Source organism: Daktulosphaira vitifoliae, unplaced genomic scaffold (assembly GCF_025091365.1).
Source record: "Daktulosphaira vitifoliae isolate Bord-2020 unplaced genomic scaffold, ASM2509136v1 Scaffold_3, whole genome shotgun sequence".
In the NCBI taxonomy this organism is placed as follows: domain Eukaryota; kingdom Metazoa; phylum Arthropoda; class Insecta; order Hemiptera; family Phylloxeridae; genus Daktulosphaira; species Daktulosphaira vitifoliae.
In genome coordinates, this window is record NW_026099574.1 from 44,911,897 (window position 1) to 45,056,075 (window position 144,179).

General features: G+C 26.0%; 8 protein-coding genes and 1 long non-coding RNA gene across 25 annotated transcripts in view; 4 read left to right on the forward strand and 5 right to left on the reverse strand.

Annotated features, from left to right (window-relative positions):
- LOC126901485 (potassium voltage-gated channel protein Shab) overlaps window positions 1–4,793 on the reverse strand; it is a 33,651-nt gene extending 28,858 nt beyond the window's left edge. For both annotated transcript variants that reach the window (XM_050677953.1, XM_050677954.1), the window contains exon 1: window positions 4,483–4,793. The gene's annotated coding sequence lies outside the window, so the exon portion shown is untranslated. The remainder of the gene's footprint in view (window positions 1–4,482) is intronic.
- Window positions 4,794–17,074: 12,281 nt separating this feature from the next.
- LOC126900478 (PH and SEC7 domain-containing protein-like) lies at window positions 17,075–29,936 on the forward strand. 4 transcript variants are annotated; one of them, XM_050676212.1, is made up of 14 exons: window positions 17,075–17,570; window positions 18,601–18,667; window positions 21,072–21,125; window positions 21,196–21,416; window positions 21,479–22,270; window positions 22,328–22,575; window positions 22,637–22,830; window positions 24,774–24,966; window positions 25,530–25,711; window positions 25,772–26,000; window positions 26,070–26,214; window positions 27,223–27,366; window positions 27,430–27,581; window positions 28,854–29,936. In XM_050676212.1, exons 1-14 carry the CDS (start codon window positions 17,433–17,435, stop codon window positions 28,867–28,869), a joined length of 2,775 nt encoding a protein of 924 aa, XP_050532169.1. In that variant the 5' UTR covers window positions 17,075–17,432; the 3' UTR covers window positions 28,870–29,936. The 4 variants fall into 4 exon arrangements, with proteins under 4 accessions (XP_050532169.1, XP_050532170.1, XP_050532168.1 ...); XM_050676213.1 differs by having other exon boundaries at window positions 28,961–29,936; XM_050676211.1 differs by lacking the exon at window positions 28,854–29,936 and having other exon boundaries at window positions 27,430–27,875.
- A 3,556-nt stretch (window positions 29,937–33,492) lies between these two features.
- LOC126900474 (uncharacterized) lies at window positions 33,493–43,261 on the forward strand. Of its 5 annotated transcripts, none has more exons than XM_050676201.1 (5): window positions 33,493–33,627; window positions 37,271–37,444; window positions 38,643–38,789; window positions 41,152–41,317; window positions 41,443–43,261. In XM_050676201.1, the coding sequence occupies exons 1-5, from the start codon at window positions 33,508–33,510 to the stop codon at window positions 43,068–43,070; spliced, it is 2,235 nt and encodes a 744-aa protein (XP_050532158.1). In that variant the 5' UTR covers window positions 33,493–33,507; the 3' UTR covers window positions 43,071–43,261. The 5 variants fall into 5 exon arrangements, with proteins under 5 accessions (XP_050532158.1, XP_050532160.1, XP_050532159.1 ...); XM_050676203.1 differs by lacking the exon at window positions 33,493–33,627 and adding an exon at window positions 34,906–35,745; XM_050676202.1 differs by lacking the exon at window positions 33,493–33,627 and adding an exon at window positions 36,918–37,054.
- Window positions 43,262–43,651: 390 nt separating this feature from the next.
- Window positions 43,652–44,712, reverse strand: LOC126900476 (uncharacterized). The gene is made up of 2 exons (XR_007702865.1): window positions 44,602–44,712; window positions 43,652–43,756 (listed from the first exon to the last, which is right to left on the reverse strand). It is a non-coding gene; the product is annotated as an uncharacterized LOC126900476 (long non-coding RNA).
- LOC126900475 (uncharacterized) lies at window positions 44,453–55,256 on the forward strand. Of its 3 annotated transcripts, XM_050676206.1 has the most exons (9): window positions 44,453–45,092; window positions 46,059–46,111; window positions 52,251–52,416; window positions 52,760–52,936; window positions 53,077–53,250; window positions 53,387–53,532; window positions 53,857–53,935; window positions 53,996–54,141; window positions 54,734–55,256. In XM_050676206.1, exons 3-9 carry the CDS (start codon window positions 52,380–52,382, stop codon window positions 54,899–54,901), a joined length of 927 nt encoding a protein of 308 aa, XP_050532163.1. In that variant the 5' UTR covers window positions 44,453–45,092; window positions 46,059–46,111; window positions 52,251–52,379; the 3' UTR covers window positions 54,902–55,256. The 3 variants fall into 3 exon arrangements, with proteins under 3 accessions (XP_050532163.1, XP_050532165.1, XP_050532164.1); XM_050676208.1 differs by lacking the exons at window positions 46,059–46,111; window positions 52,251–52,416 and having other exon boundaries at window positions 44,453–44,842; window positions 45,026–45,092; XM_050676207.1 differs by lacking the exons at window positions 44,453–45,092; window positions 46,059–46,111 and adding an exon at window positions 50,884–51,324 and having other exon boundaries at window positions 52,191–52,416.
- A 5,354-nt stretch (window positions 55,257–60,610) lies between these two features.
- Window positions 60,611–62,639, reverse strand: LOC126901382 (metacaspase-2-like). 3 transcript variants are annotated; one of them, XR_007703034.1, is made up of 2 exons: window positions 61,608–62,639; window positions 60,611–60,864 (listed from the first exon to the last, which is right to left on the reverse strand). XR_007703034.1 is itself a non-coding variant. In XM_050677794.1 (2 exons), exons 1-2 carry the CDS (start codon window positions 62,101–62,103, stop codon window positions 60,740–60,742), a joined length of 543 nt encoding a protein of 180 aa, XP_050533751.1. In that variant the 5' UTR covers window positions 62,104–62,602; the 3' UTR covers window positions 60,611–60,739. The 3 variants fall into 3 exon arrangements, 1 of the variants encoding a protein (XP_050533751.1); XR_007703035.1 differs by having other exon boundaries at window positions 61,575–62,639; XM_050677794.1 differs by having other exon boundaries at window positions 61,686–62,602.
- A 10,182-nt stretch (window positions 62,640–72,821) lies between these two features.
- Window positions 72,822–74,986, reverse strand: LOC126902884 (uncharacterized). Its single transcript, XM_050680559.1, has 4 exons — window positions 74,905–74,986; window positions 74,685–74,840; window positions 73,195–73,359; window positions 72,822–73,132 (listed from the first exon to the last, which is right to left on the reverse strand). Exons 2-4 carry the CDS (start codon window positions 74,826–74,828, stop codon window positions 72,959–72,961), a joined length of 483 nt encoding a protein of 160 aa, XP_050536516.1. The 5' UTR covers window positions 74,829–74,840; window positions 74,905–74,986; the 3' UTR covers window positions 72,822–72,958.
- Window positions 74,987–107,134: 32,148 nt separating this feature from the next.
- LOC126902882 (uncharacterized) overlaps window positions 107,135–144,179 on the reverse strand; it is a 72,202-nt gene continuing 35,157 nt past the window's right edge. The window contains exons 1-12 of one of the 4 annotated variants that reach the window (XM_050680553.1): window positions 123,975–124,180; window positions 120,849–120,923; window positions 120,692–120,782; window positions 119,829–119,957; window positions 114,375–115,062; window positions 114,004–114,174; window positions 109,604–109,791; window positions 109,125–109,257; window positions 108,374–108,504; window positions 108,147–108,278; window positions 107,571–107,636; window positions 107,136–107,468 (exon numbers count right to left, since the gene is read on the reverse strand). In XM_050680553.1, the coding sequence (XP_050536510.1) occupies window positions 107,280–107,468; window positions 107,571–107,636; window positions 108,147–108,278; window positions 108,374–108,504; window positions 109,125–109,257; window positions 109,604–109,791; window positions 114,004–114,174; window positions 114,375–114,444 (1,080 nt within the window). In that variant the 5' untranslated portion in view covers window positions 114,445–115,062; window positions 119,829–119,957; window positions 120,692–120,782; window positions 120,849–120,923; window positions 123,975–124,180 and the 3' untranslated portion in view covers window positions 107,136–107,279. Of the gene's footprint in view, window positions 107,469–107,570; window positions 107,637–108,146; window positions 108,279–108,373; window positions 108,505–109,124; window positions 109,258–109,603; window positions 109,792–114,003; window positions 114,175–114,374; window positions 115,063–119,828; window positions 119,958–120,691; window positions 120,783–120,848; window positions 120,924–123,974; window positions 124,181–144,179 lie in introns of those variants that run through there. The other 3 variants (XM_050680555.1, XM_050680554.1, XM_050680556.1) reach the window with 3 other exon arrangements.
- Window positions 110,747–114,008, forward strand: LOC126902883 (uncharacterized). Of its 2 annotated transcripts, none has more exons than XM_050680557.1 (4): window positions 110,747–110,874; window positions 110,979–111,172; window positions 111,481–111,650; window positions 113,513–114,008. In XM_050680557.1, exons 2-4 carry the CDS (start codon window positions 111,025–111,027, stop codon window positions 113,879–113,881), a joined length of 687 nt encoding a protein of 228 aa, XP_050536514.1. In that variant the 5' UTR covers window positions 110,747–110,874; window positions 110,979–111,024; the 3' UTR covers window positions 113,882–114,008. The 2 variants fall into 2 exon arrangements, with proteins under 2 accessions (XP_050536514.1, XP_050536515.1); XM_050680558.1 differs by having other exon boundaries at window positions 110,748–110,870.

Sequence of the window (144,179 nt, forward strand, 5' to 3'; positions counted from 1 at the left end):
AATTTTGTATATTAAAATAACTAACGAAGATTGTAATTAGTTATTAGCTTATTATTATTAATTATTGCTAGTATCTGATTGACAAAATAAATTCTGCCCAGCGAATTAATTGGTACAATTAATTTTCCGACCGGTCCAGTAGTTAACCTTAATATCAAAATATAACGGAAATTCAGATTTAAAAATATATATAGTTTCATGATGTATGAAAGAGATGGTTTTTATATTATAACCCCTCCCCAAAAAAAAAAAAAAATTTGTAAAATACGACATGGTCGTTTGTAGATTAAAAGAGGAATCGAGTTTTGTACAATTTTGTGTATAACATAAGGAATTTATCAACGAAACATTTTATTATAAGCAATTATTAAAAATTATTTTTTTTTTATTATGATACTATTTTTTTCATTTTTTTTATTATTATTTATATAATCTTTCTAGTCCCTTATTACGATAAGGGTCTAAGAAGTTTTAGGAAGGGGAAAATAAGTTTTTCACAATATTTTGTTCTATTTCTCCTAATTTTTATGATAAATTATTTATTATTTAAGATTCCTGTTTGGATTTCCTTCGGGTTATTTATAACTAGTGAATTTGGGGCTAAAATAATAATGCTTGATAATAAAATAATGAAAAGTGCGACTTTAACACATTATAAATATTCTGTAACCCCAATTGGGTCAAATTGGATAGGAGCCACAAATCAATGTAAAATATGTATTTACAGAAGTCTAAAATATTGATTTAATGAAAATGTCTAGACAGTGCATGACTAATGCCTACAAAAACTAAAGGCTAACATTATATATTTTTTGATAAATTTTTATTTAACGAATTCTATTTTTTAAATATATGTAGGTAAGTCACGCTTAAAATTCATTTAATAAAATATGACAATAAATTTTTTTATATTCGACAAGCGCAGTTTTTTTTTACTTAAAAAAAATAAGCACATACTACTAAAAGGGAAAAAAATAAAATATAGATTTCACAGTGAAATCAAGTAATATACACTAATTAAAAAGTTTAAATTAAAAATTGAACTATTCTACAAGTATACTTTTACGTCAGCAATTATAACTTAATAGAATAAGTTATTGGAGGTAATCGATGCACAAGGTCTATTTGTTGACAAGAATCATTTGTAATTGACATAAACTTGCTGTTCAAATGGAACACCGAAGGCGTTTGATACAGTTTGTTAATAATTCTTAAATCCATATATGTAATTACGAAACAACGAGAATTCCTTAAAACAAACAATTAATAAGTGTACCGTGGAAAGGTGTAAAGAAATTCGTGTGTCAATTATTTATGTTTTTACTTGAGTGCAAGAGGACATCGCGAAAGACGCTCGTTCTTGAATGTCACATCACGCAGATTGAGAATTTTGTTCAATTAATAGAACTTTAAACAGTTTATCAAATTATAATTTAATTTGTGGACTATGAATTATTTATACAACTGTTTATACCAAAAAATAATTAAAAATTAGTTATTTAAATTATTATAATAATATAAAAGGTTAGTTACAACTCAAACGTAGCATAGTTGGAACAAGTATACGTGATATCCGAGAGTGATTAAAATCACTATCATAAAAAACGCTTCGATCCAAATCTGTTAATCATGTTTAATTTTTTGTATTATAAGCAGTAAATATTAGAATATTGATGTATTAATATTAATATTAATGAATTAGAAACAGTAAACAAAATCGAAATATTTTATATCGTTTTCAAGTCTTGCTTTAAAGTGGTATTCAGAACTTTAATTACTAATTTAGTTTATGTAATGAAGACATTTGTTGAGTACCTTTGCTTTGTTATCAATTTTATAAAGAGTTATTCTTGATTTCTCTTAAAATAGTATTTATGTTAAGAAAATTATTTTGGGAATTTTTTAATTTTATATAATTCTGGGTTTATTAATTATTAAGCTTTTATTATAAATCATCCCATAAGCCTTATTTTAAGTGGAAACTTACATATTTAACTGGCTAATAAAATAATAAATTATATAATTAAAAAAAAATTATAATATCGTTTTAATTTTAAATAATAAATTATTTACTTAAGAAAATAACTGGTCGAAAAAACTTTTTATAGAGTTATTCGGAAGTTATTGATAATTTAAAATATAGAGTGAAGAGAGAACATGGCAAATTAATACGTAATATTAAAAAAAACTTAACCTACACCACACAGCACTATATATTTAAAATAGTTATAACATACCAAATAATAGGTCAAAAACTGTTATCAACCAATCATTTTCTTAATTAGATCATTTTTTATTTTATAAGCTAGTTAAATATGTATGTTTTTATTAAAGAAAAAATTGACACCCTTGTAACATATAAGGGTTATATATAAAAAATACTCCGTGATTGATAAACTGAATGTAGCTAAAAGAAGAAATAATTATCAATTATAAATTTATTTATTGATTAAATAAGTGGTTTATGATAAAATAATCACCATATAATATAATTGCATTCACACATTTCAGATCTGGCATTTTTATTTTAGTAATAAACTTCATTTGTGGGTCTATTCAAAGCTTCGAAGTCCATCGGGACATACTTCACATCCCATACGCCAGTACTGATAAATTTGTCAAGTTATAGTATCGGTTATTTTTAACTTTTTTAAGTGTACTATTAAAACATAATTGAGCCCTAAGAATTGAGTAATTTCTTTTCAAATTTTGGTGTAATTAAGATAAAATAACTCTGAATCATATGTCTGGTATATACCAGACATATAATCATTACAGGGTAATGATGGACATAATCAAACCATTTGTTTAAAATATCAGATAAATATTATGAATTTTACTAATTTTTTCACGATAATTTGTATTTAAAATCGTACTATTAGATGTATTTTTTGGTCGTCAGACAATGTTTACGAGTATATCATTCGATTATAATTATTTCTAAGCACTATTCCGTACAGTATTCTTATTATCATTGATAATATACTCTGTAAAATATTATATTTGTTTTTTAAAAAATATTTCTTATATTTTTTAATAACATAATATTATTACCATCTATTATTCTGTTTCAGGAGATATATTGACCCTATCAGTGACGGATCCAGACAGTACTTGATGGTGTACGCCCACTTTTTGACATTTTATTTACTACTAAAATTGTATTTAAAAGGATAAAATAAGCAAAAAATTGATTTTAACGTCTAAAAACTTTTCTATATTCTTTGATGAAATATATATCTTTACTCTAGGCCGGCTTTAACGTATTAAAGAGTTTAAATGTTAATGAGTCAAAAAATGCGTGTTAACTAATCCATTTTTAATATCCTTACTTTAAAAATTTTTATCGCAGTTATACGGCTAGGTCTCCAATATAATCGAACATAATTTATATGAATAAAAAAAAAAATCTGTTACTATATTTCCCTATTTATGAGTTCTATTTTTTTTTTAATTGTAATTAATAATTTTATAACTTTAGTAACGAAATAATATTTATTTAACAAGTTATATGCGTATACATATTTGTGCCTTCTGTTTTCACTTAAAACGTTAAATGAACCAGCTAAATTACTATCCGAGTTTTTTAATATAGTTGTTTGTCACCCCAGTCGTTTATTTATCTTAGCCCATACCTCAACTTATTGGATTGAGGAAATCGGATACCACAATTCGATTTGCATAATTTAATGACAGGGGAGATTTTGACATCCCGAGTGGATTTTAACTAGTTGTACGGACTTGTTGGATACAAAATTGCTTTTGTTATCAAAGCTTTACGCATAATTTTCTTTATTTTTAAGTTAAATTTCAGGAACACACTAAATTTTAGATCTATTATTTGAGATCTAATTTTTTTTTAATATATATATAATTATTGTACATTATTGATATAGTTATATGATATTTGTAACAAATATATACAAATTTAACAAAATTAAGATTATAAATTGTATTTTATAATTTAAAATACGTTGTTAATTTTACATAATATTAGGTAAGCTAATTCTTAGATGCAGTAAGCTATTTTTTTAAATAAGTTGAATTTTTTAATATTTACATACAATATACACGAAAATAACAAAAATGGCAGTAAATTTGTTAGTACATAGTCTTGTGAACCACAAATTATTGTTTTTGTGCTTTTTTATTATAGCTCGTTAAAGAAGTCAAGCTCTCTATTGGCTAAATAATGTTAATATGCCAGAAAGTGAATGTATGGTTGATATTTACTAATATTTTTGCAGTGGTGGTCTTTATAGTTATTTTTGTAACACTCAAAGGTTACCATCGACCTTTGTAGAATACACGTTACAAGTTAACATATATATTTCAAAATTGTGCTGTACACAAATACCCCCTTTTAATATTGATACATTAAACAATATTAAAACTGATTTTTTAAATATAAGTAATAAAACAAGCGCTTTTAAATAACATTTTTACGTAGTTATATGTACAACTTTGATTCGCTTTGTTTACCTTGCTAATATCGTTAAGTTTTCTTGTTTCAGTGTCACCTTTAGAGTACGCATATCCAATCCAGATAATTCTGCGACGTTAACATACTTGGTTTTATTAACGCGGTATTTGTTAGGACACAAGTAAAATTTGACAGTCCAATTTAATAAAAAGGAACTTAAACACCAATTGGAATACAAAAATATAATAAAGAATTGTTACATAAAATTGTCAAATAAAAATCACTCGCACATTCTATTGTTTTCGTCGTTGGAGCTGTTGAAAATAAGTAGTATGTACACGGATGTGGCCGCATTACTGGGGCGCACGTTCGATTTGGGCGAAAAACTATAGAAACTGTGTTGGTTTTCCACCAGATGGCGGAATGCGCATGACCAAACATGACCCGGTCGAATCTATGGGTTATCGAACACAACAAACACGGCTGACAACGATAACGTAAAAAATGTATCAAATTCGACCTTAAACAACCACAATTTTATATTTCATTATCGTTACAGTAGTCTTATACAAAAGCCCCATTTAAATTTTTTGGGTAGGCAAACTTTTTGACGGACCGCTTACACACACCAATCAAACCTTCGAAAATATTTTATTGTTGACCCTTTTTTTATGAAAATATTTGAAAGAAAATATCTAATTTAATCATACATCGTAGTAGTGAAGTAATGAAAAAGTATCACCAAAATTGAATAGTTTGAACAGCCCAACCGAAACATTAATGTAAAAAATCAAACGGGGTTTAGTATATGCAATTCTGATACACAGGCGTGTGAAACTAAAAACTAAAACATCTTGTAGATTAAAATTTAAACTTTAATTTAGTTTTTACATTAGTTTTAAAAAAATTCTTAATTATTAATAATATAATATTCATGTAAATAAAGTAATTAAAAATTTGGGTAGACAAGGACTTAAGTCCTAGCAATTTTTGAGTCCTATTTAATATCTTGTATGATATAAGTATAAGTATAGTACAAGTATGTAATATTAAACAAAAAAAAAAAAAAAAAAGAACGTTTGTTTTTTTTTCACAAATGACGATCCTGCTTTAATTGTAGGGAATTTCAAAAATTTACATTTTTAATTTAGCGTGTACATATAAAAATAAACCATCTAATCATAAATTGTGTCATATTAAAACAAATTCAAATATTAAATTTTGTATTAAATATTTTAACCAACCTTAATAAAGGCTTTTTTATACAAGACGTAAATGAATTGCATAATAAATTTAGGATAACATTCTATATTTATATTATAACACATTATGCTAACACATGAAAAAACCACACACGTAAATAAAAAATAAGTTGTATAAACTGAAAAACTATTTTAAATCCTTATAGTAAACTTTCTTTATCGAAAAAATCGTTTATTATAGGCTTATAATGCGATATCAAAAAAGATACTTGCAATGAATATTAAGTAAGAAAGACGAATACTGCACAGTATCAGCGTAAAACATTGAGTCATTGGAAAACTAAAAATTATTTTAAATACTTAAAAATAGAAAATTAGGTTCTAATTTTTAATTAAAATTTATATTTCAACATTTAAAAAATATATATATAATCTATGGTCTGTAAAGATTTTATTCTCAAATTTTAAAACCTCACAGAAGATAATATTACATTATTAATTTTATAGAAGTTATATTATTAATTAATCACTGTAATATTATTAATGTGTTTAGATTAAATATTATTAAAATAAAAGCAGGTCAATTTTTTTTTTGTTAAAGATAATTTTTAGTATTTTAACACTATTGTTATATTAAATGTAACATGCACACAAACATACAAGTCTACTTAAATGTACTTTAGCTTAATTTTGTTTAAAAAATTACATTTTTATGTAGTTAAGAAAGAAACATTAAATATTAATTCTTTCAAAATTTAATAGGGTTGTTTAATAACATTTTTCCATTTGAGACTAAATGAGACATCCCCTTTTTTCCCACTTATATTTTAGCTTCGATGCGAAGCTGAGAAAGTATTGGTTTTACTAAGATGTGTTTTTTTTTTTTTGTGTCTGTTACCACTTTTTCTCAGCTATCACCGAACCGATTTTTTTCAATGATACGTCAAAAGATCAAAAATCGTATCTAGTCGAAGACATTACCCTCAAAAATTGAAAAAAAATCCCTCGTTCCCCGTAAATGGGGGAAACCTACAAAAAAATTACAAATTTAAAAATGGCTAATTTTCAAAAAATTTTCAATTTTTTTACTAAAAACTGCCATAACTTTTTTAAAAATGAATATATCAATATTATTTTATTTTATATAGATGCATGATATCATTACCTTTCATTTGGTATATTTTTTTGTTATATCTGATCCTTTAACTGTCCACAGGGGGGGATTTAAAATGACAACTTTTTTACAAAAAATTAACTTTTTCAACTTAACTTTTGAAAATGTTCCGGAAGGTCTGACACTTTTATATATATCTTAAATTAAAGCTAATGTAATATACTTTATAATGGTAAAAAAAAATTTCGGACTTTATTTTATCTTCATGGTGAAAACAGACATTAAACTTAATAAAAAAAATACGATTTTTGTAAAAAAATTCTTTTTTATATTTTTAACTTTATAATGCTATAACTTCTCGAAAGATGTATGGATCAATATAATTCTTTTTTTTGTAGATGCATGATGTCTTTACCTATCATTTGGTATATTTTTTTTATAAATCTGACTTTTTACCTGCCTACAGGGGGGGATTCAAAATGACAACTTTTTCACAAAAAATTGACTTTTTCAACTTAAATTTTGAAAGTGTTCCGGAAAGTCTGACACTTTTATATATATCTTAAATTAAAGCTAATGTAATATACTTTTTATGAAAAAAAAAAAATTTCGGACTTTATTTTATCTTCAGGGTGAAAATGGATACCGAATGCTATTTTTGTGTGAAATTTCTCGATTTTATATTTTACATTTTTAACTTTATTATGCTATAACTTTTTGAAAAATGTATGGATCAATACAATTTTTGCATGAGAAATAATACTTTTTAATAATCCCTCTTTCATTCGATATAATTTATCTTAATCAGGATATTAATAAGAAACTAGCAGATCATGTAGCTTTTGGAATAATCCACCAATTTTTTTAAAATTAAACACTATCTAAAGATTTGCATCGAAGCGGTTTTTTTTTTTATAGTGATTTTAATCACTGTCAGATATCATTATACTTAATCCAACTATGCCACGTCACCACTGTGCCGCGACCCCCCTGTGCTGGGTTTTTTTTAATTATAAATTATTTATATATTTATAACTTAATTAATTTAAAAATAACGTTTTAATTTTACAAGAGTCTGAAACCATAAACTATGAAGTAATTTTATATTACTACATTTTTTTTATTTGTAAATATACTCGTACTAAGTCATAACATTTATCTTATTTTATCTAAGTTATTTCATTAAAGATTATTAAATTTTAAACTTGTTGCTGATAGCAACTAATTTAGATAATTTAAATTCTAACTACACTCAATCTTGTGTAATATAGTAACTTAAATTACTTGTTATTGTAATGAAATTAAGTAATTTAATTACTTATTTTTGTCAAGTAACTTATGAATAGAACCCTTAATTATGTTCGTTTTGTTAAGTTATTGCGAAAATAGTACTACAAATTTTTGAATTGTTAACTTAGTTGTTGGACAAGTATCTACTAGAGGGTATTTTTATTAATCGTTATATCAATTTGGCAACAGTATCGTCATCGTTGCTACCACCGGTTGCTAGGAACTGGGTGTACGGGTGCCTTGAACATCTCTCATTATTACATTCGGGACATTACTCCGTATGCGATTGCTAAACGACAATGACATACAGGTCTTTTCGGTCGTAATGTATACGTTGTTGAAACTACTTGGATCTTCCCCAAGTGTTCTATGCTATTTTTTAGCGCTTAGCGGTTTTCTTTTTATAAATAAATCACCCTGTAATTTGCCTGCACACCTAGTGCTTATATTCAATCTCTTTATGATTCGCCTAACCTTAATATATATAGAATTTATGATGCTGTATAATTTTACACGAACTTAAAAAAATATTGTATGTTTGAGTTTGCCAATTTATATCTGTATATTTATCATTCTTATGACACTAATAAATAAGTCTTTATTTGTTAATTTCAAATTTCAAATTTTTTTATTTTATTTGTAGTTATATTAGTTTATTTTTGTTTTAACTTATTGCACTTGGTAACAATAGTTTTAAGCAACCTCCGTGTATAATACTATAATATTTTATATTTGTTTATGTTTATTACATAGTCTCTGTTGTTGCAATTAATTTTTAATTTCTAGTAGTTTGTAAGTACACAATCAAATCCTATTTCTATACAGCTCATCTCTCATCCATTGACATCCTATCAATCATTTATCGGTAACAAAAATGAACTATGCAAATAATCGCACCCAATCTAAAAAGTAGAAAAACTGGCGGGAAATGATATATTTGGCCCTTCGTGTCAGGTATTGTTTAAATAATAATCAAGCTGAAAAAAGTGCAAAAACCAAAACCTTAAAGAAGAAAAAGTCACTTGTTATCGTTCGCCTATCACAAAAACATGAGCTGAAATCAATTTAAAAAATCTAAGCGATCGTGGAAATGGATAAGAGTGACCCGTTACTAACATCTCAGTTGGAAATTTGTTCACACCAACTGGATTCCCTTGCTAAGCAATTCTGTGCATTTCAACACACTATTATTGATGCTTCGGTTGACCAAAATATGTTCGAAGAATTAATGTATTGATTCTTCAGTTACCAATATAGTGGAGACGATTAATTTTACAATAAATTTAGTTTTAACGCCAACTACTTCTACAAATAGTATAGTCACACATAAAACGCCTCAATCACAACACATCACTTATTTACAGAATTTCGATTTTCCTTAATTTGAGTATAATGTTGATAAATGACAATTATTCTATTTAAGTATTCTATTTCCGCAATAAATGTTAATAAAATCAAGAAATGTCATCTATTGTTATCATGTCTATCTGGTCCGACGTTAAACACAATAATATCTTTCGCAAGCTCTACCGATAAATATAATGGCATACGGAGTGCTCTTATAGAGCAATATGAAAATCAATGACTCTTAGCGTCAATACATATACATTAGGGTGGTCCTTAGTTATAGAATAAAAAATTTTTTTTAAGAAATTCAGAGTCATGGGCTCAAAATTTCGTTAGGTTCACTGAAAAAATGAAACTGGTAAAATTTGAGTACAATAAGTCAACCCCTTCACGTGCCTCAAAGGGGTTGAAGTTCTTCAAAAATGGGGTGGATTATCTTTTTTTGAGTGTATGCTCTTTATTTTTGAAGTTTCGCCAAAAACACAAAGAACAATTTTTATAGAACTCAATGTGAACAAAAAATAAAGTAATATACTATATTAATAAGTAATTGTCACAACTTAAAAAGGGCCTTGTTTTTTTTTTTATTTAATATAACTAAGAAAATTTGTTAATTTATGAACAAAAAAACATACATGCAAAAAAAATTTTAAAAAAAACGGTAGCACAGTGGGGTCGTGGCATAGTGGAGACATTGCATAGTAGGGTCCAGTATAGATTTAATCTGACAGTGATTAAAATCACTATCATAAGAAACGCTTCGATGCAAATCTGTAGATAGTGTTTAATTTTAAAAAATTGATGGATAATTGCAAAAGCAACATCAACTTCTATTAAAATAAAATACAAAACCCATAATTATCATACAAAAATAGTATATTTTTCAATATGGTAGCCATTTGCGTATAGAAGATAGATCGTCGGGACAAATTTTTTTTTTNGTACTCAAATTTTACCAGTTTCATTTTTTCAGTGAACCTAACGAAATTTTGAGCCCATGACTCTGAATTTATGAAGTCGAAAAATAAGGACCACCCTAATATACATAGACTGTTTTCGTTCAAACCAATTACTACTATCACTATCAGCCTTATATGTTTTTTTGTATGTATTTAATGAAAATGTAACAATCATAAAAAATTTCGTTGTGGAAAACTTAACTAAGTTAATACTTTTTTATATGGGTAACAATGTATTAGATACAATCACGCGCCGTTTGTACGAGGCAACAGTATTGCAATCTATTACTCCATATTTAGACAACCTGATCACCTTTGTTCAGCAGTATTGTTGAATTCTAGAAAATATTAAGAGTTACAACAGCAAAATAAATAATATGCAAACAAAAATTAATTGGTTAACAAAGCGCAACTGAGAACTGTATTAACCGGAACCACCGAATCTCTGAAAGACTATTTAAAATGCCCATATTGCTTAGACTACCATTTGGTGTTAAAGGAAAATATAATTTTACCTATTTAGACAATCAAAAATGTTTATCAAGACGTCAGGTCCCCTACGGAGGGATCTTAATAACATGAATAGATATCAAATAAGCACTTTGACTGTACTAATAACAGGACACGATCATCTGCTTAAGCAACTTCACACAAAAGGAAGGACAGAATCACCATTGTGAAGGAAATGTGAAACAGGACAAAAAGATTCATTTCACATTATGTAAAAATGTGATATTTTAGCCACATTAAGATTTAAACACTAAATCTTTTCACGAAAAAGAATATATCAAATACTCAAAACACAAAGTGATACTTAATTTCACTAAAAAGACAATAATCTTTGAATATATAAAGGACTATAATATAGGATGTCCTTCTAGAGTAGTAGGACGTCTTATATTATAATCTTAGGTATTCAACAATGGCAACAAAACTTTGGTGGAAACAATTATGTGAATAAATCGAATTAATATAATTCAGTAGGAGGTGCACATAGTGGACCTATAGGTCTGAGTGTACGGATAGTTCTTGTCCATCTTTATAAGAACTAAGTCTAAAACTAAAAACTAGTGACTAACATGAGATATATTTTATTTTAAGCTATCATTAATTTTGACATAGAGCTCTATAGACTTAGGTAATGCAAGTCATACAAAAATAAATAAGAAAAGTGCCTAGAGTCAAGTAAATATTCAGGGTCGACTGGAAAAAAATTGCTTTCATAAATTGTCATCGTCATACAGATTTATAAGTATAGTTAAATCATTCGTTCAAATAGTTTTTTAATGGTATTAACTATACTTAGAGATTTGAAAGACAATGGCAAGTCGAGAGGTAAATTATTATTTCTAGACGTCCAAAATTTACTTAACGCTTAGTATTTTTACCCAAAAATTAAAATCTATGATATATCAAGTGAGTTTAGAAATTATTTAAATTTTTTTTATTTTACTGGTTCCTAATGATAAAAATACATTTTTACCTGAAGTTTGAAATATCTGATCGAAAATTGACATCTTCATAATTTAAGGATGAAGTAGGGGACATTAGAAGATGATTTTGAAAATATTAAAACTGTACTGTTCCCTAACGATTAACAAAATATTTCTACACCTTCTTCTTCCATGTTTCTCTATCTCTAGTATTAGTCTTCAACTCTTGATATGAATTACATCCTTGATCTTCTATTATCTGACTTATGTACTGCAATCTTGGTCTCCTTCTAAAAAAAGAAATTTCTATACCTAAAATTTCATTAATTTTGTACATATTTTCTAGCTTATTAGAAAATATTTGGAGATACTTTTGCATACATAGAAATTAGAGTTAGAATGATAGAAATTTTCTTTCGAGTTTCATTTTATAGCTTTAGGTACAGACATAAATAATACATAAAAAATCTGCAGTTAATTTACTCCCTTATCTCCTAGCTAAATATCCCTTCAAGTTATACAAAGTATAATAAGCAAAGCTTGTAGTTCATGCACAAAAAAACTAAAAAAAATCATGCAAATATGGACTAAAACCATGAGCGTAGATTGATTAAATTTCAAGGGGAATTTAATTTTATGCCTCCAAAAATTGTTTTCATATAACAATGCATATAATTTTGCTAAATTTTTGAAAGGCTTATTTGTTATTTTTGGGAGGAACTAACCCTACCATACCTTACCCGACGCTTATTCTAAAAATCTAAAGTAAGCATATTTTGAAAGAGCAAGAAATATTTTAATGTGTAATTTTTTATTATAAACTATAACTTTTTAGTAAACAATTATAAACAAATAAAAATCAAAAGTATAAATTAACACAATTTGAAACATTTTAGTAATCTTCAAAAATTAATTCTTTTTCTGATTTTCAATCATAATAATAGGATTATTAAAATGTAAATAATTAATTTTTGAAACATTTGAGTAGATTTAATACCTTTGTTTTTTTGTTAAACATTAATTATGAAAATTACATTGTACTATGACTGTTTTTTTTTGTTTTCTAACCTAAAAGATCGACGATTGTTGACTAACAAGTTTTTTAAGATTGAAAATGATCTTTCGATGTCTGACGAAATAAGTGGTGCATATTTATAATACAAAAAATCGTTCCCATTCATTTCTTCAGTTAGTTTTAGATTTTTAAGGTCATATTCTTTGCTGTTTAAAAAATTAGAAATGTTTCAAATAATATTATACCCAAGATTATTATCTAAAACATTTTTCAATTTGTTTTGAATTTTAATATTGTTGCGACAGGCAATCAAGGTTCGATTTAATGTAAATTAGAATGGCTTATAATGATTGGAGATTAAATATATGTTTGGATTTTCATTAAATGATTCAACTATGCGTTTTAAAATTTCAAAAAGTGTACAGTAGTACGGCGCAGCTGATAGCCAAGTTCCCCGCTGCGTAATGATGGGTGCTGGAGGTAATGGTATATTAGAGTATTCAGTTTTAAAAATGTTTACTCGATATGGGCATTTACGATATATTTTTTTACAATAGCCACCAAATTATCGACATTTTCGATTTAAAAAGAAATTTTTTCGGCTACACGATATAAGCCATGTGCTAAACAGTGAGATGAATAATTTTTGTTTGAGTAAAAAGATTGAAGAATTTGAGCAGACTTTTCATGTACGGCGCGGTATCGGTTACAAACAATAAGATATTGACGTACTGTATTCCGTTGAGTTATTATAACAATAACGATTTTCCAAATGTTTTTACAAATAATAAAAACATTACAAATAGTAAAACATTGTAGTATTGTCTACATATCCCAAACAAAAAGTTAATTCAACATAGGTATCTTTTCCAGTATACTTCTCGATGAAACTTCTGAATTGTGTATTGGATAGTTTGTTTAAAGGAATATTAACGGCTAGAATCGCTTTACATAAAACGATGTTGTATTCATTTTAGCTTCGATGCGAAGCTGAAAAGGTATTAGTTTTACTATGATGTGTTTTTTTTCGTAATCAAAATTTGAACAGTTGTTATCACAACATATAAGAATAGATGATATTTTTTAAATTTAATCAGTTGATAAAAAAATTTAAAATAATTATCAAATGATATATTGTTTTAAATTTATGCGTTAAGTAAAAAAGTTCAAAAATATTTTTTGAGTTTAAAGTTTATCTTAAATAAGAAAAACTTATTAAAAAAAACCCAGAACAGGGGGGTCGCGGCACAGTGGTGACGTGAATAGTTGGATTAAGTATAATGATATCTGACAGTGATTAAAATCAATATAAAAAAAAAATGCTTCCATGCAAATCTTTAGATAGTGTTTAATTTTAAAAAAATTGGTGGATTATTCCAAAAGCTACATGATCTGCTAGTTCCTTATTAATATCCTGATTAAGATAAGGTATATCGAATGAAAGAGGGATTATTAAAAAATATTATTTCACCATGAAAACAAAATAAAGTCCGAAATTTTTTTTTCCTTATAAAGTATATTTCATAAGCTTTATTTAAGATATGTATAAAAGTGCCAGTATTTCCGGAAAACTTTAAAAAATTAAGTTGAAAAATTTTTACTTTTTATATGCATTTTTAAGTTTTGAACCCCCCCTGTATTTAGGGAAATGGAGCGATTTAAAAAAAAAGTATGTCGAATGAGAAAGGGATAAAAATATTATTTCTCTTAGAAAAAATTGTGTTGATACATACACTTTTCAATAAGTTATAGCATTATAAAGTTAAAAATAGAAAAAATAAAATCGAGAATTTTCACACAAAAATAGCATTCGGTAGCCAATTTCACCATGAATACAAGTCCAGAGGTCAAATTTTTTTTTTTTTAAATAAAAGTATATTACATTAGCTTTAATTAAAGATATATATAAAAGTGTCAGACCTTCCGGAACACTTTCAAAAGTTAAGTTAAAAAAGTTAATTTATTGTGAAAAAGTTGTTCCCTTGTGGGCAGGTAAAGGGTCAGATATAAAAAAAAAAATATACCAAATGTTAGGTAAAGACATCATGCATCTATAAAAAAAAGAATTATATTGATCCATACATCTTTCAAAAAGTTATAGCATTATATAAAGTTAAAAATATAAAAAACCCAGCACAGGGGGGTCGCGGCACAGTGGTGACGTGACATATTTGGATCAACTATAATGATATCTGACAGTGATTAAAATCACTATCATAAAAAACGCTTCGATGCAAATCTTTAGAGTGTTTAATTTTAAAAAATAGGTGGATTATTCCAAAAGCAACATGATCTGCTAGTTTGTTATTAATATCCTGATTCAGATAAAGTATATCGAATGAAAAAGGGATTATTAAAAATTATTATTTCTCATAAAAAAATTATGTTGATCCATACACTTTTCAATAAGTTATAGCATTATAAAGTTAAAAATAAAAAAATAAAATCGAGAATTTTTACATAATAATAGGATTTGGTAGCCATTTTCACCATGAAGATAAAATAAATTCCGAAATTTTTTTTTCGCATAATAAAGTAGATTACATTAACTTTAATTTAAGATATAAATAAGAGTGTCAGACTTTCTGGAACATTTTCAAAAGTTAAGTTGAAAAAGTAAATTTTTTGTGAAAAAGTTGTCATTTTAAATCCCCCCTTGTGGGCAGGTAAAGGGTCAGATAAAAAAAAAATATATACCAAATGATAGGTAAAGACATCATGCATCTATAAAAAAAAATTATATTGATCCATACATCTTTTAAAAAGTTATAGCATTATAAAGTTAAAAATATAACAAAGAATTTTTTTACAAAAGTCGTATTTTTTTTATAAACTTTAATGTCTGTTTTCACCATGAAGATAAAATAAAGTCCGAATTTTTTTTTTCGCATAATAAAGTAGATTACATTAACTTTAATTTAATATATATATAAAAGTGTCAGACTTTCCGGAACACTTTCAAAAGTTAAGTTAAAAAAGTTAATTTATTGTGAAAAAGTTGTTCCCTTGTGGGCAGGTAAAGAGTCAGATATAAAAAAAAAAATATACCAAATGTTAGGTAAAGACATCATGCATCTATAAAAAAAATTATGTTGATTTGGTCATTTCTAAAAAAGTTATGACAGTTTTAGGTATAAAAAATTTAAAAATGTTAAAAATTAGTGATTTTTAATTTGGTAATTTTTTTTTTTTTTGGAGATTTCCCCCATTTACGGGGAACGAGGAAAATTTTTTCAATTTTTGAGGGTAATGTCTTCGACTAGATACGATTTGTGATCTTTTGACGTATTGTTAAAAGAAATTTGTTCGTTGAGAGCTGAGATAAAGTGATAACAGACACACAAAAAAAAAAAACACACACACTTAGTAAAACCAATATCTTCTCAGCTTCGCATCGAAGCTAAAAATTATATATTAGTATATGGTAATTCAAGAGAGTCGCGTGCCAGATATTTTTTAGGGGAGTATAAGGGGGTTCTGAAACCCCCAAGAATAGATGGTTTATTCATTTTTTAATAAGTTTTCCTTTTTTAAGATATATTTCAACTTTAAACTCAAAAATTAGTCTTGAACTTTTCATACTTAACGCATAAATTTAAAACAATATATCTTTTGATAAATATTTTAAATTTTTTTATCAACTGATTAAATTTAAAAAGTATCATCTATTCATATATGTTGTGATAACATCTGTACAAATTTTGAGTATGTCACCAACACACGCCTCATAGTGACTTTTAATAGTCCCGAAAAAGCTTCAATTATAATTAGATTGTGTATTAATTGATTACAAAGATGATGAATACTTGAAGTATTGGTTTACGTATTCTTCCAAGCTGGATAGAGAATGGAAGTCCGCGTACACAATGTACTTATTCTATATCATACGTAGAAAATGTTCACCTGTTAAAATAATAGTTATAATATTAACATTATAGTTTTTGTTTCTAACTACTTTGCGTCAGACTATAAATGGACATGTTTTATTCTATATGAAGAAATCTTGGAATGATAATTAGAGTATTATCAGTAGTCCTACAAATATTTACTGGAATATAATTTAATGTTTAGGTTATAAAAAAAAATGGTAATCCTTCCATGATGAACTGATGAAGACTATAGGTGTGTTCACCAACAGTTATCTGATAACAACCATAGAATAGATAAGATTTTATCTACATTATGACAATACCAAGAAGATAAAGATGAATACGTCATTGTTGTTGTTTATGTTATTTCTTGTGCTTTGATGACGTCAATCCATAGAGTAAATTATTCTATACGTCAACCATTGTCATACCGGCGCCCAACCTTATCGCTCTTATGGACTGCCTGCTGTACCTTTTATTCAGTGATCATGTGTCTGTGGACGTCGAACAGAGTTCATTATCGTTAAATAAAATAATTGTTAAATATTTGTTCGTTAATGTCGCCAAATAAATATCAAAAGTGCGACTGTATTTCTTTAATCCACTTTCGTATTGTATTAACATGACTTAAAGAACTGCAATACAAAAGTAGTGTTATTCAATATTAATACCTACGAACAAGTTACGGTTCTTTTATATTACCTGGCTATTAAAAGTTTTAAATACGAGCTTGTTTAGGATCGATGCTGTCTTAATTTATTATTTTGGTTTTACTTTATCATGGCCGATGACATATTGGTTACCTTATCTAAGCCAGAAATGCCCTCTGGACTAGGTTTCTCATTGCTCAGCATAGCCGATTGCCCACCAGTTATTTATGATGTGATTGAAAATACTCCCGCTGCTGAATGCGGTCAAGTAATTATTTATTTATTTTTTATTGAGAAGTATTATTACATTTCAATCTATACTACTTGTGTAATCAATATACTTGAATTTGTTATAACAGAAAGATGTTATTTGTCAGAAATAAATTAACTACTAGAACCTTATATTACAATAGTGTTATTGTTTGGTGATTTTTTTAATCATATCATGACTTCAGAATTAATTTCGTAACTTTAAACATCATAAATTGTATAATTTAAGTTATTAACCAAGCTATTAAAAATAATTCTAAAATCGTTTAATTTTTGTATAATTTAAGTTAGAAATTCAATTTCTATCTACAAAACTAATAAACCTATGTATGAGATGTGATAAGGCTAAGTAATCTAAGTACCAGAAAATTTTTTTTGGAAAATTATTTCATTTTCCCTAAGGAGCCGTTAGCAGCTATATCTTTAGGTACTCCTTTTTACAATTTATAAATAGTTATTGAAGTTGAATTTTTATCATAATATTGGTGTAGATATACAGATTAATGTAGATTTAGTGTAATAAATATTGTTTTTAAATTTTCAGTACTTAAATCACTTGTTCTTGTCAAGCCCCATATATAAGTCAATATTTACATTTTGTCAATTATTCAAATTTTTTATTATTTTTTAATGATATATAATATAATATTTATTTTGTATAAGACACCTAAAGCTGAAGAGAAGAAAGTGACATTAAGGAAATAAATAAGAATAAATTAGTGCAAAATTAAAAAATTAAATATCAAACAATTTGATTAAATTAAGATCACAATGAATTTTTAATTCCAGTGTGTTTCCTTAAATCAAATGTAAATCTTAAAGTTATCAATTTTTTAATTAAATTAACTTTTTATTAATTGTTGTCACTTTAATCTCTTCAAATCTAAGTGCCTTATATGTTTTTAAAATTTTGGTTATATGAATTAGTGATGTAGATCTCTCTTATTTCTGTAAAGTGACTATACTCATACTATTCAATTATTTATTAATTAAATTATTCTGAGTAATATTTATCATTTATGTAATAGATTGAAGCTGGTGATTTAATAGTAAAAATAAATCAAGAAGATGTCCGTTCCTACTCTATAAAAGAAGGTGAAAATATTTATCATAAAATAATTTAAAATTTGTACAGTTTAGTCATTGAATTTCTAAATTCTCATTAAGTTATTTTTTTAAAATAAATTGAATATAATTTTGTTTATTCATACCAGGGATACCCACAGAAAAATTTCTGTTTAAGGCATCAAGGAAATTTTCATACCCTATTGGATAAAAAGACGTGATACTCATTCTTAAAATTTATTTAATGACTTAAAGTTTTACTGAAAATGGTAATTTAAAAGGGTCATAAGCAAGAAAATATTACCAGTATAGTTATTACAAATGATATCTAACAATGACTAACATTACTATAAAAAAATTTGCTGCATGGTAATTTTAAATATTTTTCAAAATTACTAAAATTGAACAATTTTTTTTAATTTTTGAAGCTGTAAGGTTGGTTTTACTAAATAAAAATTGGGTTCTTCCAAAAAATTTTGAATACTCCAAAAAATAAAATTTTATATACACTTCCACTCCACTAAGTATGACCTAATATCAATCAATATAACTTTTATATAATACTTCCTTTACTAGTACAGTAATAATTTTGTTATTAATATTATTAACTATTTAGAATAAGCTTAGTAATAAACAGACTATAAATTTTACTTCCCATATTCACAGACTATACAAAGTCAACCTGTCTCTCTCAATTAACACTTTTAGATTTTAAAGTTCTATTAGTTACCCCAGTATCTATTTTATATTGATAAAACTCAAATTCAAATTAATAAATTTGATAGCTAGGATTGTAAGTTGTATGTTAGTTTTTTATTGACATCTAAAATCCCAGGGGGTGCAATGGTATTACAATTGCAACAATTATATATATATTAACTAATATTATTAAAATTATATTAGTTTATCATTTTTTATTATTTGGCAAAAAAACTTAGTGAAGACTTATCTTTGTGTCTACATTATTCTTAAGATGTCTTATCAAATTATTTTAAATTGCAAGTAGTACAGTAAAATAATGTTATATTACTAATACAATGAAATATAATACACAGTTTAATTTTAAATAAAAATTTGTCTGTTTTAAATCAAATATTAAAAAAATTTTGCTCATACACATTATAATTAATCATTCTGAACTTTAAAAATTTATTTTTAATAATAAAAAAAAAAGTAAAAATCTACTATTTAATCTTTATTTTGCTGTAAAATTTAAAAAAAAACACGTTTATAAAGTTGAACTACTAACATAAACAGCAGGAAAAATAATGTATAACAATTAAAAATGTATTTTAATTTTTGATTAATCATAATGTTAATGGCCCATATGAAAAACAATTGTATACAGTATGGTGTGACATACTCTAACTCTAACTCTCTATTAACAATAACAATTTTCTATATGGAATAAAACTTTAAAAACCTATATCATCTTTTTTATTTATTTATTTTGCATATGACTATCGGCTGATTTGATTTTACATAAAGCTAATAGAATTAATAGTAATGTTAAAAATAATAATAATAATAATGAAGCATTAAATAAAAGTAAAGAATACATAAATTCATAGATAAATAAATAACATAAATAAAACATATAAGCATTTAAAATTTGAAAATGAAAATAATAAGAAAATCCATTATAATGGTGTCTCCAGGTTCATTATCCAATTTATTGCTTATGTCCCAGCTTTGTGCATTTTCCCCACTCCACTTTCGAATTTTGTGTATAGAACACTCTTTGATGATATGTCTAATCGTTTGATCAGCTCCGCGTGAGCAAAAGGAAGATTTATCCATTCTCCACTTGTATAGTAGGCTTTTGCATTTTCCTTATTCAGTTCTTATCTGGTTTAACTTTGTCTACACCATCATTGGAAGATCAAAACCAGGGACTCTTGACTCATCTTTTTTGTTTACCCTTTACAACATGTAGTGTGTACATTCAAATATTATTATCAATATTTTAAAAGTTATGCATTGTTAAAAAAAGCAGTGATATGTCACAGCTTTGTACTAGTAAAGTGCAAATTACCTAAGGAAAGTGAAATTTACATTAAAAGCAGTGTTTGTGACAGTTATTTAATTTAATAAAAAATCATGCCATTGAAGATAAGTAGAAGTAGACTTTTATTTTCTAGTTTCATTATTTTATATGACTATATAACTAATACTTATCCTTATAAGTTGAAAAGGTAATACAATTTAGTATTAATTATATAAAAATAGTTTCCTTGGATAAACGGTGAATATTGGTATTTATTTTATAATTGTTAATAATTATTTTTTTATAGATTTTAACTTTATTTTATAGAAATTGTGTTTTTCCTTTATTTATTTTGCATTCATTAAAAAAACCTTATCCTATATCTCTATTAACTCTTTCTATTCTGACACTAATTTAATTAAATGTTATTTATATTTAATATTTCAGTATTAAAATGCTTGAGATTAGCTAAAAATCCCATAACACTAAGATTAATCAGAGGTAAATATTTTACATATCACAGTAATTCTCATGAATAAAATTAAAAATAGAACTTTTTCTATTTAAATAGATCCTGAAATTAAAACTAAAGTTTATAGTAAATTAATAGAAGATAGAATTGCTCCACAAGTTTTATTTCATGACATGGATTCACCACAACCTCCACCTCAACATCATCCACTACCCTTAGAAATAGTTACAAGAACAAATGTAGATAAAATTGAACCGCCAAAATATGAAGCTTTTGTGATGACAGGTGATCGAGTTATTAAAATGTCTAAAAATTCTCAGGTAGCATAATTTTTTCAATAATTTTTTGAATATTTTCTTAATAAAATATATATTATTTATAGGTATCATTGTTTCCTAAAAGAGATAGAAAAATTGATTGTCTTGTAAAAAATAGAGGTCCAATTAAAACTCAAATAGTTAATTCCAGTTCTGTTCCTAGTAGTCCAGTTGATAATGAAATAACTAATATAATAAAACCTAAATCTGGAAATACATCACCAAGTTCTCCACCACTTTCTAGTATTTCTAACTTTAATTGTGTTTCACGATCAGAAGATGCTTTGCAAACTAATACAATTTATCAAATTTCATCTACTATGAGTATTGATACAGAAGATATGACATCATCTTGTAACACATTATTAAATACTGATACAAAACCATTAGAAGTAGAAGATAAGAGAGTATTATGGACCTACAATTCTGGTGATATACCAAAAGAAGTTTTAACACCCTTTAACTCTCTCTCTAAAGTTATGTCATCTAATTCACCTATAACCAAATCATCTGATAAACAATTGTCCATTAAAGGATCTTTTCATTCTAATACTCAATCGAATATATCTAATCTTGATTTTCGAGATATTGCTGATTCTGATTATTTATTGAATTCTCAAGAAATAGAAATTTCAAATACTAGTGATAATAACTCTATAATTTTAGCAAATCAATCAAAGACTAGGAAAAATACTGAAATAGGTAAATATTCTCAAGATAGATTTTCAGATCATCGTATTGTAATTCAAGTTAAAGGTCCAGAAAAATCAAACATATCAATGTCAAAAAATAGTGAAAACAATAACAGGTATTACATTGAAAAAGAAAACATAGATAAAAGTCATCAAAATTATAAGGTATATTTCATTTCATATATTTATTTTTTTATTAAAAATTAATAATCATTTCCATAGACAAATGATGAGACTGAAGATGTTCAACATTTACTTGCTTTAACTGAAAGTGCTGCTCAATTAGCTTATTCTGTTGCTGGTAATGAAGAAAATTGGAAATATAATGAAGACATGGATTCTGACAGTATACATAGTTTCCATTATTCACCAAAAGCTGTTGATATGCCCTCTGCAATAAGATTAGCTAAACGGTTATTTTATTTAGATGGTTTCAAAAAAAGTGATGTTTCACGTCATCTAAGTAAAAAGTAAAAATAATTTGTAACTTTAATTTTAATGGCCATTTTATGAACTAGTTATATGTTTTAGCAATGAATTTAGTAGAGCTGTTGCTGAAGAATATCTCAAATATTTTGATTTTAAAGGAATTTCATTAGATTTAGCACTAAGACAATTTTTAAAACAATTCAGTTTAACTGGAGAAACACAAGAACGAGAAAGAGTATTAATTCATTTCTCTAAAAGATATTTGGATTGTAACCCTCATTGCTTTAACTCTCAAGGTACACTAAATTATTTAATGTTACTATTTTTTTTAAATTTAAAAACTACATATTTAGTATCATGTTAGACTGCAATAAAAAAAAAAGAAACAACTTTTTGGAATAGATTTAAGGAATAAATTATAAGTTATATAATTAATTTTTATCTATCATTAATAATAAAAATAATATATTTTTTGACATAATCAATGTTGAAAAAAGATGGAACCTTCAAAATGGAACCTTTTTACTTGAGGCTGTTTATTGATTTACTGCAAAATGAAAATTGACTAAATTATTTATTTACTTGGCTTTGCCTAGTTTAGATTCCGACCTAGATCTGCCCTGTATACCTTATGTGCCTACGGCATCTTGGGCTATCATTACATAAAAGCCACTGGTTCCAGTTGGAATACCCGTCTATGCCAGATACAATATATATTATGTCAAAAGGTGTATTACTCCAAAAAAAGTTTACCAGAAAATTATTCCTACTTTTAAATTAAATAGTAATTAAAAAAATAATAATATGATAAAAAAAAAATTCTTAGGTGTATTCACAATTGTATTTCATAGTAATCTACTAATTATTATTCCAAACGACAGATAGACAAAAGAAAATTTAATAATCATTAAAAATAATATTTAAATACCATGTTATCAGTGAAAGTTACATACACTAATATAAAATTTAAACAAAATTTTTAAACATTCACAATATGTTTAAAAATATTGTTTGAAAATGTCGTTGAGTAATTTTTCCAGCATTATATTTTTATTTTTTAATATATAATAAGATTTATTTGTATTTATATGTACAAATAAAAAATGTAATAGAATCCCTTAATATTAATAATTTTATTTAAATATTTTCTGATACTATAAATAGTATAGTAGGAATAACAATTGGAAAAACTAAAATAAAAATACTATTAAAAAAAAAATAAACTATAAAATAGATATAAAAAACTAGAAAAATTAAAAGATAGTAAAAAAACTCTTGGGTTAAATTTATTAACAGTATAAATGAACAGGTAAATTGCAAACTTATTTGAAGTAAAATCCAAGCTTTCTAATGGCTCAAAAGAAATAAAAAATTGTTGAAAACTTAAACATACTAATAGATAACAATAGTCAAAATTTAATAGTCAAAACATTAGATGAATAATTTTATAACAATTATAGAGACAAAAATTATGACATTCATTCAGGCAATACAACAAAAAAAAAATGTGAATTTGAAAAAAAAAACTAATTCAAAACAATACTGATCAAATACAAACCATAACCATTTAAGAGATAATGTGTATACTGTCTAAATGCAAGAGTAATAATCCAAACCCAGGCAGTATTCTATATGGTGTTCAGTAAGTAAATAAAAACTGGTAAATTGTTACAAGCAATGAGATCAATAGAAACCTGTTTCCTTACTTACTGAACATTCTGTATATGTTCATTAAAAACTTAAGTATTGAAAAAATATGTGTAAAATTTTCATAAAAATTACAAACTACCAATTAGTAATATTAAATGTATGGAATAACTAATGGTCTAAGATACCAAAGTTTCAATGTAAAATATCTATAAATGAAAGAAATATATATATTACTCTTAGAAAACAAAACAACTTTTTAATAGTAAATAATTAATTGTAATCTGGCTGCTGAAGAATGAAAATTAGACATAGAAAGTTTAATCAAGGAAAAAGAGGTGCAGTATTGGATTAGAATCCGTGACCTAATATGTTGTATTGACAATCTTTTCCACTAAGCTATTGTATACTTATGATTTGCATATTAATAATAATACACTTTTATGTAAGCTGATAATATGGTATGCAGTTGAGAAAAATATGATACCATGTCATTATAAAATAGTAGTACTTGGTATCAGTGTGTTATGTTTTAATATTGTTTAGTTTAAACCTTTTCCAATAAATATATAAACTATGTGTTTATTTATAGATGCTGTTCATACTTTAACATGTGCTATAATGTTACTAAACACTGATTTACATGGTCAAATGATAGGGCGAAAAATGACATGTAATGAGTTCATTGAAAATCTAGCAGGACTTAATGATAATGAACATTTTCCTAGAGATGTACTTAAATCATTATACATGGCAATCAAAACCAATCCACTTGAATGGGCCAGGTAAAATTTTTTTATGAAACATTCGTGTTAAGCTTATAATAAACTTTTAGTCCAATTTGTTGTCTGACATTAGTTAACCTAAAACTCTCTCTTAGTTTTTAATACAATTTTCATCAAAATTGTATATTCTAATATAATTGTAGTTTGAAAAAAATCATTAAATACCAAATTTCTTAAAAGTTTATTTAAGGGGATCAAAATATTCTTAAATTAAATTAAAGTCTATAACCTACTAATAATAACCAACTACTAATAATCATATTCTGTACCAAAACATTATAAATTATATAAAATGAACCATGTAATAAATAGTATATGGAAAGTTATGTAAGATTTATTATAAGTTTTAGAGACTGTATTTTCTTTGTTTTTTTTTTTTTTTATATATATATATCCCTCGTTTCTGATATTTGAAATACCCATGGTTAATAATAAAATATTATATTGATTTGTTTTTGTGAAATTATTTTATTAATCAAAGTTAACTTTTTGATTTCTACATCATTTTGATCAATTTATTATTAAAAGTGAAAAAATATATCATTTCCCTTTTAATATTTTAGTGATGATGACATAGATGAAAATCAAATTAAAATAGCTAATGCCAATCAATCAGATGGCTTTGGAAATAAACTATCTGACCAAAAAAGTAATGATTATGAAGAAAATATCATGACTCAGGCTTTGGAACATAAAAAAGGCTATGTTATGAGAAAATGTTGTAAGGAAGCTAATGGAAAAAAAAGTAGTGACAATCAATTATATTATTGAGAAATTTTTAACATTTAATATTAATCACTTATAGCTGCTAGAGGAAAAAGAGGCTGGAAAATGTATTTTTGTACATTACGTGACCTTATTCTTTACTTACATAAAGATGATTCTGGTTTTAAAAAAACTCAAATTAGCGATAGCATTCATAATGCAATACATATACACCATGCTTTAGCTACTAAAGCTATTGATTATACAAAAAAACAACATGTTTTCAGACTTATTACTGCTGACCAAGCGGAGTATTTGTTTCAAACTAGGTACAGCGAAAAGTAATTTCAATATTTATAAAATATTTTAATTATTCGAATCTTTTATTTTCATTTTAGTGATGCTAAAGAGTTAGATTCCTGGATAAATACAATTAACTTTGTATGTGCTAGTTTTTCTGCACCTAGATTACCAAGTGCTGTGGGAAACCAGAAAAAATTTCAAAGGCCTTTATTACCATCAGCTCCAACAAAATTAAATTTGGTTTGTAATTGAAATATATATTAAATTTTTTGATAGCCAAAAAATATACTGGTAAAAATCAAATATTTTCTTGTTCTTTAAATTAGAGAAAAATTTTCCATTTACTTTTACTTTTAATATTAACTATTAAATGTATTTATATATTTTTAAGAAATTTTACAAGATACTTTACCAATTTTGATTAAGAAAAGAATTATTTGTTAAAACAAAGTTAAAGTATTTTAACAATTTTGTTTATACTTAAATATTTCTTTTTATTATATACCAATTTAATTGAAACTTTAATATTAAAAATTTAACTTACCTATGTGAGGGTAAAAGCAAAACTAGTAAAAGTCAATTTTTTTCAAAATTAATTCCAACTTAAAAAGAAATATTTCAATGCTACATTTATATTAGACCTTATGAGATTCAAATATTTCAAATAACTCTTCTGAAATTTTCCTCTAACCCCTTGTATATATCATAAAACTCTTCTATTGTTAAGTCTAAGGACTACCTCTCAGATGGCATTAGTAACATCAAATCCACTTTGTTATTTGTAAGAAATAACATTAAAATTTCACGTTTCTGAATTTCTTGTTAATTGTATGATTAACAACAAAGTTACTGTGGTAAAAGTGTTGCAACTTTGGCATTTATGTAAAAAATGAATAAACGACATTTGTGTGTTGATAAAGCATTACTATTAAGGACGAATATATAAAAGTAAGTATAGGTGTAATGTCAATCGTAGATAAGATGAAAGAAAATAGACTTAGATGGTTTCATCATGTTATGAGGAGAGAGGAATCGGAAGCCATAAGAACAATTATGGAAATAAATGTTGTGAAAAGCACAACATTTATCGTATTACAACAAATCCTATGTCTGCTTTAGCAAAAATAATGATTTGCTGGTGGTATGCTGATTTTAAACGTAGTTATAAATTAAATTATTGAATTTTAGAATATTGTATAAAAAAAGTTTTATGACACACTTACCATAAAAAGTATATTTAAAATTTAGCGTGAACAACTACAAGAACATGAAAATACATTACAACAACTTCAAGATGAACTTAAAATTCACCAAAGAAAACCCTCTGAATGTGGTTCTAAAAACATTAGTGTTCAATTTTTTAAAGAAAAAGAAGCTCACTTAATAGATGAAGTAATATAATGCTAATTATTATTTCCTATCCTCATGAATAAACTAAACATTTATTTCTTATAGTTAAAACGGTATGAGACATATATACGTTTATTGAAGTCAAAAATTATTCAAAATTCAGAGTATAATTCTAATAATGCACTTGAAGAAACTGATGACGAAACAGAAATGTTGATTGCTGATGTGCAAAATAACTCCTTACCTATTTCCAACAGGTACAGTTACAATGCTGCTATATATTCCTCTATGGCTTCAAGTTAATATTGTAATAAAACCAACTATAGTTATCAAATTTACAGCTCAACTTTAATCAAATATTACTTGTAATTTGAGTTAAGATATTTGCAGAAATCGATTCTCTATTTGCTTTTAAAATACAAAAATTTGGTATTTAAAAGTAATTTAAACATATAGTAGCCTGGTTTTTTTATGTGTTCACTATTTTTTAGCGTAATTGCTTATAACTGCATTAATAACATGGATTTTAAATATTAAAATAATAACTCATAATATTAACCTTATATCTATATATATTAACAAAAAATTGTACAGTCGGCTAAAATTAAAATAGTTTTTTATATTTTTGTAAATTAAAATATTAAAATCCAAAAGCTTTTAACATAAATATCTTATTAAATAACAGTTTTTTATATTCATAATTTTATATTCTTTCATAATAATTATTAATAGTTGTGTGTTAACTATTAAACCAAATTAATTTTTGTATGAAAGTAAATACATTAGTAAAATACAATTATTCTTAAATCAAATAAAATATGAATTATAAATGTAAATAAAATAATAAAAATAATAATAATAGTCAATAACATGAAACCGTATCAAACTAATACAACTTTTTTTTTCAAATGTTTAGAAATTGATTTGTGTTGCTATAAATTTACATTTATTTTTAAAAGTTTTAATTACCTAATTCTCATAAATTTTAAAATATATTTTATTCTTTTTATTCTAATCTTTCATACCTTATAATTTTATTAACTAAATTTTTTAAACAGCTAATGACATATTCACGGTTTTTTATAAATCCGAGTAAAAATTAAATTTTTGAACCTATAGAAAAAATGTGTTATGATTCATTGTTTATATGACTTCAGAAAACTCAAGATTACATTTAAAATAATTAATTATTTTTCAAATACTTTTCTAACATATTTTATTAACTAATCATTTTCTTTATTACATATTAGTTATTATATTAAATTGCAATTAAAAGGGTAAAAATTAACATATTTTTTTTCAAAGTACTTACTTTAAAAATTAGTATATGCATACAAAAGGAAAAAATGATGAAATTTTATTTTTATTTTGAAAAGTTATTATACGTGTCAAAATGTTGTGCTTAATATTGTATACTTATAATATACCTTTTTCATTTTATAACCTACTAACAATAACTGACTAAATAATTTTAATTTCATATTTATAATATCTTTGATAAAAATGTTTTGTGTTTATGCATGATTAAGGGTTATCAATGCTTGAAGCTGCAAAATTTACCATTGGATATTCAAGACATTTTCACCTGGCTGTGTAGTTGATATATTGTTACTTAATTTTTTTTTTTTTTTTGTAGTGACTATTGAAAACATTAATGTTTTCGGTTTTTTAATCGAAATTAGTCTGCTGCCATCTTTAATACTTATTATAAACAATAGTATTATTTATTTGTACTTGGAGTGTCACATTTATTTTATCGAACCTGGTAATTATATATTTATATTTTCTATACTGTTATTATTTATAAAAAGATATTTGATCCATATGATTATGAATTATGTAATTTATAAATAATTGTTATTATGCTCTCATTTAAATTGAAAAATTAGCAAATGAACAATATTATTATTAATACTATATGAATAAAGTACTTGTTATAAATTAACATGTTACTAATTAATCAATCAGTTTTATTGAACAAATTAATTTTGATTTTATTAAAATCAATAATATTTACTTAATTATGTTAACTGAAAATATTTTTTTATTCATATTTCTCTAGACCCTTGTGAAATATGTTTATTTTATTTGAAAAACTGAATTTATATTCTGATAAACTTACTCTATGTACAATTTCAAATAATAGTTTTTTCTTGTCTCAACATTAGTTTTAAAAATAAAATTAGATTTTTATTTAAATCATTATATGCCTATAAGACTCATTGTGCCAATTTTTTTTCTTTTAATTATGTAGTATAAGAAGTTTTGTACTTGTTTAAGGTACATAAAGAATTTGATTATATAGAGAAAATTAATCTTAATAAGATATGTAAACAGTTGTTATATTGTTTTTTTTTTAATTTTGTAAAATTCATTTTGATAAATTGTGTTTTAAACAATTTATAAATAACTAACTCAAATTCCCTTTATTTTTATACTAAATAAAAATTAACCATAAAATATTATTAATAAATATGTGGCATAGATATTATAAAAAAATCTATTTTATAAATGAATCAATTTAAATATCTATTTGATTGATTAAGTATTAATGAACGCATTTGGTTTATGTAAATAGTATTTAATTTGAGAAAATAAAAAGTTACCAAGTATTTTATGTTTTTGATTGCATTGAATATCTAAATTATCTATTCTTTACTAGTAACATTTTAAAATTGTATTGTCCTATCTTGAATTTTTTTATATATAAACCTTTTTTATTGTATTATAAAATATGAAATATTGTTCAGTAGATTTTTACTAGTATAATTATTTTTAAACTTGTCTTTAAAGTGCAATACATAAATAAATCATTCCTGATTAAAAACTAATTTATTTAAAATTTTAAAATGTATATTTAAATTTTCCATAGGAAATTAGTGTGTTCCACTTGTTGTGTTCATGAAAATGTAAAAATAATTATTTCTTAAAATATCTAGTCTCATAAAAACATTAATTCATAATGTTGTATTCTAGTATATTTAATGATGTTTAATAAAGCTTTAATAATAAATATATATGAAATTAATTCATCATCAACTTTACTTAACTATTTGCATAAGACAATGCCAAAAAATGTTAAATCTTTAACTTGTGCTAAATCATTATTAAATTACAATAAACATTTATATAGAATTAATACTAAAATTTGTTGAACTTTATTTTGTTCATATTTATTTAAATTATAAAAATTATAGTCTTGATTTATGTTCTGTAAGTATTTATCCACATAAAAACATAAAAATGTGTTCACCATAATCTTAGAGTTATATAAAAGTCGTAAATATCAATTATTCATATAGTGTGAGTGAATACCAAAATATTATCATGTAATTTAAAATCTAATTTGATGATTGCACACGAGAAAAAATCATGATGAATCCTCCCAAATACACCTCCCTTGATATATATATATGTGTGTGTGTTTCTTGTGGTAGTTCTTGGAGGTAATTGATTATCTGTACCTTGTACAATTATAAAAAATATAATTCTTTTTTCATAAATAAATAGTATTCTAGGTTCTATAATTTAAATAAAATGATCCTAACCCTTTTTTCCCATTACAAATAGTATCAACTTGAGTTTTCTAAATCGAAATATGTAAGTTTAACTAGCTTAAAAATAAGAGAATAATCTAGCTAATAAAATGACTGGTCAATTACAACTTTTGAACAAGTACTTTAAAAGCTATTAACATTTTACTATGATGACTGGAAATGAAGCCCGAGTATGTTTATTTGATATTAGATCAAAATATCCAAAATTAAAACGTTCAATTCAAAAAGCGAATAAATAAATAATACAGGACAAAACGGTCAAATAATAAAACATTCAAATAAAATAAAATTACGTTAAGAATATTTTGTTATTTCTATATCTATATTATACCAGAGATAAAAATTGGTTTTCTGAAACCGGTTATAACCTATTTTTTCTAACTAAAACTGAACCCATACAAATTGAATGGTTNTAAAATTACGTTAAGAATATTTTGTTATTTCTATATCTATATTAACCAGAGATAAAAATTGGTTTTCTGAAACCGGTTATAACCTATTTTTTCTAACTAAAACTGAACCCATACAAATTGAATGGTTTTGGTTGAATGTTGTTCCAATAAAACCATAACCACATGCAAATTAAACAGTTATAGTCACTGAATATTAACTTTAATGATCCTTAATCAATCACTAAAGCTAAAGAATGGGTGCTGATATTTTTATCACTAGATATACAAATGAGAATGACTTTCAAAGTACTGGTCCAAAAGTTGTTATCGTCCAGTAACTTTTTAATTAGATCATTTTCTATTAAATAAACTAGCTAATTATTATGTCATTTCAAAAAATAAAGTTAAAAGATATTATTCTAAAAATTAATTATTAGCTCATAAATCAAGAAATACATGTAATTAAAACAAAGCAAAACATGTTTTTTCAGCATTGTACTTATTTTGTTAGTAGTCGATTTATAATAAACCGATCATTTTGTTTATTAAAGTGTTAATAATTTCCAAAATACTCGTTTAAAAGTTATTGTCAGTCATTTTTTTATTTTAAGCTAATTAAACATGTGTATTTCTATTAAGCTCAAGTTAATACTATTTCAACTGAGAGTTTATAATATGTAATTTTCATAATATGATTTATACTTTTAATGATATTGTGCGAGGCCAAGTTAATTAATCACCTTGTGTATAATATTCAGTGGCGTAACTAGAGCAAATATCTTAAGGTTGTTAAAATTATATTTGGCTCACTAAGTTCTCATTTTTTTCCCATAACTCAACGAAATAATTATGGAAATTAAAATCGTACCGATGTGATGAAAAGTAAATTCACCTTTTATCTAACTAACTAGTTAGATTATTTAGTTAAACTATACTATAATAGTAAAATTTGTTTGGAGCCAATTAGTAACAATATTTTGTATTTTCGACCAATTATCAAGATTTACTTGGGGACTCCAAACAAATAAAGAGGATGTTTTATAATATTAATATTCTATATCATTGTTATAAATTATTTACACATTTCCTTTTCTTATTTTTTTAAATTATTTTTTAAAAAAAGGTCAAGAATTTAGCATAAATAAACTTTGACAAAGTGAACGTTAAGTTTTAAAGCTACTATAAGAAGTATTTTATTCACGATAATCAATGAATAACGTTAACATCGTAAGAGTACATATACACGCGCATAGCACATAAAACTTAATAGGCCTACGTTCAAAAACTTGCCACCACTAAGTCAATTGAACTCAGTAACTGTATTCAATAGACAAGAGGTGCACTATTGCATTGAATTGATTATGATGTGTTTAGCGCATCATGGAGGAAACAAGTAGATAAGTTATCGCTAAGATTTAAAAAATTAAAATCATAGTTTCGTACGAGATGAACTGAACCATTTATTTTATAAACATATACGTAAATTAATTTATATGTCTATCAATATCGAATATTTTTCCCCTAAATAAAAAATTGGAATATATTTTACTATCATGTCTTACATCAAATGGAGGCGACACAATATAGAGAGATTATATGTAAAAAATATATTTGGGATAAACATTGACGAATATTTGCTAGCGAGTTTATCAGTAAATTAAGAGGCAAAGTTAGGAAAAAATACGGAGGATGCTAATGATGATTTTTCAAATTTGAACCTAGAAATATATTTTTAATACAGTAATGCAAAATTTGTAGGAATAAAACTATAATTTTTTCAAAAAAAAACTTAATTGTCATGATAAAGAATTTATGACGACAATAAAGTATAAATTACATTAATAGTTTTATTAAATAATTGTAGTGCACTATACATTCATAATGAAGTGATATTATCAGACCAATATTTTCTTTATTGTTATAAAAAATTTAATTATTAACATAATAATAAATAGTATGATAAAGTAAATAATATAAATTATCATCTTTATAAATAAGATTTATTCAAAATTATACATATGTTTATTAATTCAATAAAATCTATAAGAAAGCAATAATTTTTTCATTGAATTAATTTTTTTTTTTTGTTATATAAAACAGTTTTATTATTAATATTTATTATACCACTAATTATTATTATTAATTACTTAATATTTTAATTAATTATAATAATTTTAAATTTAATAAAAAGAAGTAGGATTCTTTCTCTACTTAAACTATAAAGTTGCAATAAGATGACTTTTATAAATAGATTTGTATATTTATCGTACAGGATAATTATTATTACCCCTCAGAAATTAATTCTCGGAAAACTACTTCAGAGGCTTGGGCTATTTGAGAAACAGTTTTGTCAAGTAAGAATCTGTTTTTTCTGATTATGATAACAAGAGATACATAGGCAATAAATGGGTTTTTTTTGTATTTTAAATTATTAAATATGAAATATTAAATGAATTTTTCATTGAATAAAAATCAATTTGTACTTTATTTTTTTAATTATTATATATCCGGCTTTTAACGAAGAATGGACTTGTTTAAAATATGGTCCGGTCAGCAATAGTGCGAATTGACTGGAACCCGTTTTCATTAAAAATTAGACTGGCAAAAATGCCTAAGTTGCCATCTACCAAAGCCTTGCAACAAAAAAAAAACAGTATTAGCTTATTCAATATATTTCCATACATTTGCTAGAAAATATATTTTTGTGTGTGCTATTAATTGTTCACTACAATATATTTGGCGTTGTCAAATATCGCTATTAAAAAATTCGTAATATTATTCCTAAAATACTTTATTTTAGAAATAAAATACCAAATTGTAGAAATATTTTTTTAATGATAATGCCAAATAAAAATGTATATTGGATATTATTATTATTATATTTATTATTTATGTATATACAGAGTGGAATATATCTAATTGACAACTCTTAAAACTTTGATACAATAACACTTCGATGTAATTTATTTTTAATAATAAAAAAATAATTTGTTTAATGTTAAAACATATAATACAAAATATGATTTTAACGTAGTTTAAGAATGCATAATTTTTTTTTTAAATATAGCGAAATTTTAATTGTATAAAAAATTATAAAAGTTGTTATTAGTCTATTCTATTCTGTGTAGATTGTAGTATAAAAAAAATGGGTGGTGTTATATTATTGGCGCAGAAAAAAATTTTAACGTTCATACGAAAACAGTACGTATCTTTTTAGGATAGTTAAATAACAATTTGAATAATACATATAGTAACACAAGAAGTGATTATATTTCCATGACTTACATTAACACTATGAATTTTATAAAAAATATGTGTTAGAAAAAAATGTTTAAAAACATTTATTTTATCTTTATTGGTAAAAATGTAATTTTTTCAAATTATTATATACACATTATTGCACTATAAGCAACGATATTATTGAATAAAACAATTTTTATTTATTAAAATATTTATTTTGAAAAATTTGTATACTTTATTGAGTAAATAGGTGACGTCATTGCCCGGAATTGCACTAACCTAATGGTTGGCAACCGCGATGCTTACGCAGTTTGCACGCACGCGCATTAGACATCGCACCTCCTCTTCAATGCCAATCCTTCTATGTTGAACACACACACACTCGCAATCACGATTATCCCTGAACATTCGTAGTATAATTTTCGTATATGTATATACATTATATATATATACATATTCACATACATCTATGCATATACTCAATATATACATAGGTACATTCGTTCTCAGTGTTTTAGTTTTCTTTTTCGTACTAACACACATACACACGTACATAAGTCAACACTGTTACATTCGGAGTTAATGTTGGTCAATATTATTAAAAACAAACGGATTTACGGTGTTTCCCCCCCTTGAGGACAGTGAACGTCGACGACCGTACAAAATAAGCGATAATATTATTTATTAATATTATGTTGAATAAGTTTTAAAAATGTTAATTAAGTTGTACAATTAATCAAGATTGGTTCAAAATGATATTTTTGAATAAGTTATAGTTAAACGCGTACATAATTATTGATGTAATTATTCGAACGTTGACGTTTTTGTTTTTTTTTTTTTTTGTGTAAGTTAGACGAAAGTTGTCATCAGTTTTCGAAGATCGCGTCACTTTATTGTGGACGTTTGAAGAAGATATTAGCGAAATAGAATTCGTGAAAATATTTTTTGGATAAATTTGCAACAGCATTTTGTAGTCCCATCGACTGAGGAGTGTTTTGATTTATAACGTTGTGTTGATTTTTTGATAATGTGGTGGTCGTCGCGGTCGTTGTCATCGTCGTCTGTGCGATCCACGTCGTCGTTGACTTATTTGCAGGGCGATCGAATTGATCCGACTGTAATATAGCCCAAATTAAATAATTTGCTATTGATTGTTTAAAATTGTTACTGGATCTGTATCAACTCTCAAGTTCCAATGTCGCTGGAATAGTTTTTCACAAATCAATATAAAGGTAAACTTCACTCGAATGTTGTTTTTAAAAACAAGTATAACATAAAAAAAAAAAAATACAAATAGGCTTTTTTACTACAATTGAAATTCCATTTATTAGTCAAATTATTTTAAAATTAATTATTTTTTATCAGGTTAAAATTTTTTTTTTGATTATTAGTATATTTCTCATTGAATTTTTCTAATAGTTTTAAAATGAATCTGTCACTGTAGTTTTTTGAAAAATGATTCTGTATAAATATTATAGAGATTTTTAATTTGATCAAAATAGTACCACTAGAACATAACTACATTCCTTATTAAAGTTAAAGGGAGTTTAAGTTTTAATTATTTTTTTATAATTCTATACAGAGTGATAAATTTATTGTTGACTACTAAATTTCTCCTAAAAAAATAATGATTTTGAAAAAAATGTATTTATTACTTGATATTTGAGTGGTTAAATATTTTTAGATATATCCCTTTTCCTTATAAGGATACCAACTTTATTTTTTTTAATTACAACATGTATAATTATGTAATTTATTTAATAGAAAATAATTGGACGAAAACAACTTTTGAATTAGTATACCAGGAATTATTAACATTTTTTATTACAGAGTGGAGATGAATTTTTTATTTTTATTATGAAGCATCACTACTTCCTCCATCCATTTATATAAATTATCATAACTTCTGAACTACTGGTTGAATAGTTGTTATCGACCAGTTATTTTTTTAGTTGGATCATTTTCTATTACATGAACTAGTTAAACATGCATTTTGCCAGTTGAAAAAATAAAATTGGTACTCTTAGAAGGAATAGACATAAGACATATCTAACCACTGAAAAATTGAAAGAAAAATACTACTTAAATAATCAAAAAATAAAATTTTCTAAATTGTTTCTATTTTAGAACAAATTTATTAGTCAAATGATGTTCACTGTATCATGTAACTTGTATAATATTAAAAGTTTTATAAATAATTGATAAAAAAATTTTGTTAATATTTGTTGTCATTTTATATTATGTTTGAACAATATATGAAAATAGTGTCTTATTTTATTCCAAAATAGTAAATGGCCTCTGGCTATCAATATTATAGTCAGGAATGTGTTCTATTAAGCTTAAGTTATCTATATCAGATACCTTATACCTAGTTAATGGTTTATTCTGTGGTTTAAGATGATTTAGTCTTGATTAGTTCTGTTATAACATGCAATTATAATTAAAAAACTATTTTGAAGTAATACAATAAGAATTTGTATAAATATTTTTAAATTTAATTTCAATTCAAGTTCAAATCAAGTTGTAACAATGTGCAGTATAGTAAAAATTATTATTAATTAGTTCATTATAAAAAATACATATTAAATAAAAGATTAGTGTTAAAATCTTAAATTAAGATAATAAACTTATTAAAAAAAAAATTGTATTGTGGTTTTCTTTAAAAGTTAATAAATCTTAACAATAAGAATTTAACATTAACCATAATGTTTTTAATAATCATAATGTCATCTTTCTTATATGCTTTCAAATTTTTAGATGGGAAATCCAACTCGGTTCATGGTTTCATGGGATGATCATTCAACACATTTAGTAGCTCGTCTAGGATATCTTTTAGAGCGCCAACAATTAGTTGATGTTACTCTTATGTGTAATACTCATAGTTTAAAAGTACATAGATCAGTTCTTGCAGCTTGTAGTCCATATTTTGAGGTAATTATGTATCAAAAATATTTTAATGCCCATGATTATTTAAGCAACTATTTAATTTTTAATGTAAACTTCCTATAATTTTTTATTTTTCTTAAGAGGGTATCCAAGTATAAACTATCCTAATCATTTAAATTCCTACAAATGAAAAATATTAGAAGTTAAAATTTTTTGTATAATTATATTTATCTAAGTAGACAACTGAGCAGTAGTGTTTTAGCAGTGTATAGCACATATCTACTAACAATATTTTAAATTAATATATACCATTAAAAAATTCTTGTAAAATTTCTTTTAGAAATACTGTGTATCACAGTAGCTTCACTTAAAAATCATATAATTAACTCCTCTCTTGAAATTGTTCAATTATCTTTTAAATATAAAGTGTTGAACACATTTTTCTATTTTTAAAAAATTAACTTGGTCTTAAATTTAACCGATTTTATCACCTAATGTGTTATTTATTGGTATACACTATTCAGAGAAATGTTTTGATTATGAAATGCTTGGAGATATGATAAATTATGTGGTTTTCTGTCTATAAAATTGTACTTAAAAACTAAAATTTTATCACTATTAAGCAGCTTAAAAAGTGTTATGTGTCACTTTTACATACACTAGTGTATTTATTCAAGTTTTATATATTCGTCAGATTGAAAATAATTAAAAAAAATTTTTAAACAAGTTTGATATTTAACATTAGTTGTCATAAGTTAGAAAAAGTAAGAGACTTTTAAAATGGTTTGGGAAATCATAAAAATGTTAAACATTATTCTGAATTTGTTTTTAAATATAATGGTTTGATTAAACTTATTATATAAATAGACTTAATAAGGAAGAAGTTGAGATTTATTATAAACTGCAGGTTTTTAATAAAGGTTCATCAATTTATTATAAAAATAATGGGAGGGTGTTATATATTCAACCTTCTATAAATATATCTCTAATATAACTATAATCCTATGTGCTAGGAAGAAGTAGATAAAGAGGTTTTTTGAGGTTCATTTCCTTTTACTCCTAAAATTCCCATTAGTAAAAAATAACAATTAAATTACTGGGTGTTTGATAAATTATACGGTCTCTAAATAAACTATGTACACCCACACTCTTAGTCAGGTATGGAATTTAAAAATAAAATTCATTCCTGCTAGACTAAAAAATTGTGAATGAAAATAATTTTATTTATTCATTACATTTATAGCGTGAACTTGGAAATCATCCAATGATTGTCCTTAAAGATATGAAATTCAGTGTTCTTAAATCTTTGATTGAATTTATGTATTGTGGTGAAACAAATGTCACTGAAGATAATTTACAAGCTTTAGTTGAAGCAGCTAAATTTTTTGAGGTATGTTTTTCTATTTTATTAAAAACTTCATAGTATTAAAAAATACAATGTAACTTTTTTAATAATTATCATTAATTTATAATTAAATAATTTATGTTTTCAAATTTATAATTTTTTCCTCTCAAATTAATCTTATTTCTATACTGTTATGTTTGTTTGTTGAACTGATTTTGTGTGTTAAAAACAATTTTTATTATTTAGATATATAGGTTGATAGTTTAACTATGACTTATCGGTAACATTAAAAATAGAAACCATGACATAATTTTTCTTTTCAGAAATAATATGTTATGTTCTAAAATTTTATTCTTTCCCCTTAAAATTTTATCAATTTAGTTTTTAAATGGAGACATATATGTTACCAGATTAAAATTAAGAAAATAATTCTACTGAAAAATGACTGGTTCTTCTTCTTTTCCCTTGCCTTAAAAAAATAACTGATTTTATACAATTTTTTAACCAGTGTTTTAGAACCTATTTACACATTTTATTATAAAGTGTGGTTCTGTGTACTTTTATCTCTAAGAACCATATTAGTTCTTTAGCCAAGTTAATATTAATGTATTTTAAAATACTGGTTCAAAAGTTGTTATTGTCTAGTAATTTTTTAATTTTTACGTTGATTAAACATATATTTTTCTATTTCGAAAACAAAAGTTAATAAAATTTTAAATTGGAATGATGGCGATAAGAACAAATATTTTTCGAAAATTCTAGAAATTAGGATATTAACTTATGGAAAAAAATATTATTTTATATTTTATTCTTTTTAAGATATTGTGTGATTTATAGTTAAACAATCCCTCTGTAGAATTTATAAATTCTTATTCATTACTGAATGTTTACTGGTAAACATAAATTGTATTGTGAGTAAAAAAAGACAGTATCTTGAAAAAAGGTATTTCAATTTGACAACTTCAAAGTTTTTATTTTCCTTAATTGGAATTAATTTGTTTTTAGCATTTATATGAAGTTCAAATCAAATTTTATGTAAGTTTCTAGAATATTTACATAGAGAACAATGAACTATATTAATTGTATAAAATACTCACATCATGAATTCCCTACACTCTATGAAATATTCATTATTTAGTTAATTTAAAATTTTATGATCATGTTAAATACATGATCATAAATTGAGTGAATAAAAAAATTTGGTTATAACAAATCTAAAACATAATCTTGTTGATTGTAAGATTTTTAGTTTGATCTAAGAGTTTACTTATAGTAAATATATCTGTTAGCTTCTTAACTGCCAAATCATAAGTTTAATAAACAGTATACATTTTTCGTAGTTATATTAGCACAATTGTAAATAATTAATTATGTTAATGTTTTTTTCTTTACTTTATTACTGGTAAAATGACTTAATAACTGAAGCATGCTATTCTTTGTAATATTGAATACCAAATATTTTAATCATTCATAATTTTAGATTGACAAAAATTTTTTACCGTTAATTATACAACAATAAATAGATTACACTTTTATCCAGAGTTTTCATAATTAAAAATATTTTTCAATTTAATTTCTGCTGTAAATAATTTATAATAAGTTATAAAACAAAGTTTGTCATTTAAATAATAAAGTTAAAGTAGTAAATATTTTATGTGGTACATTAAAGGGTTGGTTAAAATATAATTTTCTTAAAAAGTAATTAATTTTTTTCAAATTGTATTTGTTTCAATGATTACATTACAATAAGATTAAACCAATTAACCTTGGACAGGAATAATGTGCTACATAGCAATATTTTAGATTTCATTTAATTTGTATAATGTTGCTGTACCATCTAGTAACTTAAAAAATTTCAATGAAATTAGTAAATATAAGCAGTTTATAAAGAAATGTGAAAAGTTATTTATCACATTTTCTTTGTGTAAAGTACAATAAGGAGATTAATTTAATAAGAGTGAGCTGTATGTAAATGATGTCAAACTCTGATAATATTAGTTATTAATTCTCCATTAATATCAAAATTTATAATAAGGGTTACAGTGGTATAAAAATGTTATTATTTTCACTTATTTTTTTAATCATATGGACAGGGAATAGCATCACATTCAATAAGATACATGTTATAAGTTCATCCAGACAGTAAATTTTTTTTTTTGAAAAGTTTAATTTGTATAATGTAGCATTAATAAAATAAATAAATAATTTAATATCAAATTAAACTTAGTATTGAAATTGAGAATAAATATTGCTTTATTAAGGATCTCAATTATATTATTAATAAAAATAAAAATTAGAGACTTATGCTTGTAAACAGATAATAAGTGATATATATATATATATTAAGAAAGCTATATCATTTTGTATTTAATTAAATTTTATACTATAATTATTTTTCTATATTTAGGTGAAAGGTTTATCTTCTCTGGCCCATGATAGTTTACAAGATTCAAAATCTATTAAACCACCATCACTTATAGGTACTACAACAACACAAACTAGAATATGTCAAGTTTCATCTTCTCCAGTCACACCTAAAATAGCAGAAAATGGGAATTTCTCTTCTCCTGTCTGTATGTATAGCATATGTTTTTATAATTTATAAATTTATTTATTACTATAATTTTTTTTAATAATAATTATATTTTAATTAACATATTAGTAATTTTATATATATATTTTTTTAATATTTATTTAGCTGTAATAGCTCGCCTTGGACAAAATAATCCAACAAATGAAAGGCGACCATGTGCTGGTCGCGGTCGACCTAAAGCTCATCTTCAAAGTCCTTGTTGTGAGCCACTTGTGAACAAACCAGCTCCTATCACGCCACCTCAAACAGAATCTGCCCAAATTTTGTTGTCTTTAGCGGGCTCTAATCAAACATACGTATCACCTACTAAGCATAAAACCAATGATAGCAATATAACAAATGTCAATAATCCTAATACCCCTATTAGTAATGGCCTGGATAATTCAAATCAGAAAGTCGATGAAGAATTGGAACAACGATATAAACGTAGTAGAAAAAGACCGGCTGATTCTATTGATGATAATCGATATGGTGTCAAAAAATCTATGACAATTAATGATTTAAAAGCAGATGAAGATGTTAATCGGTCTCCTTTATTAGCTAGTTTACTAACAAAAAATGATAAACTTGTTGATAACAAACCCAAAGTACAAAAACCCATTGAGACCCAAACTCAAAATTCAGAAAGGTATATAAATGCATTAAGAGGAGCTGGTCTTCCTACTGATATACCAATACTTATTGAAAATGGTGATGGAAACTATATAACATTAACAGAGAATGTTTATGATATTTTAGCTAAAGAAGATGCATTACATTTTCAGCTCACAGATAGTATGAACCTTGTAAATCTTAAACCTCCTGATGAGGTAACAAATATTCCAGAACAACAAATTTCTGTAATATCAGAAACTAGTACAGAAGACCCAATATTAAAAAATATTAAAAGTCATTCACCACCAGACAATCCAGATGACGTTGTTCTGTATAAAGTAGCTGATAATGGAAATATAGAAAAATATGTGTTAACTACAGAAGATATAAGAGCATTTAAAGAATCAATAACAGTAACTCCTGATAAAAAAAAAGATTCACCTAGGTTAAGTGTATCTGAAATTAATGTACCACTAGAAAATAATAAATCTTCTCCATTAATAACAAAAATTTTAGACTGTGCAAATGAAAAGTTATCTGAAGCTTTATTAGGTAAATTACCACTTAGGAAAAGAGGTACCTTTAAACTAAACCATTCTGGTTCTGAAACAGAAATGTTAACACCAGTGAATTCTGTTAATAATCAGTCAAATAATAATGTTGATACAGATGTTGAGTATGTTGTAGTGGGTGAAGATAGTATACAAATGGATTTGATGAATTCTAATAGTGTTAAAAACGAAAAACTAAAAAATGATGAGCATCTTAAAATGGAAAGTGTAGCTGAAGAAGAGATGAGCGTTTTAGAGGCTATGATGAATAACACAATTGAATTTTCAGCTGAGGATGGAGACTACCAAATTCATGCTAGTGAAGAAGTTTTCTCAAATGATCAAAATGATGAGAAAATGATACTTTCTAATGTTCTCATGTGTACTGGTGCAGAAAATTCAAATACACATACAAATTTGGATCACTTTGGGTTTAAATCTGAAGATGTAGAAAATCGACAAAATGAAAGTAATCATCAAAAAAAATCTAAGATGTACGTGGACTTAGATTTAACAGGAAATGATTTTATATCAGAACCAGTTTCAGAAGAAGTAGTCCTTACCAATGAGCTACATCCAAGCTCCTGAATTTATTTATTTAAGGATGTTATTTTGTTATATTTTTTATGTAAAACTGTAAATTCTGTAAAAACTGGGTTGTGCAATAGGACATTAAACATTACTTTCATCGGGGACTTTGTTAGTAAATTCAAATAAATTGCACGGCTTATGTAAATATAATACATATTATATATATTTGAATATATATATATATTATATGTAAACATTTTATTTTCTTGTAGTCCTGACTTTCTGTACCATAGTGCCTAACATAATATTATTTTGTTTTAGTATATGATTTTAAAAAAAAGTTGTTTAATTATTATTATAATTTCAAAATTCAATGACGTTATAATTATTAATATTTGAACGAATAGAATTTTAAGGCTCAGAAAATTGTTTATTATCAATGCTATTCTATTATTAATAATTTTATTGGTTTAAAAAATGAAAATCAGCCCTTTATTGTGTTAAATTTATGATATTATAATTATGTAATTGTTTGTCATAATATTTAACTGATCAACTTTCTTTCCTTGTGCCATTTTTAAAATAAAAGTTAAAAATGTTTACATTCATAAGCCCTCTTCAAAAAATGTTTAGTAACATTTTAAACAAGACAATTTTTACATTTATATTCTATAAAAAGTCTTAATATTGATTTTTATCTTCAATTTTTTTTTTTTTAATTTTTGTTTCTAACCATGTATAACCTGTAAATACAAAACAAACAACTATTATTTAATGCTATTATCGACTTAAATTTTTGCTTATCAAAATTATTTATTTTAATTAAATGCATTAAGTTAAAAATAATTGTATAATGTTCTTTTTATTTCACAGATATTTTTTAACCTTACTAACAACGCGTAAAGTTTTTAATATTTTATGTGTATATAACACCATACTATCCTTTAATACAGTCTATTTAGTGGTGAATCTTTATTGCATAATTTAACTTGTGTTTTTACTAATTATTTTAACTTGTAAATTGTTAGCAAATAGTTTAATAATTATTTTTATTGTAAAAATATTCATAAATTATGAGCGTAGTGAAATTTTATCGTTTGCGTTTAACCAAAGAAACTTTGAAAACTATGACAATATTGATTGTATATGAACTGTAGAGTGTGAAGTAATATTATTAAACTTAAAACAAGTTAGAACTTAATTAAGGTAATTGTACATATATTTGTTATTTAATATTTTTAAAATTGTTTGATAGTTTTTTAGCCCCTTTTTGTATATATACTTATTCGGAAATCAATAAATTCAGTTGTTAATCGAATATGATATCATAGTTTTTCTCGAATATTTAAAAATTACTTGCGAATGACTGTAGCGATTAGGTAAATATTCGTAATCAAAATTGATACACATTTATAAAAAATAAGTAAATGACGAATTACTAGAATTAATAATTTAATGTCAGTGTTAGCTTTAGATACATGATTAACGCGTTAGTTCAACGATATAGGACGCAACAGAAAAAATGTGAAGTGCAATGTTATTAAAAGATAAAAACGTTTTTCTTTTGTTAACTTAAAAAATGTCATACCTTCCTTTTTATATTGCGCTAAAATAAAACTTGTATGATAAAGTCCATAGCCAGCTAATCATACAAAGTGATACGGTACCATGTTTCCCTTTACCACGCAATATGTTGTTACGTCGCTATTTATGTTATTACCTATTTGGAAGTGTATCCGGAATTTGAAAATGGTGACCAAGTTGTAAAGTTTGGCTCCAAGAAGACTCGTGTCGCAGTTTTATTAATTATATGATCATTAACTTTAGAGGTAGATAGATTACTTATAGAGATAATTTATAAGAGAAATCATCGGAACACATTTTATTTTTTAATAATGTAGTACTTCATAAAATAAATTGTATTTCGATTTCGTTTTGAACGATATAGAATCTAGATTGTTACTACAGAACTACGTGACATTTATATTGTAACTGTTCACACTTATAAGCAGGTATCACTATAGTTGGTTTTTGTGAAAAAGACAAAAGACAAACTTCACATCATGTGGTGTTCCATCGGTATGTATTCTTGAATATTTGTCAACTTAAATTTTCACTGAATAATTTTGAAAATAAATGTCACATTTCTATGATTTTTAACCAGTGTGAGTTTTCACGTGTATTACCAAAATTAATTTTTCTAAAAAGACTAAATTAACGATTTAACAATTTTATAGTTGTGTTGAAATTAGTTCTAACAGTCATATCAAGATAGCGCATTAATTACAATGATACAGTAATATATGTTTTGTGTTATTTCGTTAGCTATGTACTATACTTTGCTAGGCTTTTTCCAGAATCCTATTGAATTACGTACGAAATTTTTTACCCATAACAATATCTACGACTCACGGTAGTTTTCAATGCGATTTTTGTTTGATATAAGTAGAAAATTTAGTAATATAATATTATCCTTATTACTCATTTTAACTGACTATTAGCAATGACGTTATTGATAATAAATTTTATAAATGGTATTTTTTTACTTCAGTAAAAAAATTAGTGATCTTAAAGAGTCTAAGTGGCGATTGTCATTTATCCACCTTTTTAGATTTCGCCTGTAAATATTTTTTACAAAATAATGATAAGTAAATTGATAAAGATATCTATAGAAAGGTAATAAAATGAATGCTCTTAAAGATTTGAAAGATTTAAATTATCAAAGCCATTGTTCACTTATTGTAATCCATATTTAAAAATTATAACAATTCTCAATTGTTTTACTTTTCAATATTCAAACCAACATTTATTATTGAAAATTTGCCATGGAATTGTTCAATTATCACAAATGGTATAGACTAAAATAATAAAATGACAATCATATAGTAAATGTATTAGTAGTGTATTAAAATTGTGTGTGGGGCCGATAAATTTTATGAAGTAAAATTTCGTTTAATTATAAAAACTTTATTTCTAAAATTCATTAAATAAAATGCAAGAAAACTACAAAAACTGATGTTTAATTTGACATTTTAAATTTGTTAGATTTTACTAGAAGAGATGGAAAATGAAGAAAGTGTTTCAAAAACAGATTGAAAGTAAAAATATATTCTAAAATTAAGTAAAACTATGAAAACCACTATAATAGTAGTTCAATAAAAATTATTTATGAAAAAATGTATTAATATTGGTCCCATACTATAATGTAATATTGGCAATGTTATTGTAATATATTTTTACCTGTAGTAAAAATATAAAATATGTTTAAAATTATACAAAGACTAAAATCGATACTTGACCCCTTACTCCCTTAAAATGGAATGATGAATCAACTAATAACAAATTCAAATTTGGTGACCTCAATATCTATTGCATTCAAGTTTTTTAGCTTATTCAAAAAACTTTAATTGAAATTTGTTGTGTTTACTTCAGTAGCGTATTTATACATTTTGTACGGGGGGCCCTGATAACTCTTAAAACATAGAGTAGTAGGGAGTTTCACCCCTCCACTACCCCCGTTTCTATGATTTTATGTCCATGGGGTCCGGACATCTCCGTGAATATGCTATAGGTCCAATTATTTTGTTAATGCATTATTGCTATATGAAAGTTCAATATAAAACACCGTATAATAAAATCTGTGTTCGTACGCCTTAAAACGACTTTTAAATTCTTCGGTTTCACTTTATTACCGATTACGGGTCGCAAAACAACGTTTAGGATATTGGAAACTTGGATGAACTGGGGAGGCATTAACATCGATCACTTTGCACCGCTACCATCACCATGCCCTTTAATGTACCCTTCAATATAATATTATAGGCTACACGAGCAACCAATTGCACGGACCGGCCTATTTCGTTTATTCCACTGACTCATCCAATTATGCAAATGGACTCGATAAATTCCTATTAATTGTCTCGGGGCAGGAAGGGGGAGCAATTTTTCTCAAAATTACGCCGGCATGTCGTTTCTCGAGCTTTTGAAAATCCGTTTTGGAAAATATACGACCGGCTTATAAAGTTAGGTCGTTACACAACTCGTGTGTCGCTGCTGACTTCGTTGTGCCGTTTAACGCGATAATAAGACTGCAACGTTTCGCATAATAATAGCTTTATGATGTAAATATGAGTTGCTTAAGAACGATGGCTATAATATGATGAACGCATATATATTTTTTTCTTGCACACATAGTGTTTATGAATTACATATTATAAATTGTATAAAATGGTTTTAGTTGTTTTGATTGTCTACATAGCATAATCAATGGGTTTATGTACATATTACTCTATAGAGCAATTAACATGGCCGTTTAAAATCCATTCGTTTATGACCATGTACAAAAGAGTCAACAAACGTGTTATGGCGGCGAAAATCTGCGGATTTGTTTGCCGAGTCGTTCAGTTTTATTCGAATGATTTCTTAAATGCTTTCCTGAAAGACGTTTCTCCCTTTAAATTGTGAACGTTGTTTCCAAAATAATAGTTGCTAAGTTTCAAAATACAAATCTTATGTAGTAGTATACATGTAGTGTATGTAGTAATAATTGAACAATGTGACTTTTAGCCTCCCCTTTAATATATATATAGTATCGAACACCTGTATATATTATATAGAGGTGTTCGATTAAGGATAAGACTCATTTTCTCAGAAACTATTGAATATTTTTAATTTTTGTTAAGAAAATATCGTTTGATTCAAAGAACTGAACATATATATGTAATTTAATAATTTTTAGCTTCGATGCGAAACTGAGGAGGTATTAATTTTACTATGACGTGGTTTTTTTTAATAAATAAATTAAAATTTATTAAATATTTATTCATATATTACACTTATATAAAACATGTAATCATGTTATAAATAAGAAAATAGGAGTTTATTTTCGGAAAAATCCGCCTGTCTCTTAAAATTAAACACCATTTACAGATTTGCATCGAAGCGTTTCTTATGATGGTGATTTTAATCATTATACATATCATGTATATTTGTGCCAACTATCCCACGACCCCACTGTGTTACCGTTTTTATTTTTTTTGTGAGTCTGTTGCTATTTTGTATTAGTTCTCACTGAACCGATTTTACTGAACAAATTGTATCTAGTTAATGAAATTACTTTTTTTATAACTTTTTTTATAAATACCTCAAATTTACCTTTTGTTATATTTTTTATACAATCTCAACTATGTCATGTCCATACTGTACTGCCGTTTTTATGTCTGTCGCCACTATTTATTAGCTCTCACTGAGGATCGTTTTTTTTTTTTCAATGAAACGGCAAAAGATCACAAATCGTATCTAGTTGAATACATTGTCCTTAAAAGGTGAAATATTTTCGTAAAATGGTTGAAAAATATTGAAAATAAATTTATCAAGAAAACAATTACAAATTTTTTTACTTAAAAGGCTTTAATACTCGATGAAAAAAACAAGATTCAATTTTAAATCTTCTTTTTTGTTTAATGAGTGATAATAATAAAAATATTTATTAAAAGTAGTTGTTTAATAAGGCATTAATAAAAAAAAAAATTATTATTGTATAAAAAGTTATATGCGTTTACAATAATTCTAAGACGCACTAGTATAGTATTAGTTTGAACATTTGACAGAAAATGTTTGTTATTGGGAAAAGTAGACTATTCAATATGTTTAACTATATCCAATTGATAAAATAATTATTATCTTATAAACCACAAAGAAATTCGACCTGTATGAACCCTTCCTGGATATGTGCTTACGCAGGGGGTGCAGTAGGCGTAGGCACGCTTGGTAAACAGCTTAACCCTAAAATTGTAATTCCTTACATGTAAAATAAGGTTTTACAAATTTATTTAGATTTTAATATTTTCTTTCCAAATCTGTTCAATATAAGAGATTTTTAGATGTTGTTTTGAATTTAATAATTGATAATTCATTGAAAAATTAATAAACGTGAGTTGAGTGATTAATAAATATAGATGTAGAATCATTAAAGTTGACATATTTACTATTATACGAAAACAATTATAAATTTACAATAAGACTTATGCAGTAAAACCATAAGGACTGTACCCTCCTCTCAGTAAATTATTCTGAAATGAAAGTTGACGTACGTTTACTTTCTTGTTGCTTAAAAAGAAATTCTCTTTTATGAGTTTATAAAAGTTTTAACTTGACAAAACCCAATGTTTTGTGTATAGTAAAAGAAATGTTTTACATGTTTTATTCGTAAACGGGGTGTGCAATGAACCTATAAATTAATTACGCTTTACAAGTAAAAGTCAAGTTAAATTTATAGCCACTACGTATTATAAGAAAGGGTAAATTTTGCTGATTCTGTAATAAATGATCTCTATCATTAATATCAAAATTGCTCAAATTATTAACGCCCTATATATATTCTACGATAATACTAGTTAGAATTGCTGAGAATACAATAAATGTGGTTAAAGTCATACAACAAAAGTATTTGGAGACATGTGTGAGATTTACACACACTGTGTTTTATAGCTTATTGAGTTATTATGGTAGCTTTTTTTGTGAACAGTTGTTGATAATGGTAAAAAAATCGTTTTGAATTAGTCAACAATTTAACTTAGAATTTCTGTACCATAGGAAATAAAATTTGCTATATTGTGTTAAGAAAATTCTATTAAAATATCTATTTAAAGGAATTATTTTATTAGAAGAAGCTTTTGAAATATTACGATCACCATTTAAAACATTAATTACTTAAAAAACAAAACAAAAAAAATTGTTTTTATAGTTAAAATATAATAAAAAAAAGAATGCAAATATTAGATTTACTAATTTATTTTTGTATTAAAAGAATAGCTGTAATTTATTTAAAAATTGAAAAGTTTGTTGAATTATATGATTAAGCAATATTCTTTATAGATGTTCCCAATGAGTAGCCTATAAGTGTAATTTATTAAGTACTAATACTTTCAAGATTAACACTCTTTATGTACAACTCTTATGTTTTGTAAGAATGCTAATTTTAATTTTTTAAACAGAAACGTGTAGATTAAATTTTTTTAAAATATGAAGATTTATTTTTACTACAAATTAAACACCATCTACAGATTTACATTGAAGCGTTTCTAATGATAGTGATTTTAATCACTATCAGTTATCATCTATACTTATCCCAACTATGGCACACTGTGCTACCGTTTTTTTTATTATATTGTTAATATCTATTGATAATATACTAAAATTAAGTTTATAGGATTAGTAATATTTTTTTTATTTATTACAATAAATAAAAAAATTACCTTATCATTTTAAAAATTAAATTAATTTTTTTAAAGTAACGTTGTATTTTTACCCCAAATTAAAACTTTTTATTTAAATTCCATGTTGAAAATTGTATAAGATAAAATAAAATTGTCATTACTGGATATTGATTAATAAAAATATTATATAACCAATCAACAAAACATAATCAAGTCTTATTACCATTGTTTTATAGACTTAAAAAGGTATTTTTAAAGGGAAAAATAATGTAAAATTATGAAAAATTTTCAAAAATTTACAATGAATTCAATTTTAATTTAATTATTTTATAACCACTTTAAAATATTTAAAAATGGTCCAAGACTTTATATCTATCAATTATTAGTTCATAACTATAAAATTAAATTATTTATTCTTACCTTAGTTTACTTTACTAAGATTTAAGACAGCAACATTAGCATGTTTTTATGGGTTCATGAAATACAATATAATTTACACTCTATCATTTTATGAAAAATAAAATAATAATATTTTCGAATTACTAAAAAAATATCCTGTTCATACTTTGATGCTATTATATTTCTAAATATTAGATGTTTGCTGTAAATAAAAGAAAATATTCCAAAGATTATATCATGTTATAATGTTTTATTTCATTTAAATCATAGAGAGTCTATATTGAAATTAAAACAGTTAATTATAAAAGTGTTTATACTTGTAGATTCAAGGAAGTAAAATGGAATTGAGGAGGCGTGTGGTAATTGGAAAACGGCTGTAAAACTCGAAAGACGGTTTGTGCTCAGGGTTTTTAATGGAAAATGTGGTTGGAGGATGGAAATTGTCTTTTTGCTAGTACAGTGTGCAAGATCGGAGCGTCGAGGGCAAACCGATTTTATACACACGTGGCCGTAACGAATTTAACTCAAAACTAATCGGCCCATGCACAAATTCAATTCTTCGGCAACCCCTTTAATCGTGTTTTGCCTACCGAAATCAATTTCACCTTGCCACCGTTAAATGAACATGTCTTTTAGATATCTATCGTGTATAATACTACACTTGTGAAATGCGTTTGGCATTTTTTTGCAAGGAGGTAAAAGTGATCGATAATTTAAACAATACAATATAATTTATCCCTGTTACCTTGATAAAAGTTCAAGAAAATTAGATAAAGAGTTAGGAAATTAAATAATTTCGGTTTTTTGATCATTTTTCTTATACCTAGTAAATTAGTTCATTTGAATCCAATTATTTTTTTCAGTCAATGTAGAAAAGCAATTACAATAAATCAAAAATATTATAAGACCACCTATGAAACTTAAATTGAACTTGATATTTGATATTAAAAATGATTAAAACAGAAAATTACCGAAAAATAATATATCGATAAACTTTTGAATTTTAAACTTTATAAAGTCAATTCATTGTTTTGACTAAAAAGTGAATCAATTTAACATAATGGTTATTTCGATTTATTATTGAGGTTATAGTACAATTGCTACAACAGGCTTAGAACCACCTGCTTTTGTAGGAAAGTTTTTATAATAAATAGTCAACTTTGGATCACATTTAATATTAATTCAAACATTAACAGAATATAGATATTAATGAAAAAATACTTTCTTTAAAATTAATAAATATAAATTTTCATCAATTTTGGGAATTCTTATATGTATGAATGTAAAATATTTTTTAATTTTAGATATCCGTTTGGTGTTTATTTAGTGGAGATAATACCTCTTTACGTTTTTCACAATTACATTTAGAGTACATAAAATAGGAAGAAATTAGCTAAAGAAAATGTCATGTTTTAATTGATTTCATAGCATAAATTAATAGAAATAGTAATTGGCTTATAAAAAATAGACATTATTATTTTCAATTACTATGATACAATTATAGTTTATTTCCTATGGAAATTTCAGTCTAAACATTCATTATTTAATTATTCTGTTTTAGTACAATTTAAAGAGTAATTAATAGTATTTTTTTCTATAAAATATAACAATGCCACAAAAGAAAAGCATATTTAGTAAATTTATAAATTTTATAAGAAAAGTATGTCAAAGGAAGAATAAAAAAAATTGTGCTAATATCAAGAGAACTAATGCAAATGTTGATGCGATTTGAGACTCGTTACATTCGATAATGACATCGAAGGGTACTACTAATGAAAGGAAAAAGGGTTTGTAGTTTTATTGTATTATTGTAAACACAGCTTGTAAGTTTATGCATCTACAAATTATTTTTGTAATTTTCTGAAAACACAAATTTATCCGATCAAATTTATTATAAGATATTACAAAATCACAAACAAATTTTCTGAAAAAAGAAAACATTAAACCTCTTAATATATATGCATTTTCAATTGTAAATTCGACTACATGAATTTTGTTAATTATTAGTGTCTTGAAAATACTTTATGTTCTATTATATTTAATTAATTATGACTTCTTACATTTTCCTACTATACTACAGCTTAGATATTTTAATATATCCATAGTTTATAACTATATCTCATTTTATAGTTAAGATTCAAAACTTTATCCATTCAGAAGAATCTAACCAGTTTCTTATAAAAAATGGTAGCGTACCAGTAAAACGCGAGAATGGACAAAAAACTATGGCCGACAAAATAACCGACTTAAAGGAATCAATAAAACGTGAAATTTGTAATGACCCAAAATTGGAAATCATCATTAGAAGTAGTTATTTATATTTTAAATAATTATTCTATAATGATATATAATGACCTAGTTTAAAAAATAAGGACGTGAATCCCTACTACACCACTTATTAATTGTCTTGAACTAACCATAATTTATAGCAAAATTTTATTTAATAGATCAGATTCAAGATTTAACGTCCGAATTTATCCACGGAGTTGTTCAGAATTGTTTAAGGGAATCTACCGATTACCAAATACCGAAAAATAGTAGTAGTCTAGAAAAACGCAAGGAACAGGAAATAAATATGAACAAAAAACTAAACAAATTAAAGAACTTACGGAAAATGAATGGTAAATCTATATTTTTTAATTTTATAGAAAAAAACAATAAAAAAATGATAATATATATTTATAAATTTAAGTACTGTATTAATTTTATTATAATAAGTCATTCTATTTATGTTTTCTAAATATAAACATTTTCTAGATTTTATTCCTCCAGCTCCACCACTGTTACAAACTCTACCAACGCTTTTAAAATCAAATAATAATATTGAAAACAAAGGTAAAGTTAATAGACCAGCTCTACCAATGGATCTTATGGACGAAATCAAACGCGGTGTGGAGTTGAAGGTAAAATGTTTAACAATTAATATTTGAGTATAGTGCAAATTCTATATTATAGCTTAATGTAAGCAATGTGATTATAGTTAATTTTTTTAAAGTTTTTAAATGTTTTTTTCGTACTTATTAAGTGGATTAATGTTAATATTAATTAATTAACATTAATATTCATTAATGAATCACATTTTTGACACTTCTTAATATTTAAACATTTTGAACTACAAATCAAGTTACATGAGATGATTTCAACTATATATTAATTATACTTAAATCAAAGTATTTTAAAATATATAAAATATTAGTATATGTGTTTGATTTTTTAATTTTATATAGCCGGTAAAGCCAATGGTTAAAGTATTAGATAAACCAAGTATAGATGAAAAAAATCTTCAAGGAACGAACCCATTGAATACTACTTGTATAAATACATAGAAAGTCATATTTATGTTATTTAAACATGAAAATTTTCCAGATTTTATTCATCCAGCTCCGCCACTTTTCCAAACTCTACCAATGTTTCCAAAAGTGGATAACAATACTAAAAGCAAAGGTAAGATTGATGGACCAACTCTACCAATAAATCTATTGGATGAAATCAAACGTGGATTTAAATTGAAGGTAAACTTTTTTAACAATTAATAATTTAATACGGTGCAAATTCCTTATTATAGATTATTATAATGTAAGTAATATAAATATAAAAAAAAATTAAAACCTAAAAATCTATGTTTTCCTAGATGATTAAATGTTAATATGTATTTCAATAAACTTATAAATAATTTAGTCATGTAAATTCGCATATTCGTGCCACAGCTCCCACACACTCGTATAAATTTCTGCAATGATTTAATTGTTTACTTTTTTTTTATCATACTTATGAAGTGAATATTTATGAATTGAATTTTAAACACTTCATAAAAATATGAAGTATATTATACATATATATACATGTCATATGGATATTTACAAATTAATGATTCATTTTATTTTAATATTGTATGTGTTAGTTAAATTCAATTTTTTTCTCTTTAAAATCAATTTATTGTTCGGGTATCTTTTTATATATAAACAAGTCCCTCGGATAAGTGATTAGTTATTTATTTAACTACTAGGTGGTGATTCCACAATATGTTCCGAGACACAAGTAGTCAAAATAAAATTCTTAAAAATATGTATAACCTTAATAAAAGATTTTTAATTTTTTTTATAGCCGGTGAAGTCTGTGGTTAAAGTTATAGAAAGAGCAAAGATAGATGAAAATGATCTTGGAAGAATGAACCCATTAAATATTGCTATGTTCCATCGGGTAAATATGATGTCGAGCAGTTCTAGCTCTGTCTCTTCATCAGAAAATTCGTCTCAAGATGAATGGGATTAACCAAATAAAAATTAATCGTAAAGAAAAGCATGGATAAATAATGTTAAGTTATAATTAATAAGTCAACCGCTCTGAAGCAAAGTATGAGGGTAAGGGTGACTTAAATGAGTTGAGAATACCGGTTTGTCTAATACGGACAGACAACCGGACACAAACGGATCATCCTTTGATTTTGTACTTATTATGTTTTCAAAACCAGAACCATTAATCAAATGCTAACAGCGATGTTGAAGGTTTTTGAAAGAAACTTTTCAATTACAAATTTAATATTATTATCCATACTAATCTTTTCGAAATTTTTCTTTATGTATTCAATGTATCGTTAAGATTTTTTCTAGTAATAAAAGTATTTAAAAATGTAAGGTGTTAAATATGATTTATTTTACTTGTACTTGAATTCTAATAAACTAATCAATTCAAGTAATGATATATTATTATTTTATATTACTAAAGATTCAAAAAAAAAAAATGATTGGCCTTAATCCAAAAAAGATAATGATCAGTTAAATTAAAATTATAAGATGGAATATAGTAAGACAACCAGATGAATCCTTTAGTATCATTATATTATTTTTTCATCTTTATTTTTGATAGTGTTCCGGAAATACTGACACTTTTATATATATCTTAAATTAAAACTTACGAAATATACTTTAATATGAAAAAAAAAATGTCGTACTTTATTTTGTCTTCATGGTGAAAATGGCTAAAACCCAACCGTATGCTATTTTTGTGTTAAAATTCTCGATTTTATAGTTTACATATTTAACTTATGATTTTTATAACTCTTTGAAAAATGTATGGATCAATACAATTTTTTATGAGATATACCATTTATATACTTTCATTCGACGTACTTTTTTTTTTTTAATCTGAACATTTCCCTTTATAAAGGGAGACTCTAAACTTAAAAATAACTATTGTAGGTAAAACAAAAATTACAATGGTTATATGGCAATATTGGCACATGTATAGATGATTTCAGACAGTGATTAACAACACAATCATAAATAAGGCTTGGATGCAAATATAAGGAAATTTTTGTAGAAATTTTAGAGTTTTATAGCTCTATATAGACAAGTAAATTTATTTATAAATAACAAAAAAATTTTTTTTTAATAATGCACCAAGACCTAAAACTTTTATATACGTTTGCCATAAAAGTAAGAATTGTTTTATAATTTTTTAAATTTCTCCATAAAAATTACAATACTAAATTATTGTATATCAATTTCATAGTATGTTTAATTGCTATAATAAATATTTATTTATATATTAAACTTATAAATCATAAAACTTGTAATAAGGATATAAATAATGAAATAGGGATCATGTTGCTTTTGGAATAATCCACCAAATTTCTAAAATTAAACACTATATACAGATTTGCATCAAAGCGTTTTATATGATAGTNCAGATTTGTATACAGATTTGCATCAAAGCGTTTTATATGATAGTGATTTTAATTATTATTAGATTAAATCTATACTGAATCCAACTATGCTACGCGTGGGTTTTTGATTTGATTATGGCTTTTTTTGGTTAGAAATTATTACGACCTCATTACAATCAATTTATATTTTAACCACAGTAAAGCCGTGAAAAAAAATTGTTGTTTCGGAAATCAATCAATTTTTTATTAATTAATAACGGCAACATTCTAATTATGTATTGTTATTTTAATATTAAAAACTACACATTTTTCTTACGACATTTTGACTTGTGGATTTTGGTCGATTTGGAAAGACTAGTGTTACCATTGTGTTTTTTTAATGTCTATCTTTTTGCTTAAACAGACTAAAACAATATGTTTTTACGTTTCATTGGTAGTCGGAAACGTTATTGCAATGTATGTATAATATGTGAATATGACTGTTCAAAAATGGCAAGCACGTATTAGATTTTGCACTTTGATTCATCCCAACAGAAAAATGAAATCACATTTTCAGGGTTTCTTCACGGTTATCATTTTTTGCTGTCGTTGATTCTCATCAATATACATATGATCTCATAATAGTGCATATATTTCCTATCATATTCACATACACAGTAAATGCGAGTCTATAAAAGGAAATTCGAAATACCTTTTTTGTTTTTATGCGATTTGGTTTTTCCTTTATGCATATACTGATCTTAATTATAAGCGTAATGCTTAGTCCGTTATTTCAATAATTTGCGTTACTATAGTTTTTCCATAAACTACCGGAGGTCCTTTTTAATGGGACGTGAAACGACATTGTATTACACCATATTCAAATATTGCTCGCTTAAATGATATCCGTATTGGGATTCCTTTCATTAATAACTTGTTATATACATGTGAGAGTGATGCTACACAGTACAGCGTTCCAGTCCTTATTGCATGAATGTTATGTCCATGTAGGAGGAGGGCACTGTAGATGTTTTCTATGGTCGTTAAAACGGATATTAAGACCCAATAAATGACATTCAATGGAGTACAATACCGTATGCAACTTATTCTATGCAATGCGTACTCATTCAATTTCCTAAAATTTGCCATCCATTGTCATTTAATTGGCAGTTAAAATACTCAAAAAGAGCCATTGTCAACGCCTAAAATTGTCGCTGAAGAAAATTACACATAACAGAATTAATATGCTTAACTATCAAAACTGAAGTCAATATAGTGCGGAAAATCTAATTTAACTGAGTTTTATTTCATTTTAATGAAAATTAAACTCATGTGAATTTTTTCTGTTTTTAACAATCACCAGGATTTTTTTATTACAGCTACCAAAGAAATTTTTAATTATTCAGTATCTCCTTCAGTATAGACAATTTTTATTACATAGCCGGAGTATTTCGATTAAGAATTTGACCGGTTTAGTATTTAGCATAAGTGTGATTAAGTTGAGTTTAACCAAAATATTATCATATTTTTCTATTATTTAGTAGTGTATACAGGGTGGCCCCCACTCACTGACAACTTAAATAACTTTTGATCCAGTTAATATTTTTAGTTGATTTTTTTTTTAAATAGTAGTTATACGTTAGGTCTATAGCTATATCTCAATAATTAATTTTTTTACATTTTATTAAAAATATTAATTATTTTTAAATTTTAAATAAAATGTAAAAAAAAAATCTAAGATAGCTATTTTGTAGAGTAGAATTTAAGAAAAATTTTAGTAAAAAAATATCTTATTAATATTCAGTAGTAAATATTCTGTAGCGTTTTGAAGTTTGTGAAAATTTGAATTTTCATGTACTATTTTACGGTATTAAACATTGAAATACGTATTGAGAAAAGGACAGAAGAAAACGCTATCTTTTCATGATTACTGTGTATACATATGATGATAGTGTGTATACATTACAAACTTGGCATAAATACCATGATAAGAAATTAGATAAGGCAATTATTACTTATCACTCTCATTCAAAAGTATATTGAAAAGATAGCGTTTTCTTCTGTCCTTTTCTCAATACGTATTTCAATGTTTAATACCGTAAAATAGTACATGAAAATTCAAATTTTCACAAACTTCAAAACGCTACAGAATATTTACTACTGAATATTAATAAGATATTTTTTTACTAAAATTTTTCTTAAATTCTACTCTACAAAATAGCTATCTTAGATTTTTTTTTTACATTTTATTTAAAATTTAAAAATAATTAATATTTTTAATAAAATGTAAAAAAATTAATTATTGAGATATAGCTATAGACCTAACGTATAACTATTATTTAAAAAAAAAATCAACTAAAAATATTAACTGGATCAAAAGTTATTTAAGTTGTCAGTGAGTGGTGGGCCACCCTGTATATTAGAAGTACATAATGTCAAATTTTATTAAATAACTTCATGTTTTTATTTTTATTTTAATATCTACAGAATAATTGTTTGAGAGTTTTATAATTCGAAATTTTATGAACGTTTAAATTTTAATATTTGACGATTTTATTTTGATAGTATCGTAATTTAAGAAAAATAAGGTGGATTTACCAAGCAAAAATGGGTATCAAGTCAAATAGTTTTACATAAAAAGATAGAAATAAAAATGCAATTTGTAAAAATTAAATAAAACTCATGATATGGGCTGTGTGCATACAGCTCAAAAAAATTTAAGTATTGATAATTGTTTTATGAAAAATATATTAATAGATACAAGACAATTTTTAAAATTTAATTCAAGTATTTTACCTTGAGAGTATATTTATTTGAATTCATAGCATTAAATGGTATTAATGTAAAATGTAAATGAAAATCTCGTTACTATCATTTTTGAATTTCATTATGTATTAAATTATGTTTAAGCATTGCAGATGAACTGCGATGATTATTATTTTTTTGAATGACGACATTATTTTTACAATCATAAGATTGCAATCCTTTTCTTTGTAATTCTTAAGAAGCGAAACATGGGTGTGGCGTTAAGGTAGTTCAGTAAATAAAAAAATCCTTCTAATTGAATTGCAAATATGTTTTTATTACAAAATAGCTGGGTGATGACGAAAACTACCCTCTAATTGCTTAATAAACACCAGTCCAAAAAAAAAAGTAAATACAAAATGAAAACTAAAATTGAATCACCTCGTATTTTGATGGTATGAAGGGAATAAGTTATTAAAATATTGTAAACGTTTTTGCTGGACCATTTTTTAGGGGAAGATTGTTCACCTTCAACTCTCAAACAACGCCGTCCATAGCGTTTTATTTTTTCTCTCTAAACGTTTATTATTAATAATAACGAAAAAATCCGCTCTACAGCAATGTTATTAATATTTGTTAGGTGCTCCGATTGTTATTAAGTATGAAGTCTATGTACATTAAACTGTCAAGACTTTTGAAAAAAGAAAAATATATGAATTTTTCTTACAATCGTTAAAATGTACACATTAATATTTTAAGGACATAAAATGCATATTTTTTTTTTCAAAATTATATTTACTGACGTTTGACAAAGTTAATTAGAATCGATTAGAATTTATTAAAAACATACAATGCCCACAAAAAGGAAATTTTTATCAAAAACCTGAGTACAACATTACTATATTAAATATTTAATTTACATTCATATGATCGTGATGATTTCATAGTTATTTTTAAATAAAGATAAAAGTTTTGATTTACTTTTCAGCAGTTTTTTTAAACAATCTTTTACATGCATGTAGAACGTAGTAAATTTGCGCGCAAGGTTTAATTGAATAAAGTTTATAAAAATAAGATAAAATATCTTACTAAAATAAGATATGTGGAAATAATTGTCAGAATTACATAGTACGTATAATATGTTTCAATATTTATACTTATTTAACGGAAGAAAAAATTATTATTTTACTTTTTGTTAGTTTATCCATAAAGGAACAGGTTGATATGAATAAATGAGCATTATGTAAATACACAGTAAATGAGTATTTCGTAAATTAATTAGGAGCCACATGTTTTATCTGGAATTTTATTTTATTTTCTTATTAATACATTTGGGTTTTATTTAAAAATTTATTTTTTATTTGAATCTGATATTTCACTCATAGATTATTATGATACCACTAAGATAAAAAATCTCGAAGGTTACACAGTTTAAGGAATTTTCTGTTATATTATTAGTATAAAAATATCGTCGAAGACATTAAATAATACTATCAAATTTAAAATGTTTATATTTTTTTATTTTGAATAGTTTTATTTTAAAACTAGTGTAATCTGAAAGATCTTTAAAACGTGATGCAAAGAATAATAAGTCCTTTAAGTTAATTATAATTAAAAATAAATTGATTTAATCACACTTATAGATTAAAATAATATATTATAAACGAAATTTTACAATAAATAAATTTTTAATGTCCGATGTTCCAATGAAGTATTTGGAATTAACACACACACGAATGAACAAAGTTGTTACAAGGAATCACCCTCGTCGTACATGAAATATTGGCTTGATTCTTATTTATTTCATCGATAAGAGCGACGAGCATAGCAGCACTATGAATATCAGCTAAAAAAAATATTTAAGAATAAAAAATCTGTTATTACTCACGATTTAACATTATATAAATTATAATTGAAAAAGCACCAAACATAATATGTAGCACAATAACTACATTAAAGTTAACGAAAAAATGCATTTATAATTTTTCCAAAAACAATCATTCAATACGTCATTTCCGTCATAAGACTATGAATTTTCTATAATGCCCAAAATTATTCAGGCTATATTTGATTAAGTTTAGTTTTTTTTAGTGTATTTTTTTTTTATAAAAATAGGGCACTGTCTTTTACTTGGTCGTTTCATCCACAATACAATAACTATTATGAACAATTTGAGAATAGCCAATTTTATGAACCGATTTCCAAAAGAGATACCGTAAAAAAATTGAATCTTCAAAACCCAAGTCATACAAAAACGAGACGAGGCTCGCGAAACAGAATAAATTGATTGTTTTACTATATATTAAAATCATCTTTTTACAAAATATTTTAATTGATTTCCTACGCGCAATTGATTACTTCGGAAAATATACAAACATTTATAAGGAAAATAATAAAGACATTTATTAGGTTACTGAAGTGATGTCACTGAAAATTTATTTACAAACATAAGTATTAGCCAGTCTTGTATAATGTTGCAACACCTAAGTAAATTATGAAAATTGTGTTATAAAAAATTGCTCAATGCTGCTGATTGTGCAAACGATTAACGCTTACTGATAGTGATTCGTTATAACATATTTTATGTACATTTCATTAGCGCAGTAGATTATTTAGTGTTTTTTGTAATAGTAGTAAATGCAATCCGCGATGTGAAATAAAATTTACGTTGGGAAAAATGGGTGAACACGTTACTGCCTCCAGCGTTATGAACAGCGTGTTGAACTGCGTTGTGCACTGCGTTATGTACTGCGTTATGCACTGCGTTGTGCACTGCCTTTTGAACAACGTGATTGACGGCAGTGTGGATGGCGAGTTTTGTGGATTCGATAAGAGCATTTGAATGGGCATCAACGACTTCCTGGTCATCCAAATCGTGAAACAGAGGTCTGCATTGTCCGTCGAAGTTAACATAGCCAACAGGACATCGACACTCGACGGTAGGCATTCGAATGATCGACCGACCGACACGGCCGCCACTTATTGCTGCCGTCGAAACCGAAACCGAACACAGAACACCCACGACCATTATCGAAGAAAATGGCCATCCGCAGCGCGGGAAAAGGTTGACAACGTCTCGCTTCATGTTTCTAGCGCCGAACTGACCAGTTGGGTATTCCCATAACCTTGTAAACAGTAGTCATCGGTCGCTCGGAGCTCATTTGTCACGTTTCATTTTGCACTGTGGATAAGATAACGTGTCATCTTCAAAATTGCGTAACCGAATTTATACGCGCACAATTGTTCGGTTGGTCTGAACAACAATAATCGCGAGGAATGCCAGTGTCAGCGTAATAATTAAGTAATCAAATTTAAGTTTGTATTCGTTATTGATAAACTGTTTAGAAAATGTAAAGGTTCACGAATGGAGTTTATTTTAAGTCATTTACCGTCTGTTCGCTAAAATGAAACAATGCTTGAAATGTTTGCTCGCATTTCTGTTTCATAATTTTTATACTTGTTTACTTAACGTCTATTGTACAGAGACAATAAAAAAACCGATGACAATGTGTAGTATAATATTGTTTCCCGGCGAAAATCATTTGATTTACATTATCAACACGAGTTCATATAGATTGAAACTTTTTTCATTCGCTTCGAGTATCCCTTTTCATAAGATAATATTTTAATACGGCGTGCCTCGTACTAACATTTTACAATATCAAAAACGTTTCTTCAGCGCAAACACTCATTTGCATTTTTTGTTCGAGTGTTCTTTTTTCATTTTACATGCAAAGTAAAATTATTCAAATTGTATTTGCTATCAGTCAGTTTTTCTGTATTTTTACAGCTTTTAGAAAGATAAAATAATAACTGCGTCTTAGCAATGTGCATCGCGCCCCTAAATACATAAACAAATATAATAATAAGATGCCGTTCCGTAGCAATACCACGACAAGGCCGAGCACCAGACCGAAAGGAAAAACGTTGATTATAAAACAGCAAAAGAAAATTTATGATTATATCAGCCGTCATTTTCACATCTGTTGATTTATACGGTACTCGACTCTTATAGTTTACTTTTTTTCTTCTAGAAAATTACACCAGACAATCATAAATCACTTGAACATTTTAGACTTGGTTGATATCGGGACGGTGTTGTCTAAATAGTATCGCTATAGATTTGTTATCTACTCTTGATTGCTTTCTACTACTAAAATTATGTATTATTTCATGATTATACCAAAGTAGTGGTTTCGACAGTAAAAATGGGCTCTAAAATCGAATTTGAACTGCAACATGGAATGTTAGCTTTTTTTGTTTTATCAGCGATGACGAAGGTTTGATAAATTCATTTTGTCTACTTAGACCTTCTAATAACTTCCTATTTATGTAGGTGATACTCAAAAAATGTAAAATTATTATTATGTAGATAACGACTAAATCGCATTATAGTTTCATCAAATATTTCATCACAAAACCAAAAATACATAATCGTTGTAATTTTTGTAATCTGTACTCTTAAAATTAATATATTTTTAGCATTCTTCTTTATTGTGACTAATGTAACTATCATAAAAATATTTCTTTTTTCCTTATATAAACAATAAGAATTTTTATCAAATATTCACAGCTTTTTGTTTCAACTAAATTTAATCACGTGTTATATGCTCGTTTATTTTAAGAGTAAGAGATTTTATGAGATAAAAGCATATGGGTTAAAAAAAGCTGATCTGATATTACTCAAAAACTTCTGTGAATTTTTCTGTATCACAATTAATTTAAATTAACGGTTCTTGGGTGTCCGTTTTCAAAATTTAAAGCAATTTACAGTTATTCGTAACTTAACGCTTTTTTATGTCGGCTTACCCTTCACGAATATTATGGGACACTATGAGGTCATTAAAACGAGTACACGACACCTTTATTGTCATAATGTTTTTTTTATACAATGCGAATATTTGTCATTTAATTATAGAGCCAAAGTCATCCACGGTAATATGTTAGAAATATATTAATATTTTTTGACAAATAAATTCTATTTAATTGACGTTTCATTGAGCAAATATAAAACGACCTCGGTGAAAAGTATCATAAAGTAAAAATTTTAACTGCTTTGATGAAAATTAAGCTGAAGTATGTTGGAAAGATACAAAGATTTTCTGATAATTAAAGGCAATTATTATAGTGAGATATAAATGTTCATTGGGGGGGGGGGGCGAAGGAAAGTAGGCTTCGTGGATACACCGCAATAAAGATTTTATTTGAATTCACTTATATTTCTGTTTGATTTAAGGCATTTGATTCGTTTACTGGTTTTATGAATAACGGAGGAATTAATTTTAGCTGTTTTTGTCGTATTGTACTAAGAGAAGTTTATTATTATTATACAAAAACGGAAGCTTAATTGAATAGAGTTACTCGATAATTCTCTTTACCTTAAAGAAGACCTCCTTTTCTTGTCGTTTGGAGATGTTCATCAACAAAACAGTATTGATGTCCCGGAGTGCTTTTGAAGGGAACGCAGCGGGTTAGTTTCACTAATTACCTTGTCAACGCGAATCATTAGAAGAAGTATGCGCTCATCGCATTTGCCGCTTTAGTTGTGTACACACACAGTTGATGTCTTTATATTATATAGTGATGCAGAGAGTGCATGTGATTTGTACAAATATCATGTTTATGAATATTGAACACAATCGTGAAGCAATAAGCAAAAATTACCTACAGCGTAAGTGATCTTTGCTTAACAGGAAGTCAGTAAATGATGTCGAGGGGCGTCGAGCTTTTACCTCCACTGAAGAGGTTGTAGGGTTGTTGTTATTATATTATTTGTTACAAAACGCGCTACTCCGACAAATTGGCCGCTTTTATGAATGCATGTCGAGAAAACTACAATATATGAATCATATTAGCCACTGGCACGAGGGCCTTCCTATGTAATAACAACTCATCGACTGAGCCAAATGTTACAGTAATTCAATCAGTTCTCCCTATCGGATACTTAATCATGAATAACAAAGTTTGCACAACATAATGTATACTTATTAGAGTTACGGCGATAAAAAAATCTATCAAGTTTCATGTCATGCGCAAGTTCTCTGTAAAATTAATTGTTGTGTCAGTCGAATTTTATAAACAAATTATTTATTTCACAATGGCAGAATTATTTTGTAATCGATGTTTGTCATTAAATTTAAATGTTTATGTTTTTTAATTTTATTTAACAAAGAATAAACTATTTTTTCATATTAGATTTCGAAAAAGCCTATTATTGCTCTGAATTAATATCTACTAATTTACCCCCCGTTGACAATGGACTGAAAATATTAAACAGCTTTGAATGAAAATGCCTTTCATGTTTATTAGTAATTACAATATTAAAGTTTGAAATTGCAAAGTTTATTAAAATCATAATTTTTCAATAAAAATAATGAACAGACCACTCGCGGTGAGTAAGATTACCGAAAAAATATGATTAATTTAAATATCAGTTATATATATATTAGTTTATCATATATTTGTATATAAAATAAAATGTAAAGAAAATTAAGTAAACGAAGAATGTCTTGATAGATTATTAACGGATGTGCTAACTAACACTAAGAAGAAGTGTGATGTACTAAACATTTGCTGAATTCTTTCACTTTAATAAGCTAAAGTCATTTAATATCAAACAATTTTAAAGTAATGGAAAAATTTTTCTTCAATGCATATTTTTAATATACTTTAAAAATATTTTAACTTGTATCAAACTAATTAATGGTAGATGATGAAGTCAATGTTTCTATAATTTATACATTTTAATAATATCATTTTTTATGCGTAAAATCATTTACTTACATAATACGTATGCTGCATTAGGTTTACATAAATTTTTGATTTTATTTAACATTTTTTCTACGAGAACAAGCGTATTTTCAATCAATAAAGAAATCAGTTTTTAATGCGGTGTTATCTAAATATATTCATATTTTTAAGCCCTATGACCAAACAAGCAAAAGAGTCGATGTAATTATTTTTTTATTGTCTTATAAAACTTAAAATTCATCTATGACTTTATGTCGAGATAAATTCGATGTAGTTCTATAAACTGATTATAAATTTGATTAAATTTTATAAATTAGTATGTAATAGTACATGATAAAGTGTTGCTCCTTTATATGCCATTCTATGTCACAGGAGTTTTCCATTTTACGATTAATAGAAGCACAGAAAAGACCACAATCCTCCACGGGTACGCTAACCGTATAAGGTTTTTGCAAAGGACAAATTTAAAGGGGATACAGAGATGTACACTAAAAGGCTCTGATATACGATATCTGCCGGTGGTTTTAATTAGAAGGCAACAAAACAACTGTAACAGAAGTATAACAGCGGGTCGGTTAATATTCTTAGGACGTATATTACACCCCTTTCCAAACACCCAAGAAGAAAGCGGTCGTGTTCCATGTGTGTGTATAGAAGCGCCGAAAATGCAGTAATAATAATATTTTAATGCCGGTTGCTGTGGCTGTTTCCTATATCACATCCACCTCATCTCTTACCACGCCGCCCTTCTTTTTCACCCTTCTCCTTGCATACATTCTAATACGACTACCCCTAGTTAACCGCTGCTCGCCACCTAAATCCTCTGAAGCAGCCTTTACGGTCTCGCGCGCTTTTAAAAGTTACGATTACGACTTCCCGTCGCCATATCGCTCTATAGCAAAATACCACAGGACATCTACCCGCATTAATATTATGTATAGTATATTTATAAATTACCCACATAAATACTACGAGAAAATATGTGAGATAACTATATCGTCTCGTTGTCTGTATTTATCTTCATATTAAAAAAAAAAGCTATTATTACATTTTTATACATTATATTGTGGCGTTTACTATTAAAAAAAAAAAAAAAACAATTTCTTTATAAATGAAGACATATTTCAAAGTTATTACAATTCTTTCAGGTTAAATGATAATATAATTTTATATTTACTTTTATTTCAATTAAATGATACCGAGAATTTTTTCTGGACAGTTTTAATTAAAATAATTGGACGTTTAAAAAAATACATAAATTTTAAAATTATTTTAGTTTAATGAATGAGTTAATTATTAATCTCAATTTTATTTGTCGTTAAAATGAAAATAATAAATAACTAATTGAAATATATTTATTCTTCAATAAAATTTAGAATTTCTTAAACTTAATTTACATTGGATTTTTAGAGTTAGTGACAACATAAATTTTAGTCGTGTAAAAGTTTATATATTTATGGTATTCAATTTAAAATTATTTTTAGTATAATTTGATTACATGTAAAAAATGTTCGTTATTGAAAGTCGAAACTTTTAACCCCGCCTACGTTTGCCTCCTCTATTCGACTTGTTTCATGTGAAAGCACCTAGTATAAAATTTATACATGTGCATAAAACTAAATATATAATATATTTTTAGATAGTGTCATGCTTTCTTTTATTTATTTGTTTATAAAACTAAATCGTACGCTCGACTTGTTACTATATGATATTCGACTATTGCAAGAGTTTGAATAGATGGACGGAATTGAAATTTAAAAAGAGTTTCGTGACTTAAAAACAAAGTACATTCGTTTGATGTACACGCGAGTATGAGGAAAAAAAGGTTTTTCTCAATATGTCAACTTTATACATGGTATGCAGTATTGGGGGTCAGTGGAGCGAAAGGAAAACGACGTTATCTCGTTTGCATTGTATTACCACGGAAATTTTTGACAAATAAAAGAAAAAGTGGCACTTGACCATCGACGAAGAGTTTACGCATCGAGTGGTGCACATAAAAAAACTCCAACACATACATGACTACCACTGAGATCCATGTCCGGTCGACCGAAAGTTTCTGTCCGAGTAAGTCTTGCGCGCGTAAATTGACCGAGACCAAAGAGGATTTCGGTTGAGTATAAGATCTAAAAGAGAACAAAACATAAAAGGCTAAAGAGTAGGCTACTGTTCTTGTCCCAACCCCTTCATTCGCCTCCCCCTTATCTGGTATTCCGGGCACGGGTTTATCACGAATGAAGTATACAGAAGAGGTACACGCCGATTTCAATTTAACATTCGACCGACGACGTTTCCTGCCCGCAATGGACACAAAGGCGGAGATGTAGTCTTTTATTTTTTCGACAAGAGAATATTTATTTTCTTTTTTTCAACCCCCTTTCGATGGCCATAGTCTACATGGTGCTCGAGGCACGTTCTGTCATTCGATTTCGCGAGTAAAAGACAAGAGGGAATTCTCTTTTATTTAATTTGCCGTCCAGATTTTTTACCTGCCCGTTATTTACCGATAATAAAATAATAATGCGTAAAAGGTCTCTTTTGATTTTGTCCAAATAAAAGGCATTCACTAACGAAATGCGTCACTTGCATACTTAGATATATTCAACAGTCCGGTAGCGCATCATTCCATTTGCTCCAATTATTCTTACAAGACACGGCACGTGTCTTTACAAAAAATTACTAACAAAGTGTTTTTAATTATAACACAAAAAAACAATGAAAACATTGAACAAAAAATTTCTCTATTATTAGCTCATGGAATTCTTTCTATAAGTACGAATTTAAATATTAATTTAATTTGATTCTTCTCTTCAAAATTTCAATAAACTTTAACGATCACTTTAACAGCAAAAAGATTTATAGACCAAATTTCAGCCTTTTTTATGTATCTCAACTTTTTGTTTTACTGCACTTTACAGACTAAAAATAAACTATAGACATAAAATATTTACACTAAAATACTTTTTCGTTTTAAAATGTGAAGAGAAACTGTATAAGCGCAAATCGTAGATTTCAAACAATTGTTAATGACTACGGTAATGTTTTGGTTTAGTGTATTATTATAAAATAACATAGATTCAAATCTAAAGACCCTCTTTTTTATGTCTACAAATGGAACGTGCTTTACGATTGAAAGTTTTATGATTGTTGGGGTAGTATATAAACTTCGATATTGGACAAAAACGTGTTCTTTTAAATCTTAGTTAAATTTCAATCTCGCGGAAAATAAAGATAAATACAATTTATTAACAAGTAAAAATACATTCAGAGATTTGTTTTAAATACTAGAATCGTTTATTCTTATGTTTTATTAACCTGCTACAAACAATAACGTATATAAATAACGATATTCTCAATAGTTGAGTTTGAGAATATCATCACGAATTAGACACAAAACATATCTTTTTCTAATTATCACAAAATATCACTTTTTACTAAAAAGAAACCCACACAACAGCCTAATAAGGGATATTACTCAAGTTAGTCTACTTTTGATGAGACATTTATTTTAAAAACCAGTAGCTAAAATTAATAGTTGAAAAAAAATATACAATTTTTTATTACGCCATTATTCAGTATAACCGTCAATTTCTTCTCAATTAGAATAAATTCTTATTATATGTACAGTTTGAACAACTTAGAATATAACACTCCATTTTCTCTGAAAAAATTTTATTTTTTTTAAATATTTTTATCCGATAAACGGTTTTAAGATATTTCAAAGATTTGTATTTAAAATATAAATTCAACTTAAATTTTTGTTTTCATAACACCGAAGGCAACAATAATCTGTTTTAATAAGCCATAAATTATTAATATGTATTCTTACAATATTGTTAGTATATTGAGTGACAGATATGATAACTAAAATCTTGTTTATATGACAAAAACCATGAAAAAATTACGACTATTATATGCTAATCAGTAAATTATTAATAGAAAACTAGTCGCTAAACTCAAACAAGCAAAAATAATTATATGGCGAAGATATAATTTTTTGTTCGTCTGTAGGGGGAAATTGAAATTTGTCTTATATACATCCCTCTCCTAAGACAAAATACTGGATACGTCATCAAGAGGAACTGCCAATCCTCAAATTAAAATAACAGTATCAAAACATGTGAAAGACTCACTTACTCAAAGAAAAATATAAAGCAGCACAAGTCAAAAAAAAAAAAAAAAATTAGACAACAAAGATTTAACAAGACAGATATCATTTCGTATACCTTTAGGTAAATATAGTCTTAAGTTAAAATTTCTCATGTGAACGATGTCAATACAATTTTATAGTAATAGCATTGTGTTTATTATAATAATTTGGAGGTTTTCAATATAATATTGGCTTTGTGTGTTTTACACAATTTTATCATCCTTAGGATTAAGCTTTAGTTGCGCTAATGTCTAAATTTCATTATTAACAGCATTAAAAGGGTTTAAAATTTCAGCTTTCTGAAATATTAACTCGAACTGCGAGTTAATATTACAACCACAAAATTATCTAGACGGACTGATTTCAAGCTTAACAAAACAATTTGAAATTAATAGTGCTTTTATATTTTAAACAAATATTTTTCGATACTTTTGTCACTTTAATAGTAATATTTTAAAATACATTTTTATATTTTTAAATGAAGGTTAAAAAGGTATAATAACGAGTAAGAAGTATTTTTATCTTTTATTTTATTAAATTAAAACCCAAAAGAGTTATCTAATGCAATGACATTATTTTCAATATAACATTAAAATCATTTGATGAAAACAAAATTGTTAAATAGTTTTGACTTGATGATTTGACAGACTAATTTTAAGGAATGTTATTTTGAATGGTGAAACTTTGAAAATATAGAAAAAGGGAAGGAAAAAGATTATAACTGGGGTGAGATTCGACTGTTGTAAGTACAAATATTCGTTTAAAGTGTGTATCTCGACAGAAGAGTTTTTTAATTAATTAAAATTATGGGTACTAATTTCAAGAGAAGGGATATATTCATTACTACTGTTAGGGACATTGGAGTTTTATTGTTGTATTGTCAAGAGACTGGTCCGTTTTCTTAAATTTTAACAACGAAAAACCCGTCGAGTGCATGACAAATAGTTAAACGAAAGGGTTGCGAAGACGATTTTTCCTTCCCGATTAACACAAAATATTATTAAATAGAGTTCGTATTTATCGATGGAGTTATTTTCTTTTAATTTTCTTTCACCGTTATAGCTTTCCCCTTCTTTAAATCTTAATTTACTCGACCACAATTGATGTATTAATGAAAACGCGAAGAGCAAATATTAATTATAGAGTTTTCACGAATCACAAAACAAAAGATATTATGTTCTCTGAATTTAAATGCAACCAAAAATATATTTGTATATAAAGAGGTTGGTATTTATTTGTGTAGTAGTGTACCAAATAAATTTGTTTAAAATAATTGCATATTTTCAATACGTAATCTAGCCAAACCCAAAATTGGTACAAAACTAATTAAAACTCATAATAATTTTTTATTTATTTTAAAAATGTCTTGTATATAATAATATTTAAAAATAATACCACAATAATGAAAACTGATAATTGTACTGAATAAAAGTAATTTTTGAAAAAAAAAATTAGGTTTTCAATCCTTGTTTTTTTAAAATAAATTTAAAATATTCAAATTCTTTATTTTCCACCACATTGAAGTAGTTTTTTATGCTTTATGTTTTAGTTTTCGCTATTCTGAAGGACATCTTATCAATTTAACTCAATAGCAGTCATTACGAAAATTTCAATTCCGTTAGAGTGTTAACAACGGGCAGATTGTGTTGTGTCATATTTAGATACATATCACTGTAATTTTAGTACTATTAGTAGGTACTATCTTAGTGTACCTTCTGTATTTTAATTTTATCATTTCAATAGACCAAACACCTACCTAAACTATTACTATTCAAGGAAATTATTCATGTCTAATATTATTTAAATTATTTATTTGAAACTAAAAATTATTCTAAATCAATATTAATTCATAACTAATAAGTTGCTCTTAAATACAGCCCAACGCTAAAAAATGAGAGACAATGTGACTAATAACATCATATTTACTCATTTATCATGCCACTTTCCTTACTAAAAATATCTCATGTCAAGTGTTGACCGAAAACTGGTATATTGTTTTTTCATCAAAAGAAAAACTTTAGTAAGAAGTTTTCATGGATTTTAACTGCTTAATACCTATCATACTAATCTAAATTATTTGTTTTTTCAGTAAATTGTATTTATCTCGTTTCATAAAGAAACTGCATGCCATTTTCTCGAGTTTTCGTTTTGCACATGCACACATTTGCCATAATGGCCATTAAGGAGTGCACCTTATGTAGTCACGTACACAGCATATAAGCACATAGGAAGCAATAAAGCTCCACCAAAAACAATAATGCAATAGTGGTCCTGTTGACGTATGTGTGTGCCCATATTATAAACAATATCGCGGTTAACGTTACATACATACTGTCACTACAACAGTACACAATAATATTATTACACCCATGAGACGTATGTATGTGGTTGTTCACACACGTCAACTATATATTATCAGCATCTCTACATCTATAAGATTGCAGATGCCATATAATATACCATAATAATTGCATAGTATGTCACTTTCCTCTCTCTAATGTAAAATCTTCATGGCAAATCTACGTATACAAATATATACGGTTACTAATTTTTTTCCTTATTGTTGACCAAATATGACAAATTTTTACAACAAATAAAATTATGTATTTTAAATTTTATATAATTTTATATTAATGTTAAATTCACTACCAACAAATATAAATTGATTAAATTTACATGGTATTACAATCAAACTGATTTTATAAAATCGATTTTTTATCGATATATATCATCACACATATGACTATACTTATTATAGGGATGGTTAATTTTATAATTTATAAATTTGAAAAAATTTTGAAGAATTCTGTCCATTTTAAATAAAACGCAATTAACAGTTTTTCCATCTAACGATGAGTTTTCTATTTTTACTAATATATTAAAAATATAATAATGTGCTTGAATTAAGAATTACTAATTTCATAATGAAAAGGTATTTAGAAAATTAAAAATTCATTAAAAATCTTTAGAAATTAGTTCTACATTATAGTGAAAAATCACCAAATTATAAACGACTTCATGACATAGGACCAAATACTGTCTAATCTTCCCATGGACGAACAAAATCAATTGTAGAAGTAAAGCAGCCTAACACTTTACTTGAATTACTTTTTGTAAAAGTTACCGTAATTTTATATTCGCCATAAAAAAATTGTTTTGGGAAATTATTGTTGTATAATAGAGAAATGTCTAATCCGGAGGACACGTAAACACCCTGTAATAATATATGTTTGTTTTATATAAATATGTGAATAATTCAATTTATTTTGAACTTACCGGTTTGATTGGACATTCATAGTTCATATTATATGTAGTTATAAAACTTTTCCAGGCTTTCCCTAATAATGATTTTAGCATACTACACCCTTTTTCAAATTTCAATACATGAGCATTACTTATCCATCCACCATTTACACCTTTCACAGCAAAATTAACTTGAATCTGAGCAAAAATAATAGATTATATTATAAAAAAGCTTAATTACATTTTAAGATTGTTAATTTTTTAAATATAAATAAATTATTCAATTTTGGGAACCAAATAATTACTTTGTAAAACTATAAGTGTATAGTTTATTCTAGGATTATATCCTTGTGAATTATGGAGGAATCAAAATAATTTGAATAGTTACGATTTTGTTTATTTATAAAAAACTATGTAATTTAGTATAAATGTTGATAGGTTTTAACAACACCTTTCCGGGTAATTAATACTAATTTAAGTAGTTTTGGGATCTATAGTTATAGTTTACTATTATTATTTATAGTCTATAAGAAAATTATTTTTTAGCAAAATATTTTTTTTTTGCGAACAAATATATGAAAAAAACTCCTTTAACTAAGCGTTGGGTCTCTGAATACGAATAGGGCTTAAGATGGTCAGAATGTAACAATAAAAAAAAAGTAGAGTAACTATTGTTTTTTTATTAAAAACAATTTGTTTAAAAAGTTTTCAATACATATGTATGATTATAGAAAACAATTGTATTCTAAAGCTCAACTTATAACTACAATTTGCATTAACATAAAAGAAAAAACAATAAAGTAAATAAATGAATAATAAAAATGATACACAATAAAACTAATATTAACATAAATTGCAACATATAAAGATGAATAAATAAGGGGATCTATGGTAAAATTTTACTGTGTGATTGTAATCAAAATAATTACTAAATAATAGCTAAATCTTTAATTCTAATAGATCTGAATAACAAAAAGTTTTTGTAATTCTAATAATATAAGTAAAACAATTAATTATATTATTTATATTCTGGTCTATTTAAAATACAAACTCTATTAATTTAATTTCTTTTTTTTTTAGTTGGAATAGTAATCCTAAAATTATGATTGTTATTAGTGTACTCGTCTAGTTATCAAACAGTTCACAATTAATATAACTTCAAAATTATGTAACAAATTTATTATGACGAAATAACTTCTAACATCTGAGTAAAAATTTAAAATTAACTAATGACAGTCTGAATTTAAGTTAAAAACAAAACTGAAAAGCCCTGTCACTGATGTAATTTTAATTGCTCATAACATAGTTTAATGTAGACATTAGTATTGTAAATTTTGCCATTTAATTATGCATCATTAATTTAAAAAAATCACTTAAATTTGATGCTAAAGAGTCATTGAGGGGTGTTCAGTAACTGGATCAGTTAACTTATTTCAATACATAATAAAAAAGTTTCTTATAATTATGTGACTAGGTAATATAATTATATCAATATAAACAATTCAATTGTAATAAATACGTACACACACAGAATTGTCTAGTGGAATTAAAAAAGTATCATTTCCTCTAATTTCTGTTATATTAGCTGATTTTCTACTTAGATATACGTTGAATTTTAATAAGTGATTTTCTGTTGATTGGCAAGGCGAGTATGTTTTGAACTTCATCCGATATTCTCCCTAGAAAATAGTAGTCCACAATATACTAGTATTATCATTATTTAGGTTCTGAAACAATTATTACAGCAGGCAAATTTGGTCTAAAAACTGGATTTATTTGACAAATAACTAAAATAACAAAAATATTAAAAATGTAGCAACTTAGAAACATTTTCATAATGTTACAAAAAGATATTAGTACATAAGAATATAACTTAATTACAAATTTAAGTTCTGTATATTATATTATATTATATTACGTATATTATCTTGTATATTTTGTTACTTTTTGGATAGTTGGTTATTTAATTTGCTAGACACCTAAGTTTTTAAAAATTTGTATGAATTGTACAGAATAGTTGTTTATTTCATAATAAAATTAATAATTATTTCCGCAATTAAGGAGATATAAATACTTTTTAACAATGAAAATTTAACGTCCTTCGTTCAATCAGTAAAACAGTTATTCATTTTTAGTATAATTAAGTTTTTTTTTTTTATAAAAAGATAAATACATTTATAATTTAAAAATATTATTCTGTACAAATTAATTTAAGTGTTACGATTTAGTCTTTTTTTAACAAAATAGCTTGGTCACGATACTAGGGATATTATTCATAAAAACAAAAACATTTTTTCAATCCTTGAATGTTTGAATCCAGAAAAATGCTCACAGACCCTTTCATTTTACGATTTAAGTTCTAAAACTTACCATCCTTGCACAGAGATATATTACTATATATATCTTGATATTTTTTAAATCTGTTTGTTTTGTCTGAGTGTTGAGGTTTTTTAAAGTTCATGAGCATGTTTTTATATGATCAACTAATATGTTCATACATTGTATATATTATACAGTTCAGCACAGTTATTAATATGAAATATAAAACAGCGTAAGAGTTGTTCTTAAGAAGGAGGGTAGCAAAGTTAGGCATGTGGCTTCAGGTATGCGAAAAGAAAATTAGATTTTATCACAAGTATTTTTGTCATGGACCTCACGAATCTTAAAAACTGATTTACCAACACCTTCATTTATAATTAATAGATATATGAGTTCTATCATCATTACTTGTATTTGCATTCTTATCTAAAGAATTTTTTTTTTAATTTAAACATCAAGTAAAACCTATTGTATAACTTTTCCATTAAAATTAAACAGCAATTTTTTACTTGAAGATTTTCAAAGGATATAAGAGATTTATTTATAATTTTTCATTTCAAAATTGGAATGTTCATGTGATCATATTCAGTAGTGTTTCTTAAAAGTTAATAAAATTAAGTCCCCTTCCAATAAATGTACTAGACCAGTATTCTAGGTTAAAAAAATGATTGGCATTAGTCTCCTCTTTTGAAAATCCTAAGTGGATCACTATTTACATGCATATATTTAAATTGTAAAAATGTACCTATGCTTTAGATCGAACAGTATACAATAGTAAAATAAAACTTTGTAGGATTTGGCTTTTTTTTTTCGTTAACAAGAAAATAATTATGATTATGTGGACAAAAATGAATTTAAGATTATTAAATGATTTAATAACCGTCTTTCTTACAATTGTATATATGTGTGATATATATCTAAAAGGTGTTATATTGCGAGCAATATAATACAATTGATGATAGTATTTATTGATAGGAGTATTATAGCAGTCGTTGCATGGTTAGCATTCTTTAACAGAGAACGGAAATGAGAGCCGTCGCACCCTTACATGTGTGCTAAAGTTCTATTATATTGTACAAAAACCTTTTGCATAGTTCACATATCTTTTTAGAGCAGAAAATTCCACTTCATTCACCCTACTTCTAAATCTTATATACAATATACCAGCGGTGACATATTTGTTCATATAATTGAGTCATCTTTTCCTTTTATAAATCTAAAAGCTTATTTTTTCAGTAAAAGGATTTTGAACGGCCACTGTACCAACGTGGTATCATATGCCTTCTCTTATAAAAATATTTTTTATCATCATATACCATAAATATACATATATATTACATACAAAATTATTTTATGGTACCTTGAATGGGTATATTATTTATTTTTAAATTATATTTTCTCGTGAATTAAATTTTAAAGGAAAACTCAAAATTATAACTAAACATATGCGATGAAAAAAAAATTAACCCTTACATTGTACTCTTTTGATATTCTGATCAGAAAAAGAAAAATATTTTTTACATGTTTATCATTTTTGATTGAGTTCATAAAAATACTTTATTTAAAAAGGTTTATTCTCCCTAAGATTTTTCCTGAGTATTGCATTCATGAATGTCTGCAAATAATACCCTTGCATTCCAAATACTTAAATACTGTAAATTTGTTTATTATTGAGATTTTTTTTGGGGTCTGTACTCCTACCAGCTACACATTTTTAAAAGTTAATATTTATACGTTTAGAATAAAATAAAATAGAAAAAAGTATTGTAAAAATTTGGTGGGTAATTTTAGTTTAAATTTTTAGAAAGGTTTATTTGTAAGAAAATGAACTTATATTTAGGCATTTGAATTAATAGAAGATTTATTAAGTTTAAGGTGATTTCTACGAGTTAATAATACAATTATTTCTTATTTAAGTTATTATAGTGCGTATAAATAAAAAAATAATATTGTCTTATTATAAAAAAGGCTAAGATGGTGAATCTAGACTTATTTTAGAGTCACTAACTCATCTATATACTTAATGTGTTATTATTATACATATAAAAACAGGAAAAATATTTCATAATTATATTTTATACAAAATAATTTTATTAACACTAGCCACTCAATTTCTTTTGAAATACTAATAATATGCAAAAAGATTATTTTTGGTATTTTTCAGTTTCATATATTTCTTTGTTATTCAGTTATTAATTACTTTTTAATTTATTAGTTTTACCTTATAAAGGTGTCAACTTAATTATTTTAAATGAAAACATATATTTTTTACTAGCTTATGAAATAGGACATGATTTAATTAAGAAAATGACAGGTCAATAACAATTTTTGGAACAGTACATTGAAAGTTATTATCATTTTTAAACATAAACTGGAGGTGAGGCGCAGGTATGACGGTACTTATCAGACATTTCTAATAGTGAGCTACCTCTTCTGCTGATTAGGCATTAAAATGTTTAAATTTAAAATTAATTATGAAATTTATTTAAATAACAAAATAAAGCAAAATTAAAAATATACGCAATTATGAAACCAAAACACCACTACTATTTTTTTTTTAAATCTGTAATATGTAAAATATCTAAGATCGATAAACAAATACTAATAATTTTTAAATCATAGCCGATTCTTGAATTAAACTTTTATCATCATCAAGATAGCATGTAATATTTCTCTAAAGACATCACAAATATAACTAAAAATAGACATAGTATGAAGAGTACAAAACAAAATTTTTATCTTTTCTATTAATTATAAATTAAACTATTAACATTACAGAAAAAACATTGATTCTTTTTTTATTAAATAATAATTTCTGAAAAAAAGTTTTATATAATATTTTTTTCGGAAATATCAGATTTATAAATTAAATAAAAAAAATATTTTTTTAAACCGAATATGTTTCAAATATCACTCTTTCTTTTAATTATATTAAAACACTACATAATGGAAATAATATACCATACTATTAGAGACCGTCCTAATATTTATATATATATATATATATATATTCATATAATAAATTAATTTAGGACACCACATAATAATTCTCATAAATATAGTTAGAATAATTATTAATATAGTTGGCCCAACTATTTAGTTGCAAAATTTAGTTGGAATTATTAAATAAATTTATCCAACTTTTTTCTATAATAACTAGTGATGGGCATAATCGAGATATTTCGATTATTGAAATCATATAATCGAGATATTCTGATTTTTTAAATAATATTGATTATTCTATAATCGAGTGATTATTTCTAATGATTTCTCGTTTATTATAAAAACAATGATTTCTTGATCTTGAAATGTATATAATCGAATAAAAGTTATTTCGAATGATGTCCATGAAACGATGAAACGAGAGAATACTATTTTTAAGTTTTTATTTAGCATAAATTATAGTCAAATTATTATTAAATTGTTGACTTCGAGTCTTCTTATTTTCAACTCGTTCAATCGCTACTCATGACAACACCTTATCTGTCACATTTTTGGGAAGTATGTGACGATTAGAACAAAGTTTTGTCCTGAACTGGCTAAACTACTGAGTTCTGATTCTCTCACTAGTTGTGAATTTATGAAAAATCAATTAGGTGTGGAATCAGGTGTTTTAATTATGATGGTCAAGCCGGCTATTGCTACCTTATCTTATGTTTTTATTTTTAAATTTGTTATCGGTTTTTTTAAAATATAGGTAATAATTATTAAATAATAAAAATAACAACTTGTCTTTTATTTAAAGCACTTATTAATAATGCATTATTAATATATTATTGTTATTATTATTCCTAAATTATAGTTTAATATAATAATTATAAATAAACACCAACAAATAAAAAAAGCAAAATTAAATTAATAATTATTTACTATAGGTATATTTATTCATATTTCGAATAATTTTTCGATTCTCTCGATAAATAATAATAGTTGATTATTCTTATCATACGAGCAGACGATTTTAACTTCGAGTGATTTTTCGAGAGATTCACTCGATTATGAAAATGTCTCGATTACTAATCATTCGATTATGCCCATCACTAATAATAACTGGTTGAATTATGAGAAATAATTATACAATCATTTTATCGCTATTTCAACCAAAATTTCAGTTGGTTCAACTATAAATTTTTTTCTAAAAAAAAATTTCTAAGAAGATTTATTCAGAAAATTTCTCAATAATATTATTTACTTGCTCACATATTGACCTTCAAAATGAGCGTTGCATTAAACACAATATAACGAATATTTTTTCATCATTTGTGAATGTACATTATTTTTAGATGTAAGCTTGAGGGGATATGCTAAAGATTTTTTATAAACCGAAGGGATTACGAGAGCGAATGTTTCAAGTATCACTTGTATGGTCCATGTAGTGCCGTTTCCTTTTGTAGATAATAATTTTTGGTTTGCTACAACAGTCCACTTCGGACTTTAGAATTACAATTTCGATGTTCCATTTTATGATTGCGGTCTAATTGGACAATATTGGAAAAGCGTACTTAAGAGGGCTTTAGTACGTGGTGTAACATTGGCATAAGAATGCAAACGAATGATTATAATTATAATGCATCTTAATAACAACATAATGTGATAAGTTAAATATAAAAGGTTAAGACTTAATATATATTTCCTTAAAAATGTTATTGCCATGTTATTTGCAGTTAAACAATTATTCAGTGGACCAAAAAAACTAGTTAAAGGGTTTTTAACAATTGCACCAGTTTTTACATAAGACGCTATACAATATTTTAGATGATAATGTCACTAGCATTTAGTAATATTAGTTAGAAATATTTGTGATGATCTAAAGTTATCGTAAAATAATTTTAAACGCGTAAAAGAAAAAGTATACTGCCTCTATTTTTAACTTATTAGTTACAAAAGTAAAAGATCAATTAGTTCACTTTTATGTATCCTTTTTCTCATTGAGCAGTTTTGTGGTATTTTTTAAAATCTGATACGTCAACTTTAAACATTTTTAATGAGAGCAAATAAAAATTCAAAGTTTTAATGATATTTAAATTAATCGATATTTTTAAATCAAAAGCATATGTTATCGATAAGTCATATATTTTTTGTCACATGATAAATTACTCCCTTTTGCGCACATATAATGTAATCTAATATCGTATTTTTGTGACATATCAGCTTTGGATACAAGCCACAGAATTTATTGAAATCATTATTTGCATTTATAATTATTGAGATCATGATTCTTAAAAAAGTAATGTGCAAACACGTTACATTTATCTTTGTATTTATCTAACGTGACTAATTTAAAATGTCTATTTCAATTATTTCAGACGTCTCATTGTCTTTCAATATTATCAAAATATAATGCCTTACCGTAACTATGTTATGTTATTGTCGAATAAATATGAAACTCTTTGTGGACTATAAGGGAGAGGCTTTTTTTTTTTTATCAGATTTGAAAAGTAATCTCGTTGACCGAAAACCCTTCGGGTAGATTCTTATGTACAATACATTTTTCAAAGATTAATTGGATTTTTTATTTTAATTACTTTTAATTAAAAGTCACCAACTGAATCGAGATTTTGAACTTAAAAGCCAAAAACTTTTAAAAATAAAAACATTTTGATGTTATTTCTTTTTTACATCATTTATGTAATTTTTCATAACTATTTTTTGTTATTTTTTCCAGTTATTATTATTAATCCCATTGGAATAATTTAAATATTTTTTTTTATTTCTAGAAATTTTTACAATGTTTTAAGCTTAAAGATAATTTTATTATTATTATTTGCACGACTTGTAAAATAGTTGTTACTATTTTGTAGTGTACTAGGCAACAGGTTCATGATACCAAATTACTAGGGTTTGGTTTAACGAAATGATTTACTGAAAGCGATAATATATAGTGACAGGAAGGAAAATAAAATTTTGTAACATCCTCTTTTATTATTATGTAAGACGTTTTTTATTCGGAAAAAAAAATGATGCTGCAGTAATGTTATTGAGCCGTAAAAAAATATATTACCAATGACCCTCCCTTGTTCGATTATATAGTTTTAGACGAAACGATAGGCCGTATCACACCTTCTAGCCCTAGTTTTGATAAAAATATGTCGCACAGTTTCAATTTCTTTTCCGCGTAGACATCCGTGTTTAAATTTATGAAAAAACTACCACCAAATGTTAAAAGAAAAATACATACATATTTCAATATTAATGTTCTGCCATATAAAAACATAAACAATTCCCATTATTCGATATTTCACGTCGTGATACTTACTAGTGCGAAACCACTGAAGTGTAAAACAACGACAGTAGTTATTCCACTACTATACCTATACAGAATATATTTAACTACATTTGCTATTATGGGATACCAATAACATGATATCCTCAATATGTATTAACGTGTAATTGATGTCGGATTTATTTTATTGCACTACTCTCAATTGAAATTAAAGATTTTTAAAGTAATATATTGTTATTACATCGAGGGATCACAAAATGTTTAACATTTTTATTTTTATAGTCAATAAAATCTCATAGAACCTATTAGTTCTATGTAACGAGTTTTTATTAAATACAACTTGCTTTTTATACTAAAAATTATATTATTACTTGAAACTATAACAACAGCTCCGCATTGTTTTTCAAATCTTCCCATTCTAATATTTTCATATAAAAAAGTTATTATGTGAACAGTGTGGGGTGTGCGAAGTGTTCCCTCGCATAGGCCTCAAGCTTTATGTGCTCAAATATGTGGCCATATTCGAGTAACCTACATTAGGCCTCTAGCAACTACAAAAATAAAAGTATCAAAGGGAAGTTCTTTAGTCCTTTATATAGAAGTATTTGAAATAAACAAGTATTTTTTTTAATCGATTTTCAATATTGAAATATTTATTTTTTAATAGATATTCATTTTAAATTGATTAACTTAATTATGAATAAACCAACTTAATCTAATATTAAACCATCTTAATATGCTATATCTTAATATAGCTATGTGGTTATTGGGAAAAAAAATGAGATTCAGGTATTTAAAACTATCGAAACACAATATAAAATACCTCAGCTCAATAATATAATATCATCTTTTTGCTTTTGAGTACATTGTGTCCCAAACAAAAAAAACTCATTTAGCCGAATTATGTCAACCAATGAAGTTCACAAAAACAGTTGAATATGCACATTTGTTTAAGAAAGGAAGTTAACCGATATCTCAATATTTATCAATGATTGGTGTCACTGATTTTTTCATTCCTCGAATAAAAAAAACTCATATGAAAAATTATTATTTATTGTGGAGACATCTTAAAATGAAGCGACATCACGTTTCCCTCTGCTACACATCACCGTTATGTTTCAAAATAAAATGTATCGATAAGTCACTTACCAGTATACGCTTTCGAAAACTAGAAACATTAAATACCATATTTAAAAACGCATGTTGGTTGGATAGGGGTGAAGTTTTTTACCCTCTCTTTTAGAAAAAATTAACATATTTTTATTTTATAGAACTAATTATTTCGAGTAGTAGAGTATTTCTAATACATATTATTTATCATATAAAAAATTGATGAATTTTTCACTGTAATTCTTTTTAAATAAATATATTTTATTATAATTATTTCGTTTTATATTTTATTACGAATGTAAATATAAATAACTCTAAACTAATAGTTTTGTTATTAAAGCCTTTATTTAATCAAATATGCATCAGTAGTTGTTTTATTTACATAATTCATAATTTTTCTTTTTCATTTTCTCCAACCGTCAGCATGATAAAAGTGTAATCTAAATATTGTATACAATAAAGTATTTATGAAAAAATAACTTTGTTAGAAAATTGTGAAGAGCACGTGTCGTGGAATAAAAGAAAATATTTTCATATGGTCAAAGAAATGCGAAACACATGTGCCCTAACTAAACAATTGACCTAAATAACTGTAATTTTTCATTTAAACCACGAAAAAAAAAAAAAGAAAAGAAGACAAATGTGTGAAAGCTCATCATATCTCATTAAACATCACTGAATTATCTAGTTGTAAATTTGATTTCTTGGTACACTTAAAAATATATGACTTGTATTCTATTGGCATCAAAAGCAGCTGACTGCTGTTGGATATTTTATGGATCGCTGTGACACATAATGATATCATTTTGGTATCTCACCCTAATTTAGAACGTTTGGCCTAACTAATAAATCCTTTCGAGCCTCTTTAAATAGATTTGAATGTCTTCCACTTAAATTTAGTAACTTTAACGAACGATTTTCTGTTGTTTCACGACATTAGGTCTATCAAGTATACTTATATACATATAATCAACGTGATAATCATTTATCCACACCACTCCAACAATAGACAACACTAAATACAGAAATATAACTACAATAAACACGTGTAAAAACAACTTTAATCAAATTACTTATGAGTAACATATTTATTATTTTAAAATTTAAATGTAATAAACCTAATGTACATTACACAAATGTGCGGGAAAATGACATTTTTATTTTATATTGTAATGTGAATAAATTATTATTCCAAACACAATGTTATCTAACGACCTGTAAGATTTGATTCTTATATAAGGTGAAGTAATAATATGTTATGTGTGTGCACATACGTGATGTTGAATGATAATATTGTGTGTTATGGTGCCAGTGTATAGCGTATAACAAATAGACTAGAGAGGGAGGAGATGGCAGATATCGATCATTTTCTGATTTGTGTTCTACAGAAGGGATACAATAGAAAATGCACACGTCATATATTATTTCCATGCTTTAGTGCTCACAGCGGCACAATTGCATTGTGATCACATCAAAACAGAAACACTCAAATTGCCTTTTATTATTACAACGACTTATTGCAAACATATTAAAATCAATAGGTACATTTTCTGGATTTATGAAACTTAAAACTTCAATTTGTGGCTTGTTCATTTCAAGTTGTTTTAATTTTAACTGGATAACATGAAACTGAAAAGAACCTTCGTACGTGTTTCTACACGTGTACACTAAATCATTATTCAAGTACACGAATACTTGTTGAAAAACGAATGGGGTCTCATTTTTATATATAGATGAATCAATGTAAAAAATTAAATATGAAATTTATCAATATACAATACGATGCAATATTGTGTACTCACTAATGTAATACTTCAAATAGCCATTCGAGTTTTTGTTATACTTACATGGTGTTATAATTTTAATTAAAGGGTATGCAAGCAATTCTAATTATTATCAAAAAGGTTTATAAAGAACGAGCATTCTCTATTGGATACAAAGAAACATGACAATGACTCCTTTAGAAAAAATAATTAATGTAACTTGTCAGTTACAGTTTGTCTTTTAACTCTATTTAAATTACATATGAATAAGTCAAAAAGATTGAAAGCAACATTTTAATCGATTATTAATTTACGTTTAAGGTAAATTATTGAAATAAATCTGAGACTAGGACACAACTTGTTTTTCTTACTTTAAGATACATCACGTTACGTAAAAATAATAAAGTTTTTTACTACCTCTTCCAAAATTATATTATTACCATATAACTATTTTAGTTATGGATATGCAACTCCAAGTAAGAACTTCTATGTTTTATTATTAGATAAAATAGATATGGACATAGACCTTGATATTGGAGCTAAAATATTTAAGTGTATAAATTAAATACCTCATTAAATAATCTTTGTATTCAAATTTATCAATTTAAAAACAGTTGATGTTGCGTTTTTACCCTTCGGTTAAGTGACTTTGTAATTGAAGGTGACATTTAGCAAGATTTGTTTATAAATTAATTAATTCAGATTAAATTTACACAAGAACTTTTTAAATATCTACCTAGGGGATTTCAGAATAAAATTTATAAAGTCAACTACTTTACTAAATTTTTTTGTTTAAATCAAGTATTTTGAAGCTATTATTTATTTAAAAATTATTAAAAAATAAATAAATTATTATAAGGGCCTTTATGTGAAAACAATATGATATTTTTTCCATATTGACTAATAAGAATTATATGTACATAGTTATAATAATAATACATAGTTATTGTTGTATATATGATTATTTAAATTATTCATGAACTTTTTTGAGAATAAGCTTCCTGGGTTTCTCCTTTAATAACACAATCGTAACCACAAAACCGGAAGGGTTCCATTATTTTCTAACAGAAGTCCTACGGAATTATTCACGCATTTAGATGTGCAACTCGTCATTGGAATGAATTTCAACATATAAACTCACACATGGCACATTTAATATACAATGACTCTTCTAACTTTGTCTGCTTGTCGAACGAGAAATTGCTAGGGCCATCGTGCTATGGTTCCATTTAAGTGTTATTATAATATGCACCCTTGTCTATTATAAATGAGAACAAGTTTTACCTCTGTTAGTAAGTTCAAACCTATATGGTGCACACGGGTTTACCTCATTATTGTTTTACTTAAACGGATAGAAGACTGACATGAGATTTTCCTGATATTCGAATTCGTTTTCTAATGAATGTTTGAGTGAATCAATATTTAAGAGGTTAAGTGATTCTCTCCATGTATAAATCAAGTATTGTCTAAATGTACAATAATTCTCTAGAGACAATTAACCATATAATTTTCCCAATAACAATATGATTTCACTGAACCTGATATAAAAATATTCCATTTTTATATATTTTTTAAATAGATAATGATTAGGAAATTTATTTTGTAAATTAAAAGGTTTCTCTTTAATGCAATTCTGTGGCTCAGGGGTCCACTATTATACTTCAATTTTTTTTATAATTTAAGATACATTTCAAATACAATCTAATCACATATTTGAAAAAATTAGCTCATGACCAGAAACGTGTTTAATAAATCTATGATGGTGAAATTATATATTATTAATGAAAGAAATCATTTAATTTTTCGTTACAAAATTTTAACAGAATGATGGTAACTTGTGCTTGTTTAAAATAGAAACTGAATGCTTTCCCAATTTCAAATATAACAATAATTTTTTTAATAGTTTAAATAATATCAGTATGTGATATTATTTAAACTGATTAGTGATCATTAAAAATATATTTGGATATAAAGAAGCATTGTAATGGACGGTTTTTGCATAACGTGTAGGAAATGTTGAGTTGGAGTGGTCAGGAAATGCAATTGCAGCGCAGATAAGCGCTATGCGATTCAGTATTGATCGGTTGTGTATGCGCACGCGACAATGTGCATCCAAAGTACCTAAAGAAGGGGAAATGAGGGATGGTAAAATAATTTTTTATAATATTGTGGCACAATGAACAAAATATTGCGTAACTTATTATTTCGCTCTAGCAATTACTAATTAATTATCCTGTACAATTAAAAAGAACAATGTTTTTGTCTGCTATCTTCGATACATATGTTTTATAGATTATAATAGGTAAAATATCTCAAAGTCATGATATACAGGTTGACTTTGTTCACGTTCATTGATAAAAAAAAATACTGAAAGTTATTGTATTTCTTAAAAAATTGTGTTGAATAAAGTTAATAGAGTTCATTGCTTTTGCCGAGAATATTTTTAATTAATCGTAAATTGTACTTTTACGATTAAATTTGATTAATATAAAACATATTTAATTTCACACACTAATGATAATATTTGAATATAAAAATAGTTAATGCATTCAGATAAAAAAAACTAATTTTTCCATTTAATTATTAAGTTAGGTACATAGTTTTTATATAAAAAAAAATAATAATAGATCATACAGTTAAACAGTGAATAACAGAATAAATAAAGGGAGAAGTGGGAATCTTCCAGAACAAAAATAATTATACGATGATGATACTTTTTTTTTCATTAGAAGATTAGTGAAAAGTTTAATGATATATATATATATATCATTTAATAAAATGATTTAGTTTAATGATATATATACCCTTCCCTAAAATAAAATCTTAATTTGACAACTGTCGAATAGAAAATAGAGGTGAATAAAAAAAACCTTAAAAATTAACTTTTAGAAACGTACCATTATTTTTGTTGTTTTGATCATTAACTTGATTAGCAAATATCATTACAGTAATTATTATACAATTTAATTTCATTCTTAGGCGTGCCCATCTTATTTTCACACGTGATGCTTAAGGACATCAACGGTGGGAGGGGTTTTAAACCCTTTGCTCCTATCCGTTATTCTCACACTCAAAAAAATTATTAAAAGGGGGAATTTATTTAACCCCCTTCGAATTTTACTTTCTTTTGATTGTGTCTAAATAGTATCCAAGATTAATACCTAAAATTTGCTAATTTTACAAGTAGTTTCCGGGCATTATTAATATTACCCGTTACATACATGATTATTGTTCTCATCTTGTAAACATATTATCTTTACAAAGTATTATATAAGAATTGATAATTTATGAGGGTATGCATTATAATACTATTAATATTTATTTTTTTTATGTTTAATTAATAGATATTATTATTTAATTTATTGTCATATATCTTTTACAATAGTAATTTGTATCATTTGTTGTATCATACGCTACAAGTAGATTCTCAATGGATTGATATAAGTTAAATATATATGTCATGTTTTCAAATTTATATTTCCAAACGTTGAAAATAAAAAAAGTTTACATAATTACCTTAACTTAGCAAAGTTACTTTTTGGTTCTGTTTTTAAATAACTAGATCTTAAGACACTGTAAAAATATAAATAAGTCGAAAAATATAATTTTTTATTTGCAAATGTTATCTTATCACAAACATATGTTCTTGACAACTATTGAATATTAGTGGTGGATGACCTTTTAGCTTCGATGCGAAGCTGAGAAGGTATTGGTTTTACTAAGATGTGTTTTTTTTTTGTGCCTTTTTTATAATTTTAAAATAATTTTAATTTTAATTTTAAAAATATTTTTATTTTTGAAGTTTTCTGTTTATAAAAAAAAAAAAGATTCTAAAATAACAAAGTTCACCAAAACTACTGTTATTTTCAATTATTTTTTATTCTAATATTTATTATTGAGATACGAAAACTAATGTTATTAAAAAAGTTTTAGAAGTTAATGTCTATGTTACCATTCAATTACAATTTTGAAAAATCAAAATTAATTATACAAAAAAAAAACTGTCTCATTATATTATAGATAATTTTTTGAGGGATTTATCTTTTCTCAGATAAAGTTGAACATTTTTTCATTTTTCTAAATCTAGTTAAATTTTATAAAAAAAAATTTTATCTTATTTAATATTTTTTTTTGGCACAAACTATTGGAGACTAATTTTAGCTTCTATGCGAAGCTGAGAAGGAATTGGTTTTACTATAATGTGTTTTTTTTTTGTGTCTGTTACCACTTTTTCTCAGCTCTCACCGAATTTGATTTCTTTCAACGATACGTCAAAAGATTAAAAATCGTATCTAGTCGAAAACATTACCCTTAAAAATTAAAAAAATTTCCCTCGTTCCCCGTAAATGGGGGAAACCTCCAAAAAAATTACAAATTTAAAAATCGCTAATTTTCGAAATTTTTTCAATTTTTTTTACTTAAAAACGCTATAACTTCTTCAAAAATGAACATATCAATATAATTTTTTTTATATAGATGCATGATATCATTACCTATCATTTGGTATATTGTTTTTATAAATTTAACCCTTTACCTGTTAATAGGGAGGGATTTAATATGACAACTTTTACACAAAAAATTAACTTTTTCAACTTAACTTTTGAAAATGTTCCGGAAGGTCTGACACTTTTATATATATCTTAAATTAAAGCTAATGTAATATACTTTAATTTGAAAAAAAAAAAAATTTGACTTCTGGACTTATCTTCATGTTGAAAATGGCTACCAAATGCTATTTTTGTGTGAAAATTCTCAATTTTATAATTTACATTTTTTACTTTAAAATGCTATAACTTTTTAAAAAAATGTATGGATCAATACAATTTTTTCGTGAGAAGTAGTATTTATATACATCTTTCATTCGACATACTTTTTTTTTAAATCGGACTATTTCCCTTAATACAGGGGTGGTTCAAAACATAAAAATGCATATAGAAAGTAGAACTTTTTCAACTTAATTTTTGAAAGTGTTCCGGAAATACTGACACTTTTATGTATATCTTGAATTAAAGATAATGTTATATACTTTATTATGAAAAAAAAATTTTGACCTTTGGAATTGTCTTCGTGGTGAAAATGGACACCGAATGCTATTTTTGTGTGAAAATTCTCGATTTTATTTTTTCTATTTTTAATTTTATAATGCTATAACTTATTGAAAAGTGTATGGATCAACACAATTTTTTTATGAGAAATAATATGTATTAATAATCCCTTTTTCNTTGAAAACAATTTTTTTATGAGAAATAATATGTATTAATAATCCCTTTTTCATTCAGGATATTAATAAGAAAATAGCAGATTACGTAGCNGTATATCTTGAATTAAAGATAATGTTATATACTTTATTATGAAAAAAAAATTTTGACCTTTGGAATTGTCTTCGTGGTGAAAATGGACACCGAATGCTATTTTTGTGTGAAAATTCTCGATTTTATTTTTTCTATTTTTAATTTTATAATGCTATAACTTATTGAAAAGTGTATGGATCAACACAATTTTTTTATGAGAAATAATATGTATTAATAATCCCTTTTTCATTCAGGATATTAATAAGAAAATAGCAGATTACGTAGCTTTTGGAATAATCCACCAATTTTTTAAAATTAAACACTATCTAAAGATTTGCATCAAAGCGTTTTTTTTTATAGTGATTTTAATCACTGTCAGATATCATTATACTTAATCCAACTATGCTACGTCACCACTGTGCCGCGACCCCCCTGTGCTGGGTTTTTTATATCTAATAGACTTCAAAACCTCATAATTACCTAATACTACTAATTAACGTAGCCTGAATTTTAAGAAAACAAAAACTGATAAGAATATTTAATATACTTTCGGACTGTAAAAAAGTTTTGTATTATTTACTCGGTAAAAATAAGATTATTAAACAGGGGAAGAGCAGTTTGTGGGATGCTAACCTGCATATTTTATGATCTTAAAAATTCTTTTCTTTTTTATCTTAATGGGCTGACACCCGTATATTTATTTTTTACGGATTAAAAAGCTTTTATTATTTAAACGGGGTCGCGTTTCTAAATATACATGAACTGATACAAAAAATAAGCTTTAAACCAGTAGCACTTACACAGGCTGCCGCGAACTTGTCACGGTTCGTCCGTCGACAAAGATTCCTTTCCAATTACCGTCTTTTTTCTTTTTTTGTTACAAGGTGTGCATATTTTTTTCGTTCAACTGATGATTTTTTTCATCCAACGTTAAATCGAGTCCTTAGGGAACGTAATCGTACAGCTTAAGTACCGCAACGTCAACAATGAAATTGAGACAGTCAAGACAAAAATGAAATAAAATCCAAGCAGAGCAATACGACAAACCATGAATATTTATAAAGTTTTTTCATTTATTTATTTATTAATTTTTTTATAGAATGTATTATAAACACAATATTACTAGAAAAGAATAAAATAACTTTTTAAAAGGGAAAATCTTTTAAAATTTCTCAAAGTAAGACATTTAATTTGACACACATTATTGGGTAATCTGCTAAAAGGAATTTTATGAAAGAATAGTTTAATTTAAGTAGTAGAAAGCATAGGTGATAAAAAAACTAGTAAAATATTTCTGCAAATAATTTACAATGTTTATAGTGATTTCATAGATGCTTATAATAGGAACACTTAGTCCTTCCAAAATTCTAAAAAACTATACGTAAAATTATACAAAAATAATTTTTGATTAGAGGAATGGGATACAATAAACCCCTTAAAAATTTTTGTTGAAACTGCCTCCATTGTTGAATTTAAAAATTATTGTTAATGTATGATAATATTCTTCAAAAAGGTTTCCTTCTTAATTTATAGCTAATTTTAAAAGTTTTATAAATCCTGTGCAAGTTTTTCGACTTATATTACTGTATAAAGTTATCAAATCTGTTAATTTAAAAATTCTTCGTTGGCTATACTTTATAACTAGTAATCTAAAACTAATTCAGCGTCAGTTAATTAAATGTATTATTTGTCGAAAACTTGGCTGCTTATTTTACGAAAATACATATACATCAAATTATTTTATTATTGAACACAATGTTTTGTCTTTGTAGTAATTGTAATCTTTCAAAACCCCTTTTCTAAAGTAGAAGCTTCACTTAATCAAACGTGACACGATGACAAGGCAGGCCAAGACGTGCTTTAGTAGTTAATGTTCTAGACATGACTACGTTTTGGTGGTATATACGCATATACTTACTAATACTATTTTCCTGAAATATAAATATAAGCTTGTTTACCCTATCCGAGTGACGAAGTAACGTCATTTGCATTCGAAATGTTAAATTATGTTTTCAACGACAGTTTTGATAATCGACGCAATTAGTGGCGCAGTTTCTCCCTTTTGCTTTTCTTCCTTAGATAATATTGTCATTTAAGTGTAGGCTTTACATACCACGACTTATACCATTGGTCTTGTACTCAGTAGTCTTATAGTAATTATAATTTCTATACAACGAGTAATTAACACAATAACTCGCATATTTTATGATTCCATTAGTATGGAAGAAATTTGATTTTTTTTATTAAAAATACCGGATTTTTCAATATAATAAAGAATCAAAATTTTATTATTATATTTTAACAATAAACATTATTAACCATAATTTGAGTAGTGTAAAACGCGATTTTTATATTTTAAAAAATTAATAATTATAGCAATTTATAAAATTGCCCCTGTATATTGATAATATTATATTTTAAAAAGAAAAACGTGACTCTCATCTCTCTACAGAAATATGTTATTGACAGAGATATAATCCTAATAAAGTTTATAAATATACAAGTAAAAAACTTGTTCCTTCTCCTTAACTCCCTCCAGAATTTTTTAAGGGGTTATAATTTTATCCAAGAAAAGTCACCTTAAAAAACTTGATTAAAAAAATAAAAAAGGTCATCCACCACTAATATTCAATAGTTACTATCATTACCTGGTGGGAAGGTTAAAACCCTCAAAACCCTTCCTTGGACGCACCATTGTTTCAAACAGTTTTTCCATATTAAATTCTGACATATATTTAAAATATCTAATACATTAATTAATAACATTATTTCACTATAGTGAGAAGTGAACTAAGAATCAACTTTGTAATTTGTTAATATTTTCTAACGATTTATATTACTATCATTTAATCATTCGGAAATCTAAAAACTGTATTATAAAAATAGATCAGAACACGCTGTAAAGTTACAGATTATCTTTACACTATGTATAGAATATTCACGCACATGTCTATTTTATCATCGATAAAACAATTCTGAAAAGGAATTGAATTTAAACATACAATAGAATATATACAAGGTAGTTTTAATGAAATAACCATAATTTAATTATATACGGAGTGAATCTAATAAATAAACCATATAAATTTAATATACAGAGTGATTTTAATGAAATTACCATATATTTAAAAATATTCAACTTTTATGGGACCGATAATGATATATGTGTCAATAAAAACCAAATTACATAAAGTTGAATTAATTGTCACCAAAAATTAAAAAAAGTCCTCTCTGTTTTAAATATTTAGAAAAATAATTCAAGGTTAAACAATGGTTGAAAATGGTCAACTAATTTTTTTTTCAACTGTTAAAATATATACGTACCTTAAAAGTTTGTTGTATTATATGAATTAGCTGCCAAAGTAAAAAAATTACTTTGTTTTCAATTTATAAAAATATTTCAAGAAGTCTGACAAATCAAACCTAAAATCAAATGAAATTTTTTTAAATTTAATTCATCATTAAAAAATAAAAATTAGCAAAATAGTTAAGGTAAAAAATAATTTTTTCTTTCAAATTATTTGCTTTGATACGAAGCCTAGAAAGTATTAGTTTTATTACGATGTGTTTTTTTTTGTGTCTGTCACCACTTTTGCTCAAATTTCTCTGGACCGATTTTTTTCAATCATACGTCAAAAGATCACAAATTGTATCCAGTCAAAGACATTACCCTTAAATATTGAAAAAAATTTCCTCGTTCCCCGTAAATGGGGAAAAATCTCAAAAATTAAGATTTTCATGATCAGTAAATATTTTCATTTTTTAAAATTTTTTTTTCTTTTACTGTCATAAGATTTTGAAGAATAATTGAAAAAACAATTATTTTTTTTATAAGTATATCAGATATTTTCCTATAACTCAATATTAAAAATAATAATAATATTGAAAATAATAAAAAGAAGAAATACAACACTAGTATTTGAGACATGTGTGAGACTTAGACACTCTGTGTTTTATAGCTTATTGAGTTATTATTGAAGCTTTTTTTGTGAAAAGTTATTAATAATACTAAATAAAATTGTTTTGAATTAGTCAACAATTTATCTTAGAATTTCTATACCATAGAAAATAAAATTTATTATGTCTATATTGTGTTAAGAAAATATTTATTTAAAGCCATAATTTTATTAGATGAAGCTTTTAAAATATTATTATGTTTTAAAATAATAATTACTTAAAAAACAATAACTAATTTTTTTATAATTAAAATATAATAAAAACCGAGAATGCAAATATTATATTTACTAATTAACTTTATGAAGAAAAGTAATGGAGCTTTTCTGAACTTAGCCATTGCTCCTAGGATTTTATTATGAGTCCCAATAACTTAATACACTACAGAACGCAAAATAAACACAAGAAATTAAAATTGAGTGTTGAAAATTACGTTGTTTATGGGTTTTCCATAATACACAAATTGTAAATTTTGTAAATTCTATAAGTAGCGTTAAAATTATTTCTCCATCATAAAATGTTCACCAGACGTTTTAATTGCTTAAAGGAATTTGAAAAAAATTCGTTCAGTCCCTTTTGTGTAATGAGTTGATCAAGTTGGCTATTTTCAGCAAACCTTGCATGTTCAAGACCGTAAAACGATACAAAAAAAATTATAAATCGATTCAAATATGATATGGGTTAAAAGAACATTACTAAAAGTTTCTGAAAAGAAAAAAAAATTTTAATTAAAAAATTTTTTGACCTTCAAATTTTGCTATTAAAATACTGCAAAATTTAAAAATTTAAATCAAAATTTCGATGTTCAAAAAAATTCAAAATTTATAAACCTAAGAATGAAATTGAAGTACTATTTAATATGAGTAAAACAGTGATAGCTTATTTGGATGTGAAGTTATAGGCTCTAGAACATAGGTTGTTTTTTCATGTTTTTAATTATAAAAAATTCACTATCTGGTAAAAAACAATAAAAAAAAAAAATATATTATTTTTGTTGTCAATGACCTTTAAGAAGTCTATGATATAAATTTCATAAATTTCTGAACTATACCAGCACACACATTAGGTGATTTCACATGGAATGACCCTCTAATTAAGAGAATGACAACTGTTTACTCATTATTTCAAAGTTTTAACTATTTTAAAATATAGAGTGGCTGTGAAGTATAGTTATACTATTTTTATCATTACGCATTACTCTGTCGTGTTCTTCCTCCACTCAATATTTAATAATGTTAATAAGTTCTAAAATATTATTTCAAAAATTGTTTTCGACTAATCCTTTTCTTAATTAAATCATTTTTTATTTTATAAGTTAATTAAATAGGAATGTTTCCATTAAAAAAAATAAAGGTGACACTCATATAAGGGATAAATTGAAAAAACTTAATAATTTTTAAATTGAGAAATATATAAAATTAAATTTACCAAAAAGAATTTTCTTAATATAATTATTATTTTAAGAGTAAATGAGTGAATAATAATAAAATAATCACTCTGTATACAACAACTTTATAACTTTTTATGATTTTTTTGATAAAAATTATAAAATTTAATTTCTATAACAAGTATTTATACACATATATACTTATAAATAATAAAACTTGTAATCAAAATATAATTAAGGAAATAGGAGTTGATGTAACTTTTGGAATAATTCAATAATTAAACACTATCTACAGATTTGCATCGAAGTGTTTTTTATGATAGTGATTTTAATCACTGTCAGATATTATTTATACTTCGGACTGCAGTGTCGCGACCTCACTGTGCTGGTTTGTTTAGCTAAAACATGTCAATTTTAATGTCATTAAATATTTCGTAGTTTTTCATAATAGAATGCTTATAATACGGGCGTATTAAAGAAACTCTGTCTTTTTTTAGTAAAAACATCCTGTTACCAAACATTTTCAAATACATTCTCATCGAAGCATTTTATAACAGTTATGTTAATAGCTGTGAGATATCAATATACAGAATGTTCAGTAAGTAAAGAAACGGATTTCTATTGTTCTCATTGTTTGTAACAATTTACCTGTTTCCTTAATTACTAAACATTCTGTATACTTGGTCTTCAACATACCGAGTTTCGACTGTACTGTTTTTTTTTAAAGCTTTTTGTTCATTTTCCTCAAAATATACAAAATTATATTGAATATGATTTAATATTAACGGGATTAACATTTACATGTCAGGTAGATTTTTGTTACCATATAAATAGAAAATTAGGATTTTAGTACACAGAGTATACTCACGTGTACCACCTCCAACTATACCAATGGTTACTAACAATAAACGTTACCTCAAAAGTATAAATTTTAACTTATTTTCATTATTCCTCGAATAATAGTTATTATTATAGTTTAAAAATAGTTTTTTTACTATTATATTTTTATTGATTTAATAATAATTCAATAATAATTTTATAACTTTCAAAACTACTGAACATTTTTATATATCAGACGGAATTTTATAGACTACAGCAATGATAATGATATAATAACAAGGCCTTTTGGTCGTAATGACATAATCCAATGATCGTTGCCTACAATTTGTCGAATCGAGGGTCGTGGTGTTGATGAATGCAAGTGCGTGATCAGATTGCCAATAGATAGCCGCCGATAGTCCCGATGGGACTGATGTTAAGATAGTTAAAACGTGATAGAAATTAACGACAATCGAGTACGCTGGACACGTACGTCAGATAATATTGCAGAATTAATATAAATAAGCGAGAGTGTATAAAATTTCAAGGTATATACAAGAGCACTAGGTTGAAAATAGAAAATGATTTCACAAAAAATACCTCACGTACAGATTTTTTGTATAAATTGATAACCAAGAGAAGTAAGAGAGTTGTAATGTAACAGATGAAAAAATCAAGTGCATTGTATAAAATATAATAAAATGGAAGAATTTCGATTTTCACTACAAAAACGTTTGAAACGTAGGGGGGGAACGATTGACTTTGCAAATACAATTACAACAACTTTAGGATGTATATCACATGTACATTGTAAAATTCTAAGTTTGCCCTACCCCGATTCAATTGAATATAAATTCGATTTTGAAGGGAGGTATTCTATACGCTAGTTTTCCTACGCTTATTGCAAAAATCATTTATGTATATATTGCGATGTTTCGATTTAGTTGTTATTATTATTATATACGCTTTTTGTTTGTAAAATATGTTTAAAAAAACGGCATCGAATAGAATTATAAAATGGAAAAATAAAAACAAACATTATGACATAATACGTGTATGTCTGAGAAGTTTTTTTCATAAAAAGTAATCATCCCGGAGGGCTCAAAGTAAAGTTTAATATCTTTTTTTTTATTCATATGACCGCCAAATTTGTGGACCACCCTATAACTGCCGTTAAGCATTACTTTAGGACAGTCCATGCCGTATCTAAAACTTACACCGCCGTGTTTTTTTGTGTATTCTCAATCAAGAGCTGAATTACAAACGGTGTGGCTTCCTTGTTAGTCGGACCTCAAAATGGGATCCGTTGCTCAGGCCGCACAACTTAGAGGTGGAGTAAGGAATCCGCTATGGGTTGGCAAATAACTCACAAACATAAAATATCACATAAAAAGCAAAAAAATAGCCTAACGACACTGGTCGAAACCAGCGCCGTAGGAATCCTGCTTTGAACCATGAGGCAGTCTCTATCTCAGGCGTTTCGCTTCTTCTTTAGGGCTCATCGCCGATTCCGCGAACGCCTGGACAAAATGCCACTCATTCTGGCTTCTCATCATGAGGCTCATCATAGACTACACACCGAACGAGGACCCAAGACGGCGCTTTAACTCTTCCCGTTCGTAGGTCCATTACTGATACCGGAAAAGTGTATGCAATGCATAATCCTCTTCTCCCGGATGATCCTGACAGTGGTTGTACGTCGGCACACCTGCTTTACAAATACCGTGAAGGTACTCATAGAAGTAGCCATGGCCGGTCTTTACTTGAGTAAGACGGTATATCATTTCCCTGTGAGTATAGACAACCCACATGTCGAGCCGGTAGGATCCGATGAGGGACCTCGTCCATTCTCCCGCCGTCTCCTTCAGAGCTGCAGCCGGACATTCACATCTAGTGGATAGCCGTTGGTTTTCCGGAGAATGTTTAATAACCTATACTTGTAATATATATTATGATTTAATTTCAATTATAATAAATTTTTTATAAATCATTAATATTATGTAAATTCTAATGCAGCTACAATATCTAAAAAAATTGATTGGATTAACAACTATTGAACTATTTCAGTTTACTTAAGATAGATAATTGTAACGTCTGTTAATGAGTGTCAAGAATCTAATAACTACTAAAGTATTAACTACAAATAAATGGTGTGATTCTTTTAATGTTAGACACTTGATATATCTTAAAATAATAATTAAATTGATAAAATTATTATTTTTTTGTTTAGTTTCATATATTTTTCAATTCATCAATTATTAATTACTTTTTTAATTTATCCATTATACCTCATAAGGGTATCAACCAATTTTTTTAAATGGCAACATAGATTTTTAAGTAGCTTATAAAATAAGAAATGTTTTAAATAAGAAAATAGCTGATCGATAACAACTTTTGCAACAGTACTTCAAAAATTATTATCATTTAAAAATATAGTCTTGATATAAGACGTGTGTAAGACAATATTTATCATTAGACATTTCTTATCCGCACTTCTCCTCCCACCTGCGTATAAAAATACCAGTGACTTACGAAATAATGAGTTAAAACTTGTTATCGACTAGTTATTTTCTGAATTAAAATATTATTTTATATTTTTAAAAATAGTAATATATGTAAAATAATAACTAATAAACAAAGAAATATTATATGTAATTAAAAAAACCAGACATTTTTTTTTTTATTGTAAGTTTGATGCAATTGGTTTTGAATTTGCTAGTAATTGAGTGGTTAATAATAAAGAAATTACTGTGTATAACAAAATACTATGATGCAATAACTGATATGATGTATATTTCTTTACTCAAATTTTAATAAATCTAAATTCAAAATTTTCCGACTTCCTTCATCCTAAAGTTGTAGTAAAGATTTAAAAAGTATATATCCCAAGAAGATAAATACATTTTTTCATAAGAAGTAAGAACTTCGATTTGGTCAGGTATTTTTCAAATTTCATAGCAATTAATAAAATTTATTAATAATATTTTTTTATGTTTTATAGAATTGTTATTTAATGTAAAGTTACTAGATTGTATCTACATTTATATGAATTGTAGCTCATGTGTTCTTTTCTTTTATAAATGTGATTTTGTATCTCATTCTTACTCATATAATGACAAGAAAAGACTATTCACATTGCAGATGATCTAGCTGAACTGATGGCTGCCATCCATCAACCGCGAAAATAGGGTTGACACTCCAAAACCGTGGTAGCACATATACTTGATCTCAGAGATTGTTTTTCATTTTCACTCTACTTTAACATAAAGTAAGAGACACGTGAATTACGTCTGATGCTAAGATACTTCTGTAAAAGAGTTTTGCTTAAAGAAACAACTCATCTCACTATAGTTTACACCCCAAGGGGAAACAACTCGTTTAGAAATCATTTGCGTCCCATACAATTGTCTACCTCCAAATGAAAAAAATTGAAGAAAAACGATGGTAACTCCCCTACTAGTATAATATTGCGTAAAAATGTTCATTTTGCTTTTTTCAGTAAACATTGCTGTATTCTCTCTCGGGGATAACCCGGATAAGTACCTAAGGCTTATGTCAAGTCGTCTACCATGTTTTCAAGCTTTTAAATGAACTGTTCAGATTAAACATCCAAAGTTAATCGAATGGCCAACGTATTGCACAAGTGAACATTTATGAAACAAGATAATACACAAATATTCATAATGTAACTGTTTAGTAAAAAAATTTATTTTGCTATATAATGAAAAACTTGAGATTTTGTTAAAATATCCGTAACTATATGTCCACTGGAGTGGAATTTACAAAACTCAATGGAATTTTGTAAAATTTTCATTGCAATATGTTGAATCTGAAACAAGCTTGACAAAATACTAACGTTTGACATTATTATTAAAACATCTGTTTTTAAAACGCAACAGAACAACCTGTTTCACGATAGAAATGGCTACGGACTAACAAATTAATCTAACAAGTTCAAAAATACACAGAAGAGGTATTTTATATACACCTTTCACTACTTTAAGTCACACATCTTTTATATTAAATATGGTACTACTTTGTTTACAATTTTTTTTTATATTCGTTTCATTAAAAAAAAAAATTATATTACATGTTTTTCATTATAAGAATACCTACCATTTTAATCCTTTAGTATTAACCAAAAACTTTGACCTTTTTTCTATATCATACTGATTTGTGTACCATATATGCATAAGAAGGTCAAAGGTGGATCTATAGTGAAAAAATAAGGGATGAAAACCTTTATTAATTTATTTACATATTAATCCAGAGGGTTTTTATTCAGACTCAGACTGAGCTAATACCCTGAACACAGGCTACTAGCTCGTTGAATATTTAGGGTAGAGAAAAAAAGATGGTATATATGTGTAGACACCAATGGCAATAGAAGTTAAGTTTTTTTAATTGGGCGTACTTTACAAGTAGGTTGACACATTGTATTACCCCTTGTTTTAAAACATAAAAACGTACGGACTATAAGTTTAATACCACGAAAATAACCCTTTTTTATCATTTTCTCTTCCCTTTTAACCCTTCATTATTACTGCATTACCAATAAGGATTTATGTATGTAAACATGTTTGTAAAATTACACAAAGACATTTATAGTTACTATGTATTAAATAATAATACATATGAACAAATTTTCTTACAACATTATTAATGAAACTTTTTAAAAACATTTCCATGTTTTTAATGTTTTAAACCCAAATAATTTTAAAAACTGATATTNTATCCGTAACTATATTGTCCACTGGAGTGGAATTTACAAAACTCAATGGAATTTTGTAAAATTTTCATTGCAATATGTTGAATCTGAAACAAGCTTGACAAAATACTAACGTTTGACATTATTATTAAAACATCTGTTTTTAAAACGCAACAGAACAACCTGTTTCACGATAGAAATGGCTACGGACTAACAAATTAATCTAACAAGTTCAAAAATACACAGAAGAGGTATTTTATATACACCTTTCACTACTTTAAGTCACACATCTTTTATATTAAATATGGTACTACTTTGTTTACAATTTTTTTTTATATTCGTTTCATTAAAAAAAAAAATTATATTACATGTTTTTCATTATAAGAATACCTACCATTTTAATCCTTTAGTATTAACCAAAAACTTTGACCTTTTTTCTATATCATACTGATTTGTGTACCATATATGCATAAGAAGGTCAAAGGTGGATCTATAGTGAAAAAATAAGGGATGAAAACCTTTATTAATTTATTTACATATTAATCCAGAGGGTTTTTATTCAGACTCAGACTGAGCTAATACCCTGAACACAGGCTACTAGCTCGTTGAATATTTAGGGTAGAGAAAAAAAGATGGTATATATGTGTAGACACCAATGGCAATAGAAGTTAAGTTTTTTTAATTGGGCGTACTTTACAAGTAGGTTGACACATTGTATTACCCCTTGTTTTAAAACATAAAAACGTACGGACTATAAGTTTAATACCACGAAAATAACCCTTTTTTATCATTTTCTCTTCCCTTTTAACCCTTCATTATTACTGCATTACCAATAAGGATTTATGTATGTAAACATGTTTGTAAAATTACACAAAGACATTTATAGTTACTATGTATTAAATAATAATACATATGAACAAATTTTCTTACAACATTATTAATGAAACTTTTTAAAAACATTTCCATGTTTTTAATGTTTTAAACCCAAATAATTTTAAAAACTGATATTTTCATGAACCATTATTTTGATTTTTTAAAACGGAGTTGAGAAATCCTGACATTTCAACAGTCAAAATTATATTTATCAGTGATAAATAATAAAAACGTTTTATTGAATAATAAGGTAATTCTCATACTTAATCGTTAAACTCAATAAACTAAATTTGTAAAATAAAAAGGTAACTATAAAAACAATAACTGAATTATACGTTTTTTAGTGTTTTTTTCAAAACTAGTTCTTTTGAGGGTTATGCACGACGGGGGTTTAGAGTAGTAGTTGTGTGTGGGTCTAGTCAAAAAGCACAAGATCCGGGTAAATTGCAAATTATCGGCCAGCTTGCCGAGGGAGACAGGACCCATCAGTCATTCACCGTTGGCCACCTCCTGATAATTTTACGAGTCATTTGACACGCATTGTTACAAAAAACCCATTTTTAGTTGTCTATGTGATCGAAGACCGCTAAGTATATATTTTTGATTTTTCACAAAATCTTTCAGATCTAAATTGTTTATACATGTAAAACTCCATATTTATGAAACAGATTTTAAAATAATGTTGTAAAAACATTTTTATAACATTATTTAAACAAAAATGCTATCAGGGAATAAAAGTTTATACAATTTGTTTACGTGGATTTTACGATTTATAATTTTATTATACAAATTTCTTATCGTGTTATTAAATTTTAAAAATAGCTGAGTAAAATATTTCGATTAAGTCATAAAAACGAAAAACTTAATATGATTTTGTATTTAACTCCTAAAATGAATTTATCATAAAGTATATTCATTTAGATTACCTATAACATCTTTATAGATACTTTTTATGATTTACATTACTGAACGTAGTAAAACATAAATTTGATTTTATTCGTATATATGTTCTTAAAAATAAAAGAATAAACCTTTTGTCGCTAACTATGTTTATCATGACTTCTATTTATAATAATATTACTCACCCTCTTCAAATAATACAAAAAGATTGCTTTCACAATATTTACATAATAGAAATAATGTTTTCCATTATTGCGCATATCATTGTCAATATATAAATGTCGAAATTTTAGGTATCTATTATAAAACATATACATTTTTTTTAAAATCTTTCGTATAAATGCTTACTAAATTTTTACTGGTAAATAAAGTTTTATAATCATGCATAATATTTTTTGAAACCGACCCAACTTACTTCCATTCATTTCACTTTATTTATCATAATTGACCAAAAACAAAAATTTTTTGATATGTCTCTAGCATTTTTCACTTTCTCCGCCCATCATTTGTTAGTATTTTCAACAGATCACACAACACTTCAAATTAATGTTGTCTATCTTATTAGAATAATTATCAATTTACAATCCTTTTCAATTGATTCAACAGACATTTATATAGTTATGAATGCATTTTGAAATTCTCCATAAAATCATTTATTTAATAATGGTTTGATTTTTTAATGTACAGAACAAGTTACGACATTTATAAAAAAATATATGATTCTCAGATAATTAACATGAAAATAATAAACATATATCTTAAAAAATTATGAGAAAATCAATATTATTGCAATTAAAACATAAAGGCCTCAATGAACTGAAACTAAAATATCTCGAAGTTTCTTTTTTTAATATTATTGATATTTATTAGGTATTTGAGATAAAAGTTAATTTTTAAATACTTTTAAAATTTAAAAAGAAGATATACATGATTAAGTTTTATTGAGGTTTTTTATTTCCAATAATAATACTATGGTTAGCATTTAGAATTTTTAGAATAACTATAGTTATAATATATAAATAATACAAAATCTTTTAATTAGTGAATATAACCACTAATATTTAGTCACCTTTTTACAAAAACTATCTAAATAGGTTTCTCGAGTTTGAAATTCAAATAGATTTTAGATGATCAAATTTTGTATTTCTGATAGTAATACGAATTAATTATGGATAACAATTTAAGTTTTTACAACAATCAAAAAAACATGATTTTTTATGAATTTCCAGTAAATTTTCTATTGCCTTGACGCCAGACCAAGAACCAATCACAAAAGCAGTATACAATAATGCAAATAATGAACAAATCCAAAGAAGATATAACAACCAAGAATAAGATTTCTTGTTATTCCAGCAATATTTTGAGTAATGACAGCACCGTGGAGTATTTGAAAATCCTAACTCGTCCATTGCTTTAGTCACATGATTGCGTGTTTTCTTAATACAGTCATTCATAACTAACCAGTTTTCTTGATTCATTATATATTACTTCACTAAAAATAAAATAAAAATAAGTTGTCAAACAATCCGAAATTAATACTTCAAAATTTGATTTTTTTCAATTATTTCCTAAGAGAGATGAAGGGTGAAATCTAAAGAGTAAAATCGTTACTATAAAAATTACTTCTTATAGAAATAATAGATTTTATTACTATTATAATTTAAACAAATAACTATATAAAATATGCAATTATTTTTTTAAACGTAATATTATTCAAATCTTAATATAATTTTAGACATTTTCCTTATCAATAAGTTATGAAAGCTATTTTTAATTAATTATTTTCTATTATAAATACACGAGTATAATAATCTACATAAATCAATTTGGTATGCTTCGTAATTCCGTTTCGCTGGATTATGTAATTTTTTGTACTCTAAGTAATAGAAATAGCTTTAAAGAAATGGCGTTAGATATGAATTTCAATTAATAGCAATAATAAGATCTCATAAACATGACTTACTTAAAATTTAAAATATTTTCTACCAAACTAGCGTGTTAGTTATTTAAACCAGTAATATAATTTTTTTAAGAAATCCAGTTGATAATATTTTTAAGTTAACCAATTAATATCAGAATTGTTTAAATAAAATAATCAATTAAGGTAACTATAGAAAATAAATAGTGTTAGATTAAATTTGCTGAAACATTAAACATTATTTCGACCGACACTATATTTATATGAAATATAAAAAGATTAACTTTTTCAGTTGGAATTATATATCATACAATTCATTCCTATATAATACAATAATATTATATTATATTAAACATAATAAAAATGAAGAAAAAATTATTGTGGAATTATTAACTTAGTTTTTAGTTTTTAGTTATTATCGAGGTGGACATAATACCCATGCACTCAGACCTGTTGGTCCATTGTGCGCTCACCTCATACCGAATTGTCTTGATTCGGTTAACCCACCTAAGTGTTATCACCGAAGTGTTAATACATTATACCAATCATTGTATAAGGGTGGACCATAAAGTTACCCCTATAGATGACCAAAGAGTCTTGTCTTTCCGGTGAAATTATGTATCTCTCTGGATTTTAGGTTTTTAATATATTCTTTTTCAGGAAAAGGTTTAATCAAGCAGTTTGATCTTGGTGTGGACAAGGCTTGTCAAATTCCCTGGACAAGGGAATGTTATTTTTAAGAACCGGTTTGATATAGTCCAAGCGGTAAGTATTGAACTTAAAATTATAAAAATGATGTCTTCCTCATCAGGTTGATTTATAAATAATTTATAAAAACAGCACTCTTTCGAAATCCTCTGTAATCCTAATTTTACTTGAAATAATGAACAACTTGATTTTGAATTTATTTTACTCATTCCCCAAAATAAAACTTTTACCATATTTAGTCTTGAATTAATTGTAATTCAAATTAATTCTATGATTTGCAATAGTTTATGAGTTATGAAAATATTATTTTGGAATTACTAGTGTAATGTGTAAAAAAAGTACTAAAAAATGTTTTTATTATTTCGTCAGTTAAGTATGTTTTTGCATTTCAAATAAATAAATAATAAAAATTTGTTTTGCATTCGTAAAAAATTGCTAAAATTAATATAGGGTATCTCACCAATGAATGAACAGTTCAGAGTTCTACATTTTTTTAATTTCTTTATTAATATATATTTTGGTGTAATACTCATTAAACTAATAAATACTTATTCACTGAAAAATTCTCTATAGTAATAATGTTCACAATGTTTACAATTAACTAATACAAAAAATTAATCTATAATTTTTTATTGACAATTGTAATTTTCCATACGAATAAATAACTAATGATTCATCAAAAATGTTGTTGATATAAAACTAAATTAAAATATTTTTTTTGTTACGTCATAACAAATAAACAATATAATATTTTAACTAATAACATCAACTTATTACAATCAAATTAAATAATTTTTTAATTGAAATCTCATTGGTAGTGTTCATTTACTGGTTTCGTTAAACTAATATTTTTTACGTTTTAAAATCGTCATAGAATTTCACTGTACTTGTTCTTAATTATATTTAAGTTATTACTCTTGTAGAAAAATTTGTAATCGACAAATCGTTAATTTTTTCTCTTTTCATAAACTCTGAAGATGAACTCTGAAACGAGTTTAAAAGGTCAATAAAACTGGAGTCATGGATATATTTGTAAATATTCTAAAAAATATAATAAACCATGTAAGCTTTAACAGATTCATAATAAAAGTTAAATTAGAATTTCTCATTATGAAAAGTAGAAAAAAACAGTATTTTTTGAGAGTTCTTATAATGTTGTATTAATATTAAGAGGAGATTTAAAAATTTTAGAATCGTAATTTTTATGAAATTAAAATGTCATGGTTGCATAATTGCTTATAATTCTTAATTATTCATTTCATCATTTAAAATATATTTAAAAGATACTAATAAAAATAAATTGAACAAATAATATTATGTCTACTTTCAATTTCCCCAGAAAATAAAGTTTGGCTACCCTACAGGGGGCCTCTCATTTTGCGTGGCCTCGAACACTAGTATCCACCCTCGATCGATGGAGAGCGAAAGTTAAGGGAGGAAAAAGGAAGAGCTTTCAAATGAAACGCATTTCTAGTGCACTGTATTACGAGGTGAAGACGGTTAATACGAAATCTGACTATATGGAGGGGATCACTACACGCCTCCGTCGTCAAGGGGAGGTAAAACTAATGCGCACGTCTGTAAGTGTAGCCCACGTGTAGCCCATAATTGACGATGCAGCAATACACGTGGTTATTCTTGCCAATGCACCCTCACAAAATCTTAAATTCTATTGAAATATTAGGTCATCGTTTATCTATTATAAAATGATGAGGCCCCCGAATAGGAGGTCTTGTTCTTCAACCTTATATTTAACCAAACTACAGACTTTAATGTCAAATGGGATGCCTATATACTCGGCGTATAAACGATTCATTGTAACTGTGGAGTTTAAAAATGTGAGTTGGATTTGGGTTAAAAGCTAAATAATTCTATCAAGTATGCATATTCAATATTCGAAACAAAGTAAAAAATAAAAAATATTTTAATAAAAAGTAAAGGTTTTTTGTAAAACTTTTATTTTGTCTTATGTTAAAAACTTTAAACTACTTCACAGACACACATATAATGTATAATTTTTAAGTATAATTCATAATATATCATAGATAACGGTCATAGAAGCTGAAGTATTAGTATTATTTTTATTATTATCAATAATATATTATTATATATATAATATATGTCTTCAACAGATAAATGCATGTTTCATATACAAGCACTACGATCAAATAATGAACATTTATTTATGCTGTCAACAGATTCATTATTCCATCCATTTAAAACAGCGTGAAAGCCAGGAAATGATTTACCACACGAACACCAAGTATTGTCAAAAGCATCTAGATCAATAAAAGACAATACCAATCCTTGAGCGTGATTTTTCAGAAATGCTCCCTATAATAGTGTAAATAATATTTTAATATTTTTTTTAAATTAAATATACTTTCGTTTAGATAATTTAAATCAAAAAATAATTATTTACATTAATCATCTTACTTTTTCGTATAGAGTATTCACAGTATCTACACACCAATTGCAAATTTCATTTGGGTTCATGCACACCTTATGAATTAATAATGAATTAATATACAGACGTTTAAAAAGTTTGAAAACATAACATTTTGTAGAAATATAATTAAAAATCTTTCTTAAAAATATCTATTACATCAAAATATTAAATTTAGAAATAATGTTTCTAAATAATTTCATTCATATGAAATTTATGTATTACAAGAAGTGAAATGACGTTAATTTGTGCCACTTGATAAATGTACAGTTAAAGATTTCCGCTTTTACCATAAGATCACATCATAATAAAAATGTATATAGTTTCTTATTTTATACAAAAAAAGTTTTAAATCATAGCCCCTTTTTCGCAGCAAAAATGTAACCTACAATTTTTTCAATAGCAAGTATGAAAATCAATTAGCTATTGACATCGTAAAAAAAATTACTTTTACATAAAATTTTTATAAAAGTGGTTATTTCTAACGATAATTTAGACATATTATTCGTATCTTAATCAGCTGAACTTCGAAGAACAGAAAAATTAATTGATATAGTAATACTTACTTCTTCATAACTTCTGCACAAAGTTTCGACGTTATTTCCAATAAAAGTCGTAACTGATGGAGAGTAGTCTAAATAGAAATACAATTTTCTTAAATCTATAGCGCTCTCTCTAATTGCTTTTACAACATTTTTCTAAAACGTGAATAATTCTTACAAAATCATTATTTTCACTCTATTTAATCTATAGACTAAATAGAGTTAAATTACATACACCTAGTTTAGCTTACAATGGTAACAACAATATAGACATCATCTAATATATTAATTCCATTATGATAATCTTCATAACAAAAATTCATTTGATCTAATCTTAAAACGAAAAAGTCTGCAGCTTCATTTAAGTAGTTAAAATCGTAATCTGGATAATAAATTTAAAATTTTACGCACTTATTCATTAAATACTTTTATTAATTTAATTATAAATAAATAAATTTATTCAAAAATTACTTTTATTGATAATACAAGAATTTACTATACAAATTATCTAAATTATGTGACCTAAATTGCAACTCTAATAACTTTTGATTCAATTATAATTTTGTTGAAATTGTTTTATTAACGTTATCTTATACTTTAATTTATAAGTTTGTTTTGTTTTAATGATTAAAAAAATAAGAAATTTAAAGAAAAATATTTTAAGTTAGATATATTATTAAAAAAAAAACTTTAAATGGAGGAATATTAACAGAATTACTTTGTTTAAAGAAAATATAGTTTTATACTAGAGAGGCAAAAACATCATATAACATTTTTGTATTTTCGAGTTTATTCATGATGTATAAAATTTTTATTCAAATCTTTAACATGCTAAAAAATATCATGTATTTGTCAGTTTGATTCAAAGTTAGAAGTCTATTAAAATCTAATATGTAAACTAATATATTTTTCAACTCTCTCCTGAATTTTCATGTTTATACATATTACGATTTTCTCCTTTCCTGTATACAATTAAATTAGAGAAAATGTAATATTTCTCACAAGTAGGGTCATTATAATATTTATAAGACGTCCAGTCAATATTAATTCCTAATTTCAAATATGGAAAACTATCTTTCAAATTCTGCATAAAATAATGTAGTTTAGCACTGAATCCATCCATAGAAACAACTTCCTAAATAAAAATAAATTCCATGTTTAAATTATGTACCATATATTAAAAGTCTGATCAGTTATTAAACAATCCATGTAAATGAAATAATAAAATTTTTACCACAGCGTAAAAAAATTATACATTTATTTAACTGGGCCAACGGATAGGTAAAGTATTAATGTATTTGCTTTGGCCCCTGGCACTCAATAAATGTATATGAAAACAAAAATTGTTTTTAATAAAAAAAAAGAAAAGGGTTTCCTAAAAATGTTTTTGAGTTATTGAAAAATAATGAATTGTATTGTATAATTGAATAATTGTATTAAGATAAAATTCCAGTATTTAAGTGATAAATTTTTACACTTACCCAGGGATCTAATTGAGTGAAAATTATTCCTCTTACAAAATATTTGTACAAAAAATTTCTGAACATTCGTATAATTTTATTGGAATTTTGATGAAAGTTATTTAATGATTTTGACCACTGGTCATAGCTCGTATAACCCATGTAGACATAAACATTTTTTCTTATAGTAAATAATCTTTCCAAAAAATCTAAAAAAAAAAGTCTTCTTTTTATAATTTGTTTAATATATATAGTGATTCTGTTATCATAAAGCACTTAATTAATCAAAAAATAAAACTAATAACGAAAATGTTTTTCTCAATTTATTAATCCCCTTGTGTCTCATAGGGATCATAACTTTTTTTAAAAAAATTTTTTTACACTATATTTAGACAGCTTGTTTCTTAGATAATAATATAATTTAGAAAATAACTAGTTGATAAAAACCTCGAATTAGTATTTCGGAGGTTATTAATATTTTCATACCTAAATAGGAAGAAGAGATCAGGCCGCAAAGCGGTAAAATTAACAACACTACGCCTTACTTCCAACCACTACTTTGAATTGTTTAAAAAAACAAAAGAATTCGACTTTATTGCCTTACTAGTAATGGTTCTATGTGAGTAGCTAGTATGGCTGTATTATGAACGTAGGTCTCAACTAATGTATTTTGTAGTAGTTGAAAAAGCAGCATTACTTAAAATATCTAGTTAAGTCGCTATATTGCTACCTTATAGAACATTAGGTTGTATTTAACAATAATTGTTAAATACAACCTAATGTTCTATATTAGGTGACACACTATTAAATAATTATTATTTAATAGTGTGTCACCTAATCTGACTTTGAAAGATCTGTTTTTTTCAGTAGTATCTATTAAATGCATAATAAAGTATAGGAAGACACTTTTTAACTTAAAATATTAGTTCGTCATACCATATTGAGTCCAATGCCTGAGCTATATCTAAAAATACGCCCAGCAGTGTCATTTTGTTTCATACGATTCTACAATATAATCAACAACTCTGTGTAGTTGGTGGGAAGTAGAGTGTAAAAATAAATAAAATTTAGTCCCATAATTTTACAATAATTCACACAAAATATTTTTGAAAACGCTTTTACTTTTGTCTCTATATTATCTTATATAATCATGATTAGTTGATTTATTATATTTATAATACTTTTTTTTACCTAGTTTATACGAAATATATATTTTTTAAACTGTTATCGCTAAAATTAAATGATTAAGGATCGAGTAAAAATTACTAGATATTTTAGCCACTTCAATGTAAGTAAGTAATATTTTCTGTTAATTTACAAGTTATTTCATTGTTTTAGAACAATCAGAGGAAACAATAAACAATGAATAGTAATATTTTAATTTTTTTAATTTTAGTTTAATTAGTAGATCACAAATAATAAGAAATCACGTTAAAACTAAAATGATACTGTTTGACACTTACCTGTATGAAAGAAATAATGTAAAAATTAAATATAAAATACAAACTGCAACTTTTGATCATACGGAAGAAATAATTGAGCTAATGAAAAAAAATTTTTTGAATAGAGAAACATTGACTGAGTACATAGGTATGTAATTGATATATTTTAATTATTGTTTCTTTATCCTTAGTCAATACATAAATTAATTAAATTCAAAATTACTCAACAAAATCATCTACCATCGATTTATAATTTTTAAAATATATTGTCAATTAGATTCCATATATTATAGTATATATACGACTGATATCTATGAGACTCAATTCATTTTGAATGATTTATTTTCTCGTATTTAAAGCATATTATTTTCAAATTTAACAACATGTATTCAAATTTAGAAACATATCAATTTTTTTTGAAACCAAATACATTAATTTTATGTTTATATTTGATAGATTTTATAAAAGACGCTGAAGCATGTGAAGCCTTAGAAGTTCTTTGGAAAAATATTATCCGTAACGGAAATGTTCTAATAGCTGTTTTAATTAATAGTTTAGAAAATGGAATTAAAATAATTGGAGTCAACCTAACAAATGTTGTGAAGAAAGAAACTAAATTTGAAATAGTAACTAAAATACATAACTAATATTACTTAAAACTAGGTCATAAATAAATAAAAATGATTATTTCCCTAACATAGCTTCATAAAATTTCCTCTAACAAGAAATTTCGACAATATTTGAAAAGTTTAGTATAAAAAATATTTTGATATAGTTTAGTTAGGAATATAAATTTTGCTCAACAAATTATTGTGTTATTTATAATATGATAATGTTTTAAGAGGGGGATTCAAAATAGCATCTTCTGCCCAAAAATTTAACTTTTTCAACTTAGGTTTTGAAAATGTTCTGGAAATACTCCGATCTTCAAACATATATTAAAATAAAGCTCATGTTATGTAAAAAAATTAGTTACGACGACTTATCTTTTATGTGCAAATGATTGCCGTAATTTAAAAACATGCTATTTTTTAAAATTCTTGGTGTTGTATTTCAATTTATTTTAAAAATACATTATAAGGAGGTACACTGATTTTCATGAATATTACATAAAACTAATTGACATAAAATATAATGTTAAAGTTATATCAATTTTTTTTTCTTAAAAGTCGAAAAAATTAATTTTAACATTTGAATCAGCTTAAATTGCAAATTTTATTAAAAAACGAATGCGGCGAACGTTTGCCGATACAGTAAAAATCATTACCGGTGGCAATGATTTTTTTGCAATTTGTCCGTGATTATTTTTAAGTTAGAAATTTGTTTTTCAATAATCTATCAATTTCATAAAATTAAACACTACTTACAGTTTTGCATCGAAACTTTTCTTATGATAGTGATTTTAATCACTGTCAGATATCATCTATACTAGTTCCAATTATGCCATTCACAATGTGCCGCGACCCCACTGTGCTACCATTTTTTGTCTAATACTTATTTTAGGAAGCAATTTTATTGTTATAATATAACATAAAAAATTTAATTTATGTCACTCGGTAATAATTTTTAGAAATTTCACTATATAATATTGCTATGTTTAAATATAAAACTATAAATTACTTTTTCAAAATTTTTTTAAGATTATAAAAAAAAATTAGTCTCCAATAGTTTGTGCCAAAAAAAAATATTAAATAAGATAAAAATTTTTTTTATAAAATTTAACTAGATTTAGAAAAATGAAAAAATTTTCAACTTTATCTGAGAAAAGATAAATCCCCCAAAAAATGATCTATAATATAATGAGACAGTTTTTCTTTATGTATAATTAATTTTGATTTTTCAAAATTGTAATTGAATGGTAACATAGACATTAACTACTCTTCTAAAATTTTTTAAATAACATTAATTTTCGTATCTCAATAATAAATATTAGAATAAAAAATAATTGAAAATAACAGTAGTTTTGGTGAACTACTTGGTGGTGTTTTTAGAAACAGAAAACTTCAAAAATAAAAATATTTTTAATTAATTAAAAAAATCAAAAATTAATATTTTTTTTAAATCTATACAATTAAAAATAATTACAAGTGTAATATTTATATTCTGTAGTCCGTTAATTTACGAGTAAAAATGATAATTCAGTCGGAATTTCGGTTTGATACGGTTACTACCAAAGTCTAATATCAGGAATGTTCATGTTGTCAAAGACAGATAAACTAAAATCGTAATTTAATTATAAATAACTATTTTTGCAATAAATAGTTGTAATACGCGAGGGAAAGGATATAATTTGCCAATAAGCTGTATTATCTAGACAATGATCAATTGGTTTCAAAAATTAAACTCATCTATGTCTTTTACTGGATATTTTAACTACAATCGAAATCAAATATTTGCTATTTTGATTATAGCAATTATAGGAAAATTTAAAAATAAAATAAATTGTAAGAAAAATTGTAACGCCATTTTTATATTACATATATTTCAGAACTCAGAAAATAAAAAATATATTCAAGTACTTAAAATCTTAAATTCAATTTCAAATTCTGGAAAATTATTCGATATTTATCATGTAGAGGCATATTTAGATGCTATGGGGTTATGTGTACATTCAGATTACCATGGCTATCAGATTGGTTATCGACTTTTGGAATCCAGAGAAAAGCTTTGTAAATCACTAGGTTTAAGTGTCACGGGAACAGTTTTCACTTCAAAAATATCTCAACATTTAGCTTTAAAATTAGGTTTTATAGTTCTTTCAAAAATTAAATGTAAAGATATTGATTTTGGTGGACTTCAATGTAAGTGCCCAGATGAAGACGAGGAAATAAAATTTATGGCTCGTCAATATACGTGATTTCATTCATATTGTAATAATTTATTAAGAAATTATGCTGTGAACATTTCATAAGATTTTAAAAATTGCAACTATTATGTTCATTAAAACATATTAAGTTATTAATAAAATTAAATAATTACCAGTTTCTTGTAGATGATATATTGTATTGTTGATATCAATGATAAAACTCTCAAAAGCAACTCCTTGACATTGATCTGGTATTAAAGAAACATTCATAATTGATTTTGAGTTACACATTGTATCTATATTTCCATAATAATTACATATAATTTCGTCGACTCCATAAACACCTGTATTCAGTTTTTTTTATGATAATAACACTAGTTTGTAGAAAATTGTTTTAATTTTAACAAATATTTTTGTAAAATACGCAAAAAATACATGTATAATTTTTATGTATTCAAAATTTAAAAGTATTATTACTATACTTTTTTTTTGTCACTTATTAAATAAAACCTCAACCATAAAATATGAAATAATTTTAAATTACCTTTTGTTTTGCCTAGTGTAATAAAGAATCCGTGAGAAAACAAAATTAAATATGATATTAAAGTTATCATTAAAAAAAATTGTTCTGATAATTAAAAATAACTGAAATTAAAATAATTTTCGATACTGTTAATATCCAAGTTTATTATTTAAACATAACTGCATGTGTTCATTTATGGTGTGATTTTGTCAAAATGTGAATTTTTATAATAAAAGCGTGTTAATGAATGTAAAACAAAACGTGATACATTATAATTCAAAATAAACACCACCTTTGCTTAAAATATTTTAGTTTCGTTTACAATAATAATTAACTTTTCAAATATCTACTGAACACAACGAACTTAACCGACATAAAAATTATGTCTTAAAGTAAAGTCATGATCAACATCACCATATAATTAACCAGTTTCAAACGAAACTATGGCCATATTCATCGTAGACTGGTCATCGCCATCACGATAGCCCTGTCCCTATTATTTGAGCTCGGTTCTTTTTTAACGATTTGACGAAATTTTATATCGGCTATCGACTTGACACAACCTCATTTTGGCTGAAGGTACCAGTATGGAGGTAATGTGCGTGTCATTGTTAAAGTTCCTGGGTAGGTAACTAAACAGAAACAGCAAACCACGAATCTGAATATCAACACTAAAGCGTCGGATAAATCATTGCAAGACATCACGTGTCTAAAAAAAAAAGTATTTTTGATACTTTTTTGTTCCATATATTTTTTGTAAATTTTGCCACAGTATTAAGTTCAGTATAGTAATATTAAGAATATAAAAAATGTCGGGTGTTTTTAACCGTTACTATTTTTAGGAAACTTTCAAATTATGACACTATAATTTACAACTATAGTTGTGAAAAATCAAGTATTGTATCAATAGGTACATTGGTACGATACTTAATTTTTTTCACATGTTCATAAATAATATCAGGTCACTAAAGCTAAATATTAGGTAGATAGAAACAAAATAATAAATAAATAAAAACACATTGTAATCAAATTCAAAATTCTTTACTAATAAAAATTTAGTATATAACTAAAAATCTTGTATAAAAAGTTATTTTGTTTAAGATTATGCAATATTGATAGTTATGTAAAATTACTGTGATAATCTTTTTCGAGAATATTTTGAGCATGTTCTTCATAATATTTTTAAAAGACGAGAATAATCTTTTTAACTTGCTTTTATTGTATTTAACATTATTGTATAATGGTCCTAAATTATCCAATAAGTAAAAAATAGTTACTTCCAAATTTATCTATTTAGCTTCAAATAATTCGATCAAACGAAATTAGAGATATATTATACTTAAAATAAATAATTATTTTTGAGTGTTATATACATAAGAAAAATTTTTATATCTAACGAAAGAAAATTGTATCTTTATCATGTTATCATTTTTACTGAGTCAACCTATTTTACTTCTACCCCAACCCTTTAGCATAGGGACCTCGAAAATCCTATTGCCCACAATGTAAATGTTAGCAAACGCTTTCAAATTAATTTTAAAGATAACCAAATGTATACTTGACGGTCAATGTCTCAAACAAATAACACGGTCTGTATAAATAACATATATAAATAAATATAATGTTAAATAAAGAGTTTTTAATAATACGATGTTTTTATTCGAGTTAATTATTTTAGACAATATACTCTTAATTATATTTTTTAAAACTATTTGATGATGTGATTTACATTGTTACGGACTGATTATTACATTGTTTCGTGTGCTGATCAGGAACTAGTGTGGTCGTAATGTGTTAATATTGATGAAGGACGAATAATGTGTCCGTTACATGTTTATCACCTGCATAAAAAAATAGTTTTTTCTCTCATACAAATTTTAAATACAATCTCTAATGATAGCACATAATTTTTTGTCACACACTTTAAAACTTTAACGATACTGATGAATATCTTATTGGAATTCAATGTAAATAAATTTAGATGTGTAGAAACGTAATTATAAATTTAGAATAAAATTAGTGTATGTGTTGGTCTACACGATCATGAAGACCTTTCTCAAATTATTTCAAGATGATTGATTAAGTCAATATTAGAGATCCAAATGCATCATTTCTCAAAACACGACTTAAGAGCAATTAAAGAAAACTTCATTACAGTGTGTTCACAATTGTTAATCAAGAATGTAATAAACGCATGAAGATGATGCATTTTCAAGACAGTCGTTGACTGCTTTCACAAGAGACACGACGAATTATCTAAGTGAATGAGAGGAGGCCCTAACGAATTCATCAACACTTAGACTTGTTTAATGGTAAATACGACAAACGCACGTATCTTTTAAGTCACATCTAATGAGGTGCTGGAGACGATGAAACAAACAAAAACTGCAACACTCTTCACTGGACAGGAAGAACAAACACCAGAGAGTGTGGAGGAAAGCGGATGTAGGGGACTACGACCAGAATGCAGAATCCTCTTAACACACACGGTAGAACGGCTTAAAAGGTTATTACTAGTAATTGGTCCGGACGGTGGAAATAAGATACTCGGCGTATTTTCGGGTCACGTAATTAAGATTACGTTACGCGCATCCGAAAATTTTATTGGCCATCTCATGTGATATTAAACCTTTTACTATTGCAACTACAGCTATACACTGTTGCTCTTCTACAACCGCATCATCCGCACTGAGTACCAACGGATTATTCCAGCTCCCTTTGAATCGACAGACATGTAACTGCCGTCTGACCTTTTCCTTCAGAAGTTAATCCTCCTGCTTGGCTTAAGGCGCTTTTGGCGATCTGCGAACACCGCAATTAAGAAGGTCGAACAAGGGATTTTGACAACACCTATCAAACTGTATACTATATATTTCTCGGCAAAAATGACTAAAACCTCTTCTTCGCATCTTTTATTGCTCACTGAATAAAAATGTAGGGTTTATACCTTTAGTCACATCACGTTTAGAAGAAGAATATGTTATTCGAAAACCTTCAAGATGACTAGTTTTAAAATCTAAAATACAAATGACGATCATTTATCATAATGGTAATTCAACAGTTTAAAATTATTGCAATACAATACAAATTTTTACTATCTTAACAAATATACTATATTATTTGAGATTTTGGCAATTAATATTATAGCAAAAAATATATCTTCATTCAAATGAGAGTTAAAATCATAAAATGAACTAAAATTATTGAATAATTACTATTAAGAAAAACTTTAATGTTCATACTTAATACAACGTATCGTAATAATTCTCTCAAATTTTCTATAGACATTGTGTCTAAGGTCTATGAACTAACTATGAAGATCATTTTTTTTCAATTGGTGCCTAAGTTCGATGAATAACTTAATCTAGATTTGTCTGAAATAGACTAATTATTTTACATTGATTGTCCAGTAGTATAAATTTCATAGATGGCAATTATCAATAATATACAAAAATAATTAGTTAACGAGTTTGCATTTATTGATACGAATTACAACACATTAAAATTCATCGGCAAACAAAAATTTTGATGTACATACAGCAAGCAATTTTTTTTTTTCAAATATATATTTACAATCAATATGTTTATACAATTATTAAATTTGGAAATTTAAACATATTTAAATCGTTAACTTTAAAACATTTCACGTCGTTGCAGTAATGTGACATAATTTTTAGGGAAAACACTTATTATTGTTCATTTAAAAAACAACCTTTTTCGCTTTTTACGTGTACATTAATAGTACGTATATAAAAAAAAAACAATTATACTGTGAAATATTAATCAACATTTATTAAAATATTATGTGGCTAGAATTGAGGCTTAAAATTTGAAAAAAAAAATGGTATATCGTTTCAAGTTATACTAATACTATTTTTTAAACGCGATTTGTCATCTTAACTTATAATAATGATTAATAATAAAAATAATAATAATTTATTTACATAAGAAATTATTATTTCATAAGATTTTTAACTTACTAAGTAGTGCAGAAGGCTAGTGGGAAATCAATATGCTTAATAATTCACCAGGATACTTCAATTCAATCTTAAAAAATATACTAACGTTTACCAAACTAATGGTTGAAAAAAAAGGTTTTAATGTAAACATTGTTTATTGTATAGCGTTGCATAACGTCTAACAACGTTTTTACATATTGAAAAATGGTTAAAAATGGTTTGTATTATTATAAAGTTATTATTTACAATAATTTTTTTTTTCATATGCTAGTGTAATTCAAAACTTATTAGTATAGTACTGGTTTTCGTTTAACAGTAATTTTATTATGTTTTTAAGCGTTATAATTACATAACACTAGCTTATAATATGAGACTTTATGTATAGGTGTTCAAAAAGTAGGGAAACGGATTCAATGTTCCAAACAATCAATGGCGTATTTAGGGGAGCCAAAATAGGCAATGACCCTAAAAGTCTATTTTAGTAGTAAATGAACAATTTGTCTGTATAAAAAAACAGGTATTTTTATAAATTTATATCTGATAAAAAGATATTTTTAAGAATATAAAAATGTAAAAAATAAATTATATCCAAGACAAAAAAATGATTTTATGCCTATAATTACCAACAAACGTGTAATAAAAATTTTCATTTCATTTACCGTAATCTAGAATTCACTCAAAATATAATATCATTAATCAAGAATACTCAAAGGATAATAGGTTTAAACAAATGGATTATATCATGATTATTTATCATAAAGAAAAAAAAATCTTTTAAATTTGATTTTTCGTCTTCAGTGATGATTTACGACGACGATGAAAACCTTGTATTATTTACTTAAAAGTTATAATACGTCCATATATATTATATATGTATAGATATATACACGCGGGCACCGTAAAAACTTCAGTAAGAGTTAATCGGATCCGTACGGCTGCTAGTTTAATTATCGGTTGATTCCCTTTTTTCTCTGTATAGAGTAAAGGTAACAGGGGTTCTCCAGGGAAATATTTCTAAGGCGGTATTCTGTTAGGGAGAAATGAAAAAGAACTATTTATATATATACGCAATAAAGAAAAGAAGACATAATCAACCTTTTTCTCTCGCGTTGTCCTTGTTAAAGTTCTATTAAAAATAATGGTAAGGATTTCTCGAAAAACTAATTTCTCTACTTACTCGTCAATTTCTTTTATCTACAGGATACTGTTCGTAAATCGTCTGAAATCTTTTATCAAAAGTCGTTGAGTAAAAAATAATAATGGAGTTTTATTTTTCTTGGTTATAATGAGATTTATGTCCAAACGTATTATTAAGGACTGTCTATTAATCACTTTGATTATAATTGTCATTCTAAATAATCGAATAATTCATCATATATACATTATATATATATATATATATAATCACAAAGATATGACAAATTAAATAATTTTTGATCCAATAATCATTTTGCTGCAATTTTTTTCCAAAGAATTTTTGCATTTTTAGATTAGGTTAAAAATGTAGCTGAAGTACCGTAGTTTGATTCCGTTGCATAAGTTCCATTATGTAGGTTTTCCCAACTTCTCTGGCTCAAGAAAAAGCTTTCAAAGAGGACGTTAATTAATGTGAAGTCTTCAAAAACATATTTTTTATTATTTATTTCTGATAAAAAAAAAAAATTTTAAATAGCATTTTAACAAAAAATGTTGCTACGTCGTTAACAATTTTGTATAAGTATTTATTGAGTGTCAATAATTTTAATATATAAAGTGATCCATAGTCCATGAATCTTTTGGATCTCAGATTTTAATGTTAAAGTATGGATAAAATATAAATATAATATTAAATATAAGATATGGGATCTCATTTAAACTATAATTACCAGGACTTATAGTGTTTTAGCCTAGTCCTGATTAAAAAAAAGATAATTAAGGCTATCATATAAAAATGTTTATGTTAATTTTAGAAATTTTTCAAAACGAAAAGATAAGCTTTGAAGTTCCCATAGTGAATTATTCACAAATATGATATTTATAAAACATAATTTTTATAAAGAATTGTGTTATTATAAAACAAGTCCTAACAAATCTCACTATCGATTTTTTAGATAAAAGTTACAGATATATTTCTTTTATTTTTAGAAATCGCTCCTTTCAAAAACTCTTAATTATTGAAAAGAAAAACTGCGTATTTTGTATAGATATGTTCATATAGTTTTTTTTTTGACATGTCATTTTCACGACAATTTAGACAAGCAGGTGCCTCGGGCAGTGGCACATGGTGAAACAATAACGTAACAATGACGACAGTGGGGCATATGTTGCAGCTGACTACTGTATTTTTATGATACATTTGCTATAGCATAAGAAAGCAAGCTACAAAAAAAAATTACTTACGGTTTTTTGACAGTCATTTGCAGAGCACTGCTCACACTCGTCTTTTATAACGACAGTATCTTAAACTCGAGCAAACTCATCGTGCCGCAACCTGATGGCCATAAAAAAAAAATTACTTCTTATATTTCACTGTATAGTTACGAGTACAAAAATTTACCAGCTTAAATGCATTCGAGTATTGTTTCCCCTTCGAATTAATGTTCATGTCTTTTATTTCTGAATACAGAATGTACTGGATATAAATAAATAAGTATGAGATACAAAGATCAAAAAAATAATAACGATACTTTACATTATACATTCTAGTCGTAAAAAATCTCCTCAAATCAACGTATCATTTTATATATTAAATTATACATGTATACTTATAAATTTGTTTTATAGTCGAATTCTGTTTTGAAATGTTTATATTACTATTTAAAACACGATTTATTTCTCATTCAAAACATTGATTGTTGAACTTTTTTATTTTTGTACACTAGATCAATTAGGGAAGTCTTTGACTGCTAGACATTTAGAATATTGATAAAAATTAGTAACATTTATATTACGAACAAGTTTAATGTAAGAAGTCATATATGCTGTAAAACTTACCTAAATTTTAGTTTTAATTTTAATTTAGATTTCTGAACGGGCAATCAGTATACAAAAACAGAACTACAAAAATCATTCAAGCGGAATGTTAATGAACTTAATAATTTTTTAAATATTTATAAAAAAATGATTTATCTTAATAACAACTAGATATTTATAAAATTAATTAAAAAAAACTTTTTTAATTCAAAATTAAATATTTATATGATAAACAAATACAATTTTATTTTAAAATGTTGAATATTATAAAATACTCTTTAAAACAACATAAATTTAAATGTATAATAGGATTTAGTTCAATTTAAACATTTTGTTAAATAATTGATCTGTTTCAACTTGTCCCGGTCTCTTTGTCTATACATTTATTTAATTCGATTTTTTTTTAGAATTATTTCTATATTATCTAAATAATTCAAAGATAATTAAAAAATTAAAAGTTATAGTTCATTCATTTTCTTAAAAAAATATTATAAAGAACAATATGTACACTAGCTATTAAGCACAGTTCATTAAAAATTGTTGGCCAAAAAATATACAAACAGAGACAATGGCCACTAATGTATATTTCGCATTTTGCCTAAAACTTATACATTTTGTTAATTTGGTGTTTGGTTAGTATGAAAAGTTCATACTATGTAAGATAATTTGTTGATTTAACTCTTTAGTTTATTTTTTAAAGCCCATTAAAATAAATCTTTGTATTCCCCTAAAGCACTGTAGATTTTGGCAGACATATTAAAACTTTTATAGATAAGTACTTTAATGCTCTATTTAAGAGTTTTTCAGAAACACCCCGACATGTTCACAAATGCAATGTACATACATAATAATTTAAATCTACAATGCTTTAATACCTTCACCGTGAGCATTAAATGTTATAAATTTATGAAACTTTTAGTAAATGTTTTTAAAGAATTGAATTATACGAAAAACCTGTTTAATTACTTATTTTAAATATTCTACTGAATACTATTTGTAAGGATTTTGTATCCAGTGATATTACTACCGAAAGGTTTTTACAAATTATAATCCTTACACAGTTTTTTTTATCAATTTTAATGTTACAATAAAAGTCTAAACAAATTATTCTACTTCATTAATTATTAAAGTAATATTAATAGGAAATTTCTAAAACTAATAATACTAACAAACCAATGACTAATGATCAGTGGTTGATTTTAGAAGTGTACTTGATGCTGAGGGTCGAATATAATAAAATAGCCAGTCCTAATAGAGTCAGTGCACAAAAGGACAAATATTCAAGTATACTCAGGTAGGGAATTAAATTGTAAAGTTTTGGGTTAAAATCGTTAACTTATACAAAATAAGGGTGCGTTCCGGTTATTTTATTCCAAATTATTATTCCCAAGTAGAATGTATTGTCTACATTATATTGGAGTTCATACTCTAATAGTGTGCCTTTCCGTCATTCCATGATATGTGTATGATTTGGGAAGATTTAATTGACGTTAACTGACATGTTGATTAGGGTTGAATCTTAAACCGTAAAATAGTTTACACTACTTGTTGGGACGACAATTTACATAATTTCTCTCTCTTCAGTCAATCTTCTTACAATACAGGGTGTTCAGTAAGTCAGGAAACGGGTTTCTATTGTTCTCATTGTTACAAACAATGAGAACAATAGAAACCCGTTTCCTGACTTACTGAACACCCTGTATATGATTTGACCTTGTAAAAATGCCAAAGCAAGTAATTTTGAAAAAATAACACCATTATACACTACAAATACATATTTTTTTTTAATAACAAAGTACACATGATTCGTATTAAAGTTAACGCCAATGGTTCACAATAAAACACTGTAATAATTCATTGAAATATTAAATGACAATAGGAAAAAATATTAATTTATTTAGTTTTTTAAAATGATTATACTTTGGTGAGAATTATTTACACAAAAATATCAAACTCATGAACTGATGCAAATTAATTAACAAGAACAATACTAGCGAGTTTAAATCTTGGTCGACAATAGCACTGGTCCATAGCGATAACGTACGACTGAGGTTATTATAAAATAAACGCGTAAAGCGAAAGGAGCTTAATGTCAAATAGGTAGTAGATGAATTTGGATTGGTAAAGTGGACGTGAGTATTGTTTGGGGGGTAAAAGGGTCGTTGATGTACAAGACAGGCTCCAATTACGGTGAAAGGAAAATATTTAAGGACAACAACTAATAATATTATTACTCTCGATCGCAATTAAACTAGCATTGTTTATGAGAATATTTCGGAGTGTTGGAGTGGAAATTGTGATTGAAATTTCGACAGACTGCCGCGTAACCCTTCTGCTGTCGTTGTCACAAACAATGTGTATTGACCCTTTCTTGTAGCGTGAACAATACTACATTTTCTCTCTAACTTCCAGCACATTGATAGACATATGCATACCCTAATCTTATATGTGCCTTAATACTCTCGAGTACCAGCAGAGCAATTGAAATCGGAATTTAGTTAAAAAATATGAATCCTTAATATAAGATCACAAAAATAAAATGAAGTCTTACAGAATGACCCCCAAATTGTCTAATTTTTTATAGTTGTAAAATGATTATTTTTCTTTTATCGTAAGTCGTTCTGTTTTTAAATGTTATTTTTAACGAAAGTGTAAAGAGAATGATTTTCTCTTGAGTAAATAATCGCATTTAACGATGTCGTAAACTTACTGTTGTGAAGACAATATTTCACACTGAAAATAATTCTATAAACCGGAACAATAGAAAATCTTCCCCTAAATATCCACTCGACGGCTATCGTAAATCGTACTTCACTAGGTGTCCGCAATGGCGTTGATCGAAGGGATGACACGATTATTATTATCAGAGAAAACTCTTGCGTCAATACCTCTGCCAAAAATAATAACTTTTTTACTGAGTTTCATTCGTGAGTATGAATAGCGGACAATAGTCTTTGAATTTAGATTTATTTGAAGATAACAATAATGCGTTCCATTGTTGTGTGAAATAATAATTATAAAAAATATATAAAAAGTGTATAATTAAATCAAATATGCGTTTGCATGAATATTTAAACAGGCTAAAGAAAAATACTCAGTATTATTAAAATAAAGCTTATGATGTCATGTAAAGAGTCACATTATTCTTTGCTGCTATTATACAGTATCGGAGAGAGAGGGCGTATTGGCGCCGAAAAAAAAAGTTGTCTCATGAATTATTTAATTATTATTGCCGTCCACATCGGTTTATTTTTTCGGAAGTAAATTAATTTTTTTTTTACTGACATTACTATAATAAATAACATAAATACCCCTCGCTCTAACACACAAAATCTTGAGTCTATAATTTAACATAATCTATGGTACTTTTGGTAAAACTTCGGGGACCTATTGTACTAGATCATTATTATTACTAGTACATATTTGGAATTTATCTAATTTAATCTAATAAAAATTTTTCTTTCTCGGGTCAATGACTTAGTAAGTTAGTTATAGTTGTATTATTGATTTAACGATATACTTTTTAATAGAGATTGATAACAAATATTTTTGTCATCAAATGTGTAAGATCAAATAAATACATTTTCTGTTTAATTTACTGAAATATTTTAAAACCAAATGAATTTAATTATTTTTATACACATATAAAATCTTCGGATTAAAAATGGATGAAAATAGTTGAATCAATCAATTGGTTTATTCCAGCAATTTCACCCAGTTTAACTGTATGTTAACTTAGAGTTATTGTCAATAACTTTAGGTGGATTATTTTAATTTGTTCGATGTTTATTTGATGCATTTCAATTAAATACATCTAGATAGGATAAATAACTAGTGCAGCAGAAGAATGAATAATCATATATTTCGAACCAAGACTCTTTTTAGGAATATACACCAGATAATACTTAGGGGTGGATCCAGAACTTTTTCAAGGGGGTGTAAAAAATTATTATACAACAAAATCAATTTTTGGGCAATATTATTACTGATAGTTCAAAGAGAGAGCGTGCGATTATATTTATGAAGAAAATATTGACTGACTCATATTGTTTAAATATACATTTTAATTTACTATTATTAATTGTGTTACATAATCGTAAGAATTTTATATATTGTTCGTCTATTAATATGACAATTAATATGTGCTAAGATATAATGTGACTTGGTAATAAAATTTGTAGTATAGTAAAACTCGTGGAATAGTTACCATTTGTTCTAAACGGAAATAGAGAAATAAAACTTTATGATATTATTGTGAGTAACTGCATTAGCAATAATAGTCGTAGTGCACTAAAATTGTATCCCTATGTGAATATCATGTCATAATAATGTATGAAACCTTATGGTATTTTCGTATCAACACTTATCGATTTTTTATTTCTTTTCATTAAAATGACTACTGCATGCTTTGTCAAAAAAATTAATTTGAGTAAAACTTCAATATAAAATTTAGAAATATAATTAGAAGTAGCAACTACTTTTTATGAAAAAAAAACCCTTATATTTCGTGAAGCTATAAAAATCAAAAAGTCATGAAACTATCGTTATGAGTTAGTCAATAAAACACTGATCTTTTAATACATACACAAAATATCGCACACAATTCAGTTTCGAGTGGTGAAGATGGGCTTCCGAATATTTTACTACTTCCCAAAAATTATTGCTGACAACAGTAAAACCACAAGCATTTATTATAATATTTTTATGGCGAATAGAATATAAAATGAGTTGTAATTCCCAATATTGTATTTTATTTCAGCAGTCATTTTATCACTACACAGCAAAATAGATTGTTTAATTTTTATTTAAAATATACTCTTTTATTAGAATAAATTATACAAATTTAAATAAAATACTTTAACTAATTAGGTACAATTTGATATTAAAATATGTATTCAGGGGTCCATTAATTTCACTCTTATTCCAAATTAAAAGAAGGCCAAAGTAGAAAAAAAAATTTATTAAGCTATAAATTTATAATTTTGGAAAATTAATAATTTGCCATAAAGAAAAATTGACTTTAAATGTTTTTCGTTCAGTAAAATCCTATATACTTGCATGCTATTACATCAAATTTGTGAGTTAATTTTAATAATTTACATAAATCATCGTTCTGTAAATACATATACATCATTTTATCAATTACTATGTATCTCCGTTTATCCAGATCAGGATGTTTTAAAAATTAATTCGATTCATAACTTCTTCACATCCAAGTTTAAAATCTTTGTGATGATAAAAGTAAAATAAGCAAAATAACGCTTTTAACTCGTGGAAAACTTTTTTCAGAATACGGAGTCAGTATTAAAAAATCTGTTGGTATGTAAGTGTAAAGTTTAGAGCTGCTATTTTTATCATTGAAAACCATAATACAAGTAAAATATAAATAGTTTTTCAAAATGTTAGTCGAAATAATTTTTAATGTTCAAGTAACAAATTTTTAAGTGTTACTTTCTTCAATTATATTTTATATGTCTCAAACCGCATGAGCGACAATACAATTAAATAATAAATCTAACAATAAGCTGTTTTTTTATTTATACTAAAACGTTTGTTTATTAAATTATTAAAAATTTAAGTACGTCATTAAAAAAAAGTCCTTACAACTTAAATATATAAATAATTTTAAATTATTAAAAAAAAAAACAATGAAATTATATATTTATAATATAAAATTTTAACTCGGCTATTGATATTTATTTATTGACTGTATATCTATATTTGTTTCAACAATTCTCAAATTAAGACAATGGCTGCAAATCTATGAGTATTTGCCATTGTAGGAGAGTAAAAGATATAAAGTAGGTGCATCCAGTGGTGCTTCTGTAAAAATCCTTTTATTTATATGCTAATTGGTGAACGTTCATGTGTAATATGAAAAGTACATAAGTATTATTTTTCTAGGATATACGTTGATTAAAAACATTGATAATGGATATATGTCGTATACCCCAAAACACTACTGCATGTAAGTATGAATCAAATATGTACGATCGTCTTAAAAAAAAAATAAATTTCCTTTCCAGATGGTTTATTTTAAAAATATAATAGCAGCTTAATCATTAGCTAAAACAACACAGGATTTTTAAAAATATAGGGTGAGAGCTACTATAAATTACGAAAACTAAAAGAACAAAATAAAAATATAACTTCCATAGTCCAACAACTTACCAAACAATTCAATATATCCGACATGCATAAAGGTGAGAAAAGGGTCTTAATAAAAAATCATGCAGATTTTCATTCAAATATATATTATTGTATGGATGCATATAAAGCGGGAAGTATTACAATTTAATGATATAAAACTGTATTGTTTTAAGAATTATAGATAAATAAGGTCTAGTTATTTTAGTAAAATAATTAAAACTGTATTAAAAATTATACGTAAGCATTAAAAGCTAGAATAATTCAAAATTTTCTTAATGTTCCACTGAATTATGAACGTATGAAAAAATAAGATTTCAACACTGAGCATATTTAAACTAATTACGTCATAGCAACAATTAAAAAAAATTAAATTGTCATAATAATGAAATATAATTGAATGGAACTAATAATAATAGCAAGTAAAAAAGTAGTATTACTAATAAAATTAAATTTTATATTTCAATTTTAGCCACATATTTTCATTTTCAGCACATTTGAACAAAAATAACTATTGTATTACTCTTATAGTTATAATGAATTAAATCCAACCATTTAATAAAGGCACTTTTTGATTGTTTTCGAAAAGCTCACAATGTTTTAATATGCAAAACCCTAGTTGCCATTCTTTACAATAGCTATTAAAATGAGGACGAAAATTAATACATCCTACAGTATTCACGAAATGGAAAATGTTAGTTTCAGAGTTAAATGCCCCTTTTCATAACTAGAATTATCGGCTGAAGTTACGCTGATACCTTTCAAAAGATCCCCTACAATAATGGATTATGTCTATACAATTGTTTATAATTATAATGTAATCTTCCAAGTGATATGAGCAATACTGGACAACCCAACTAATATGGTTGTAGCATATGAACACAATAACAATGTAAAATAAAACCTAACGAGATACTCACATAATTCTTTTGTTGTTAATAAAATTTAATATTGTAAAATTAATATTAAAATAATATAAGAGTGATAAGTAAAGATGGACAACATAGAATACGACAAAATTTTACCTTTTTTTTTTTTTAATAAAAGCTAATGCTTTATGTTCACAAAAATTTAACCACACGATTTTATTAATTTACTTAAATAAAATTCAAAATTGTTTGTATTTTTTCTGGATTTTTATAAAAATACACAATATACAACATACTTTTTTTCTAATTGATAGTCGTAAATTTTTTTTTCTTTAAATATCAGTTTTTTTCAATTATTAACAATTTGTTATCATTATTACTTGCATAGTATACAACCATTTACTATTAACCGTTTGATTTTAGTAACTCTTTTAACTTTCGCTATAATTGTTTTTTAATAATTTTTATATTTTTAGACTAAATTATAAAAATATTTTTTATTACTTATTTTTAATAATAATAATAAAAATCATTTTTTCTTTTATTTTTCATCTAATTCAACATTTTAAAATATCAGTTTTTTGAGTTTTTTCTTACAATATATTTTATAAGTCAACAATTTTAGAATATATAGAATGGGTTTATATCATTGATGGAGTATGCGTAATAAATATACACCAGTACAAATAATTTCCTCTTGCGCTACATACCACACTATAACCATACATGACCTAAGGTATATCTTTTTCATTTGATATACATTTTTTGAAAATCTGAAATTCAACTTGCACACAAAGGAGGATTCAAAACAAAAATTTTACTTTTTCAACTTAAGTTTTAAAAATGTTCCAGAAATACTCCGAGCTTCAATCATATGTAAAAATGTTAATTATTATGTATAAAAAAAAAATTTGTCGCGACACCCTATTTTCTTTATGCAAATGTCTGCTATAGTTAAAAAACATGCCATTTTTGTGTTCAAATATTTTTGTTTATTTTAAAATACCTTACAAGGTTTTTCATAACTTAAATAACAATTAACTAACAAAAGTTACAATGATCGATTGTAAATATATTTCTTTTAATATGTATTATATTTATAAATCATAACATTAGTGTTCAAAATATAATGAAGGAAATAGAAGTAATTGTTATTTTTGAATTAATACAAATAATTCATCATAAAAACTATACAATATATACAAATTCGATGCGTTTTTTATTATGATAATGATGTTAATCACTGTCTGATTTCATCTGTAATTGTCCCAACTATGCCGCGTTCCCACATGCTGGGTTTTTAATTTTTTTATTATTAAAATTTAATAATAAAAATGTTTTCAAAGCAATCAACTAATGCGAAAACTGTTTAAAAAAAATTACATCGAAATTTAAAGCAAACTATATAAGAGTTATCAATTAAATCTATTCCACCCCAAATACTACATAGGTTATATAAACATTTTAATTTAACGAAACTTATTAAAAACTTTTGATATTTTTTGATGAGTTTAAAGAAATAAACTTAAGTATTTAAATGTTTTAAAATTCATTGGAACTGTTTTATAGGATGTTTAATAAGTAAGGAAAATGAATTTTATTGGTCTTATTTTTCATACAATTGACCCGTTTCCTTACTTTTTGAATACTCAGAATACCTAATTATAACAATTTTAGAATATAATTTTATTTCAACAGAAATATATCTATACTTTTTATCTGCAAGAAAAAACGCTATAAAATTATTTTTCTTTTTAATAATCCTTATTATTAACAATTATGAACAATTTTTTCATTAAAAATTGTCTAATTACATTAAAATACCTGTACAGAAAACTAGAAATATTAACCTCACTAAAATTAAAAACTCTACTAACATTAAAGGAAAATTATGAACAAATAAATATATATATATATATTGTAAAGTACTTCATGGGCTTAATTTAAAAGAACCCTCACAAAACTACTTTTTTAATTTTAATTTACTATTTATTATTTATCTAAAGTATTTAATGTGAGTTAAAGTGTTTTTAATCATATCTTAGTAGTTTCCACCCTCACCTTTAAATAAAAAAACCTTTTACTGTAACAGACAACACTGCACTGGAGTAGCCTGTGATGATCACTCAAGGCAGTAGCAACATCGAAATTAACGAACCGCCTATAAGCAAATGATTCGATTTCAAGTTGTCAGTCGCTTAGAAATTCGTTAGTAATCACCTCTTGTGTCCTTTTAAATGTTCGCCCTCTCATCTCAATTCTCCACACCAATTTAAGACCAGAAACGATTTAAAACACTTACAAGATTCAAGACATTTCCAACGTATACCTATACTCCCGTAAAATTGAAATGTATGAAAAAGACAGAATATCAGGGGTTATAACTTCTAACACTAATCGAATTTATATGAAATAAAAATTTTGACAAAACCGAAATAAATCAGATAATTGAACAAAAAAATGTTTCCAAATCAATTTGGACCATATTAATAAAAATAAACTTTGACACCGGATAAACTATTAAAAAAAAAAAACGTTGTAAGACAAGGCCTAAATAAAATTCACTGAATCTTTATATTTACTTTTGATATAATACATTTACAGAAATTTTTCTTTGGTGTTTGATCTTTAAAACAAAATTAATTAATGTTTGAAATTATTATTAGCAAAAATATCTAAAAATATACGATTTTAATCATTAATAGTTCCGTTATACTCTGTGATTAAAATTTAACTTTAAGTAATTCTAAAGTTTTTTTTTAATAATTTAAGCATATTTATGGCTTTTTTTAATTTTGAGCATATTGAAGACTCATATTAATTGTGAGCCTGTCTATGATTTCAAAAGTTTCCAAATACAAACAAAATATTAGATTTTCAATGACGGATCACAAAAGAATCTCTTTAAACTGACAGATATTCTTCAGATAAGTTAAAAATTTGCATTAAAACTTTTTCGTTCTGAGGCGAAATTCATAGTTTTTAGAGTGAATACTAAATGAATTATTTTGAATATGAGCTAGAAATATACGTAATCGTATATATTATTTAAATAATTAAAAATAAAAACTTATTTTACTCTCAATTTTTTTTTTTGCAATACTTTGTTCATGTTTTGATCTCCGTTTATATATTTTTTACGGTATTTAAATAACGCTAAAAACACTAAATAGTACTTAAAAATTGAAATATATAACATAAAATTTCGTATTCAGCGTATTCGTTGTCTGAAACAATTTTATAACTTATGTCCGTAGAATCTTTAAAAAAAAAAAAAATGTAAATTCTAAAAGTTATGAGCGAGCCTTCCTAATAACTTAATGTTTGTTATTAGCAAAAGGAGATACAAAAAGTTAAAGTGTAAAATTTAAACTTACGTTAGTATAATTAGTCTAAAATCAATCTATATAACATTATATAAAATAATTTCTATCTCTCTTTATTTAATAAGCTTTTTGTACATTTATTTGTATGTTTTATACTTTTAAAAATATTGCGCGAGACATAGTTCAACGATTTTCCTGTATATCTGTGGCACATATTAAAAATCTAAGAGTTGCAAAAATGAATTTTTGACATTTTTTTAACTAGTATGTGTCTGTATTGTGCCCAAAAAGTAGTTTGTTCAATTTTATCAAGAAGGTCTTCAAAATAAGATACTAAAACATAAGTAATAAACAAATTTTTAATTTATTTTGCTCTCCTAAATAAATAACAACATATCAGCTTTTGAAAAATAGTCTTAGTTGTATGATATTTTAGAATAATTATTATTCTAAAATATCATATATATTGATTATAATCATTATAAATTATTTGATAAAAAAACTAAATAGAAGTAGGATTTGAAATATTTATTTAAACAACGAATACATTCGCATTTGAAATTAGGATAATTCATAACGATATGTATAACGATATATAAATGCCATAAACTTTAAACAAAATAATAAAAAATGATAATATTCCCAACAAATTTCCGATTATGGAATTATTCTGGGGAGTTTCTTCAAAAAATTCCTATAATTATTTTTTAGGGAATTTACACATTATTAATAAACACCGATTGTAGAAACTTAGAAGATAGTTTATTGTAATCTCTGACACACAATCAAGTGTGTAGTGATTTTCAAAAACAAAGTACTACAAAAAATATTATAATTGTTTACTATTGTATATAACGTTATATTAAAATAATATTCCAATTAATATTAAAAATAAAATCTAAGTTGATTACAAGTATAAATATATAGTATTCAGCTAAATATGATTATATGCCATAGCAGAATAATTTCTCTTTTATTTATAGGTATAAATTATTTTTATATTATTATTTATATCGTAATACATGCATTGTTTTGTGTGAGAGGCACTAAAAGTTATTGGGTTAATTATATTTTAAGTAAATTTCCTATTTCATAAAAAAACAAATTATTTAAATCATAAAGTGATTTCATAAAAATTATACAAAAGACCACCAACAGGCAGATATAGCTTCATCGATTTCACCCTCTAGTTTTTCATACAATAGATAATCCTTTTAAGCAACTCGTATGCACCTCTTGGGGATCACTCTGCGTGCAGATATAAGGGTCACACGTGAGTCATATGTTAATTTTCGAGACCAAAATACCGTTAACTACACGTATAAATTAAACATCTTCCAGTCAAACGTTCATTACTGCGTTCAAACAAAACGCACATTAAAACCATCGCTCATAAAAGTCAACAAATGCTATGAGTTGATCAAAGCTGTACATATTTTCTTTTTATGATCCTTCACGGTACAACGATTCGACCGCTTTTAATCGAATTTAATATGATCCCGTCGAAATTTTGAAGTTCGTTCGACTGAAAATAATATTATGTGCAACGGTTTTGTCTAAACAAGGAACCACACTCCAAGTCTTCTGGCCAAAATAATATGCGCCACCCGCAAGCAGAGTCGGTTTAAACACTCTTCACATTGTTCATAACGCTTTGCGGTTAGTTAGCGCGTGTCTTGATCTTGAGAATATTTCCAGGGAAATTTTTTGACGACGGATACTCCCCAGGGACCCGCTAAACATTCAGTAGTGGTCGAAGCGTTCGTTAACGAACACCACCAGGAATCATCAACCGGAAGTACATGCACAAGAAGTTGGCATAATAAAAACGAGCACGGATATTTGATTGTACGGCGGAGGAAAGTTTTTTCACAAGTTCACATAAAAACCGTTTTACCGAATCGTAAATTGCACCACCACTTCTACCGACACCGCCGCTGGCAGTGGCGTCAAAACTTTTAAAACATTCCTCTCGTTCTTTATGCAGCCCGCCCCACTTGGACGTATACAAGACTCTTTTATTATTAGAATTAATTTGGGTGTACGCATTCGTACAAACCGACAGGTTTTATATGCCGAATTATTACGTTCCCCTTGCATATTGCAGTTTGGGTATTTTACTAACTATGCTCGTTAACGTCTTTTTGCCCACATGGACTTTGTCGCCGACACAACTGAAGATTTTTACGATCGAGCTCTTGTTATATTGCACAGCGTTCAAGTACACTGGGGAATGAAAAACGACTGAAATTATACTTTATAGAAGTCTTTTACACAAATTACGAAAACTTTTTTTTCGAAAGAATTTAGAAAAACGGTGTTATTTAATAAAATCAACAAGTGAATGTTGGCTATTCTTACCACTGAAAACTTTATTTTATTAATTAACTAACTAATTAGTTAGTTTAATTATCTAATTATATATAGTAAATTAAGTAAAATTTATCACAACATTATGTTATTTATAAAAATCAAACGAAATTTTTCGTCGTCTCAACTGGATAAACTTTTACGCAAATTTTTTAGTAAATACGTTTATTAACATTACAAGAAGTAAAGTATTAGTGTACAATTAACTGATCTCTAGTATTTCTTAATTTTATTTTTAATCATAACAAAATTACAATACTGTTTATTTAATAGAAAAAGTACAATCACAACAGCTGCATTACTACTTTTCGTGATGAATAGTTAGTTCAGCTTATTAGGAAGCAGATGAATAAACACAAGGAAGACTTATTATGTATAACATAAAATATGTCAAAAAAATACAATTATATTCATATCACTTGTGCAGTCACGCACATTACAAAAAGCTTTTATTATGAAAACATGTAAAAAAAAGTAACTCGGATACATATTTATTGTGTTTTGGCATGACGTTTCTTCGTTGTTTTTGTATTGCTTTTTCATTTTTGGATTGAAAATTTCAGGGGAAAACTTATTTATATTTACCGTTGTCGATTTAACATACCCATTATTGCAGGCAAACTTATAACATGGCCACCCGTGTTTAAAGTAATCATTTCTTTTTTCAGCTCTGTACTTGATCCCATGAATATTTTAAATTTAAAAGAACATATTTTAAGTGCACGTATAACAACTGACGACGTTTCGCATATAAATGCATATTTTATATAGTGCCGTACGTTTCGGGGGTTTTAAAGCCATATAAATCCGACACGATAATGTATTCTGTTTTTTTTTTTGTTATTCGGCCGATCTATATATACACTATTAATGTTGTAAACAAATATTTAAGCGGTTTTCGCGTATAGCTTAATAAAAATAATCATAAAAACTGTTATGGGGATGAAAAATGATCGGTAAGAGCCTTACATATGCTATCGTAGAGGGTAAAGATGTGCTGTACGCACATCGGAAACAGTCGTCTGTAAACTAGTAATGGTTATTATAAAATTAATGCATAGTACTAAAAACGTCATGATTGGTCAAATAATCAGTTTCATAATAGTCCATAATTTCAATGATCATACGTGATCGTTATTTTAATAGTTTGGTCGCTTAATATAGTTGTTATCATTAAATAGGTAATATTTTAATAATCACACCAAGTTAGTATATTTCTATATGAACTATTAAATTATATACATCTTTCAATAAAAAGTATTCGTTTAGCTAATGTGACTTTCACATAAAATCAAAAACCTCATATAAATATTTGGGGTCCAAAGACTTCACTTAACGTCAACGCCACACCGTCTATGGACCCTTCATATGTCCATTTTACAATAGTAGTATACATATAAAGCATTTGTATAGGTTTCGCATAGGGTGAAATGCATCATAACACTAAGGGGTTCATCAGGTCAAACGATATAGCTGCTAATCCGATCTTAGATGCTTGAAATTATGTTTATATATGGCTACTTTTCATTAGAAACATAGTTTTTAATGAAATTTCATAAAAGAGATTTAATAATCAAATATTTTAAAGAAAATATTCGAAAACTTATTAATCGTACCATATAGCATTTGTTATCCAATTGTTTTTTTTGTTTTATATTAAAAAAAGTTTCAAATTTAACTGCTGCAGTATAACACAAAACGTAAAACATAAAATAAAAAAAATAATTGTTTTAATAAATCATATTAGTTTACATGCTTAACCATTAATAAGTTAGAACAAAATACTGATAATTTTAAATAGAAATACATCTTTTAGGTTTTTAAAACCTTAAAATACAGTGCTAATATATTCTAAAAAAAACCTGAATCTTTAAATTTGTAAATATGCAGATAATGATATAATGAGTCTATGGTATAATTTATACAGATGTTCAGTAAGTAAGGGAAAGGGTCAATTGACACAATGAGAACAATAGAAACTTGTTTCCTTACTTATTGAGCATTCTATATATAGTATGATGTTTCTATTCTGTGGTGTAATCACGATTTGAGAACAATATTACCAATCTGATTACTAAAAAAGTATTTTAAAAGGTAAAATGATTTTTATCATTCTTAAATCAAACTCATTTTTGCATACTAGAAAATATCACAATATAAGAATGTAAAAAAATTTATTATTTCATTATAAACAATAGTAGACTATATAGGTGTCCCCCGCCGTGATTTACTAATTTTAACATTAGTTTTATAGTCAAATACGGCGGGACACATGTATTTTAAAAGATAAAAAATAGGGCAAATATTTTCTAATACCAAAATATATAAATAAAATTGTTCAGCTATCATATTAATTTAATAAAAGCTATTACAAATATAAATATTTTGCATTACATTTTTTTCTATGAACACTATGATGGATAAATCGTCTACATTTTTTATGCTTGTTGAGCCACATAAACCCAGTAAAAATATGTAGAAATCTAAAGTTCCGCTTTTTAATTATAAGGAAATATTTTTACAACCTACTAGTACAGAATTTTGAAATGCAAGAAAATTAAACAAAATTCAGAAAACGCTTTGGTCGGTAGATGTTTAAAGGACAGCAGAGGTTTGCAAAAAGGGTGCCCACCACCGTTATGAGGAGACTGGCTGCGGTGAGTGTTTTTGCATATTAAATAAAATGCCAAGTCAGCCTGGGCGAACAAGATGATTTAATCACGTACACGTCTCGTTACGCAGGTATTTCTTTTATTGTTTATGTGTTTTAATTGTTCGTCTTTAACTAAATAAATGAAATATTGCGCTTAAAACTTGAAAGAAGCGTTTCATATTATACACTTTAATTAAATCTCTCTGAAAGTTAACAAAATATTTTTCTTTTCCTTAAACATACAATTTTTATAATATAAATCCTTACAAATTAGTATTTTGGAATGAGTAAGATGAGTTTTTATGCATAATTAAAGTATAAATAATCGAATGAAAAATAATTTGATGAGGCAGTCTTATATGTAAGATAATAATAGTGTATATAATATTTTCAAGTTAGTAAAAAGTAGTTGCAAAATAGCAATAATTTTATTTTGGTAGGACAACCCAGAATTTTATATGCGAATAATTTCTAGAAATTAGTTCTTTTTCGTATTTATATGTCTATTAGTATTTCATACATGCGAAAGGTTTTTCGTTAGATTACATAGTTTTTGCGGTGTGGTATTGGTCTCTTTGAACCTAATCCTAAAATTTAACCCGAAAAAACCACAAGCCACAGTGGATTCAAAAAGGAAGCACAGCTATTTGTACCACTATTCTACTATTTATATGGCTATTAGAAGTTTTACCGCGATTTAGTAATTCGTCGTGTTCAAAGTTTTTGTGGTCGTTATATTGGTCAAGTTTTTGAAGGGATTGTAGTAGTGAAAGGGAAAGAGACCTCCGCATACAAATGGAAACTGAGGGGAAATAAGAAAAAAAATGGGCCAAAGTTATTACAACATTATACGGTTTCCGGTCCATCCTTATATTGCAAATATATTATAATAAGTCCTGTCGAAGTGTGTGCAAACATATACATATACTGAAAGTTTTTTCCTCACGGCGTCAAACTTGCAATGTAGACGCACATATTATATGTTGTATCATTCAATATTATTTCGTGTGCGTATAAAAGCAATTGTGCAGATTTGAAATTTACGATAGGATTTGTCAACAGATGGTGGTCAACTCCACGCGAAAAAACTTATTCCAATTTCTCATGTTTTTTATTTGTTGAATATCGATTTCAACATTTTCTACAAGTTAATCATGCCTATATAATTTGTTTAGTTCTTAAATTAATATAGAATACCATCCCTAAAACTCATCTATATCGGTACAATATATGTTTCTTTTAAGGATTACTAATAAAAATACTGATGTTTAATTGCATGGAACTTATTAACAAACTCATCTTTATTATATTTAATTCTAAAAGCACCAAAAAAAATTAAGTTGATGTATGATCAATCACTGTTATTACGACTTAATATGCAATAGATACTAACTAATGAGAAAATATTAATTTTATTATAAGTAGCGACAACTCGAACAAAAATTAACATTATCATTCGGTGAATAATAAAAATTTCCCAACCGAAAAGTAAATAGCTTTGTGATGGCGTTTTGGAAATTTGCCAGTACAGCCCATTGTTTTGAATTCATACATGTATAATAGTCTTATCAATAAATAATAGCAATAAAAGGCGTGGGAACTTTAAATTAGAGTTTACGTCGCAGGAAATGTGGACCGAAGAGAAAACTAAGAAATATGTTGAAGAGGGGCCAATTTAACGATAATAATATCCCGTTTTGGATATAAAAGCGTGTTCATATGTGTGTGTATTCTATTAGTTATAATATTTCAAACTGAAACGGTCATATATTTTCGAACCGAATGCAAAGTTGACAGTTTTTACTTGAAAATCTATCAGCTAAAACGTTATTTTTATAAAACGTTATAGAACACGTGCATCGAAACGGACATATTCTAAAAAAAAAATTAAGAAAGATGAAACCAAACTAGTTTTCTATATTCGAAATAATTAAAAACTAATTTGAATTTTAAGTTTCATTATAAATAACTACTAAAAGAAAAGATTTATTAAGTCAAAATCGTTCAAGAATAATATAGATATATTCCAAAATAAAAAATCACCAGCCATTCTTAACATGTGTTCTCTAAAATTAACGTTATATTTTTATCAACACATCGAGTATACGATGCAAATATTTCTTTGTGCAAAAAATCAAATGTTAAGAATTTCAAACTTTCTTAGGATAAAAATTTGTTAGTATTACAAAAACTAATTTAAATTACGTAAGTAATACTTTTGTCTTAATTTCTCTTGTTTAATTTTTTTATTGCTTCTATTTTGTTGCAGATTTCATGGTTCCAAATAACCATATAAAATACCATACATTAAAATTGATGATCCTGTTTATTTTTTAATGATTATAATTTTTTTGAATCCATACTTGTATATCTTTCCATATAATTATGAAAATTTGTGCTATCCATTCAAGTACTACCACCATTCATCACTACTGATGATTTAGAGGAATAAGTTTAGAAGAATTCAATGAGTTGAATAAATTAGGTCACACATCGAACGAGTTTTATAACAAGAGAATTTTTTAACAAAGATAAATACGATCATGAATACAGATATTATGCGTTGTATTAATATGGTGGATTAAGAAGTGTAATCTTACACAATTTTAGGACTCCCTGGATTTTTACATTAGTTGCACCACTGAGAAAATATGACGCCAAATAATTAAAATATTGAATTAAGAAAAATATTAAGTCACAACTAAATTTTTAAATTACTATATTAAACAGGAATATCAATATATTTCTATTGAAACAATAATAAATACTAAATGTAAGATTTCATACGGGTTGACCATTTGAATTATTAGCTTTACAAATATTTGTGTTCCTTTTTAACTGAACCCGAATATTATAATAATTTTTTAACAAAATAGCTTAATTTATAAGATAAACTGAAGTTATATCATTGATACTCAAATATATTTGCTGTTGCTATTATTATCAATCGACAAAAAAATATAAGCCATAATAGTCAATTAAAATTAATTTTTAAAATAATGAATAAATAATTAATTGACTAAATATAAGGAATATACTTCTACGTCTTGCAATTAGAACAAGTAATTAATTATTGAGATGACGTCATTTGTTCAAGGAAATTCTAAATAAGTTAACATTTTACATTTTATTTTATTAAATCGTAAATTTGTAATATCAAACTTGTATAAAATAAAATTTTAATTAGTATATGACTATTTAAATTAAACTGTCGAAAATTGTTTAGAAAAAGTATCAAATTATAATCATCCTGACAACGAGAGATTTCAATTTTCTAATGTATTTATTACGCATAAAAACGTCTAAAATAATTTTATAACTTTTTTTTGCCATTTCATGAATAATTCGCAAGTTAAACAAATGAAATACACTTTCTAAAATAGGGTAACTACTACACATGATTTTAATATTTTATTCTCGCGGGTGTTGCAAAGTGAGGTTTTTCAATTTTCGTTTCATTAACGCCCTAAACGTAGCAACTCTCTATATTAATACAGCAAGTGCTTCCCTCAAAAACTATGACTATTCCTTACAACCAAGTCGTCATATTCGGCTGCCATTCAATGTACATGTATAGGGTACGAGTAAAATTATACGGTATTCGGTTTATAACGACTGACGCATACATTCGTATGGGACACTCAGTCGTAAAAATCGCAAGGAAACAATAGGAAACTTTTGGCATAGTCGTAAAAATTGTTGAGCATTTGGAAGAGCTGTGTCCGGGCTGGGTAAGTACCTATGAGTTATAAGCAAGCAGGCGGGTTTCGTATACGGTTTAGCAGGAGGACATACACTTTGGCCACGGACCATTTATCCGGAGTTTGTGGTCGTCACACTTTTACGACTCACGTCCTGCAACCCGTCAGGGGAACCGACCGAATTTTAGATAAGAAAGAAAGAGACCAAAGATTTTTACTGCTATACCTCTCTCCGATTGGTTTTCATTTTCGTACGATCCAAATACAGCTAAAAACTCATTTCAGACACGTAATTATTTTAATACCCATACGCATCTTAAAGTAGAGCCCAAGTATAATATAAACGTATTCCGTTTTTAAATTGTGGACGTTAGACGATGGTTAATAAAAACTTCGGGGTCGTAAAATCGAGAAAGAATATTGGGCGGCTATAACAAGAAGGACCTCAACATGAAAAACGAATACTCAAAAAAAATCATAACTCACTATAACACTATTTTAAATATGATTTTAACCAAATTATATTCAAGTATTGAATGACTAACCTCGCTACACTACTTGTATGTTTATATATTATATTGTTATGTACCGACATTAAAACAGCGCAGTTATGAATGCATAATACAAATATATTTAAATGCAACCGAAAAAATAAAACATATACTTATATAATAAATATAAATATAATAGTATTTCTTTGATAATTTACTAAAATATCTATGTAGGTATTACTTTGCCACTTCATTGAAATCTCGGTAAGTGCTTTAAGCTTAAAAATAAAGTCGTGAGCTTATAGTCATCACATAACATAACTTTTATTGTTAAAAATTGCAAAAATAATAGTGACCATTATAGATCATTATTAAGATACTTGGCAAATCAAAAACGTATAAAATAACCGGTAAATTAAAAGATAACTATATATCAACTTGTTGAGTTAATTAATTTGATGGAAATATTCTAACCATATTAAAAATCTTAAAATTAGTGTTATTTGTTAAGCTTTTATAATAATTAAATAATAAATAATATTTTGAAACATTAGGAATATTAATAGAGGCGCCATTTAACTTTTTTTTTTTTATTACGCATAGATATCACTATAGTGTTTATAGGGAGTGGGTTTGTTAATTGATTGAATTGTACAAATAGGTGTGATTATCCAAGGCATTAAAGGAAAAAAATTATAACACAGAAATTAAGGTACAAAAATGTATGAACTTGCGATATTCCACAAGAATTATAGTGCATACACAGAATGATTACACTGACATTATGGATCTTTTTTTTTCTTCGAGACAAAGAATAATGTCAAAATTATACTTAAATGGCATTTAAAAAAATACAAATTACGTTAATTGTTAACATTTTTATACTTCATAAGCCCACAAGTTCTTTTTATTGGCAATTACAATTCAAATTAACTTAATGAGCAAAACATGAGTTTTTAGACCAAAAAATAGCAATAAATTTCTAATAGAATCCCTTTTGTGGGAAATAATAAACGAGGGAGAAAAATCGTTTTTACCCGCCACGCATAAATAGAAAAAAGATAGTAAAAATAAAGATTTCTCTTATACTGTACTACAATAATTTCAAGGAGAGGATGGTCCCGGAAATAGGGAATATATATATATATATATATAAGAAATCTGTCATAGTTAAAGGAGAAACTGAATTGTTTAGAAGTTCAAAGAACTTCTGTTTTCTTTCTCAAGCTTATTTTTTTTTTGACAAAAAACTTTTCTATATGATTTAATGTATTCCCACGATCTCTACAATCGTTTGGGGAAACCAAAAATCTACAGTGGGTTCAAAAGTAATACTATTCGAATCTAATAAAATATCACATGATCTACATAAGGCCAACACCACTTGACCGACCAAACTATTTGCAAGCGCATATTTAAAATACTTGGGTGAAGGGAAGTTACCGAAACCAACAAAAACAACGACCCGATATTGTTTTGTGGACTGCCGACGAAACGGGACTAACCGCTTTTCAATGGTTTCTTCATCGTCGTCCTTTTATTATTAGTTTTTTGTAAATATATTACTCCTTTCTTCTTTTTGGTGCGCCCAAGACCGGTTTTTATGCGCTGTTGTTTGTGCGTGCGTATATACTTGATTTTCGTATCGTAATGCACAGCCACTCGCTTTATGTTTAAACTATAACATTCGTTGAGTAATCTGTAAACCCCTCGATGCGTGGAAAAAAACCATCATAATGGTATCGGCAGTTTTTTTTTATACTCCAAGGCCGTAAAATCTCTGTGAACGTAAAGAGGAGAAGGGTCGCAGCAGGATTTGACAGAAAGAAGAAGTGTTACAACACAATGTGTGGTGCTCATTGTATACCGCGTATTATAATGTACAAAATAATGGCAGCAAAGGGTGGGAGAGCACAAAAAAAAGTGTTACGCAAAATTCACCTCCACCGTCATTTCCAAATAGCAAAAAGAATTGAAACCATTCACACACTTGTCGGAAACCCGCCCGCCTGCTCTTAACAGTGTTCTGCACCCTTTTCAGCTCTACATGCTACTAGTGTCAACGCATCCAGTGTATTAATTTAATTCCACAGTGACAAATATCTATACACAATTTCAAAAACTAAAAGCTTTTTCAATGTTGTCACGTGTGTGATTACAAATAAATGTAAACTGTTCATGTTGTAAAAATATTAAGCCCGTCGGATATTATTATTAAAAATAAATTGCACAATAAGGGGAATTCAATACATATTGCAAAGTTCATGAATATGATTTTGTTCAAGATTTTATTCGAGGAAATAACTTTTTCGTTCTCGACCGATCACAACTTGGCATCTATTCAAGTATATCTCGTACAACGACGAATAACAAATTATACTGAACATCCGTTGTGTAGAGCGAATCTTGACTTGTTGATAAATCGCCTATGCGGCAAATCCGATATCCGCACTCTGCACTGCTGCTGATCATGTTTAGGTTAACATTGCTGTTGATTCTCAAGCCCTTATGCGAATCATGACAGAGGGATTGAACAAAAAGCATCGATGGTTCTTCTTCTGACAAAGGATTATCTTTCGATGGCATCGACTGCCGCCTTAGCAAAGACTGTCGTTTTCTAATACATAAGATTATAACGTATGACATACGAATAGATTCATTGGTTTCTACCAATTGAGAAAAGATTTTTGCAACCATCGTTTGTCATACACGACATCTTAGCAATATAATATGTTAGTTATAGCGTAAACCAAGTCGAAAACAAGCACCAAATCCAATATACGGCTGCTGAATCGATTGTTTATAATAACAAATAAATCATACCTCATTATATACGCAATAACAATATACACAGAGTAAATGCCATTGGTACATTTATTTTTCGTTAAAGTCATAGACTTAAAAAATTCGTAAATTTTAATTGAAATAAATTTTTAACATTTATTATCTATATTTGTGGTCTTCTGAAAATTAAAATTAATGCTAAGACATAATAATGATATTAGTGAAATAACTACATACATTATATATAACTGATCAAACCTACAAAATAGTATGTCGACTCGGGTTATATGCTATTAGACCTTAAATAAGTTAAGTATAAAAACACGAACTGAAAGTATTGTTCACTTCTATAGCTTATTGCACGCCGCGTATTAACGTCTCCACGAAAAGAATTTTACATAAGCCGATTTGTTTACTTTAAGTAACGTTTAAGTCCAAGGAAGGCAATGATATTTTAGACGACTAAAAAATAACTAATAACTTGAAAAATTTGCACAAAATAAACTCCAATAGATGTTTTTTTTTCAAAAGAAAGGACACTCTAAGTACATCTGCATATTATATATTCCGTTAA

Excerpts from the sequence above, each read along its gene's own strand:
- LOC126900478 (XM_050676211.1), top strand. The coding sequence starts at position 17,433 with ATGGCCGATGACATATTGGTTACCTTATCTAAGCCAGAAATGCCCTCT. Across the intron at positions 22,831-24,773 it reads TCATTGCTTTAACTCTCAAG|ATGCTGTTCATACTTTAACA; the intron begins GTACACTAAATT and ends GTTTATTTATAG. Across the intron at positions 27,367-27,429 it reads AAGCTCACTTAATAGATGAA|TTAAAACGGTATGAGACATA; the intron begins GTAATATAATGC and ends TATTTCTTATAG.
- LOC126900474 (XM_050676201.1), top strand. The coding sequence starts at position 33,508 with ATGACTTTTATAAATAGATTTGTATATTTATCGTACAGGATAATTATT. Across the intron at positions 37,445-38,642 it reads CTTGTAGTCCATATTTTGAG|CGTGAACTTGGAAATCATCC; the intron begins GTAATTATGTAT and ends TTACATTTATAG. Across the intron at positions 41,318-41,442 it reads GAATTTCTCTTCTCCTGTCT|CTGTAATAGCTCGCCTTGGA; the intron begins GTATGTATAGCA and ends ATATTTATTTAG.
- LOC126900475 (XM_050676206.1), top strand. The coding sequence starts at position 52,380 with ATGACATCGAAGGGTACTACTAATGAAAGGAAAAAGG. Across the intron at positions 53,251-53,386 it reads GAACTTACGGAAAATGAATG|ATTTTATTCCTCCAGCTCCA; the intron begins GTAAATCTATAT and ends AACATTTTCTAG. Across the intron at positions 54,142-54,733 it reads AACGTGGATTTAAATTGAAG|CCGGTGAAGTCTGTGGTTAA; the intron begins GTAAACTTTTTT and ends TTTTTTTTATAG.
- LOC126901382 (XM_050677794.1), bottom strand. The coding sequence starts at position 62,103 with ATGAAGCGAGACGTTGTCAACCTTTTCCCGCGCTGCGGATGGCCATTT. Across the intron at positions 60,865-61,685 it reads GTTCACCCATTTTTCCCAAC|CTGATATTCATAGTGCTGCT; the intron begins GTAAATTTTATT and ends TATTTTTTTTAG.
- LOC126902884 (XM_050680559.1), bottom strand. The coding sequence starts at position 74,828 with ATGAAGTTCAAAACATACTCGCCTTGCCAATCAACAGAAAATCACTTA. Across the intron at positions 73,360-74,684 it reads CACTAGACAATTCTGTGTGT|ATTCAAGTTAATTTTGCTGT; the intron begins GTACGTATTTAT and ends ATTTTTGCTCAG. Across the intron at positions 73,133-73,194 it reads ATGAATGTCCAATCAAACCG|GGTGTTTACGTGTCCTCCGG; the intron begins GTAAGTTCAAAA and ends ATATTATTACAG.
- LOC126902883 (XM_050680557.1), top strand. The coding sequence starts at position 111,025 with ATGATACTGTTTGACACTTACCTGTATGAAAGAAATAATGTAAAAATT. Across the intron at positions 111,173-111,480 it reads AACATTGACTGAGTACATAG|ATTTTATAAAAGACGCTGAA; the intron begins GTATGTAATTGA and ends TATATTTGATAG. Across the intron at positions 111,651-113,512 it reads AAGAAACTAAATTTGAAATA|AACTCAGAAAATAAAAAATA; the intron begins GTAACTAAAATA and ends CATATATTTCAG.